At 37.1% G+C, this 144,179-nt stretch overlaps 3 protein-coding genes and 1 long non-coding RNA gene across 11 annotated transcripts in view; 3 read left to right on the forward strand and 1 right to left on the reverse strand.

The window, feature by feature from the left end:
• The window catches only part of LOC106058151 (uncharacterized), a 23,902-nt gene extending 13,812 nt beyond the window's left edge, over positions 1-10,090 (forward strand). For all 4 annotated transcript variants that reach the window (XM_056040738.1, XM_056040737.1, XM_056040736.1 and 1 more), the window contains 2 exons: positions 1-4,274; positions 9,600-10,090. The exon at positions 1-4,274 is cut by the window's left edge. Coding sequence is in view for 1 of the 4 variants with exons in the window: in XM_056040735.1 (XP_055896710.1) it covers positions 1-675 (675 nt within the window). In the remaining 3 variants the exon portion in view is untranslated. The remainder of the gene's footprint in view (positions 4,275-9,599) is intronic.
• Positions 10,091-14,312: 4,222 nt separating this feature from the next.
• On the forward strand, positions 14,313-24,470 carry LOC106078341 (uncharacterized). Of its 2 annotated transcripts, none has more exons than XR_008779757.1 (6): positions 14,313-14,420; positions 16,174-16,310; positions 18,889-19,012; positions 22,536-22,851; positions 22,946-23,073; positions 23,992-24,470. XR_008779757.1 is itself a non-coding variant. In XM_056040978.1 (6 exons), the coding sequence occupies exons 2-6, from the start codon at positions 16,183-16,185 to the stop codon at positions 24,331-24,333; spliced, it is 597 nt and encodes a 198-aa protein (XP_055896953.1). In that variant the 5' UTR covers positions 14,313-14,420; positions 16,174-16,182; the 3' UTR covers positions 24,334-24,470. The 2 variants fall into 2 exon arrangements, 1 of the variants encoding a protein (XP_055896953.1); XM_056040978.1 differs by lacking the exon at positions 22,536-22,851 and having other exon boundaries at positions 23,992-24,165; positions 24,291-24,470.
• Positions 23,292-82,233, reverse strand: LOC106078340 (uncharacterized). 4 transcript variants are annotated; one of them, XM_056040977.1, is made up of 5 exons: positions 82,064-82,233; positions 60,218-60,368; positions 55,583-55,729; positions 53,060-53,157; positions 23,292-23,880 (listed from the first exon to the last, which is right to left on the reverse strand). In XM_056040977.1, exons 1-5 carry the CDS (start codon positions 82,080-82,082, stop codon positions 23,783-23,785), a joined length of 513 nt encoding a protein of 170 aa, XP_055896952.1. In that variant the 5' UTR covers positions 82,083-82,233; the 3' UTR covers positions 23,292-23,782. The 4 variants fall into 4 exon arrangements, with proteins under 4 accessions (XP_055896952.1, XP_055896949.1, XP_055896951.1 ...); XM_056040974.1 differs by lacking the exon at positions 23,292-23,880 and having other exon boundaries at positions 50,388-53,157; XM_056040976.1 differs by lacking the exons at positions 23,292-23,880; positions 82,064-82,233 and adding an exon at positions 60,739-60,865 and having other exon boundaries at positions 50,388-53,157.
• LOC129928142 (uncharacterized) lies at positions 30,219-38,254 on the forward strand. Its single transcript, XR_008779758.1, has 2 exons — positions 30,219-32,483; positions 37,764-38,254. It is a non-coding gene; the product is annotated as an uncharacterized LOC129928142 (long non-coding RNA).
• Positions 82,234-144,179: the final 61,946 nt, after the last annotated feature.

A 144,179-nucleotide genomic window follows, 5' to 3' on the forward strand; every position in this document is an offset into this window, starting at 1 on the left:
GTTATTTCTCAGTGGATGTTATATCTCAATGGATGTTATGTCTCAGTGGATGTTATTTCTCAGTGGATGTTATATCTCAATGGATGTTATGTCTCAGTGGATGTTATTTCTCAGTGGATGTTATATCTCAATGGATGTTATGTCTCAGTGGATGTTATGTCTCAGTGGATGTTATGTCTCAGTGGATGTTATATCTCAATGGATGTTATGTCTCAGTGGATGTTATGTCTCAGTGGATGTTATGTCTCAGTGGATGTTATGTCTCAGTGGATGTTATGTCTCAGTGGATGTTATGTCTCAGTGGATGTTATGCCTAAGTGGATGTTATGTCTCAGTGGATGTTATTTCTCAGTGGATGTTATGTCTCAGTGGATGTTATTTCTCAGTGGATGTTATATCTCAATGGATGTTATGTCTCAGTGGATGTTATGTCTCAGTGGATGTTATGTCTCAGTGGATGTTAAGTCTCAATGGAGGTTATGTCTCAGTGGATGTTATGTCTCAGTGGATGTTATATCTCAATGGATGTTATGTCTCAGTGGATGTTATGTCTCAGTGGATGTTATGTCTCAGTGGATGTTAAGTCTCAATGGAGGTTATGTCTCAGTGGATGTTATGTCTCAGTGGATGTTAAGTCTCAATGGAGGTTATGTCTCAGAGGATGTTATTTCTTAGTGGATGTTATGTCTCAGTGGATGTTATTTCTTAGTCGATGATATGTCTCAGTGGATGTTATGTCTCAATGGATGTTATGTCTCAGTGGATGTTATGTCTCAGTGGATGTTATGTAACAGTGAAACCATATTTTTAAATGTATTTATATTAACTTGAGCGCCGCACAAATCTTTTTTTTTATATTGTCCAGACTTTTGAAATCTATGCGACAAAATATTTTGTTTCTTCATGCTTGAATTCTTAACCACTGAACTGAAGAAGGAAGGATGTACCTCGTAATGTTTGAACTGAAGAAGGAAGGATGTACCTCGTAATGTTTGAACTGAAGAAGGAAGGATGTACCTTGAAATGTTTGAACTGAAGAAGGAAGGATGTACATCGTATTGTTTGAACTGAAGGAAGGATGTACCTTGTAATGTGTGATGCCATTGAGGACGCTTCAGTTGGTGTCCAGGAAATTCTTCTCAGTGGTCAAAGAGCTCATGAGGCGGTCTACATTAGTGGACTGTAGTCACAATAATCCAGGGTTCGAACCCTACCCTCCGCCTTTTATTTTTACATCCTAGATGCTCACTAACAGTTTTTGACAAAATCGCAACCTTGGGACAGTTATTCGCAAAAAAAACGAAAGCTATCAAACTGTTGTAGTTTATTTTCGGTATTTCCCCCCCAAAAAAAGGCGCATTCTACATATAAAGCATTTAAAAAATCACACACATTCCGAATTGTTTAAACAATCGTTTTCTTTGTCACTAAGTCTACTTCATAGACTTTATCTAGACTTCATAGACTTTATCTAGACTTCATAGACTTTATCTAGACTTCATAGACTTTATCTAGACTTCATAGACTTTATCTAGACTTCATAGACTTTATCTAGACTTCATAGACTTTATCTAGACTTCATAGACTTTATCTAGACTTCATAGACTTTATCTAGACTTCATAGACTTTATCTAGACTTCATAGACTTTATCTAGACTGGACATGGAGATTTTTGAACACTACAAAAAATGTCGTGAAAACTTTTTAGAAAGTTGGATCAAGGCGTTGTTTTGTAAAGTAGTTAAAAGAAGTAAAGTTGTTGTTTTTTCAACCCTAACCTATGTAACATTTCATTAAATTTTTAGATATAGATCAAGTAATTGAACATCAAAAATCAGAGTACTGTAGTCTTATAATTATTGTTTTGCAAATTTTAGATACATAATCTGAAAGATCTAGGTAATCAATCTATTTAAATGTACATTAGATGATTTTAATCAACATGAATTATTTCCATCTAGGATTTTTGTAACATTATCTCAATGGAAACAAACAGGAAATGGTTTTGTTTCATATTGTTAGACACCTTATTTATATAGGTTAGTTATTTTAGTTATTTAGCGACGCACCATAGTAGACGCATATTGAACGGGACTAGTGACGTTTGGGATATGTTGGGTTAGAGACCGGAAAATCAGTTAGCGATAGAACAATCCAGGGTAACGACGTGTTTAGTGACAGAGACTTATACTGTGGCCTTTTATCAGAATAAATCTATGTGAACTTGTCCATCATCGTTGACTACATCTCTTCACTAGTTATAATCGATGTGCCAGTTCTTGTTTGACTTGTTGGTCAACTGCACGTAATACACCCGAACAATTACACCCAAACGATTGCAGAGTAATTGGTTGACTTCAAGACAGCCTGAACTAGCAACATCACAGTGGCGACCCCGACGCCCGAAGCCCGAACATCGAACCGGACCTCGAAGCAGAACGTTTACTCAGGTGAGGGTCGTGCACTCGAAGATATAAGATTTCATCGGAGTACGGCTGAACACAGCATCATCGCAGAGTGACTTTGTTCTGGATCTACAAGCAGTCGTCGCCTGTTTGATCGCACGTTCAACGAGCCGTTAACTCAGGGTGACCTTCGTCAGGACCGTAATCATCGCAACGTCTGGTCTACTTAACCAGTATAGTATCAAAGCCTGATCTTCATATGCTGAATCGACCTACAACCAGAGAAACCGTTCGTTCATAACGGGTGAGAGATCGTTAGTGAACCTGTTGGACATATTTTTTCTTCGTCATAGGAGCCACATTGAGTATCAAGTTTTACCTCGTCAGTTTCGAGAAGGACAGTTTGCCCGCTGTCAGAAGTATTGTGAGTACTACAAGTTTGGTAGCTAACTAAATCGAAATCGCTCTGTCGTCTTACCCTTGGAGAGATTCTTGTGGAGCAGTTTGCTCATTGAACCGGTTGCTTGCCACGTTTATAACGGTCACTGTGTTTAACCTTTGGAAGGTTAGTAAAGTTGTATGTATCATTACTGAACATTGATATATTTAGTATTCGTCGGTCTAGACCATATCTAGACGTGCTGATATTGTTGTGGAAATAGCTACATCCACTTAATTTCGTTGAAAACCGTTAATCGTCTAACGGAACGTCGTCGGAGGTGACCTTGGTTTCACCTAGTCTACATTGGACAGTTTGGTCTAGTGAAGCAGAGTACAACAGCAAACTTCGTCGTACTACCAGAGTAGCAGCAGAAGCAGTGAACTATTTTAGAGAACCGTTATTCGTCAGCCCAGATCAAGTCATCGTCAAGAAAGTCGTTATTCGTCAGCCCAGATCAAGTCATCGTCAAGAAAGCCGTTATTCGTCAGCCCAGATCAAGTCATCGTCAAGAAATTCGTTATTCGTCAGTCGTCCAGATCAAGTTGCCGTCAAGAGACTGTTATTTGTCAGTAGTCGTCTACACAAGTCAAGTCATCGCCAGAAGAACCGTTAACCTATTCGTCAGTAACTGTGTACACAAAGTCGTCGGAACTACACATACGGTCATCAACAGTCGTCGAAGAAACTGGAACATTTTGCTGTGGCATATCAGGACATCTGTGGCATTACGTGGGATACTGGTAGCACCGGAGAACAGAGTCAGAACTGGAAGAGAGGCAGTGGAATTTGTTGTGATCTAGCATATTCGGGAGTCCGAACAAAGGGATCTTTCTTATCAAAAGCTAAGTGCCATTTTTCTTATTAGTATATGTTTAGATTGCCCTTAGAAATAGATTTTGTCTAAATTTGGTACGTTAGCCTGAGTAAAATCAGGTGGTGCGCCTTAAAACCCGTCGGGGTAGAAGACGTAATTTAGATGAAAAGCTATATTATACATTTAGGGTTGTAATTTGTTTTGTTTGTGTAAACGTCATATCCGTTGTTGCCTGGTTACTTCGTGACGTTATCATTGTGTGCCATATTGTCACATCCCAACCCATAGTGATAGTCTCATTTAATTATTTCATTTGTTTATATTATTTTAAATTATTTATTTTTATTAATTTAATTAGATCTGTATTTTTTTTCACTTAATGATAGAAAGTGCGGGTAGGATTCTTTCATTGTGAATCAGACTAAAATAATTTTTAGTTTGAGCGGTTAGAATCAAATATGATTTTGCCATGAGAATAATGCCGAAACTGGCTATGTAGTCAAACACTATCGTCTGGCTAAATTTAGATCTGCAAATTGTTGTACATCTCTTTGGTACAATTTGATTATCTAGACTCTAATTTGAAATATTATTAATTGGAAGATGAATGAAGGTAGTACATTCTAGATATATATATCTTGTTGAAGATATATTTGACATTGTATACACATATTTGTTTCGTATGGTTAAATAGAACCATAATCTACTCTAGATCTAGACAGTCTTTGAATTTACTCTGGACACTTCACTGTGACTTCAGTGCCAGTCATACCAGGTTTTAAAATTGATCATAGTTATTCATACTAGATCTAAAAGTCATAGTGCTCTTGATAACTATAGATCTAAATAGTATTATTATACATACTATAATATACTAGATTTAAATTTGTGTGTAATACTGGACCTAATATACAGATTTGAATATAACCATAATAACTCAGACTAGATTTACACATTTACTAAATCTATAGATAGAGACATAACACTTAAAACTGGTATAAAAGTGTGTAAAAACTTTTAAAGTATAGCCATAACCAATATAGTCTAAGTAAAAATATATATAAAATATAAAACACAATGGCTACATCATCATATGTGGACCTTAAGGAGGTTAAGGAAACAGCTATGCAGGATGGAAAGGCCATGGAGTTAAAAGGAAAGGACTTAGCAGCTTATGTACAGCAAGTTGTGAAGGAAGAAACGGAACGTCAAAGACAAGAGATAGAAAGACAAGAAGAACGTCAGAGACAAGAAAGGATCAGAAAGGAAGAATATGAGAAACAAAAAGAGGACCAAGATAGGCAAGACAAAGAGAGAGAAAAAATTAGAGAGCATGAAGCGAAAATGGAGAAAATGAGATTGGATGCAGCACAAGCCAGAGCTCAAACTGAACAAGGAAATAACACAAATAACTCAAATAATTCTACCACACAAAGAGACAACCATAATTCACAGACATGGCTAAAGAGAAAGATACAAAGTTTTGATGAACAGAAGGATGACATTGGTGATTTTTTGAAAAGATATGAGGCAAAAATGTCTACATTTAATATGCCTGAAGAAGAATGGTCTGAAATACTGATAGACTTTGTTCATGGTCAAGCTCTAACAATATGCCAAAATCATGACCATCATATTGATGATAGCTATCAGGTTTTAAAAAGAGAGTTGTTAAATGCCTATGGTCATAATGCTACAACTTTTAGAAAGAAATACTTTGACAATATACCATCATTAGGAATAGAACCCCAAACTACTATTAATATGGAAAAGGATTTTTTCAATAAGTGGGTAAAATTAGAAAAAGTGAATAACTCTTATGAGGGATTAAAAAATTTTATTCTAGTGGACAACTTTGTAAATAAATGTGATCCTCAGTTACAATCTTTTATTAGAGAAAGAAACCCAAAAACTATAGATGAAATAACAGAAATAATGAGAGTATACAAAAATGCCTATCCAAATAAACCATTTTCTGATAGGGATAAGAGCAAAGTAGATTTAATAGGATACACCAAAGAAAATGTTGATAGAAGTAGAAATAGAAACAGATCAAATAGTGGAAATAGAAAATATAGTGAAATAACCTGTTTTAAATGTCAAGGAAAAGGTCATATAGCAGCTAACTGTAGAAGAGGGAATAGTAGGTCTGGAAGTAGAAATAGATACAATGAACAAAATAACAGTAGATATAGGAGTAGAGATAGGAATGACAGGGGAAATTATAGAAATAGGAGTTACAGTAGGGAATACAAAAATAAAGGTACAGATAGGATATATTTCATGGAAGGAAATAGGAACAATTTTGCAGTGTACCCAGGGTTTGTAGATAGAATTCCAGTGGAATTAATCAGGGATTCAGGTTGTAACACTTTGGCAGTAAAAACTAAATTTGTCAAACCTCATTGGTATAAAGGGTTTACTAGGAAAGTAGAATTAGCAGATGGCACCGTAAGGGAATTTAAAGCTATAAGGGTATACATTGAAACTCCATTTTTCACTGGCTATTGTGATGGCATTGCAATACCAGAAATGAGATATGATATGTTAGTAGGAAACATAAAAGGAGTTAAAGAATGTTCAAGAAAAGAATTAGAAGACTGGCAAAACAAATACAAAAACATAAGACAAAATCATGAAAACATAGAAACACAAAATATAACAAGTATGGTAATAACAAGATCAATGGATAAACAAGATGAGAAACAGGAAAATACAATAAAACGTAATAAGTAATGATAAAGAAAAAGAAACCAATAATGTACTACAAATAGAAAATACAGATGTTAAGGAAAGAGAGATAGAAAATGAAACACAAAATAGTCTTGAAACACAAATATCTCAAAGTGAAAAAGAAACAACACCCACATTTGCATTAGAACAAATGAATGACAATATTATTGGGAAAATATATTCAAGAATACTAGATAAAAACAATAATAATCCAATGGAGAAATTTTGTATAGAGAATAAAATATTGTTTAGACAAACAAGTAATGATAACAAGAAAATAAAACAACTTGTCTTACCACAGAAATATTGGAAAGATGTTTTAATCATGACACATGATAATAATTTAGCAGCACATAGGGGAGTAAAGAAATGTTATAGGAATTTGTCAAAACAAGTATTTTGGCCCAAAATGAAAGCAACAATCAACAAATACATAAACTCATGTGACATATGTCAAAAGAGATCTAACAAAAGCCTAGTGAATAAAGCACCTATTCAAGAAATGGATGAACCTACAGCACCATTTCAGAAAGTATCTATTGATTTAATAGGTCCTTTAATTCAAACTGAAAATAATAACAAATACATTCTAACAGTAATAGACATGTTTAGTAGATACCCAGAGGCAATCCCATTATCAAATACAAGTGCAGAAAATATCATTAATGCCATAACTCAAAAAGTAATTACAAGACATGGTATACCTAAAATTATATTGAGTGATCAGGGATCTCAGTTTAAGTCAGAACAATTTAAGAAATGGACTAAACAATACAATATACAGCACATATACTCTTCGGTTTACCACCCGGAGAGTAACGGTTTATGTGAACGATATGGTGGATCATTAAAAAGATCACTAACAAAGATAATTCAGAATAATCAGAACAAGTGGGATCATTACATTAACTATGTACTATTTGCTCATAGAAACAACATCCATGAAGCAACACAATTCTCACCATATGAAATAATACATGGAAGAAAACCCAGAGATGAATTAGATGTTTTTAAAGAAAATCTAATAGATAATGAGAATAAATTAAATAATGACAGTGAAACAACAATCACAACAGAATTAAAAGAAATATGGACTCAAGCATATAACAACAATAAGAAGTATAAACAAAGTGCTCATGAGAATCTAAATAAGAAAAGACAATTGAAAACACTAGAAGTAGGAAACAATGTATTAATATTGATAAATGACCTGAAAAATAAAATTGGTAAACAATGGAAAGGTCCATTTAAAGTGATAAAACAAATTAGTGATGTGAATTATCAAATTGAAATAAATGGGAAAACTAAAACATATCACATAAATAATTTGAAACTGTATCATGATAGAGAAGATGAATTAATACAAAACATTCAGGAGGAAATAGAAAATACATTTTCAGAAAGAGAAGAATGCTTGATGATAATAACAAATGAAAATCATAATGAAAATGATATTAAGGAAATACCTGTAATAGAAACAAAAGAGAATCAAACTTGGCAAAAGATTAATCTTAATAATTTGACTAAGGAAAAGTCAAAAGATATAACTAAAATAATACAGGAATACAAAGAAATTTTTTCCAGCATACCAGGAAAAACTAATATTATTAAACATGACATTAAAGTAACAGACCCAAAACCTATCAAACTTAAGCCATATAGAATACCGATACATTTACAAGACAAAGTAAAGAAAGAAATAGACAATTTACTAGAATCAGGTATAATTGAGCCATCAACATCTCCTTATGCTTCACCAATTGTGATAGCCAAAAAGAAGAATGGAGATATAAGGTTATGTATTGATTATAGGAAACTTAACAACATCACAGAATTTGACCCATATCCAATGCCAAATATAGAGGATATTTTACATAAATTAAATGGAGCAAAATTTTTTACTAAATTGGATTTAACTAAAGGTTATTGGCAAATACCTTTAACAGAAAATGCAAAACCTTACACAGCATTTGTAACACCATATGGTATTTTTCAATGGAATTATATGAGTTTTGGATTAGTAAATGCACCTGCCACATTTAATAGAATGATGAACATGATAATTGGAAACAAAGAAAATGTTATTTGCTATTTGGATGACATATGTATTTTTAATAATAGTTGGGAGGAACATTTGGTAGATGTAAAAGAAGTATTCAAAATAATAAAAGAAAGTGGACTTACAATTCAAGCAGAAAAAGTAGAAATAGGATTGGAGGAAATAATTTTCTTAGGACATAAAGTAAATAACAACATGATTAGCCCTATTGAAGATAACATAAAGAAAGTACTTAATATTGAAATACCTACAACAAAAAGACAAATTAAAAGCATATTAGGAATAGTAAATTATTACAGAAAGTTTATAAAGAACTTAGCAGAAATAGTGAATCCATTAAATGACTTACTTAAAAAAGGAAAACCTCAAAAAGTAGTTTGTAATGAGGAATGTGTGAAAGCTATTGACAGAATTAAAGATGTTTTTAGTCATGAACTAATATTAAGACTACCTGATAAAGACAAAATATTTTATGTCACAACTGATGCATCTGGTAATGCTATTGGTGGTTGTCTAATGCAGAACTATGATAACTTACATCCTATATTATATGTAAGTAGAAAATTATCAGAGGCAGAGAAAAAATATAGTGTCATTGAAAGAGAAGCCTTAGCTGTAATATGGGTAATTACTAAGCTAGAGAGCTATTTAATAGGAAGGAAATTCATATTATTAACTGATCATAAACCTATTCAATATATACAGCAAAAGAGCATGAAAAACAGTCGTGTTTATAGATGGTTCTTAGCACTACAGGAATATAAATTTGAAGTGAAAGCTATTAGTGGATCTGTGAATATTGTAGCTGATCTATTGTCTAGAATGACATTGAAATGAAATACTTTTGTAAATAAACTATGATTATATTGAGTATGTAATATATATTAATATATTGACACCATTTATATGTTATGAAAAAGGGAGATAAGTAAATTTGATGTTAAGCATTTAAAAGTAAGTATGGATATTTTTTTTGTGTGAATCATTTCATATATCATTGACGAAAGTTAGTTCTATGGAAAAGGGTGAGTATAAAAGAAAAATGGACAAAAGCGTATAAAAGGGTGGTAAGAAAAAAAAAAAAAAAATTTATTGAATGTGTAAATAAAGTTTGTAATTGTTTTTTGAAATATTGTATTTTATCAGATTACTGTCAGTGAAGAACAATTGTGACTTGTGAGGTGCCCATAGGATGCCACATTTTCCTCTATGATGAACTGTGTACTAAGGAGGATGATTCTGGAATGTTATGAACTGTTATGAACATTGACATGAATATGAGGAACTGTCAAGATGAAGATGTCAAGATGAAAATGTCAAGATTTTATGTTTGTGGTCTTCCCCTTAAATTGAAAATGCCCTTGTAAGACTTGACAGTAGTGGAAAAATATTGACATATTTTTTTTTCAAGGGGGGGAGGAATCTGTTAGACACCTTATTTATATAGGTTAGTTATTTTAGTTATTTAGCGACGCACCATAGTAGACGCATATTGAACGGGACTAGTGACGTTTGGGATATGTTGGGTTAGAGACCGGAAAATCAGTTAGCGATAGAACAATCCAGGGTAACGACGTGTTTAGTGACAGAGACTTATACTGTGGCCTTTTATCAGAATAAATCTATGTGAACTTGTCCATCATCGTTGACTACATCTCTTCACTAGTTATAATCGATGTGCCAGTTCTTGTTTGACTTGTTGGTCAACTGCACGTAATACACCCGAACAATTACACCCAAACGATTGCAGAGTAATTGGTTGACTTCAAGACAGCCTGAACTAGCAACATCACAATATATTTGCGTGAATATCCGAGAAATGATTTTGCATTATTTATAAACTTCGAAAACTAAAGATCATTACTTTTCTAAGACAGAAAAGATTGATTGGGGCGACTCCCCTTAAAGCCTGAAAAAAGAGTTTACGTACATAAAATCTCTAAATAGATATGTCTGTGAATCGATCGATCAGAATGTATTTCCTGTGTCCAGTCTAGATCTACTATATCAGTCTAGGGTGCTCCTTATTTTTGATGCGCCTTACGTCATTTCCACTTCCTTCTAGACAAAACCAATGCTAACAGAATGACTAAGATAGGCCTAGAGTCTTTTTCTTTGTTTTTTCTCGAGATAGAGGGCGAGAAAGCAATAGTACTTTGTAACACTGTCAAAACAACTAAATCCTCATAGCATTGAAAAGATCAATCTAGATCTATGATCTTTTCGCTACATTCAAATGGGGTCATATAAACGTTAATAAAACTAAATTGATATTTCTTTTTATTTAGACAACAACATATCGAGATGTATGTAGAAAGGGGGGAACAGGGATGGGTGTGTACGAAGGACTAACTTTTCTTATCTTATCTTATATAATACAGACGTTACTTCAAAAAAGAAGATGATTACGTCCTACGCGTCATGCATTTAGTCATGCATATTAACCAATGACTTAAATTCAGCCAAGTCACTGGTTTTCCTGGCTAGCTCAGGCAACCCATTCCATGCTCTAATAGCAGTAGGGAAGAAGGAGTGTTTGTACAAATTTGTCCTAGCATATGGGACAAGGAATGTGCCTTTATCTTTGTGTCTTTCAGAGTATTTTATTAAATTGTGTTTTTGTATTTGAAGATTATGATTCAGTGTTTTATGTATGATTGCTACTCAGTTGATTTTGACGATAAAACTTCCCTTTTCAAAGTCTAATTCCAAGAGCGTATTCAAGAGAGGTTACAAATTTCTACCAGTGGTGGGGCTCCATTAATTAAGTGCAGTGAATAGTCATCTGCCAAAATTGAAAAAGACTAAAAGTGGCTCAACAAAGATGGCTAAGACGGATTTTAGGAGTCAGTTATAGAGATCGGGTCTAAATCAAGGAAATCCTATACCGAAATGGGAGTCGACCCCTTAGTAAGGTTGTGACAGAGCGTCGCGTGAGGTTTGCGGGACATGTTCTCCGACAAAATGAATTACGCATAATGAGAGTTGCGATGAATCCTAATACAACTTGGCGCCAACTTGGCTTTCAATATCAGAAATAGTGCTTGGCGGCGGGGATCCGCCTCGCGCTGGGGGAGCTCTAGCGCTCCCAAAGATCCCTTGCTGACAAGGGCGAGGAGTCTACAATTTTTTCACTAACTCCAGGAAGAACCTATTCTTGGGCACAATAAACGTCTTCCAAAAGAATGAAGGGTCAGAATGTAATAGAGATTAATTATGTACATACACACACACATCCATACAAACATATACATATATATATATATATACTTTTTTAGGGGGGGAGCCGGGGGGATCCCCCCCATCCCCCCACCAAAAAAAATCCATGATATATATATATATATATATTTTTTGGCGGGTGGGGGGACAAACCCCTCCCGAAAAAAATCCTGGCTACGCCCATGCAATATAACAATATAGATACATGTATTCTTTAGTAATAATGTTTTAAAATAATTGGTATTTGAGTAGAAACTTAGCTACAAACAGAGCTAAATGCATATTCTGCCATGTTGGTATGTAATCTGTATTTAAGTCATTGGTATAGTGAAGTAACCAGCTTAGACAGAAACAGTCCGCTGCATTCATGGAAAGTATGATTACTGGAAGTATTATAGCATAGCAAATAGATTAGAAGCTTAAGAAAGGTATGCAATAGCATGCATAATACGTATATTGACTCCAAATTCTGGAAATATAAAATATCAGGTTGTACATAGTTTCTATTGGCTTATAAAATAAACTTTATTTACATTAAAAATGTAAGCGCTGTCTGCCTTTATGTATTGTAGGCTACAATCAACTCTTACTCTCCATTATTATTTAACACGTTCTGATGGAATCAACGTTGGTATCGTTAGTCAGGAGAGAAAGAGTTAATTCTATCCTTGAAGAAGTCGAAAAAAAAAGCAAAACAAAAACTTGAAAAAAAAAATCATTTTCTCCTTCAGCAGGACATTCAAGAAACTTGGCACTAACTGTACAGGTGCATACAAGGAAACAAGAGGAATGGAACTAACTGTACAGGTGCATACAAGGAAACAAGAGGAATGGAACTAACTGTACAGGTGCATACAAGGAAACAAGAGGAATGGAACTAACTGTACAGGTGCATACAAGGAAACAAGAGGAATGGAACTAACTGTACAGGTGCATACAAGGAAACAAGAGGAATGGAACTAACTGTACAGGTGCATACAAGGAAACAAGAGAAACTGAGTCCCTTACTTACCTTGAACTGTCTTACCTTGAACTGTCTTACCTTGAACTGTCTTACCTTGAACTGTCTTACCTTGAACTGTCTTACCTTGAACTGTCTTACCTTGAACTGTCTTACCTTGAACTGTCTCCACACCAATAGATGGAAGTTTCACTTTGACGTGGTTTTGGTGTCCAGATGGTCAATGTCATTACGTCATCGTGGTCCAAACTATCCTGCTCTTCAATTTAGAAATCCTGTTTGTTCAACTGATGAAAGTCTCAGCGCTAGTTGGTCATGATGAGCTCAAGACGTTTTAACTTAAGTCAAAAATAGAAAGGCACCTAAGTATAACATTGACTCCAGGAAGTAATTCTATCCAGGCTTGAAAGATGGTGGAACTGTCCATAAAGAATCTATAGGGAAAACAAAACAGGGCATACGTAGTGTATGATTTAGTGCCAAGACCACTTCTAGGGGGGAAGAGGAGAGACTAGTCAAACACTCTCACAGGAACCCGACGTTCCAATGCGGAGTAAAATGTCAACAAATTCCGTATCGACAGCAAGTCAATGAAATGAAGACGCTTACTCTCCCATACTGAAATTCAAGAGATGATTGCTACTGAGTTGCTTTATGTGGATGATTGCTACTGAGTTGCTTTATGTGGATGATTGCTACTGAGCTGCTTTATATGGGTGATTGCTACTGAGCTGCTTTATATGGGTGATTGCTACTGAGCTGCTTTATATGGGTGATTGCTACTGAGTTGCTTTATGTGGATGATTGCTACTGAGCTGCTTTATATGGGTGATTGCTACTGAGCTGCTTTGTGTGGATGATTGCTACTGAGTTGCTTTATGTGGATGATTGCTACTGAGTTGCTTTATGTGGATGATTGCTACTGAGCTGCTTTGTGTGGATGATTGCTACTGAGTTGCTTTATGTGGATGATTGCTACTGAGTTGCTTTATGTGGATGATTGCTACTGAGCTGCTTTGTGTGGATGATTGCTACTGAGTTGCTTTATGTGGATGATTGCTACTGAGCATCTACATGTCACTGACACTATCCTTTGTCTACATTGACGTGTCACGATAACTGATTGCAACATTATCATATTGATTTATATATATATATTAAGGAAAAAAACTAACAATCAATATTTACTAATTGTATTTACTAGTTTAAAAACGATTTGTTGAATTAAAGAATTATTTGATATCTTGTGTTCAATGCATGGATGTAAAATAGACCTATATCTTGTGGTCAATGCATCGATGATCAATGTAAAGTAGACCTATATCTTATTCAGTGAATGCTCAGTACTAGGCTATATAAAGATTAAGACACTGGCAGACGTTTTTTAGGTTGCCTTTTGAAGAAAATAGATTATATAACAAACAAAAATCTATACACATGTAACAAACACAACCTATGCCCTAAAATCAGATCAAAAGTTTCATGGGATTAAAATTTAAAACAACATTATTATCTAGGCCTGTAATTAAAAAATGAAAAATCCAAAACTTTTAGAATGCTGTGGATTCATCCTAGACTTATATATACTACTTGTATTACTCTATGGGATTCCTCCTATGTTTGGCTGTAGTATTGGTGCAACCCAAAACGGGAATTCCCCATTCTAATGTTTTAGTCTTCCCGTTTCTGTGGTTTTGAACCAATTGAAATGTCTCGATGTAGAAACTAGACTGGAGTCCATCGAGATTCTAGACACCACATTAAGTAGACTTCTTACCAGGCGAGACGTAAGTCCATCGTGAGCTCAACCCTCCGAGTAGATCTCGAGGACTTTATTTAAATAAAATTTAATCCATTTCAGACATTTATCCAACCTTATTTATCTATTTAAATAACTTTATTTATCTATTTAACTAACTTTATCTATTTAGATCTAACTAACTTTATCTATTTAACTAACTTTATTTATCTATTTAACTAACTTTAATTATCTATTTAGCAAACTTTATTTATCTATTTAACTAACTTTATTTATCTTTTTAACTAACTTTATTTAGATCTATCTAGTTATAAAATTAGCCAACCTTCAGTTAGGCCCTTCTATTGGCCGATTTTACTGATTGCTCCGAATTGGGCCCCGCGTCTGGCAGGGGCCCCGCGTCTGGCAGGGGCCCCGCCATTTACATTTTGCATATCGCTATCAGTCATGGCTCTTATCACAGGATTTTAAAGATGTAGGACTTGAACGGTTAAGATATTTAATGTTTCATGTGATTTCTCTAGATGTAACTTTAATGAATGTCATACATAATGTTTAGTACGTCTACGCTTTGAAAGACATTTGAAAGGCACCAAGTACGTTTCAACAGACTACCACAGTTATACGAGAGTGGGTACATGATAGATGGTTGAAATCCTGGGATGAATCCGAAACTGCATGGGAGTCTGGTAGCACATGCGCCACCCTAACCGAGAGGACCCGTGGCGGAGGCTAAAAAGGTCGGAACAGTCGATAATAGCGCAGTGGCGTACGGGACACTTCCCAATTTGTGCATACCTAGCCTGGTTTCGGCCCAATTATGATACCCGTTGCCGACACTGCGGGGAGACTATCCAATGGTCAACTAGTTTTGTGTGGAAGCTATGAGGCACTACGCCACACAGCAGAGTTCCTTACCAGAGACATAGGTCTCCTTGTCTTGTCACCAATTGGAGTTCATCTCAGGTCAAAGAAGCTTATCCGAACTCAAGTCAAATTGATCAAAACCTTCGGTCAGTCATTCTCCAAGAACAATGGAAACAATATCGCACTTATATATCTATTGAATCTCTTACAAGCAGAGACATCAATTTCCTAACAAACGTTGGTCAGAAGACAGGCCCAGTTAGTCTGTGTTATTGTATTAGTAATGGTAACGGTTTTTTTTTAGGAAAAATTCCAATTCATACTTTGTTATTCTACCTTAGACGTACACCAATTTGCTTGTGAAGTTCAGTTTTGAGTTGCTTCCTGTGCATAGTGTATAATAAATGTTGATATACTGATGTACTAATTAAAATTAGTTATTGTAAAAAAAAAATAGAAGAGGGGCCTCGCCAGCATCCATGAAATCGGGCCCTGCTTTGAGTCAGACTCCTCCTTCATGTTGCTATGTTGTCTTTAGACTGTCGCAATCAGATATTTTAAAGAAACAAGGGAATGTAGCTCTAAACCTGTACAGGCTTGAAATGTTTGACCGCACGACTCTTTACAAGAGCATAATGACGTAGTCTTTAACTTGTGGCACGTGAGAAGAAACAAATTCTCTGAATACTAAATGACAACCACGCTTACACTTTACCTGTTTACACACACACACACACTCGCGTTATTTTTAGATTATTTCATTCATTGGGACTTTCCCTTTAAAGATCCTGAAGCGCTCAATCCAATCATAGCTTACATGTATTGTTTCCCTTGAAATGAACATTCAATCATAGCTTACATGTATTGTTTCCCTTGAAATGAACATTCAATCAATGTCTTGCTATTGTTTGTAGTTGTAGAAAATGTCCACTAGAAGATCCTCTTCATCTTATGTGTCTAACGTCCATCAAGGCTACAAGAGACTGGCTCGTATGTCAGCAGAATCGGAAAAATTCTCGAGCAAATATTCCGACGCTGATAGTGAAGATCTGTGAGTAACCCACAGGACACTCGATAAGACAAAGAACAAGACTGACAGTCAGCAAAACTAACAAAGAACAAGACTGACAGTAAGCAAAACTAACAAAGAACAAGACTGACAGTAAGCAAAACTAACAAAGAACAAGACTGACAGTAAGCAAAACTAACAAAGAACAAGACTGACAGTAATCAAAACTAACAAAGAACAAAACTGACAGTAATCAAAACTAACAAAGAACAAAACTGACAAAAAAGAAAACTGACAAAGAACAATATTGACAATCAAGAATATTAACAATCAACAATATTGACAATCAACAATATTGACAATCAACAATATTGACAATCAACAATATTGACAATCAACAATATTGGCAATCAACAATATTAAGACATAAGAATGCTTTATTGATCCTTATGGAAATTTGTGATTACGAGGACTCTTTTCTCATTAAAATACAACACAACAGAAACATACACATAAATACAACAGACACAACATAAAATATTGCCAAAGAACAAGACTGACAAAGAACAAGACTGACAAAGAACAAGACTGACAAAAGAACAAGACTGACAAAAGAACAAGATTGACAAAGAACAAAGCTGACAAAGAACAAGATTGACAAAGAACAAGATTGACAAAGACTTTTGAAAAAGAACAAGATTGACAAAGAACAAGATTGACAAAGAACAAGATTGACAAAGAACAAGACTTTGAGAAAGAACAAGACTTTGACAAAGAACAAGATTGACTTTATTTTACTTCATTTCTCTTGCCCGTTTCACAGTGAACTGAAGAGGTCAGGTGAATGCGTGTGGGCAGCTACGAATGAAATAAAACGTTTGGTGAACGCCGCAGGGGGAAAAGCTTAGAGCGCTACCCCAGAACCCCCTCCCCTCAGTTGTCAAAGAGGAGAGGCACCAAAGTAGTTTTTTCCTTTCCACTGAAGGTTGAGAAGCACTTCTTTAAATTGATATATATATATAGGCGCCTTAGCTGACATAAATGAGAGCACTTGGTTGCATGCAGCTTCAGAACGAGACAGCTGGAGCTCACTCACAAAGGCCGCGGATACACAACTGAGACCAAAACAAAATTCACTGCCGAGGACAGACGCAGACGGCGAAAAGAAAATCTAAATCAACCACTGACGGACGATGGCTACGCTTGCTCTGGATGTGGCAAAATATGTATGTCGCAGCTGGGGCTGCGTAGCCACGGGAATACTGCATTCCTAATTAATCTTCGGACTCGAAGACAAGCCTAATTATCATTTTATATATATAATTTAGAGGTGCACCGGGTAGTACTTTTTGATATTCGGCCGGAGCCAGAGCCGGATACGAATACCTAAGTGTCTTGTAAATAGCTTGTGTTTCTGATAATTTTACGAAACTGTTAAATGATATACCTATATTGGTTGGTATTATTTTTTCGTTTTAAATATCTTATTGTTTTCAACTCTGTTACTGATTGATTTATTCAAGCTTAACAGTATTTATAAACAGATAGGCCTATCACAAATTCCTTTGTGTAGCATGAGCGTGTCTGTGTGTATGTACGAGACCACCAACTAATTAAGGCAGTGTGTGGGAGGGAGAATGTAAAATAAGTATATAGTATAGTGGTTGGATGTATGTGTTCAGTCATCAGACTTGTAATTTAAAGTCCTAAGACCGCTTCTGGCTCTGGCTTCAGGGGCTCAATACTAATAGTAGTTGTTAGTTAATAGTTAGAATCTGAAGCATAGAACAAGATACAGTTTGCGGAATCTTTTAAACGCGAGAATACAAATGTCTCTGGAAATACAGGTACAGAAAAATGGGAACACCTCAAGTCCACCATACAAAAGACTTTCCAGGACATCTTTGGAAGAAAAATTACAAAACAAAATGATTGGTTTGACTCTAAATCAGCTATTTTAGCGCCTGTCATCAACGTAACCTGTTAAACCTGAAAGTAGCTAGAGCCACTGTACAGAGGACAGCAAGGATCTGTGCCAATGAATATTGGGTAGAGCTCAGTGAGAATATTCAGCTCGCAGCCCAAGTGGGCAACATAAGAGGGATGTATGAAGGAATCAAAGAGGCTCTCGGACCCTCTCAAAACAAGTCAGCACCTCTTAAATCAACTACTGGGGAAATTATCACAGACAAGTGCCAACAAATGCACAGATGGGTTGAGCATTACTCTGAGCTCTACGCCACAACAAGCTCAGTCTCTGACTCAGTCCTTAAGGCTTAAGGAAATGAACGAGCTAGATGAAACACCCACCCTGTCAGAGCTCAACAAAGCCATAGACAACATGGCTGCCCGCAAAGCACCCGGATGCGATGGTATCCCCACAGATCTTCTAACACATTGCAAAACTACTCTAATCCAACCTCTACACGAACTGCTTTGCAAATGTTGTCAAGAAGGTCTACTAACAAACGTGGTAAATTCTTGTTTAGGTTTAAACCCAAGATACTAACAAACGTGGTAAATTCTTGTCTAGTTTAAACCCAAGATACTAACAAACGTGGTAAATTCTTGTTTAGGTTTAAACCCAAGATACTAACAAACGTGGTAAATTCTTGTCTAGGTTTAAACCCAAGATACTAACAAACGTGGTCAGAGAAGAGAAGATTCAAACCATTAACCAGCGAGTCACTCGACCAACAGCCAACTCACTTCGTCTGCCACCATTTCATTCCCAGGATCAGATGGTCAGTACATGCTTAGATTGACCTAGGTCTTCAGATGGTCAGTACATGCTTAGATTGACCTAGGACTTGACTATTTTATAATTCGAGCCACTAGTTAGTGTTAAGCTTAGACTTTTTTTTCTGAAGCTCAGAAGATATTTAAAACCTAGCTGGGTGGCTGCATTGTCACGTGGTATGCTCTTCGGAAAGTTGTCATGATGATCCGAGTTCGAACCCACCCCGCTGCTCTACCGACCTGCAGAAGGTTTCTTTCATTTCAGAAAGAATGTCCAAACCTTTAAAACAAATGGACGCGTTCGTTTGAAGACCTCCTTGATTAAGTTAGGATAAGCCAGGCGTGCCAGTCTTTCGATATCTGCCACCACTTCATGTAGTGTCTCGCCTGGTTTTTGTTGCCGAGTCTTCAATTGCACCCTATAAACCTCCTTCATGTGTTCGTCCCCAAATCGCAATTCCATTGTTCTAACAATGGCCTCATAATCTTGCTGGTCGTTAACTCTCTGTAGCACTGCAGAAACCTTTGCTCGTGACAAGAGCAGTAATCCAGTCGCTTTTTGATCGTTCGTACTCAAGTTGTTCACTTTTGTAGCGCCTTAAATGGACTTTTATTAGTCTGTTTACGAAACTATACCATCAAAAATAGAGGTGACTTGACTTTCCAAGTTGCTTCACTCTATTGCTTTAATGCCTTTAACTTTGCCCAGCTTGACTGCCTGGATCTCGTCACTAAGGACTTGAATTTTCTGCTTCACCTCCACTGTAAGCTGTGACTTCCCTGCGGCCATTTCCTCCCTTAACTTCTGAATGCCTCCAGATCTCTTTCAGACCAGTCGCCATTGTTTGCATTGACCCTAGAACTTTTTTTTTGCATTTCATTCAATATTTCGCCGAGTTCAGCCTTCATTTCAAACTCGTGAGTGCCCGGGTCGAACCCATCTTTTTTCAAGGCATCTCTCAGACAGCTAACGAAGACTTCTTTGTTTCCTGACGTTACGATCTCCCGTCTCTTAAAAACTCCTGACGTTACGATCTCCCGTCTCTTAAAAACTCCTGACGTTACGATCTCCCGTCTCTTTAAAACTCCTGACGTTACGATCTCCCGTCTCTTAAAAACTCCTGACGTTACGATCTCCCGACTCTTTAAAACTCCTGACGTTACGATCTCCCGTCTCTTTAAAACTCCTGAAGTTACGATCTCCCGTCTCTTTAAAACTCCTGACGTTACGATCTCCCGTCTCTTTAAAACTCCTGACGTTACGATCTCCCGTCTCTTTAAAACTCCTGACGTTACGATCTCCCGTCTCTTTAAAACTCCTGACGTTACGATCTCCCGTCTCTTTAAAACTCCTGACGTTACGATCTCCCGTCTCTTAAAAACTCCTGACGGATTTCGGGAGCTCATGTAGGCGTTTAGAAGTAGACATTGTTGGTAAGTAGAGTACACGATAGCCCGCTGCTGATACCAGAACGTGGGTTGTAAGAGTAAACAAAAAGAACTGACCGATTCCCCGACCCCGCTATCACTTAGATAGCAGACTTCTGACCGAAACCCAATCTAGTCGTAATGAGTCATTGATCCCGGGAAAAGAAATATTGTACAAAACTCCAAATTGAATTCACAAACAAACAAACAAAACACACACACACATACACAAAACAACTGTCCTCAATCTATCAATGGACAAAAACAAAAACTAACGTCTCTTGCACGACATGACCTAAATTGTGAGGATGTGCTATAAAAACTAAACTCCTCAATCCTAATGTGACGTAACACTAATACACTTCCGCTTTCCAGTCTTAAAAACAAAAACATCACACTAGTTCGCACGTGGTAGAACACAATAGTTAGTTAGGGGGAAGAAAGTTAACAATATTTTAGTTCCAGAACAAGGCGAAACTCTTTCTAGGAGTTTAGTGTTAGTGCAAACAAACGCGTGAAATGACATTTTCTTTGAACGTTTTAGCTTTAAATCAATAAATTCATGGTCTATTAGCTTTGTTTATGCATATCAATAAATTCATTGTCTATTAGCTTTGTTTTTTTGCATATCAATAAATTCATGGTCTATTAGCTTTGTTTATGCATATCAATAAATTCATGGTCTATTAGCTTTGTGTATGCATATCAATAAATTTATTGTCTATTAGCTTTGTTTATGCATATCAATAAATTTATGGTCTATTAGCTTTGTTTATGCATATCAATAAATTCATTGTCTATTAGCTTTGTTTATGCATATCAATAAATTCATGGTCTATTAGCTTTGTTTATGCATATCAATAAATTCATTGTCTATTAGCTTTGTTTATGCATATCAATAAATTCATTGTCTATTAGCTTTGTTTATGCATATCAATAAATTCATTGTCTATTAGCTTTGTTTATGCATATCAATAAATTCATTGTCTATTAGCTTTGTTTATGCATATCAATAAATTCATTGTCTATTAGCTTTGTTTTTTTGCATATCAATAAATTCATGGTCTATTAGCTTTGTTTATGCATATCAATAAATTCATTGTTTATTAGCTTTGTTTATGCATATCAATAAATTCATGGTCTATTAGCTTTGTTTATGCATATCAATAAATTCATTGTCTATTAGCTTTGTTTATGCATATCAATAAATTCATGGTCTATTAGCTTTGTTTATGCATATCAATAAATTCATTGTCTATTAGCTTTGTTTATGCATATCAATAAATTCATTGTCTATTAGCTTTGTTTATACATATCAATAAATTCATTGTCTATTAGCTTTGTTTATGCATATCAATAAATCCATTGTCTATTAGCTTTGTTTATGCATATCAATAAATTCATTGTCTATTAGCTTTGTTTATGCATATCAATAAATTCATTGTCTATTAGCTTTGTTTTTTTGCATATCAATAAATTCATGGTCTATTAGCTTTGTTTATGCATATCAATAAATTCATTGTTTATTAGCTTTGTTTATGCATATCAATAAATTCATTGTCTATTAGCTTTGTTTATGCATATCAATAAATTCATTGTCTATTAGCTTTGTTTATGCATATCAATAAATTCATTGTCTATTAGCTTTGTTTATGCATATCAATAAATTCATTGTCTATTAGCTTTGTTTATGCATATCAATAAATTCATTGTCTATTAGCTTTGTTTTTTTGCATATCAATAAATTCATGGTCTATTAGCTTTGTTTATGCATATCAATAAATTCATGGTTTATTAGCTTTGTTTATGCATATCAATAAATTCATTGTCTATTAGCTTTGTTTTTTTGCATATCAATAAATTCATGGTCTATTAGCTTTGTTTATGCATATCAATAAATTCATTGTCTATTAGCTTTGTTTATGCATATCAAAGTCTTATATAACAATTAATATAACTATTGTGTATTTTGCTTATAATCATTCTTATAGGGCTCTTATTATGAAAGTTTTGTCAACAACTCAAAAGTATGTGTTTAACAAATGGTCATCTGGGAAATTTCTTTTCTCGACCAGTCAACTTTGGACTTATATGTTTCAGAAACCTTTTCTTGATTGTTGCTTTCTAACGGAAGCTGACTGGACACTCGAAGAAAACCTGTAGTAGTTGCAGTCCTCTGCTTGATACCAGTGCAGCACTGACGTACATCATTTCACAGCACGCTATTACGGGAAACCTGTTCATAAGATGTTCAGAGACTCTAATATTAGACAAATGTTCAACAGGGAAAGAATGTCAATGTCTACGTCTTTTGACTTGTTCAAGACTTTCACAAGTTATCTTTATCAGTTTTTGTGTAGACTACTTATTGACCTCATTTCACAACTTATATCTACTTTGATCAACAGAATGCCAGGTGCTCAACTTCAAATTGATTTTTTTCCCTACAGTTTTAATAAGCTAAAGATTTACATTTTTTTTATATTTTTTCTACTTCACGTTCTGCCCAGATCTCTGTCTTGCATCGTGGCATTAGGATAGTGCTGCTCAATAAAGATGGCGGTTTAAGGGAAGAAAATAGACAGAAGACGGCAAGATGTCCCAATAACATCGGCTCTAGACCAACAGCCCATGGATGGTAAGAATACTCATTTCATTCACGCGCTCTATCGACATCACTTTTACTGACATTACTGCTAACTTCAGGCCAGGATGTCAACTTTGCAAGAAAAAGCTATGCTAATTAAAACACGATTGATTTCCAATGTATAAGAGTTAAATTGTTATTATTCAAATGAGGTAAACTATCCAAAACATTTTCACGTTATTATCTATGCTCATATGTTTTCTGTTCTCAATCCTTTACTATAGTATAATTTTTTTATTTTTTTTTAGCATTATTCAATCAAGAGCTTCTAGTCTGATCCGTGTTTTTGTTCTAGTCTCTAAGTTTATGTAAACAATTTTTATTGCTATTACATTTAAGAATTTGTTTAAACTGTAAGGGGAAGGATAATTGTCATTTAGATAGTTGACTCTGATGAAACAAATCCAGCATTGTCATTTAGATAGTTGACTCTGATGAAACAAATCCAGCATTGTCATTTAGATAGTTGACTCTGATGAAACAAATCCAGCATTGTCATTTAGATAGTTGACTCTGATGAAACAAATCCAGCATTGTCATTTAGATAGTTGACTCTGATGAAACAAATCCAGCATTGTCATTTAGATAGTTGACTCTGATGAAACAAATCCAGCATTGTTATTTAGATAGTTGACTCTGATGAAACAAATCCAGCATTGTTATTTAGATAGTTGACTCTGATGAAACAAATCCAGCATTGTCATTTAGATAGTTGACTCTGATGAAACAAATCCAGCATTGTTATATAGATAGTTGACTCTGATGAAACAAATCCAGCATTGTCATTTAAATAGTTGACTGTAAAAAAAAAGAGTTACAATAATTTTTCTTATTTACTATGAACATATTCAGACAAAACAAAAACTGTTTTCTATTGAATTTTTACATACACTTTCTGTTTCTGATTAGTTCGCGTCCAGTCTATAACAAGTTATGGACTCATCCCAGTAAGGACAGCTATGAACGGAAGTGGCGATCACATGCCCGAACTCTGACAAGTGACTTTTTGCCTGCTGGCCATCTGGGTAAATCTTACTCTCTCTACAAGTTGTCAACTCAAGAGAAGTCCAGACTTGGTCAACGGCGAGCATTTTAAGGAAGAAATATTCACATGTAAAAGATGGGTCATGTTTCTGAATCATCATTTAGTTGCATCATTTTATATCAGAATCAATATTCTAACTTAAAACTGAATATCAACATTTTAGATTCAACAGAGTCAACGTCTGTGAACATCATTCCTCAAAATAACAATTTTGAATCAAATCAATTCCAATCAAATTCGAACTCAACATGAACCATCAAGAAAACCAAAATGTCCGCTGTGATGTACTCAAACATATTGCTCTGTACTGCTATGTGTCTACATTAAAGTGTCAGCGGGTCTATGGGTTCGTCTCTTGAACATTTCTGAGAATGTCTCTTTATCTACAAATATCAGGTGACCGAGCCTCGCTCGGATGAATAATTTGTGAAGGAAGGATATATACCCGAAGTAATTTTGGGAATATTGTTGTAATTACGAAAATGAACGATCGGGTAAAGACTCAATCCAAAGAGTTGCTTTTTCGTTCTGTCAGTTCTCAATGTAATTGTACATGGCGATTAGAATAGAAAGTCCCCCCAACAGTAGGCCTATAGAAAACCACAGCTCACGTCTTAACGTTTTACATTGCTTCTTTCGCGTAAAACTATTGGGCTATTTTTGTAATTACGAAAATGAACGATCAGATAAAAACTACTAATCTGAAGAGTTGCTTTAGTGTTCTGTTAGTTCCAAATGTAATTGCACATGGCGATTAAATATAAAGTCTCTTAAGTCCTCCTATAGTCTAGACCAACCACATCTCACATCCGTCTTATAGTTTTACAATCCATCTTTTGCGTAAAACTATTGTAGGCCTACTATTATTGGCTTGGAAGAAAGTCTTTGCAGTGTTACTTCTCAGATGGTAACGTTCAGACATTTAATTATGGAATTAGTATATATTCATTATGGCTTTAGTACGAAACATCAAGTGACGCAAATCTCTACGTTATAGGGTAAAACAGGCACTTTGTGACAAAGTAAAATGGCAAATTTTTTCTTAATAGACTTAAATCATTGCATTAGTTTTCTAAAGAAACGTTTCCGTGGGGCACCTCTGTTACGCCGAAAAATATGTTCGTCCCCCATACGGGATACGTGCCCTGCCCAGCCTGACTGTCGGACTATAAGAAGTTCATACCGGCTTTTGTCATCCATCCATCCCAGTGGTGCTACAGCCCGTGGAGAGATATGGCCTGCTTTTACAGATCTCTCCATTCAGATCTCTCCTGGGCCTTCCGTCAACACGCCCTAACTCCAAGCTTTTTACCGAGATTTATAATTAAATCAAAAGAGGCTGCAGCGTACGCAAACTCGTTGACCGCTAGATGGATATCATGTTTAGTGTGAGCAAGTAAGGCGCAGAGAAGCTGTGTTATGACCATTTCCTTTGTTTTGGTACAGGACAGTAGGTACAGGACAGTAGACACCGAAGCATGAACACATGGTAATAACTCACCAGCAAAATAATAATAAGGCTAGTCTTCGAGTCCGAAAATCAATGAGGATTGCAGCTGTGACCTACATATTTTGCCACATACAGGGCAAGCATAACCATTGTCCGCGGTGATCGATTAAGATTTTCTTTTAGCGTCTGCGTCTGTCATCGGCAGCAGATTTTAGTTTGGTCTCAAATGTGTATCCGCGTCCTTTGTATAGATGGAATTCTTTAAGTCCGACAGTTACGCAGGACAGAGCAGTATCCTGTATGGGAGACGAATCTCAGACGAACGTATGCCAAAGGCAGTCTTTTTTTGGTTAGCTAAAAAGTGGTCGACGTAACACCGAAACCCTTAAAAGACCAGTTTAGGCGCCAACTTGCCTTAGCTGACCTAGAAGATAGCACAGAACGAGACAGCTGGAGGTCACCAGCAAAATAAACAACAATGTAAAAGGTATCTACACCACTCTACGCAATTAAAGAGTAAACAATTTATTAAGCACTTAAAACACAATAACTAATCATATATCGGCACATTTAATTTCATTACTTTTCTTTCATAGTTCTATGATAAATCAATCTACAGTAAGATGGTGCGCAAATGTTTAATTAGGTCTAATGGTTCTTTAAAACTTGTTCTTGTTTGCAAAGAAATATTTTAGTGTACTGCGATAAGCCTAGTGACGTAAGCAGCGTTTTTCCCGTTTACGTCATGGAAAATTTTCATTCATAAAACATTCTAGCCAAAATTAATTTTTCGATAATGAGGCATTTTCAAACCGATATAACGGTCGACCTCGAGTTTTCCCGATGTGGCCAATGAGTTGTGAAAATTTTTTTCTCACTAATATGCACATACCTTGAAATTTTAAAGAAAATCGTTAGAGCCGTTTTTGAAATACAATTTATATATATATAAATATATATACATACATACATACATACATACATACAAGAATTGCTCGCTTAAGAGTATAGGATATCAGGTGACCGAGCCTCGCTCGGATGAATAATTTGTTAAGGAAGGATATATACCCGAAGTCATTTTGAGAATATTTTTGTACCAGGTGGCCGAACCTCGCTCTGTTAAATAATTTCGGAAGGTTATATACCCGAAGTCATTTTGGGAATATTCTTGTAATTACGAAAATGAACGATCGGATAAAGACTACTAATCTGAAGAGTTGTTTTAGTGTTCTGTTAGTTCTAATTGTAGGCCTAATTGTACATGTCGATTAAATTTAAAGTCTTAAGTCCTCCTACAGTCTAGACAAACTACAGCTCACGTCCGTCTTATAGTTTTACAATCCATCTTTTGCGTTTAACTATTGTAGGCCTAGTATTATTGGCTTGGAAGAAAGTCTTTGCAATGTAACTTCTCTACGTTATAGGGTAAAACATGCACTTAGTGTAAGTAAAATGGCGCATTTTTTCTTATTAGACATAAATCATGGCATTAGTTTTCTAAAGAAACGTTTCCGTGGGGCACCTCTGTTACGCCAAACAATATGCTCGTTACCCATACGGGATACGTGCCCTGCCCAGCCTGACTGTCGGACTATAGGAAGTTCATACCGGCTTTTGCCATCCATCCATCCTAGTGGTGCTATGGCCTGCTTTTACACATCCATCCATTCAGATCTCTCCTGGCCCTAACTCCAAGCTTTTTACCGAGGTTTATAGTTAAATCAAAAGAGGCTGCAGTGTACGCAAACTCGTTGACCGCTAGATGGATATCATGTTTAGTGTGAGCAAGTAAGGCGTAGAGAAGCTGTGTTATGACCATTTCCTTTGTTTTGGTACAGGAGAGGTAGACACTGAAGCATGAACACATGGTAATAATTCACCAGCAAAATAATAATAAGGCTTGTCTTAGAGTCCGAAAATTAATGAGGATTGCAGCTGTGACCTACATATCTTGCCACATCCAGGGCAAGCATAACCATTGTCCGCGATGCTCGATTAAGATTTTCTTTTAGCGTCTGCGTCTGTCCTCGGCAGCAAATTTTCTTTTGGTCTCAAATGTGTATCCGCGGCCTTTGTATAGAGGGAATTCTTTAAGTCCGACAGTTACGCTGGACAGAGCAGTATCCTGTATGGGAGACGAATCTCAGACGAACGCATGCCAAAGGCAGTCTTTTTTGGTGAGCTAAAAGGTGGTCGACGTAACACCGAAACCCTTAAAAGACCAGCTTATGGCGCAAACTTGACTTAGCTGACATAGAAGAGAGCACATGGTTGCATGCAACCTCAGAACGAGACAGATGGAGGTCACCAGCAAAATAAACAACAAAGTAAAAGGTATCTACACCGCTCTACACAATTAAAGTGTAAACAATTTATTAAGCACTTTAAACACAATAACTAATCATATATCGGCACATTTAATTTCATTACTTTTCTTTCATAGTTCTATAATAAATCAATCTACAGTAAGATGGTGCGCAAATGTTTAATTAGGTCTATTGATCCTTTAAAACTCGTTATTGTTTGCAAAGAAATATTTTAGTGTACTGCGGTAAGCCTTGTGACGTAAGCAGCGTTTTTCCCGTTTACGTCATGGAAAATTTTCATGCATAAAACATTCTAGCCAAAATTAATTTTTCGATAATGAGGCATTTTCAAACCGATATAACGGTCGACCTCGAGTTTTCCCGGTGTGGCCAATGAGTTGAGAATTTTTTTCTCACTAATATGCACATACCTTGAAATTTTAAAGAAAATCGTTAGAGCCGTTTTTGAAATAAAATTTATATATATATATATATATATATATATCCTATACTCTTAAGCGAGCAATTCTTGTATGTATGTATGTATATATATTTATATTTATATATATATATAAATTTTATTTCGAAAACGGCTCTAACGATTTTCTTTAAAAGTTCACGGTATGTGCATAATAGTGAGAAAAAAATTCTCAACTCATTGGCCACATCGGGAAAACTCGAGGTCGACCGTTATATCGGTTTGAAAATGCCTCATTATCGAAAAATTAGTTTTGGCTAGAATGTTTTATGAATGAAAATTTTCCATGACGTAAACGGGAAAAACGCTGCTTACGTCACTAGGCTTACCGCAGTACACTAAAATATTTCTTTGCAAACAATAACGAGTTCTAAAGAATCAATAGACCTAATGAAACATTTGCGCACCATCTTACTGTAGATTAATTTATTATAGAACTATGAAAGAAAAGTAATGAAATAAAATGTGCCGATTTATGATTAGTTATTGTGTTTTAAGTGCTTAATAAATTGTTTACTCTTTAATTGCGTAGAGTGGTGTAAATACCTTTGACATTGTTGTTTATTTTGCTGGTGACCTCCAGCTGTCTCGTTCTGTGCTATCTTCTATGTCAGCTAAGGCAAGTTGGCGCCTAAACTGGTCTTTTAAGCGTTACGGTGTTACGTCGACCACTTTTTAGCTCACCAAAAAAGACTGCCTTTGGCATACGTTCGTCTGAGATTCGTCTCCCATACAGGATACTGCTCTGTCCAGCGTAACTGTCGGACTTAAAGAATTCCCTCTATACAAAGGCCGCGGATACACATTTGAGACCAAAATAAAATCTGCTGCCGAGGACAGACGCAGACGCTAAAAGAAAATCTTAATCGATCACCGCGAACAATGGTTTTGCTTGCCCTGTATGTGGCAAAATATGTAGGTCACAGCTGCAATCCTTATTAATTTTCGGACTCGAAGACAAGCCTTATTATTATTATTATTTTGCTGGTGAATTATTACCATGTGTTCATGCTTCGGTGTCTACTGTCCTGTACCAAAACAAAGGAAATGGTCATAACACAGCTTCTCTGCGCCTTACTTGCGAACTTCTTATAGTCCCACAGTCAGGCTGGGCAGGGCACGTATCCCGTATGGGGGACGAACATATTTTTCGGCGTAACAGAGGTGCCCCACGGAAACGTTTCTTTAGAAAACTAATGCAATGATTTAAGTCTATTAAGAAAAAATTTGCCATTTTACTTTGTCACAAAGTGCCTGTTTTACCCTATAACGTAGAGATTTGCGTCACTTGATGTTTCGTACTAAAGCCATAATGAATGTATACTAATTCCATAATTAAATGTCTGAACGTAACAATCTGAGAAGTAACACTGCAAAGACTTTCTTTCAAGCCAATAATAGTAGGCCTACAATAGTTTTACGTAAAAGATGCATTGTAAAACTATAAGACGGACGTGAGCTGTGGTTTTTCTAGACTATAGAAGGACTTAAGAGACTTTATATTTAATCGCCATGTGCAATTACATTTAGAACTAACAGAACACTAAAGCAACTCTTCAGATCAGTAGTCTTTATCTGATCGTTCATTTTCGTAATTACAACAATAGCCCAATAGTTTTACGCGAAAGAAGCAATGTAAAACGTTAAGACGTGAGCTGTGGTTTACTATAGGCCTACTGTTGGGGGGACTTTCTATTCTAATCGCCATGTACAATTACATTGAGAACTGACAGAACGAAAAAGCAACTCTTCGGATTGAGTCTTTACCCCATCGTTCATTTTCGTAATTACAACAACATTCCCAAAATGACTTCGGGTATATATCCTTCCTTCACAAATTATTCATCCGAGCGAGGCTCGGTCACCTGATATTATATATATATATATATATATATATATATATATATATATATATATATATATTGTTAGACACCTTATTTATATAGGTTAGTTATTTTAGTTATTTAGCGACGCACCATAGTAGACGCATATTGAACGGGACTAGTGACGTTTGGGATATGTTGGGTTAGAGACCGGAAAATCAGTTAGCGATAGAACAATCCAGGGTAACGACGTGTTTAGTGACAGAGACTTCTACTGTGGCCCTTTATCATAATAAATACATGTTGAATAGTTCATCATCGTTCGACTACATCTCTACACTTGTTAAAACAGGTGTTGTATGGTTCTTGTTTGTGTTGTTGGTCAACTACACGTAATACACCCGGACAATTACACCCAAACGATTGCAGAGTAATTGGTTGACTTCAAGACAGCCTGAACTAGCAACATCACAGTGGCGACCCCGACGCCCGGATTAACCGAACCTCGAAGCCCGAACCTCGAAGCCGGACCCCTGTTGAAGCCGAACATCGAACCGGACCTCGAAGCAGAACGTTTACTCAGGTGAGGGTCGTGCACTCGAAGATATAAGATTTCATCGGAGTACGGCTGAACACAGCATTATCGCAGAGTGACTTTGTTCTGGATCTACAAGCAGTCGTCGCCTGTTTGATCGCACGTTCAACGAGCCGTTAACTCAGGGTGACCTTCGTCAGGACCGTAATCATCGCAACGCCTGATCTTCATATGCTGAATCGACCTACAACCAGAGAAACCGTTCGTTCATAACGGGTGAGAGATCGTTAGTGAACCTGTTGGACATATTTTTTCTTCGTCATAGGAGCCACATCGAGTATCAAGTTTTACCTCGTCAGTTTCGAGAAGGACAGTTTGCCCGCTGTCAGAAGTATTGTGAGTACTACAAGTTTGGTAGCTAACTAAATCGAAATCGCTCTGTCGTCTTACCCTTGGAGAGATTCTTGTGGAGCAGTTTGCTCATTGAACCGGTTGCTTGCCACGTTTATAACGGTCACTGTGTTTAACCTTTGGAAGGTTAGTAAAGTTGTATGTATCATTACTGAACATTGATATATCTAGTATTCGTCGGTCTAGACGATATCTAGACGTGCTGATAGTGAAGTTGTGGAAATAGCTACATCCACTTAATTTCGTTGAAAACCGTTAATCGTCTAACGGAACGTCGTCGGAGGTGACCTTGGTCTCACCTAGTCTACATTGGACAGTTTGGTCTAGTGAAGCAGAGTACAACAGCAAACTTCGTCGTACTACCAGAGTAGCAGCAGAAGCAGTGAACTATTTTGGAGAACCGTTATTCGTCAGCCCAGATCAAGTCATCGTCAAGAAATTCGTTATTCGTCAGTCGTCCAGATCAAGTTGCCGTCAAGAGACTGTTATTTGTCAGTAGTCGTCTACACAAGTCAAGTCATCGCCAGGAGAACCGTTAACCTATTCGTCAGTAACTGTGTACACAAAGTCGTCGGAACTACACATACGGTCATCAACAGTCGTCGAAGAAACTGGAACATTTTGCTGTGGCATATCAGGACATCTGTGGCATTACGTGGGATACTGGTAGCACCGGAGAACAGAGTCAGAACTGGAAGAGAGGCAGTGGAATTTGTTGTGATCTAGCATATTCGGGAGTCCGAACAAAGGGATCTTTCTTATCAAAAGCTAAGTGCCATTTTTCTTATTAGTATATGTTTAGATTGCCCTTAGAAATAGATTTTGTCTAAATTTGGTACGTTAGCCTGAGTAAAATCAGGTGGTGCGCCTTAAAACCCGTCGGGGTAGAAGACGTAATTTAGATGAAAAGCTATATTATACATTTAGGGTTGTAATTTGTTTTGTTTGTGTAAACGTCATATCCGTTGTTGCCTAGTTACTTCGTGACGTTATCATTGTGTGCCATATTGTCATATCCCAACCCATAGTGATAGTCTCATTTAATTATTTCATTTGTTTATATTATTTTAAATTATTTATTTTTATTAATTTAATTAGATCTGTATTTTTTTTTCACTTAATGATAGAAAGTGCGGGTAGGATTCTTTTACTGTGAATCAGACTAAAATAATTTTAGTTTGAGCGGTTAAAATCAAATATGATTTTGCCATGAGAATAATGCCGAAACTGGCTATATAGTCAAACACTATCGTCTGGCTAAATTTAGATCTGCAAATTGTTGTACATCTCTTTGGTACAATTTAATTATCTAGACTCTACTTTGAAATATTATTAAGTTGAAGATGAATGAAGGTAGTACATTCTAGATAGATATATCTTGTTGAAGATATATTTGACATTGTATAAACATATTTGTTTTATACGGTTAAATAGAACCATAATCTACTCTAGATCTAGACTCTAGACAGTCTTTGAATTTACTCTGGACACTTCACTGTGACTTCAGTGCCAGTCATACCAGGTTTTAAAATTGATCATAGTTATTCATACTAGATCTAAAAGTCATAGTGCTCTTGATAACTATAGATCTAAATAGTATTATTATACATACTATAATATACTAGATTTAAATTTGTGTGTAATACTGGACCTAATATACAGATTTGAATATAACCATAATAACTCAGACTAGATTTACACATTTACTAAATCTATAGATAGAGACATAACACTTAAAACTTGTATAAAAGTGTGTAAAAATATAAAATAAGTTTAAAGTATAGCCATAACCAATATAGGCTAAGTAAAAATATATATATATATAAAATATAAAACACAATGGCTACATCATCATATGTGGACCTTAAGGAGGTTAAGGAAACAGCTATGCAGGATGGAAAGGCCATGGAATTAAAAGGAAAGGATTTAGCAGCTTATGTACAGCAAGTTGTGAGGGAAGAAACGGAACGTCAAAGACAGAAAGAAGAGATAGAAAGGCAAGACAAAGAAAGAGAAAAAATTAGAGAACATGAAGCTAAAATGGAGAAGATGAGATTGGATGCAGCACAAGCCAGAGCTCAAACTGAACAAGGAAATAACACAAATAATTCAAATAATTATACCACTCAAAGAGACAACCCCAATTCACAAACATGGCTAAAGAGAAAGATACAAAGTTTTGATGAACAGAAGGATGACATTGGTGATTTTTTGAAAAGATATGAGGCAAAAATGTCTACATTTAATATGCCTGAAGAAGAATGGTCTGAAATACTGATAGACTTTGTTCATAGTCAAGCTCTAACAATATGCCAAAATCATGACCATCATATTGATGATAGCTATCAGGTTTTAAAAAGAGAGTTATTGAATGCCTATGGTCATAATGCTACAACTTTTAGAAAGAAATACTTTGACAATATACCATCATTAGAAATAGAACCCCAAACTACCATTAATATGGAAAAGGATTTCTTCAATAAGTGGGTAAAATTAGAAAAAGTGACAAACTCTTATGAGGGATTAAAAAATTTTATTCTAGTGGACAACTTTGTAAATAAATGTGATCCGCAATTACAATCTTTTATTAGAGAAAGAAACCCCAAAACTATAGATGAAATAACAGAAATAATGAGAGTATACAAAAATGCCTATCCAAATAAACCATTTTCTGATAGAGATAAGAGCAAAGTAGATTTAATAGGATACACCAAAGAAAATGTTGATAGAAGTAGAAATAGAAACAGATCAAATAGTGGAAATAGAAAATATAGTGAAATAACCTGTTTTAAATGTCAAGGAAAAGGTCATATAGCAGCTAACTGTAGAAGAGGGAATAGTAGGTCTGGAAGTAGAAATAGATACAATGAACAAAATAACAATAGATATAGGAGTAGAGATAGGAATGACAGGGGAAATTATAGAAATAGGAGTTACAGTAGGGAATACAAAAATAAAGGTACAGATAGGATATATTTCATGGAAGGAAATAGGAACAATTTTGCAGTGTACCCAGGGTTTGTAGATAGAATTCCAGTGGAATTAATCAGGGATTCAGGTTGTAACACTTTGGCAGTAAAAACTAAATTTGTCAAACCTCATTGGTATAAAGGGTTTACTAAGAAAGTAGAATTAGCAGATGGCACCGTAAGGGAATTTAAAGCTATAAGGGTGTACATTGAAACTCCATTTTTCACTGGCTATTGTGATGGCATTGCAATACCAGAAATGAGATATGATATGTTAGTAGGAAACATAAAAGGAGTTAAAGAATGTTCAAGAAAAGAATTAGAAGACTGGCAAAACAAATACAAAAACATAAGACAAAATCATGAAAACATAGAAACACAAAATATAACAAGTATGGTAATAACAAGATCAATGAATAAACAAGATGAGAAACAGGAAAATACAATAAATGTAATAAGTAATGATAAAGAAGAAGAAACCAGTAATGTAATACAAATAGAAAATACAGATGTTAAGGAAAGAGAGATAGAAAATGAAACACAAAATAGTCTTGAAACACAAATATCTCAAAGTGAAAAAGAAACAACACCCACATTTGCATTAGAACAAATGAATGACAATATTATTGGGAAAATATATTCAAGAATACTAGATAAAAACAATAATAATCCAATGGAGAAATTTTGTATAGAGAATAAAATATTGTTTAGACAAACAAGTAATGATAACAAGAAAATAAAACAACTTGTCTTACCACAGAAATATTGGAAAGATGTTTTAATCATGACACATGACAATAATTTAGCAGCACATAGGGGAGTAAAGAAATGTTATAGGAATTTGTCAAAACAAGTATTTTGGCCCAAAATGAAAGCAACAATCAACAAATACATAAACTCATGTGACATATGTCAAAAGAGATCTAACAAAAGCCTAGTGAATAAAGCACCTATTCAAGAAATGGATGAACCTACAGCACCATTTCAGAAAGTATCTATTGATTTAATAGGTCCTTTAATTCAAACTGAAAATAATAACAAATACATTCTAACAGTAATAGACATGTTTAGTAGATACCCAGAGGCAATCCCATTATCAAATACAAGTGCAGAAAATATCATTAATGCCATAACTCAAAAAGTAATTACAAGACATGGTATACCTAAAATTATATTGAGTGATCAGGGATCTCAGTTTAAGTCAGAACAATTTAAGAAATGGACTAAACAATACAATATACAACACATATACTCTTCGGTTTACCACCCGGAGAGTAACGGTTTATGTGAACGATATGGTGGATCATTAAAAAGATCACTAACAAAGATAATTCAGAATAATCAGAACAAGTGGGATCATTACATTAACTATGTACTATTTGCTCATAGAAACAACATCCATGAAGCAACACAATTTTCACCATATGAAATAATACATGGAAGAAAACCCAGAGATGAATTAGATGTTTTTAAAGAAAATCTAATAGATAATGAGAATAAATTAAATAATGACAGTGAAACAACAATCACAACAGAATTAAAAGAAATATGGACTCAAGCATATAACAACAATAAGAAGTATAAACAAAGTGCTCATGAGAATCTAAATAAGAAAAGACAATTGAAAACACTAGAAGTAGGAAACAATGTATTAATATTGATAAATGACCTGAAAAATAAAATTGGTAAACAATGGAAAGGTCCATTTAAGGTGATAAAACAAATTAGTGATGTGAATTATCAAATTGAAATAAATGGGAAAATTAAAACATATCACATAAATAATTTGAAACTGTATCATGATAGAGAAGATGAGGTAATACAAAACATTCAGGAGGAAATAGAAAATAAATTTTCAGAAAGAGAAGAATGCTTGATGATAATAACAAATGAAAATCACAATGAAAATGATATTAAGGAAATACCTGTAATAGAAACAAAAGAGAATCAAACTTGGCAAAAGATTAATCTTAATAATTTAACTAAGGAAAAGTCAAAAGATATAACTAAAATAATACAGGAATACAAAGAAATTTTTTCCAGTATACCAGGAAAAACTAATATTATTAAACATGACATTAAAGTAACAGACCCAAAACCTATCAAACTTAAGCCATATAGAATACCGATACATTTACAAGACAAAGTAAAGAAAGAAATAGACAATTTACTAGAATCAGGTATAATTGAGCCATCAACATCTCCTTATGCTTCACCAATTGTGATAGCCAAAAAAGAAGAATGGAGATATAAGGTTATGTATTGATTATAGGAAACTTAACAACATCACAGAATTTGACCCATATCCAATGCCAAATATAGAGGATATTTTACATAAATTAAATGGAGCAAAATTTTTTACTAAATTGGATTTAACTAAAGGTTATTGGCAAATACCTTTAACAGAAAATGCAAAACCTTACACAGCATTTGTAACACCATATGGTATTTTTCAATGGAATTATATGAGTTTTGGATTAGTAAATGCACCTGCCACATTTAATAGAATGATGAACATGATAATTGGAAACAAAGAAAATGTTATTTGCTATTTAGATGACATATGTATTTTTAATAATAGTTGGGAGGAACATTTGGTAGATGTAAAAGAAGTATTCAAAATAATAAAAGAAAGTGGACTTACAATTCAAGCAGAAAAAGTAGAAATAGGATTGGAGGAAATAATTTTCTTAGGACATAAAGTAAATAACAACATGATTAGCCCTATTGAAGATAACATAAAGAAAGTACTTAATATTGAAATACCTACAACAAAAAGACAAATTAAAAGCATATTGGGAATAGTAAATTATTACAGAAAGTTTATAAAGAACTTAGCAGAAATAGTGAATTCACTAAATGACTTACTTAAAAAAGGAAAACCTCAAAAAGTAGTTTGTAATGAGGAATGTGTGAAAGCTATTGACAGAATTAAAGATGTTTTTAGTCATGAACTAATATTAAGACTACCTGATAAAGACAAAATATTTTATGTCACAACTGATGCATCTGGTAATGCTATTGGTGGTTGTTTAATGCAGAACTATGATAACTTACATCCTATATTATATGTAAGCAGAAAATTGTCAGAGGCAGAAAAAAAAATATAGTGTCATTGAAAGAGAAGCCTTAGCTGTAATATGGGTAATTACTAAGCTAGAGAGTTATTTAATAGGAAGGAAATTCATATTATTAACTGATCATAAACCTATTCAGTATATACAGCAAAAGAGCATGAAAAACAGTCGTGTTTATAGATGGTTCTTAGCACTACAGGAGTATAAATTTGAAGTGAAAGCTATTAGTGGATCTGTGAATATTGTAGCTGATCTATTGTCTAGAATGACATTGAAATGAAATACTTTTGTAAATAAACTATGATTATATTGAGTATGTAATATATATTAATATATTGACACCATTTATATGTTATGAAAAAGGGAGATAAGTAAATTTGATGTTAAGCATTTAAAAGTAAGTATGGATATTTTTTTTGTGTGAATCATTTCATATATCATTGACGAAAGTTAGTTCTATGGAAAAGGGTGAGTATAAAAGAAAAATGGACAAAAGCGTATAAAAGGGTGGTAAGAAAAAAAAAAAAAATTTATTGAATGTGTAAATAAAGTTTGTAATTGTTTTTTGAAATATTGTATTTTATCAGATTACTGTCAGTGAAGAACAATTGTGACTTGTGAGGTGCCCATAGGATGCCACATTTTCCTCTATGATGAACTGTGTACTAAGGAGGATGATTCTGGAATGTTATGAACTGTTATGAACATTGACATGAATATGAGGAACTGTCAAGATGAAGATGTCAAGATGAAAATGTCAAGATTTTATGTTTGTGGTCTTCCCCTTAAATTGAAAATGCCCTTGTAAGACTTGACAGTAGTGGAAAAATATTGACATATTTTTTTTTCAAGGGGGGGAGGAATCTGTTAGACACCTTATTTATATAGGTTAGTTATTTTAGTTATTTAGCGACGCACCATAGTAGACGCATATTGAACGGGACTAGTGACGTTTGGGATATGTTGGGTTAGAGACCGGAAAATCAGTTAGCGATAGAACAATCCAGGGTAACGACGTGTTTAGTGACAGAGACTTCTACTGTGGCCCTTTATCATAATAAATACATGTTGAATAGTTCATCATCGTTCGACTACATCTCTACACTTGTTAAAACAGGTGTTGTATGGTTCTTGTTTGTGTTGTTGGTCAACTGCACGTAATACACCCGGACAATTACACCCAAACGATTGCAGAGTAATTGGTTGACTTCAAGACAGCCTGAACTAGCAACATCACAATATATAAATATATATACATGCATACAAGAATTGCTCGCTTAAGAGTATAGGATTATTTATGTCTGTCCGTGAAGGGGGGGCGTTATTTCCTCTTTTCGATAACATGTTCAAAGTGTGTACCAGACAGACTGAGTTGAGAAAAGCTTGATAAAAATGTTGACAATATTCAGCATTTCAAAACTTTTTTTTCAAACTAATAAAATGCTTCAATAAACTTGAGAGACTGTTACCATTGTAGTGTACATTTCTCATTGGTCACATTCGGTATCAAGAAACATTTCCAAGTAGGGTTTGAGCCTTTGGCGAAACATTTCTCTCATGAACAAACAAAACAATTGGGTGTGTCCAATTATGTTGAGGAGACTCTAACGAGCTTATCCAATGGCGTCACTACTGTGGGTGTGTCCAATTATGTTGAGGGGACTCTAACGAGCTTATCCAATGGCGTCACTACTGTGGGTGTGTCCAATTATGTTGAGGAGACTCTAACGAGCTTATCCAATGGCGTCACTACTGTGGGTGTGTCCAATTATGTTGAGGGGACTCTAACGAGCTTATCCAGTGGCGTCACTACTGTGGGTGTGTCCAATTATGTTGAGGAGACTCTAACGAGCTTATCCAATGGCGTCACTACTGTGGGTGTGTCCAATTATGTTTAGGAGACTCTAACGAGCTTATCCAATGGCGTCACTACTGTGGGTGTGTCCAATTATGTTGAGGGGACTCTAACGAGCTTATCCAATGGCGTCACTACTGTGGGTGTGTCCAATTATGTTGAGGAGACTCTAACGAGCTTATCCAATGGCGTCACTACTGTGGGTGTGTCCAATAATGTTTAGGAGACTCTAACGAGCTTATCCAATGGCGTCACTACTGTGGGTGTGTCCAATTATGTTGAGGAGACTCTAACGAGCTTATCCAATGGCGCCACTACTGTGGGTGTGTCCAATTATGTTGAGGGGACTCTAACGAGCTTATCCAATGGCGTCACTACTGTGGGTGTGTCCAATTATGTTGAGGAGACTCTAACGAGCTTATCCAATGGCGTCACTACTGTGGGTGTGTCCAATTATGTTGAGGGGACTCTAACGAGCTTATCCAGTGGCGTCACTACTGTGGGTGTGTCCAATTATGTTGAGGGGACTCTAACAAGCTTATACAATGGCGTCACTACTGTTGGTGTGTCCAATTATGTTTAGGACACTCTAACGAGCTTATCCAATGGCGTCACTACTGTGGGTGTGTCCAATTATGTTTAGGAGACTCTAACGAGCTTATCCAATGGCGCCACTACTGTGGGTGTGTCCAATTATGTTGAGGGGACTCTAACGAGCTTATCCAATGGCGTCACTACTGTGGGTGTGTCCAATTATGTTGAGGAGACTCTAACGAGCTTATCCAATGGCGCCACTACTGTGGGTGTGTCCAATTATGTTGAGGGGACTCTAACGAGCTTATCCAATGGCGTCACTACTGTGGGTGTGTCCAATTATGTTGAGGAGACTCTAACGAGCTTATCCAATGGCGTCACTACTGTGGGTGTGTCCAATTATGTTTAGGAGACTCTAACGAGCTTATCCAATGGCGTCACTACTGTGGGTTGTTCAATTATGTTGAGGGGACTCTAACGAGCTTATCCAATGGCGTCACTACTGTGGGTGTGTCCAATTATGTTGAGGAGACTCTAAGGAGCTTATCCAATGGCGTCACTACTGTGGGTGTGTCCAATTATATTTAGGAGACTCTAACGAGCTTATCCAATGGCGCCACTACTGTGGGTGTGTCCAATTATGTTGAGGGGACTTTAACGAGCTTATCCAATGGCGTCACTACTGTGGGTGTGTCCAATTATGTTTAGGAGACTCTAACGAGCTTATCCAATGGCGTCACTACTGTGGGTGTGTCCAATTATGTTGAGGGGACTCTAACGAGCTTATCCAATGGCGTCACTACTGTGGGTGTGTCCAATTATGTTGAGGAGATTCTAACGAGCTTATCCAATGGCGTCACTACTGTGGGTGTGTCCAATTATGTTGAGGGGACTCTAACGAGCTTATCCAATGGCGTCACTACTGTGGGTGTGTCCAATTATGTTGAGGAGACTCTAACGAGCTTATCCAATGGCGTCACTACTGTGGGTGTGTCCATTTATGTTGAGGGGACTCTAACGAGCTTATCCAATGGCGTCACTACTGTGGGTGTGTCCAATTATGTTTAGGAGACTCTAACGAGCTTATCCAATGGCGTCACTACTGTGGGTGTGTCCAATTATGTTGAGGGGACTCTAACGAGCTTATCCAATGGCGTCACTACTGTGGGTGTGTCCAATTATGTTGAGGAGACTCTAACGAGCTTATCCAATGGCGTCACTACTGTGGGTGTGTCCAATTATGTTTAGGAGACTCTAACGAGCTTATCCAATGGCGTCACTACTGTGGGTGTGTCCAATTATGTTGAGGGGACTCTAACGAGCTTATCCAATGGCGCCACTACTGTGGGTGTGTCCAATTATGTTGAGGGGACTCTAACGAGCTTATCCAATGGCGTCACTACTGTGGGTGTGTCCAATTATGTTTAGGAGACTCTAACGAGCTTATCCAATAGCGTCACTACTGTGGGTGTGTCCAATTATGTTGAGGGGACTCTAACGAGCTTATCCAATGGCGTCACTACTGTGGGTGTGTCCAATTATGTTGAGGAGACTCTAACGAGCTTATCCAATGGCGTCACTACTGTGGGTGTGTCCAATTATGTTGAGGGGACTCTAACGAGCTTATCCAATGGCGTCACTACTGTGGGTGTGTCCAATTATGTTGAGGAGACTCTAACGAGCTTATCCAATGGCGACACTACTGTGGGTGTGTCCAATTATGTTGAGGAGACTCTAACGAGCTTATCCAATGGCGTCACTACTGTGGGTGTGTCCAATTATGTTGAGGGGACTCTAACGAGCTTATCCAATGGCGTCACTACTGTGGGTGTGTCCAATTATGTTGAGGAGACTCTAACGAGCTTATCCAATGGCGTCACTACTGTGGGTGTGTCCAATTATGTTGAGGAGACTCTAACGAGCTTATCCAATGGCGCCACTACTGTGGGTGTGTCCAATTATGTTGAGGAGACTCTAACGAGCTTATCCAATGGCGTCACTACTGTGGGTGTGTCCAATTATGTTGAGGAGACTCTAACGAGCTTATCCAATGGCGCCACTACTGTGGGTGTGTCCAATTATGTTGAGGAGACTCTAACGAGCTTATACAATGGCGTCACTACTGTGGGTGTTTCCTCTCCAATGTTTCCTACTTCAATGAATGTTACACTTTGAATTCTATTGAAACATTTGGCTCTGATATTTGATCGTTAGTTATTACAATGTCAGATAGGGATTGGACAAACTAGACATGAGGCTCACGGATGTAGTGTTTCTTAAAATGAGTAAAAAAAAAAAAAAAAAAAAAGGTCCCTTTCCGACCTTGTGGTCAATAGGGCAGATGATGTCAACATCACCTGTTTCTGTGGCCTAAGGTTAACAAGGGTGTCATGGAGACAACACAACAACCTTCTTAAAATTAGGCACCCGTAAATTAGGCACTTTTTGACAAGTGGGAAAACTAGTCACTCTTCAATTACGAGGATAATTTTTTTTCAAAATTTGAAGTATACTTGAGCCTTAGGCTATGGGCTAGTGGTGACGTTATCAAAAAGCCTAAGCCTAACTCTAACGATTTCTAAGTGCATTTGCATGATACACAAGAAAAAGGTGACAAAATGAAAAAAAGACAATCATGAGAATGAGGGTAACAAATGAAGGGTCTTTATATAGAAAGACATCACTGGATTCAGGGGAGGGGAGGCAGAGCTGCTCATCTCTTTACCTCCACCCCCCACCCAGGTTGAATTTTGGTATTGATCATGACGCGATTTGTGTCAATATTTAGTGACTGTTTGAAATACTTTAGATTCATTGTTAATATTATATATTTAGAATCATTACGTCATTTTTATGATCAAGTTCAACATCTACCTGTGAGAAAATCCTCTCATTTCCGGTGGAGTGTGCGGGGTGAGGGAGGTGGGCGGGTTACTGAGGGACCAGACCAACTGTTACAAGGATAAGGCTCGGTTGAAATATGTTAATAAAGAATTCATATTTATTGATACAAGAGTAGTTTTATCTGAATTATTTGAATATCCATCAATCTAACAAGATAATAGAGCAGCTGTTTCAATAGTGCTAATGGTTCGCTACCACAGTTGTTCTATAAACACTTTATGGTGGTATTAAGGAACCTATTGTAATGTTGTTGTTTTCTATCTTTGTAAAAAGACCTTAAGACATAGACAAATACATTAGTATAATTATTTTTTTTACAAATTTATTGACAAAACTTTTAAGAAACAAAAATAACACCAAAGAACAATGTTTTCGTTAAGTTGAAATTGTGTAGATCTAAAAGTTGATGAAAGTCTCAGTTGAAAGGAATCTTAAGTTGTTGCCTCCCTTTATATATTGCCGAAATGTGTTGTTGTTTTGTTTCATATTTTAAATACATACATTTTGTAGTTTTGTTTTTGGTAAGTCAAAAAAACTTTGTTCTTTTTCTTGACAGATTGCTAATAGCGTTCTTCGCAATTAATGCACTCACTGTTGCCTCTTCTTGTTCCAGAGTTTTACTCAGTTTCCCAATTGAAGGCTGTTGAGAGCCCAGTGGGAACGTTTGTTGTTCCATCCTTCACAAATGTTTGTTCAGGGTGAACTGTTTCATGTGGCCAAATGTTTGTTTTGGGTGAACTGTTTCATGTGGCCAAATGTTTGTTTTGGGTGAACTGTTTCATGTGGCCAAATGTTTGTTTTGGGTGAACTGTTTCATGTGGCCAAATGTTTGTTTTGGGTGAACTGTTTCATGTGGCCAAATGTTTGTTTTGGGTGAACTGTTTCATGTGGCCAAATGTTTGTTTTGGGTGAACTAATTCATGTGGCCAAATGTTTGTTTTGGGTGAACTGTTTCATGTGGCCAAATGTTTGTTTTGGGTGAACTGTTTCATGTGGCCAAATGTTTGTTCTGGGTGAACTGTTTCATGTGGCCAAATGTTTGTTTTGGGTGAACTGTTTCATGTGGCCAAATGTTTGTTTTTGGTGAACTGTTTCATGTGGCCAAATGTTTGTGTTGGGTGAACTGTTCCAAACTTGTGAAGGGAAGATAGCAGGCATGCGTGGAAAACGAAGAGACAGAATATTTGTTTGTGTGCGCGGGTTTCACTATTGAACCAGAAATATATGTCTCATCAAAATAATCCAAAAGGGGAACTGCTTCTTCGGGACAAAGGCTTTGAAGCAAAGCCATTCCTGTTTGTACATCATTCATTGGAAGAAAAGTTAAGGTATCAATATGGCCATAAAATTGTCTGAAATCTTCACTCTTATTACACATGGTAACAAGACCCAAGTTCTGGAAATTTCCGCAACGTATTTTGGGCAAGGTAATAGAAACAGCCCTGTATCTGATGTCCTAATACACTTTGGTGAGAATTAATAGCAGCCTTTTCAAAATCTATGACAACTGTCACTGGGTCTGGTCATGACAACTGTCACTGGGTCTGGTCATGACAACTGTCACTGGATCTGGTCATGACAACTGTCACTGGGTCTGGTCATGACAACTGTCACTGGATCTAGTTCGTGACAACGATGAACAATTGCTTGGAACATAGTTTCCTACGTTTCTTCTGTTTCGGATTGCAAACCAGACAAAGACAGTCAAGACCCGCGTTGTATTTCCAAGAGGTACACATAGGACATCCATTGGCCTCCTTCAGGCGTAGAACGACTCTGGTTTATCTCGCACACTTCCTCATGTGGCTGTGGAGCCCTATTTTGGAGAGACTCCCGCCCACAAATATCGCAGGTTAGGGTGGCTTTTGCTAGAAAGCTATGGATAGCGAAAGAGCATGGGCCTCAGCCCTGGAAGAAAAACGGACAATGCGAAAAATGGCCAGCTCTTCTACCACTAAAACATATGACATAAAGCTGTAGAAAGCCATTTGGAGTAATTTTATAGTTGGCTTCCATCAGCCAAGTATCACGTGATACAAGTCATCTGAGTGACTCGTCAGAACCAAAAACATTAATCCGATTCTCTGTATCTGGCCCATTATCAAAAACTGTTTTGGCTCAGGCCCCAAAATCATAGCACATAGGCCATCTATAATTAGATCAGTAAGATACTCCGAGACCCGTCCTAAGGCCCCAAAGTCATAGTCCATAGGCCATCTATAATTAGTTCAGTAAAATACTCCGAGACCCGTCCTAAGGCCCCAAAGTCATAGCCCATAGGCCATCTATAATTAGTTCAGTAAGATACTCCGAGACCCGTCCTAAGGCCCCAAAGTCATAGCCCATAGGCCATCTATAATTAGATCAGTAAGATACTCCGAGACCCGTCCTAAGGCCCCAAAGTCATAGTCCATAGGCCATCTATAATTAGTTCAGTAAGATACTCCGAGACCCGTCCTAAGGCCCCAAAGTCCTAGCCCATGGGTCATCTATAATTAGTTCAGTAAGATACTCCGAGACCCGTCCTAAGGCCCCAAAGTCCTAGCCCATGGGCCATCTATAATTAGTTCAGTAAGATACTCCGAGACCCGTCCTAAGGCCCCAAAGTCCTAGCCCATGGGCCATCTATAATTAGTTCAGTAAGATACTCCGAGACCCGTCCTAAGGCCCCAAAGTCCTAGCCCATGGGCCATCTATAATTAGTTCAGTAAGATACTCCGAGACCCGTCCTAAGGCCCCAAAGTCCTAGCCCATGGGCCATCTATAATTAGTTCAGTAAGATACTCCGAGACCCGTCCTAAGGCCCCAAAGTCCTAGCCCATGGGCCATCTATAATTAGTTCAGTAAGATACTCCGAGACCCGTCCTAAGGCCCCAAAGTCCTAGCCCATGGGCCATCTATAATTAGTTCAGTAAGATACTCCGAGACCCGTCCTAAGGCCCCAAAGTCCTAGCCCATGGGCCATCTATAATTAGTTCAGTAAGATACTCCGAGACCCGTCCTAAGGCCCCAAAGTCCTAGCCCATGGGTCATCTATAATTAGTTCAGTAAGATACTCCGAGACCCGTGGACGTTTCGCTGAATGGAATGTTCACAAGCTAGAGTAGACCTTTCTTTGGGTGTCAGATGTTCCAAACAATTTTGATATATCTGGCCAAGTTTTTCCTCTGTTGTAGTCGCTTTCTTTCATGGTGTCGAGGCATTTTGTTATAGAAATAGAGGCAGATCAGGAGCATGGATGTGGCTATTTCCAAGTTCAGGCTGAGTCGGATATAGATAGTTCAGGGTTGTTCCTTTACAACTATGACGTCGCAATGATTCATAAGTTCAATCAAAGATAAAGGGACGCTCTCTCTTTCATTTCTGCTAAGAATGATGAAATAGTTTCATTAAGAGGTAAGATGCCCCCCTCCCCTTTCCTATTTGTGTAAGTAAGTTAGGACATATCTCTCATACTTCTTATCGATGCCCTAAACCAGCGGTTCTCAACCTTTTAAGCTTGGCGACCCTCTTTTACAATTCCCCACACAGCCGCGACCCCCCCCCCCCACACACACACACAGCAATAGAAGAATAGACAAATCCATATTTTCGATGGTCTTAGGCGACCCCTGGCAAATCGTCAATCGACCCCCCCCCAAGGGGTCGCGATCCACAGGTTGAGAACCCCTGCCCTAAACTGAGGTGCATTCGTCAGATTGATAAAATTGATTTGGCGTACAAATAGGGGAGATAAAGACACAAAAATAGAATTGCTCAAAGAGACTGTTAATAACAAAGTAAGGGAGATAACAATCCGAATTAAACGAAACCAATGGAGAGCAAAAACAATTATTGCTCGAGATACAATGTAGATGAGGACAAGAGAGGTCATCAAATTAATTAGGGTGTCAGATGCTACAGTTGAAAAAAATACTGTACAATTGGCAACACGTACACTGTACAAATATCTCTCCGATAACACCGTACCGCCGTATCAACTCTTGCACTGGCCTCTCCGTCTTGTTCCGGGCTTGCACTGGGTTCAACAGTTCAGGACTGACTTCACACACTAGGCTCGTTGTGTCGGACTCGATCGCAGACCAAGATCAAGACGCCAGTCGTCTCAATTGTACTTGACAGTACTCCGCACTGAACCGTCGTAATGCTCCGTACAGAACCACACCGTTGAACTGTGCTGTAGTCGACCGTGTTCTGAACCCCTACCGTGAACCTTCTGTCGTGAACCGTTTTGACTGTGTCACCTCCACTCTTTATATATGGTCCCTGCTGGCCTTTTAGAACCGGGCAGAACGTCGCTGGACCATTCTGGGTAGTCAGATGACTACAACCCTCGTGACGCTCCTGAGCTCTGTTCACGACGTCGATCCTTCCCGAACCATCATGTTGACACTCGTCTCGGCCGACCGTCGTAACTCGTCACGGTTGACCGCTCGTCTAGCGCTGGCCTGGGACGATTTGCGTCGGCTGACTACACTCACACCACTACCCCCATCTGTGCCACCACCAGGTTTATAACAATATGATAAACATAATACAATGCTTGGGTACAGTGGCGAAGTATTGACATGTCATTGTTTACCCGCCAATAAGCAGTAGTAAACATGTCAAGAAGATATTGGACAATTAAGTCCAGGCTAGTAGTGAACTATTTAAATACAAGCTGGTGAGTTTTCAATTACAACTATAGGTACGTAAGAAGGTAGTCTAGATTGGAGGACATGAGTTATTGGCTTTGAAGCGCGTGTCAGACAACTTAGGCCCAGATCTAGATTGGAGGACATGAGTTATTGGCTCTGAAGCGCGTGTCAGACAACTTAGGCCCAGATCTAGATTGGAGGACATGAGTTATTGGCTCTGAAGCGCGTGTCAGACAACTTAGGCCCAGATCTAGATTGGAGGACATGAGTTATTGGCTCTGGAGCATGTGTCAGGCAGCCGAGGCCCAGATCTAGATTGGAGGACAAGTTATTGGCTCTGGAGCGCGTGTCAGACAACTTAGGCCCAGATCTAGATTGGAGGGCATGAGTTATTGGCTCTGAAGCGCGTGTCAGACAACTTAGGCCCAGATCTAGATTGGAGGACATGAGTTATTGGCTCTGAAGCATGTGTCAGGCAGCCGAGGCCCAGATCTAGATTGGAGGACATGAGTTATTGGCTCTGAAGCATGTGTCAGGCAGCCGAGGCCCAGATCTAGATTGGAGGACATGAGTTATTGGCTCTGAAGCATGTGTCAGGCAGCCGAGGCCCAGATCTAGATTGGAGGACATGAGTTATTGGCTCTGAAGCATGTGTCAGGCAGCCGAGGCCCAGATCTAGATTGGAGGACATGAGTTATTGGCTCTGAAGCGCGTGTCAGACAACTTAGGCCCAGATCTAGATTGGAGGACATGAGTTATTGGCTCTGAAGCGCGTGTCAGACAGCTTAGGCCCAGATCTAGATTGTGTTTGGTAGACGAACTAGGTTATTTGTCACATGACACTGTCATCAATAAATACAAGGTGCATTATGCCAACATGTGATTTGAACATAATGGTTTAACCAATAATGTAAAGTATACAAGCCTGATTACATTGGTCCATTATGAAATAAACATTCGCATATTTATAACACAAAACTAAATAATAAGGAACCGTGGTTAAGTTCAGGTTACCGCCAAATATTCCGCTAGAATTAAGGAGAATGAATTCAAGAATCTTGAGTCAGCGAGCTAGAGAACTGACGAAGTGTGGAGATTTCCAAATGAGGATACAGGAGGAGATAGACGAGGGGGTGGGGACGAGTGATTCAAGACCAGGTTGACAAGAGGATTGTAAGTCGTTTCTAGACATGTCAAGAGAAGTGTTGAAACAGATTCTCCACCACGGGAAAAAGTTTAACAAGAAGATTGTAAGTCGCGTCTAGACATGTCAAGAGAAGTGTTGAAACAAATTCTCCACCAAAGTAGGGACGTGGGTAGGGGTGGAGAAAAGAAGGAAGCATGGCTGGAAGTGCGGGGTGGGGTAGCTGATGTCAACAATGGCTGCCAGACACATGGCGTCAACGTCCAGCGCGTTATAGAACTGTGTTAGTCTTGACCTGTGTCAAGGCAGATAAGAAGCGCGATAACGTGGTCGCCAATGGGATGGATTCAGTCCAGCGAGAAGAGGACAAAGGTGGGGGGTTTGGCGGTAAAACTGGGGGTGAATTATCTAAGCGGAATTAATAAATAATAATTAATGATGTGATGTCACAGGTATCTGCCCCAAGTTGTTAAATGATGGCATTATGCTCCGAATTTATTAGTTGACATGTATGCTTAAACCGAAAACATGAAGCCGTGTTCTAAATGTATACTAAACTATAAAGTAGACCTAGGCCATTATGAGTGTTCAAGGTTTATTTAGTTTCTGATCTATAACCTACATAAAGTCAAGAGCAGCCTACCACAATGTTTACTAAACTTAGGCTGCGTAAGTTAAGTTCAAAGCAATCTATGTTTACAAATGAATTAAATATAGATTTAGTTACATTCAACTTTTCGGCAAAGTATTTCGAGCGCCATTTGGTTGAAGAAAGAAACTCGTACACAAAATGAATAGGAAACAAGGTTACAAAAGACAGTTTGTGTGGAAACACAAACTCAAAATCGGCCCCCGAAAAGGTCCATCCAGGCAGGCTTCAATATTTTCAGAAAGAACATGCAAATGAAATTATATCAAAGACAAATGAGAGATAAGAATGGAGAAAGAAGGTTAACAGATCTTGTGTAGTGCCCCAACGGTCCCGCAGATCAAAGGATAGGTGAAAGTGAATGTAAAGTTAGATGTGAACCTGGCCTAACTTGTTCCCCTTTTAGACCTTGTGGTCTATAGGGCAGGTGATGTAAAGTTCATCTGTTTTTGTGGCCTACGATTAGCGAGGGTGTCATGTAGCCAGCACAACGACCAACCGCCTATACTTTTCCCCAACTAATGTCACGTACCCATTAGAGCTGAGTGGACTCCGAGGCGCCCAAAGATTCCAAAGTTGAAAATCCCAGTCTTCACCAGGATTTGAACCCGGACCCCCAGTTCGGAAGCCAAGCGCTTTACCGCTCAACCACCGCGCTTCCCTTGGCCTAACTGATGTCTTATAATTGATCCAATTGTTTTGAAATTGCTCAATCTCTTATTCGAATCCTCAAAAAAAAAAAAAAAAATTCCGCAATAAAAATAAATGTTCACAAAAATGAAGTTTATAAGATTACTATTCATTTTAAATTAGGTCTAACTTATAATGCATACTAATTAGCTTTTTCTCTTTAAAAAAACTGCTTGCATAACTGATTTTAAAAATTAGATTTTTCGCTTTCAGAAAAAAAAAAGTAGCCGTTGCATCAGAACTTTGAATGGTCTAAAATATTGTGATGTCGGATTTTCAATATCTTTTCTAGTTTACGATATCTAAACGGGACGGACGGACAGACGGACAGACATTTCGCACAAAACTAATAGCGTCTTTTCCCCTTTCGGGGGGTAAAAAACACTGTAGAGTAGTCTATATCAGCTATAAAAGCTTCAAAACATTGAGATTTAGTTGTCACAAAATCTAGTTTTATAAAGTCTCCTGCTTAACACTGGACAACAAATGGACTTGGATGTAGCTGGATAGAGAAGTTTATTGTGTCGGCCATGTTATTTCGCATGTTGCGATATGGGGAAAAGTTAATTACCACAATAAAACAAAACTGAGCACTAATACTAACAACTTTTGACCCTCTAAACAATAAATCTTCCATAAAGTATTACTATAAAGAGAGAGGATTAATATTTGGATAAAATTACTTTCATATAAATAATAAATGAATTCTTTTGTTAGTTTATTAACATATTTAAACCGAAACTTATCCTTATAACAGTTGGTCTGGTTCAGTTCCCTCAGTAACCCGCGCACAGCCCACCTCCCTCACCCCGCGCACTCCCACTGACATGAGAGGATTTTCTCACGGGTAGATGTTGAACTTGGTCGTAACTATGACGTAATGAGTAGAAAGAATACACACTGAGTAAAGGATATGGACATTTGACTTGACTTAACATTTACTTAGGATTTGTAAGTTGCTGAATTTTAGATTAGAGATGTGTAGCGACATAATATATAATAAATATTTTTATAACAAAGAATCTAAAGTATTTCAAAGAATAACAAATTATTTAGACAAAATGCGTAATTATCAATACGAAAAATCAGCCGTTAACTTTGGGGGTGGAGGTGAAGAAATGAGCAGGGAATCATCTTTACCTCCCCTCCTGAGAATTCAGTGATGTTTATATTATATAAAGACTCTTCATTTTTTCCCCGCGTTTTCATGATTGTCCTTTTTTTTATTTTGTCAACTTTTTTTTTTTGTATCATGAAAATGCAATTAGAAATCGTTATAGTTTTGTATTAAAAAGTGCCCAATTTACCGGTGCCTAAATTTCGGTGCCTAAACTACTGATGCCTAAAATTCCAGTGCCTATATTTCAAGACACCAATCTTCCTAAACCTTACCATACACTCCTAACTAGCTATTGTAGCATTGGCGTATCCTTATCATTCAGTCTTAGCTTATCATCGAGACAAGATAGCTTTCATTGATCTTATACCAGTCCAAGCCAATGATTGTATGATTGTATATTGTAGTGTAAGCCTAATAGTAATCTATCAGATCGTATCAAGAGAACTACTATAAGTTTCTACTTGACCGTTGGAGATCATTTCAGATTTATAGTTCTTAGTTCTATCAAAAAAGTTGTTAAACACAGATCTAAGTTTTATATTAAGACACTAGTACCTGAGGACCTCAACAATTTTAATCCTCAAAAAATACATTCCATCCTATGCGACTTCCTCCCTCACTCGCCTACCCTCGAAACTTGGCTCATTGTATGTACACATTTCTAGACAGAACCTCTTCAGACAATACAAGAAAGAAGAAAACAAAAACTCCAACACTCGCACAATGCATAGCTGTGTATTTCTGAAGTAAATACTTGATTGTTTTGTAAACCAGAGAGACCCAGACTAGGAAAGTCCTTTATTACTAGAACTGTAAAGTTGTGTATTGGATACTACTAGAGCTGTAAAGTTGTGTATTTGATATTACTAGAACTGAAAAGTTGTGTATTTGATATTACTAGAACTGTAAAGTTGTGTATTTGATATTACTAGAACTGTAAAGTTGTGTATTTGATATTACTAGAACTGAAAAGTTGTGTATTGGATACTACTAGAGCTGTAAAGTTGTGTATTTGATATTACTAGAACTGAAAAGTTGTGTATTTGATATTACTAGAACTGTAAAGTTGTGTATTTGATATTACTACAACTGAAAAGTTGTGTATTGGATACTACTAGAGCTGTAAAGTTGTGTATTTGATATTACTAGAACTGAAAAGTTGTGTATTTGATATTACTAGAACTGTAAAGTTGTGTATTTGATATTACTAGAACTGAAAAGTTGTGTATTGGATACTACTAGAGCTGTAAAGTTGTGTATTGGAATGTAGTTGACAAGAAAGAAGCTACAGAGAAGCGAATCTGTTTGACTTGTATTTCTGTTTGACTTGTATTTCTGTTTGACTTGTATTTCTGTTTGATTTGTATTTCTGTTTGACTTGTATTTCTGTTTGACTTGTATTTCTGTTTGACTTGTATTTCTGTTTGACTTGTATTTCTGTTTGACTTGTATTTCTGTTTGACTTGTATTTCTGTTTGACTTGTATTTCTGTTTGACTTGTATTTCTGTTTGACTTGTATTTCTGTTTGACTTGTATTCTAAGAGATATCTCATTGTCTTGTTGGTAATGTGGAAAACTGTAACGTATAATTTTAAGGACTAATGCACTTAATTTTTAGGAATAATCAAAACCTTTTATGAAAAGAAATTGCCAAAAAAACGTTGGGCATCAGCTTTGAAGAAACTTTTTGAGTTGTGAAATCTAAATGTAACAGTTGGAAGAACTACATAAAGCCAGTCTTCAGCTTTTCTCTACAGGGACATCTAAAAAACAAAAACATGACAATGCACATAACACAGTAGCAGTGGTGTCACTAGGGGAGTACGGGTGGTTCGGTCCGCACCGGGTGACACCCATTAGGGGGGTGACACCCGAATGGAAAAAAAAGAATATTGTAAAAAATCTAGCGGATTAAAAAATAAAATAAAACTCTAGATATATACCCAAAAAATGTCTAGGCATAGGATAGTGGACAAGATTAAGAAGATAAAAACTTTGTCTAGTGTTTTCTTCCCAAGTCTGACTAAATTAAACTCAGGTCTACTTCACAAACGTAAGAGAATGTCAAGCTACAGTTAGCATCATTGAAAGTCAGGGCTTTCACTGTGTCGTGGATGGATGTCTTATAGACACAGTTTTCATTTCTCTGGCCGTCAGGTTGTGGAGATACAAACAAATAGGACTTCATGTATACATCAATTTCTTGACCATCGTCTGCCCAGACAAAGCGACCTTCATTGGCTAGATCATCCAATCCTATCCAGTCGCTGTATTCTTTAGTAGTAATGTTTAAAAATAAGAAATATTTGATGACAGACTTAGCTACAAACAAATGGGAATGCATACTCTGACATGTTGCTTGAGCCTCTGTATAGGTCAGTGGTTTAGTGAAGTAGCCAGCATAGGCGGACACTGACTGTGTTTCATTCAATAAGGTGTGATGTCTGGAAACAAAATTGCAGGTGACAATATTTAATCTTTGCGAGTTGTAGTGCAATTTAGGAAACATGATGATACTATTAATAATACAATTACTTATCCTGTTTAAATTATGAATAATTGCATTGGATATCATCATTCAATAAGAAATGAATAATTTAGGTCAATGGTTAAATTCTGAAAGATTTGACTACGCCATGTAGTATAAGAGCTACAAGTCTAGACATCATTGGCTACACCATCTGTCAGTGCTACAATTTTAGACATCATTGACTACGCCTTGTGTCAGTGCTACAAGTCTGGACATCATTGACTACGCCATCTGTCAGTGCTACAAGTCTAGACATTATTAACTACGCCATGTATCAGTGCTACAAGTCTAGACATCATTGGCTACAACATCTGTCAGTGCTACAGGTCTAGACATCAATGACTACACTATCTGTCAGTGCTACAGGTCTAGACATCATTGGCTACACCATCTGTCAGTGTTATACATCTAGACATCATTGGCTAGGCCAGGGCCGCCTTAGGTATAGGCAAACTAGTTATTCACGACTATTTAGATCTACTTTTGAGACTACATATGTTAAAAGACCATTGTTTCTTCTTTTTTGGTATAATGTCGACACGTGATTTCCAGTCAGTGTCAATCCTGATCAAGAATTGTCCTTGTGCTATCTTGTGCTATAGGAGTTCTATGAATTTAACTTATTTGTTGATTTAGATACACATATAGGAGGCTTTAAAATTGTGTGCATTTTTTTCAGTCTTCATTTTTGTTTTTCTATTTCATTTGGGGCACCCTATTCACATTGCCCATGGCCTCCAATCCCATTACCTGAGGCTCTTTTCTAACCCCATTTGGGGACATCCTATTCACATTGCATATGGCCTCCCTCAAATTACCTGAAGCCCTTTTCTATTTCATTTAGGGCCACCCTATTCACATTGCCTATGGCCTCCCTCCAATGACCTAAGGCCCGTCCTGGTTAGACCCTGTATGATGGCTAGACATCATTGGCTTCACCACGTGTCAGTGCTACGCGTTTATATTCAATCCTATGTCGATCTCGATGTCCTGACAACTTATCTCTCACTAGTGGAAAGTTGCTGACATTCTGGATGGTGTTTATTTACTTCTTTGTTTTTGTTGGACTATTTAGAAACAAGATTTTTTTTTAGAAAACATGCACTAAATGTGACAGTTGTACATTCTGCCTTGTGTTGCCCTACATTAACTTACCTTACATTCTGCCTCATGTTGCCCTACATTAACTTACCTTACATTCTGTCTTATGTTGCCCTACATTAACTTACCTTACATTCTGCCTCATGTTGCCCTACATTAACTTACCTTACATTCTGTCTTATGTTGCCCTACATTAACTTACCTTACATTCTGCCTCATGTTGCCCTACATTAACTTACCTTACATTCTGCCTCATGTTGCCCTACATTAACTTACCTTACATTCTGCCTCATGTTGCCCTACATTAACTTACCTTACATTCTGTCTTATGTTGCCCTACATTAACTTACCTTACATTCTGCCTCATGTTGCCCTACATTAACTTACCTTACATTCTGTCTTATGTTGCCCTACATTAACTTACCTTACATTCTGCCTCATGTTGCCCTACATTAACTTACCTTACATTCTGTCTTATGTTGCCCTACATTAACTTACCTTACATTCTTCCTCATGTTGCCCTACATTGACCTACCTTACATTCTGCCTTATGTTGCCCTACATTAACTTACCTTACATTCTGCCTCATGTTGCCCTACATTAACTTACCTTACATTCTTCCTCATGTTGCCCTACATTAACTTACCTTACATTCTTCCTCATGTTGGCCTACATTAACTTACCTTACATTCTTCCTCATGTTGCCCTACATTGACCTACCTTACATTCTGCCTCATGTTGCCCTACATTAACTTACCTTACATTCTTCCTCATGTTGCCCTGCATTGACCTACCTTACATTCTGCCTTATGTTGCCCTACATTAACTTACCTTACATTCTTCCTCATGTTGCCCTACATTGACCTACCTTACATTCTTCCTCATGTTGCCCTACATTAACTTACCTTACATTCTTCCTCATGTTGCCCTACATTAACTTACTTTACATTCTTTCTCATGTTGCCCTACATTAACTTACTTTACATTCTTCCTCATGTTGCCCTACATTAACTTACTTTACATTCTTCCTCATGTTGCCCTACATTAACTTACTTTACATTCTTCCTCATGTTGCCCTACATTAACTTACCTTACATTCTTCCTCATGTTGCCCTACATTAACTTACTTTACATTCTTCGTCATGTTGCCCTACATTGACCTACCTTACATTCTGCCTCATGTTGCCCTACATTAACCTAACTTACATTCTGCCTCGTTTTGCCCTACATTGACCTACCTAAAATCTGGATATGAACTCTGGGAATCATTGAAATAAAAATCTCCATCAGAGGGCTCTGGCGAAGAATAAGGAGATAGTCCAGAACTTGGTTTACAAATCTTGGTGGATTCGTTATATAGGTAACCATGACAACTGCTGGGAAAGCTAATAAAAATAATATAACAATATTAACTTGTTAAATTAATGATTATTATTTAAAACAACAACAACAACAACAAAATCAAGCACAAAACAAGTTAGTTTTTTTTTTTTTTTGAAATTTTCTTTGATGAATCGAAGCTAGGTGGCGCCGCATGTGGGCATTGATGCTGCCCTGTATCAATGTGGCGCCGCATGTGGACATTGATGCTGCCCTGCCTCAACCTGGCGCCCGGTTGGAAATGGGCGTTAGATGGCACGACTAGGCCAAAGAGTAACACAACAAGGCTTCCGTGGGAGTGCCTAAGAGGGTGTGAGAGTATCCTCATTGCACTGTGCTGGGATGTAAAAGAGCTCCCACAGCGATCTGTCAACGTCCAGGCGCCGTCCCTCAAGGGGCTGTTACACAAATGGCGTAAAACTAAACTTTGAGTTTAACCCCGAGTCTCACCCCCCCCCTCCGTCAGACAGAACGGTGTATGCGAGGTGTGTACCGTTCATTCAGGACGGTGGAAGGGAGTTCTTCTTCGCTTTTGCTGGGTCCAAGTGCTTTTACACAACTTCTGATGTGGACACAGAACAGACACCAGATGTTAGTTAGCGAGGCTGTTCAACCAATACTGCAGTACAGACACCAGATGTTAGTTAGCGAGGCTGTTCAACCAATACTGCAGTACAGACACCAGATGTTAGTTAGCGAGGCTGTTCAACCAATACTGCAGTACAGACACCAGATGTTAGTTAGCGAGGCTGTTCAACCAATACTGCAGTACAGACACCAGATGTTAGTTAGCGAGGCTGTTCAACCAATACTGCAGTACAGATACCAGATGTTAGTTAGCGAGGCTGTTCAACCAATACTGCAGTACAGATACCAGCTGTTAGTTAGCGAGGCTGTTCAACCAATACAGCAGAACAGACACCAGATGTTAGTTAGCGAGGCTGTTCAACCAATACTGCAGTACAGACACCAGATGTTAGTTAGCGAGGCTGTTCAACCAATACTGCAGTACAGATACTAGATGTTAGTTAGCGAGGCTGTTCAACCAATACTGCAGCTTGAAATGATTTTCAGGATATAATTTTTGTTTGTTACACCGTCGTTCCATGAAGAGTGATGTTCATATATTGCAGTCTATTCACATGAAACCTGCTAGTCTTAGCTCTTTTAATGTTCATATATTGCACTCTATTCCCATGAAACCTGCTAGTCTTAGCTCTTTTAATGTTCATATATTGCACTCTATCCCCATGAAACCTGCTAGTCTTAGCTCTTTTAATATTCATATATTGCACTCTATTTCCATGAAACCTGCTAGTCTTAGCTCTTTTAATGTTCATATATTGCAGTCTATTCCCATGAAACCTGCTAGTCTTAGCTCTTTTAATGTTCATATATTGCAGTCTATTCCCATGAAACCTGCTAGTCTTAGCTCTTTTAATGTTCATATATTGCAGTCTATTCCCATGAAACCTGCTAGTCTTAGCTCTTTTAATGTTCATATATTGCAGTCTATTCCCATGAAACCTGCTAGTCTTAGCTCTTTTAATGTTCATATATTGCACTCTATTCCCATGAAACCTGCTAGTCTTAGCTCTTTTAATGTTCATATATTGCACTCTATTCCCATGAAACCTGCTAGTCTTAGCTCTTTTAATGTTCATATATTGCAGTCTATTCCCATGAAACCTGCTAGTCTTAGCTCTTTTAATGTTCATATATTGCACTCTATTCCCATGAAACCTGCTAGTCTTAGCTCTTTTAATGTTCATATATTGCACTCTATTCCCATGAAACCTGCTAGTCTTAGCTCTTTTAATGTTCATATATTGCAGTCTATTCCCATGAAACCTGCTAGTCTTAGCTCTTTTAATGTTCATATATTGCAGTCTATTCCTCTTGAGAGTGCAGGGAAAGATTGGCGTTGGTTCTTATAGGTTCCTCTTGGACTCAGGGTCTACGCCCAGTCTGATTGGCGATCAGGAAATAATACGAGTGAATGGCTACACTCTTAAAACGGCAGGTGGCGAACTGTTACATATATTAGGACAGATAAGGCTTGACTTTGAAATAGGAAGTCAACTATTTAGTCATGATTTTCTGATCGCCAATGTTGTCGACGACTGCATCCTTGGTCTGGATTTTATGCAGGAATTCGGTTTATCTCTAAACATTGGAACTGGAACTGTACAATATGGACACATAGTGTTTCCATTGCTTGATGATGGTGTGGAAGGCATTCAGGTGAAACGAATCGAACATACGACCATACCAAAGTGGTCTAATCTGTCAGTAAACAGGTATCATAAAAGGGACAAACTGAAGTGGAACAAACTGGAAGGCCAGCTACATCCTAGAAGTGAGGAGATTGAAACATCAACCAATCATTGTTGTGGCTATACGGGTAGTTACAAGGAAAGTGTTGGTGGTGGCAGCGCCGTCGATGACCATAATGACAAGTCATATGAGTCTAGCTTTCAAGATAAAGAAAGTGGCAATCTTTTCAACGATAAGCGCAGACCTGAAAAGAAAACGCTAGATGAAGAAACTAGAGGAGCGACCTATAATCAGAGGGAAACTATTGCTTTCGATGTCCTTGATATGAGTACTTAATGGGCATGACCGACGTTGGGTCTGTATCCAATACTTCTGTTTATCTTCCAGTACTAACAGCAGACAGAAGATAAATAAGTGTACGTGCGGCACCTCGAATGAACAATACATATGCCAGAAAAACCATCAACAGGTCTAGACTTGACAAACGTTTGTACGTCTGCCTTCACAAAGCAGAGAAAAAGATGAATCCATTTCATCGGAACCTGGACACTGATAATGTGGGTAATGGATGTGTGTAGAAAGGCATACTTTCTGGAGATGGCTGAAAATTACAGTGTGTTTATGACCTGGCCTCCAGTGGGACTATAACTTTCTTGCCAGAACTTCATCTGCACTGACAATTCTTCAGCCCTTTCGAAAATCTGGTCATGTTCGGGACGAACATAACTAAGGAGGGGGCAGTGTTATGACTCTACATTACGCACTGTCATTTGGCGCGACATTGTGTACCAGGGGACATGATAGAGAACAGAGGAAGGAAGATGGCCGATGATTAGAAATGTAAACAAGAAGGCCTGAGATGTGACTCTGGGTTTGGCTCTAGATCCAGTTTATAATTGATTATTAAACGTTCTGTTTTATATCACTTTCGTTGTAGCAATATGTAGCTTTGCAGCCGTTAATTTTAATCAAACTAGTGAAGAGAGCTGATGGTGACCTGATGAATGTGTATTCTTGTAGTCTCTCCATGAACTAGCCACACGTTTACACATTCGAGTACTTACAGTGAAAACTTGTCATTAAATGTTGAATGTTGAATGTGGACCTTTTGTACACAATGAACTAGTTACTAACCCCTGTAGAAAATAACCTAATTACTAACCTCTGTAGGCAATTATCTAATTACTGACCTCTGTAGGCGATAATCTAATTATTGACCTCTGTAGGCAATAATCCAGTTACTGACCCCTGTAGTAATAATTTAGTTACTGACATTTGTAGACAATTATCTAATTACTGACTTATGTAGACAATGATCTAGTTACAGGGGTGAACAGACAAAATAGCGCGGACAAAATAGCTTTGATATGTGTAAGAGTACGGATCATTAGTAATGTAATGTCCTGGGCAGCATTTGTTTTTTATGTCTCTTATCTTTTTCAATGTGAATAGATCTGAAAGTACGAGAGTAGAGAACGAGAGTAATTTAAATTTAAATCATTCCCCTTTTTCACCAATGTTTAAATGCTAAAAATAGAATTTGGAAACGTGGTGACCCCGTTCAAGCAGTGATGGAATTTCTACGTGACATTTCCTACAATTTAACTTTGTGAAAGTTTGTGTGTGTGTGTGTGTGTGTGTATAAATCTGACAAGTATCTTGCCTGTTTTCAAAGAACACGTTTGAAATGTAAATAAATGATACATTTTGAAATTATTCATTTCTTCTTAATATATTTTTTTTGCTTACTGTTTGCTTATTTATGTTTTAAGATCTCTAAAGTGTTTCTAAAGTGTTTCCTGCAAAATGACTGTAAAATAACGATAGCATTAAAACAAACAAAAAAATATTGGCTCTATTCATTGTTTACGCTATAAGGGTATTTGTTTCAAAATGACTGAAATATATTTGTTCTGCACTATTTTGTCGTGGTACCAGTTACAGGCCTAATTAGTCAATGATCTAATTACAGACCTCTGTAGAGAATGATCTAGTTCTAACCTATTTAGAGAATGATCTAGTTACTGACCACTGTAGACAATGATGTAGTTACTGACCTCTAAAGACAATTATCTAATTACTGACCTCTGTAGACAATGATCTATTTACTGATCTTTGTGGACAAATGATCCACTTACTAATATTTGTAGACAATGATATAGTTACTGACCTATTTAAACAATGATCTATTTGTAGACTATGATCTAGTTACTGACCTCTGTAGACAATGTATAGCACAGTCTAGTCTTGACCTCACTGACCGCGCAGGTCCGAGTAGTGTTGGCCAAGCCCATCTCAATGTATGTTTAACAAAGGTCATGTAAGTTTCTTGTGATAACGTTGCACAGACAAATACAAACAGGTATACTGGAGATAAATTAATTTTGAGTATGTTAATTTTGGTTTATTTATTTGTTTTACACAGTTTTTCATTAATAACTTATAATAATAAATCATCTATATTTATTCTATAGTATAAGCGTAATACACCACTGTCTGGCTAATTGATTGACTGATTCATTCATCAAGAAATCTCAGCCAATGGAAATTACGTACAGTTTCCTTTTAGTATTGACCTCTAAGGTGCTTGCTAAGAAATAGATTGGATAGATTCACAGTCTAAGCTCTGCAATTAAGTGAACAACCGCAAAGTTTTTATTAAACCTTTGTATATTAATTTTAGATGTTATCTTATCTTATATAATACAGACGTTACTTCAAAAAAGAAGATGATTACGTTATGTTTCCCCAAAAGACATTCTATATATAAAGCTGACTACAAATACTACACAAATAAACCTTCCGTATTTTTAAAGAATGTTTTGTTGACTAATTGAACCATGGAACTATAATGTTATTCTGCCTTACGTCAAACTGGATTTTCATTTCCGCTTCCGTTTAGACAAGGTGAAAAGAAATAACGAAACTACTAGCATCCAAAAGATGAAATCTAGAGTCTAGTTCTTGGTTGTTGTTTTTTTCGAAGGAGCAAAGTATGATAATGATTTCGTGCGTGTGTAGATACGACTCCTATACTCTATATCACTGTATATAAGACTACTATACTCTATATCACTGTATATAAGACTACTATACTCTATATCACTGTATATAAGACTCCTATACTCTATATCACTGTATATAAGACTACTATACTCTATATCACTGTATATAAGACTCCTATACTCTATATCACTGTATATAAGACTACTATACTCTATATCACTGTATATAAGACTCCTATACTCTATATCACTGTATATAAGACTCCTATACTCTATATCACTGTATATAAGACTCCTATACTCTATATCACTGTATATAAGACTACTATACTCTATATCACTGTATATAAGACTCCTATACTCTATATCACTGTATATAAGACTCCTATACTCTATATCACTGTATATAAGACTACTATACTCTATATCACTGTATATAAGACTCCTATACTCTATATCACTGTATATAAGACTCCTATACTCTATATCACTGTATATAAGACTACTATACTCTATATCACTGTATATAAGACTACTATACTCTATATCACTGTATATAAGACTACTATACTCTATATCACTGTATATAAGACTACTATACTCTATATCACTGTATATAAGACTACTATACTCTATATCACTGTATATAAGACTACTATACTCTATATCACTGTATATAAGACTACTATACTCTATATCACTGTATATAAGACTACTATACTCTATATCACTGTATATAAGACTACTATACTCTATATCACTGTATATAAGACTACTATACTCTATATCACTGTATATAAGACTCCTATACTCTATATCACTGTATATAAGACTCCTATACTCTATGTCACTGTATATAAGACTACTATACTCTATATCACTGTATATAAGACTCCTATACTCTATATCACTGTATATAAGACTCCTATACTCTATATCACTGTATATAAGACTCCTATACTCTATATCACTGTATATAAGACTACTATACTCTATATCACTGTATATAAGACTCCTATACTCTATATCACTGTATATAAGACTACTATACTCTATATCACTGTATATAAGACTCCTATACTCTATATCACTGTATATAAGACTCCTATACTCTATATCACTGTATATAAGACTCCTATACTCTATATCACTGTATATAAGACTCCTATACTCTATATCACTGTATATAAGACTCATATACTCTATATCACTGTATATAAGACTACTATACTCTATATCACTGTATATAAGACTCCTATACTCTATATCACTGTATATAAGACTCCTATACTCTATATCACTGTATATAAGACTCCTATACTCTATATCACTGTATATAAGACTACTATACTCTATATCACTGTATATAAGACTACTATACTCTATATCACTGTATATAAGACTACTATACTCTATATCACTGTATATAAGACTACTATACTCTATATCACTGTATATAAGACTACTATACTCTATATCACTGTATATAAGACTACTATACTCTATATCACTGTATATAAGACTACTATACTCTATATCACTGTATATAAGACTACTATACTCTATATCACTGTATATAAGACTACTATACTCTATATCACTGTATATAAGACTACTATACTCTATATCACTGTATATAAGACTACTATACTCTATATCACTGTATATAAGACTACTATACTCTATATCACTGTATATAAGACTACTATACTCTATATCACTGTATATAAGACTACTATACTCTATATCATTGTATATAAGACTCCTATACTCTATATCACTGTATATAAGACTCCTATACTCTATATCACTGTATATAAGACTCCTATACTCTATATCACTGTATATAAGAATACTATACTCTATATCACTGTATATAAGACTCCTATACTCTATATCACTGTATATAAGACTCCTATAATCTATATCACTGTATATAAGACTACTATACTCTATATCACTGTATATAAGACTACTATACTCTATATCACTGTATATAAGACTCCTATACTCTATATCACTGTATATAAGACTACTATACTCTATATCACTGTATATAAGACTACTATACTCTATATCACTGTATATAAGACTCCTATACTCTATATCACTGTATATAAGACTCCTATACTCTATATCACTGTATATAAGACTACTATACTCTATATCACTGTATATAAGAATCCTATACTCTATATCACTGTATATAAGACTACTATACTCTATATCACTGTATATAAGACTACTATACTCTATATCACTGTATATAAGACTCCTATACTCTATATCACTGTATATAAGACTCCTATACTCTATATCACTGTATATAAGACTCCTATACTCTATATCACTGTATATAAGACTACTATACTCTATATCACTGTATATAAGACTACTATACTCTATATCACTGTCTTTTCTCCAGAACTACAGCCCATTGTTTCTCTTAGATCTAGAAACTAGAAACCAAAGAATTCTAAGAGTAAATGCGATTGTTACCCGTTGAATCATCAAATGCGTTTTCGGGGATGGGAGTTTGATGCTATTTTATAGTCAAGTGTTCTATTATTAAACAAAAATGTAGGATGTTCCTGCGAAAAGCAACATAGAGTATATTCAATATTTCGATATTAAATTGAGAAACCAAAGTTAGAGATCGTACCAGTCCTGAAAAAAAGAATGCTGCTGAAGCCTTGAGACTTCCTCGTGACAATTAAACGGCGAGAGAAAGAAATGGGTAAAAATCTCCCTTCAAAACTAACAGACAAACAAGATTTCGAAATGTTTTCTATTGCCGCTGACGAATCTACCGACATATCTGATGCCGCTCAAAATCTTGGTAATTGTTCTCGGTACAAACAGCAGTTTTGAAATCAGAGAAGTTAGTAGCTATGAGGATCATGCATGGGACCTCCACTGGCGAAGTCCTAACAAATGTCAACCATCACAGAGGATTTTTCTCTTGCTTGGGAGAAATTAGTGGGAGTGACTCCTGATGGTACCACAAGTATAGTTGACAGCAAGTTGTTGAGTCAAATGGAACCAAGCCTCTCGGACTTCATTGAATAATTCACCAACAAAATCTATGTTCCAATGACTTCAGTCTGGACCATGTGATGATGATCTTGTTCAGATTGAACAATGTTCGTGGTTTCGAAAATCCATCTGCGTCTAATATGTCCAGTGCCCAGACAGAGCTGCAACTGGAACTGATTGACTTACAAAGTCAGACATTCCTGCTTAACAAATTTAAGTGATGATTTGTAATCTGTGTTCCTTCAAGGAACTTTTCAAAATCAAAAGCGTTAACGATGATCACACTAGTTAACAGCACCTATTTGTGAGGACAAACCTTTTCAGTGATGAATCTTTTGACACCTATGCTATGTAATTCGTCTCAAGGATGTGTGACAGGTAAGGGAGAGTGACGTGTGTTTGGCTGGTTTAATGTCTAGGGGATGATTATTTTTGAAGCTATCACACACCAACCAGTCAGCATATAAATCAATGAAAGAAAGATACAAAGTTAAAAATGAAGAATATTTATTTGCATAAATATTTACATAGAAGAATAAAAAGGGGGAGGGTTTGCATCTATCTATAATCAATGATATATCTAATCATCACTCTTGCACTTAATAAGAAAGTATGTCACTTTGTCTTCTGAACTTAGCTGGTTGTCCTGTTGAGGTCGCAGCTGGCTGTGATCCTGGCTTGAGGTTCTGCAGCTGGAGGTGGCGCTCTAGCGGATAGAGGGACGCCGGTGATACAGTTCTTGTGGAGTCTCAATCCAAAGTTCTGATATCTATAGTGGGCACAGTAGGGCGGATGGCCGGCTACCGTGGGCACAAGTGTACTGCGGGCAGAACGGATCTGCCGTGGGCAGCGTAGTTAACAGGATAAGTCCAGTGAGTTGCAGAGGGTTTGGCGTAGCTATGACGTCTCGCACAGACTCTGGGTCTATAGGGACGTCGTACCTAATAAGTTGACAGGTGGGCTGTCGAATGAGGTAGTTTCGTATTCCCCCCGAGTCACGTGGTTGTGTGTATACAACGCGCACCGTGCTTAGTTTTAGTTAGTTTGTAGTGGGAATCTGAAGCGTTTTAAGTCAATATTTAGTGGTTTCAATTTAGTCATTAGCGCTAAACTATAATTTATTAATAACAGGAGAATCTAGAGATACATATTTTTAATAGTTTCAACTAAAACAAATAGTTATACCTTTGATAGAAGGTACCGAAGCGTTGGCCTATAATCTGCCATACTGAGATCAAGATTTCTTGATCTACAATGAATGACTACACTTACAGTTCTTAGCATTCGGGTAACCAGTCCTAGAAAAAAAAGTAACACTTTCACCCCCCCCCCCTCCTCTCTGCCCAAAAGTAAACAAGCTTGAACTTGAGTAGAACACTAAAAGTTGGACAGCAGACCAGTGTGTATTGGTCAGATAGCTCTAGGGCTAGTGTGTAGTCGATATGTCGACTAGTTGTTATAAAAGATAAAAAGACTGCCATGTGTTTTCCTTGTGCGTAATAGGCTTGAGTTGTTTAGCGAACAAATAACACATCTGATAGTCAAGGATAAATCGAGATCTACTCTTACAGTTACACAGGCCAAATGTGTCTTACCCCGCCCTTTCATTGTTAAATTTGGTTTCTAAGTAATAAAATGGATCTAGATCTATTTCGTCGACGCATTTTTGAAACTTTAATGTAACATTTTGTGAATTTCTTAAAAATGATAGAACTTTTAACAACATAATAATACATCATGTATCCAACACAAAAAATAATTCTTAATGATATCGATGTGCATAACGTATTGACAATTAGCGGAATATGAAATACATAACGTTAAAAATAGCTGAAGTTTATGAAAATAACAATGTTTCAACTAATATGCATATTATCCCATATATAGGCCTATAAATAAATAAATATGTGTGTGTGTGTGTGGGGGGGGGGGTTATACCAAGCTTTTTTTTAATCTTACAAGAACGTTTGTAAAAACATCTTTTTCTGTATGTGAATGTAGATCTATCATCGGCAAAGTGTTGACGCTTGTCATGACTATAAAGGAAATATCATTGATAATTTAAACCTATCATTAAACAGTTCTTGGCCCTTTATGAAAACATTCGTATAATTATTTGAACATTTAGGGAGTTCGTTGATGTACTCTGTATATTTTAAAATGTTTGTAAATGTAAAATTTCGTAAAAATAGAGGAGCAACAGCAATGGAAATATAGGAAGACAAGGCCATTCTTCTCTTTGTTGTCCAACAATCACGTGACTTTGGTTAAAGTAGGTCAGAAATAAGGAACTACCTCATAGGCAGGCAAGTAGAGCCGATAGCGCCAAGTAGTAGAGTTGAGTAGATCCACGTAGGCAGTAGATGATACTCAATAGCAAGTAGGCAATTGACTAGGCAGACGATGCCAAATAAATAGGCTGGTGATCCAAACAAATAGGCAGACACCTAAGGGAGGCTGCGGATAAATAAGGACAAGTTAGGACATGTCTCTCATGCATCTTATCGATACCCTCGACTGAGGTGCATTCTTCAGATTGGTAAAATTGCTTTTGAGCACAATTGGGAGATGATGACAAATAGCATTTGGAAAATAGACAACTGATAGTAGCAATATAAAAATGTACATAAAAGTGGAAATATTACTCTCAAACAAACAGCTCAAGTTGGAAGAGAAAAAGGGGGGGGGGGAAGAATGAGCGATGGTCAGCGACCATGACGGTTTGTTTACATACGACCGTCGGCCGAGAACAATGGAGCGCGCTTGAATGGAGAAGGTGTCCGTTCAAGGGCGCAACTCTCGTTAGAGTAAAATGAGTAAAGGGGAGATAATTCATATATCTTCTCTAAACGCAGTATTAGTGCGCTAGTAAAATTATCAAGGCGGTCAGCCGAGATAAAGGAAATAAAATAAGATGTACAAATATATACATGGTTGCATCAACGATCAATTGAGCAACGTAGCATTAATAGATTAATGCAATACATAATTATATACATATGCCATGTTTATGTTTTCTACTTACGTCAGTGAGAAATACACAATGCACTAATTAAATATAAATGAAATAATAAAATACACATGTGAGAAATATACACAAAGTAATCAAGTGGAACTGTGATTAAGTTCGGCTTACCACCAGGTATTTCTTCTAAGAGTTAAAGTGAATGAAATAGTCCCGACTCGACTGTTGAACGAGAATGAGAAATAAGAGGGTCTGGTATGATTCGGAATAATTTATGCTGTGATAAATTTGAGTGACTCCGACAGCAAGCTTTTGACTTGTCACAGGATGAACATCTAGAGTTTTAGATTCAGTGCACATCTCATGCAACCGGATATTTAAAAATGGTTTAAGATAAACTTCTCATGAACTAATGTACGTAATAGGTTCACGGGTTTCCAATAAAAATGATTCATTGTCTATTTCCTTTTTTTATAACCTTTTTGTTGACTTGGCCCGCGACACGAGTGTCGGTATTAAAATGACCCGCCGGCCTAATAAGGTTGAGCATCACTGAGTCTAGACTGTTCATTTCTTGTGTCTAACAGCCCGCTGGTGCACACCATATTAATCCGTTTAGGGGCGGAGTTATAACAGTATGTTGGGGGGGGGGGATCGTTTAAATGCCTCCCGTTAGAAGTTTAAAAAAGGAGGGGATGTCACGTCTCAAAAGACAATATAATAATAATAATAATAATAATAATAATAATCTTTATTATCCATCAGGAAATTTGTCTTACAATTTGTGCATTACACCAAACAAAAAACATTATAACTATAAGAAACCAAAGTGTACATTCACACCAGACTCACTCATAATTTACATGTGACAAAGTTTATACCAGATTGTTCTTATTTAATGATTTGATTGCCAGGGGATTAAAAGAGTGTTTTTGTCTGTTTGTCTTTGCTATCGGTGTCTTGTACCTCTTTTGTGATGGTAAAATCACAAAATCCTGACACAAAGGGTGATTCTTTATTTAGAGGATCTTGTTAGCTTTTTTAGAGATGTTTGTCTCAAACAACTGCCCAAATGGGGTTTATTTTTTTGCCAATGATTTTACCAGCAGCATTTAGGATTCTATAAAGTTTATTTTTAATACTCAGATTGCCATACCAGGCAGTGATATTGAAACTTAAAATATTGCAGATGTGAGCGTGATAAAACATAGCCAAGGCCTTTTCGCTAACATTAAACGAGGACAGTTTTCTTAGTAATCGTAATCTTTGCTGCCCTTTTTTTGCTGATATAATCAGTATTTGCAGTAAAATTTAGTTTATTGTCTAGGGATAAAAAAAATGGGCGTAACCGGTGGGTAAGGTGAGCTACCATGTTGTTCAATGGTTAATAATGATTTAAGAGCTTGTGTGTGTGTATGTATATAATAAGATTTGTAGAAAGTTTGCATGAAACAAGTGCTTTTAATATTTTCACTGGTTTCAATGAGAACTTGATGTTTTGGAATCTGGGAAATCAAAGCAAAAGAACAAGTTTCGATTGTTTCAACATGATACAAGGTCATTCAACATGATACAAGGTCATTCAACATGATACAAGGTCATTCAACATGATACAAGGTCATTCAACATGATACAAAGTCATTCAATCAGCTTGAACCAATTCAGAAGAAGGCAAGAACTCGTTTAGTCTCTTGTGACGTCAGTAGAGTACAACAGAGAAGAAGGCAAAAAATGTAACTCCAACGTGGACTCGAACCACGGACCACCAACTAGCAGCTACAACGTTAACAAGCTAACATTTGATATGACATCTAGCCCTTGTGCACTTGTCAAGTCAATAAAGTTAACTGTATCAGTAGCCATCATACACACATCCCAAAAAAAAGTATATAAAACACATGTCTAGAAGGTCATGTCAGATGTTAACTTGGTACTGTATCAGTAGCCATCATACCCACATCCCAAACAAAAGTATATAACACACATGTCTAGAAGGTCATGTCAGATGTTAACTTGGTACTGTATCAGTAGCCATCATACCCACATCCCAAACAAAAGTATATAACACACATGTCTAGAAGGTCATGTCAGATGTTAACTTGGTACTGTATCAGTAGCCATCATACCCACATCCCAAACAAAAGTATATAACACACATGTCTAGAAGGTCATGTCAGATGTTAACTTGGTACTGTATCAGTAGCCATCATACCCACATCCCAAACAAAAGTATATAACACACATGTCTAGAAGGTCATGTCAGATGTTAACTTGGTACTGTATCAGTAGCCATCATACCCACATCCCAAACAAAAGTATATAACACACATGTCTAGAAGGTCATGTCAGATGTTAACTTGGTACTGTATCAGTAGCCATCATACCCACATCCCAAACAAAAGTATATAACACACATGTCTAGAAGGTCATGTCAGATGTTAACTTGGTACTGTATCAGTAGCCATCATACCCACATCCCAAACAAAAGTATATAACACACATGTCTAGAAGGTCATGTCAGATGTTAACTTGGTACTGTATCAGTAGCCATCATACCCACATCCCAAACAAAAGTATATAACACACATGTCTAGAAGGTCATGTCAGATGTTAACTTGGTACTGTATCAGTAGCCATCATACCCACATCCCAAACAAAAGTATATAACACACATGTCTAGAAGGTCATGTCAGATGTTAACTTGGTACTGTATCAGTAGCCATCATACCCACATCCCAAACAAAAGTATATAACACACATGTCTAGAAGGTCATGTCAGATGTTAACTTGGTACTGTATCAGTAGCCATCATACCCACATCCCAAACAAAAGTATATAACACACATGTCTAGAAGGTCATGTCAGATGTTAACTTGGTACTGTATCAGTAGCCATCATACCCACATCCCAAACAAAAGTATATAACACACATGTCTAGAAGGTCATGTCAGATGTTAACTTGGTACTGTATCAGTAGCCATCATACCCACATCCCAAACAAAAGTATATAACACACATGTCTAGAAGGTCATGTCAGATGTTAACTTGGTACTGTATCAGTAGCCATCATACCCACATCCCAAACAAAAGTATATAACACACATGTCTAGAAGGTCATGTCAGATGTTAACTTGGTACTGTATCAGTAGCCATCATACCCACATCCCAAACAAAAGTATATAACACACATGTCTAGAAGGTCATGTCAGATGTTAACTTGGTACTGTATCAGTAGCCATCATACCCACATCCCAAACAAAAGTATATAACACACATGTCTAGAAGGTCATGTCAGATGTTAACTTGGTACTGTATCAGTAGCCATCATACCCACATCCCAAACAAAAGTATATAACACACATGTCTAGAAGGTCATGTCAGATGTTAACTTGGTACTGTATCAGTAGCCATCATACCCACATCCCAAACAAAAGTATATAACACACATGTCTAGAAGGTCATGTCAGATGTTAACTTGGTACTGTATCAGTAGCCATCATACCCACATCCCAAACAAAAGTATATAACACACATGTCTAGAAGGTCATGTCAGATGTTAACTTGGTACTGTATCAGTAGCCATCATACCCACATCCCAAACAAAAGTATATAACACACATGTCTAGAAGGTCATGTCAGATGTTAACTTGGTACTGTATCAGTAGCCATCATACCCACATCCCAAACAAAAGTATATAACACACATGTCTAGAAGGTCATGTCAGATGTTAACTTGGTACTGTATCAGTAGCCATCATACCCACATCCCAAACAAAAGTATATAACACACATGTCTAGAAGGTCATGTCAGATGTTAACTTGGTACTGTATCAGTAGCCATCATACCCACATCCCAAACAAAAGTATATAACACACATGTCTAGAAGGTCATGTCAGATGTTAACTTGGTACTGTATCAGTAGCCATCATACCCACATCCCAAACAAAAGTATATAACACACATGTCTAGAAGGTCATGTCAGATGTTAACTTGGTACTAGTGAACTACTTAGACTACATAAAAAAAAACAATAAAATGTTGAAATACTTAGACCAAATTAAAGAAATATCAAATGTTGAAATACTTAGACCAAATTAAAGAAATATCAAATGTTGAAATACTTAGACCAAATTAAAGAAATATCAAATGTTGAAATACTTAGACCAAATTAAAGAAATATCAAATGTTGAAATACTTAGACCAAATTAAAGAAATATCAAATGTTGAAATACTTAGACCAAATTAAAGAAATATCAAATGTTGAAATACTTAGACCAAATTAAAGAAATATCAAATGTTGAAATACTTAGACCAAGTTAAAGAAATATCAAATGTTGAAATACTTAGAGCAAATTAAAGAAATATCAAATGTTGAAATACTTAGATCAAATTAAAGAAATATCAAATGTTGAAATACTTAGACCAAGTTAAAGAAATATCAAATGTTGAAATACTTAGACCAAATTAAAGAAATATCAAATGTTGAAATACTTAGACCAAGTTAAAGAAATATCAAATGTTGAAATACTTAGACCAAATTAAAGAAATATCAAATGTTGAAATACTTAGACCAAATAAAAGATCCGTCCCGAGACATGACGTTAAACTGCGCTCCTCTTTCCTTAGCACTTTTGGAGCTCAAAAGTGCCCTACTTCTTTTCTATCATTGTGTCTGCCTCCTCTTTTCCTAAGTCTGCCTTCATTGATCATCACACTGTCTCCTTAACTTTAAATTCTCACTACGTCCTAGACCAGTCCGTTTGCCGTGGACTGCGACGGGTAAGGGGGGATAAAGAGATCCTGGTGTTTGAGTGGTGGCTATCTGAGGATAAACCACAACAACACAATACTTTGGCTCCAAGTTCCCCTAGACCTGAGACCCAGATGGCCCGCTCTGGGTCAACCGGCTGGTCATGCCGAGCTACCAGCATAGGTCGTCGACCTATGCTGGAGGGCGGTGGCTGGAGGGTCAATCAGGGAGCTGCTGTATCGGACACATGTCCGATGTAGCAGCTGACTGAGTATAGCACCTGTGTAGCCCTGGCGGGCTCATTCTGAACATCCGAATGGCCCGTCCCCTTGTTGGACTCGATGGCGGGTGGGGAGCACAGGTGCCGAATTAACCAAAATATATATGGACAAAAAAACACACACAAAACTACTTGCCCCAGACCTATGTCTGGGCAAGAAACGACGAATTGACGATAAAAAAGAGGAGGTCCCAAAAAGCTGTGCCACCTGGCCATCATTTCTGGTGGTTAGATGCATAGAGGAGGGAAAAAGCCTGACCAAGTTGAGCCCTTTTATTATCTATAAGGGACTCAAGTCAGTAGTGGGAGAGCCCAAGAGTGTGTCTAAGCTACACAAAACAATGGAACTCCTTGTAGAAGTAGACAGCAAGACACACTCTGATGGGCTTTTAAGATGCAGAAGACTCTGTGATCTCCAAGTGGAAGTCATGCCACACAAGAGTCTGAACACCAGCAGAGGTGTAATCAGCTCTAGGGACCTACTAGAATGTTCCGAGAAGGAAATAGTGGAGGGCATTGAAGGAGTCACCCATGCCCGGCGCATTACCAGGCGCAGGGAGGGTGAGGAGGTCAAAACCGCCACTATTATCCTCACATTCGGAACTAGGACACCGCCAGAGTATGTGAAGGCAGGATACCTACGAGTTCCAGTGAGGCCCTACATACCTAACCCCATGAGGTGCTTCAAGTGCCAGGGTTATGGACACGGCGCGGCAGTCTGTAAGAGGAACACTGTGTGTGCCAGATGTGCTGGAGAGGGTCATGAGGACAAGGGCTGCACAGCCCAGTTCAAATGCCCAAACTGTCAAGCTGGCCACTCAGCCTACTCCAAGGACTGCCCTGTGTGGAAACAGGAGGTTGCCGTGCAGGAGTACAAGGCAAGAAACGGATGTACCTTTAGCCAGGCGAAATCGGCTGTACTGGCCCTACCCAAGGGCCAATTCGGCTTGACAAAGACCTACGCCCAGGCTGTTGCTAAGAAAGGAAGATCCATAGCCACACAGACGGACACATTGACCCCACCACCCCCTCCTCCTCCCCCAACTCAGAAGAAAACACCGCCAAAGAACACACCTCTGAAGAAACAAGAAAGCCCTGTTGTCATGCTAAAGAACAGGTTCTCTGTGCTCGCTGATGAGAGCATGGAGACTGAGCAGCATGTCAAAACCAATACTCCGGGAGAACCCGGAGACATCATGTCTGACACAGGTTCTCCTCAGAGAACCCAGCCAGACACCCCAACCTCTACTGAGTTAGAGGTTGACCAACTCCCTAAGGGGAGAAATCAAAGCGGAGAGGATGCCCGAGGTGAGAGAGGAGGAAATAACCTCCGCTCTAACCAGAGAGATCTCCCCTCTCCAGAGAGAAAGACTTCCCCCAAAAGGGGGTTGTCCTCCTCTCCATCCAAACCCAAGAATAAAAATACCAAGGTCACTGGAATAAAGGGAAACCCCTCTGGGGGCCTCCCAAGGCCAAATAGCTCCAAGTAGGTCATCTAGAATAAGCCATGGATTCCAGAATTGTACAGTGGAATCGTAGAGGCCTCAAGGCCAATTACGAGGAAATGCAGCTACTGATGGACTCTGAGACTCCTGTAGCTGTCTGCTTACAGGAAACATTTCTAAAAGATTGCATCAGCTTCCGAAGCTACCGTGCTTACACCAAGAATGTTGAGGATGCAGAGAGAGCATCAGGTGGAGTCTGTATCCTTGTGAAGGATAGCATCCCCCATGAGAGGGTAGAACTACAGACCACACTACAGGCCGTAGCAGCTAGGATAACCCTTCACAAGGTTATCACTTGCTGCAGCCTGTATCTACCACCAGGCGCTCCATTAAACCGAACAGACATGGAGGACCTATTGAAACAACTCCCCCGGCCTTATTTAATCCTTGGGGATTTCAATGCCCATAACACCATGTGGGGATCCAACAATACCGACACAAGAGGTCGTATGCTGGAGGATATCTTCCTCCAACATGATTTATGCATACTTAATGATGCATCACCGACCTACTTGCACCCAGGAACTGGATCATTCACATGCATTGACCTCACCGTATGCGTCCCCGGACTTCTGGACGATTTTAAATGGTCAGTTAGCAATGATCTACGGGGAAGTGATCACTTCCCAATCATCATTACTAACAATCTCCCTTCATTGGGACGACCTCAGCGGTGGAAACTGAATAAGGCCGATTGGGAACAATTCCAAAAAAGATGCTCTGAGGATATCACAGAAAATATCCTCCATGAACAGAACCCAGCTGATACCTTTGCTAGCAAGCTACTAAGTATAGCCAGGAAAGTTGTACCCCTAACTTCTGCAAATCCAAAACGGCCTAGCAAACCATGGTTTGATACAGCTTGCAAAAGTGCTATTGGTGATAGGAAAAAACGACTGGCTGCATTTATAAAGAATCCTTCCCAGGAAAACCTAAAGCTATTCAGGATAGCTAGAGCAAAGGCTAGACAAACCATACGGTCAGCCAAAAGGAATTCCTGGAGAAGTTTTGTCGGCAGTCTGGATGCCAAAACTTCTGCTAGAGCTGTTTGGAAGGCAGTAAGGCGAATCAAAGGGAAAGAATCAAATGCAATAGGGCATTTGAAAAACCAAGGACGAACTGTCACGTCCCCCAGAGAAATAGCTGACTGCCTTGCATCCTCAATAGCAGAAAAATCATCCACTGCACACTACACGCCAGAGTTCCAAAAAGTCAAAACCAGGGAGGAAAGACACCCCATTGATTTCAGGTCAGAGAACAATGAAGACTACAACAAACCGTTCTCGCTTGAGGAACTGAGGGAATCGCTGGACAAGTCACATGACACAGCGCCTGGAGAAGACGAAATCCATTACCAGTTCCTCAAGCACCTTCCCGAACCCTCATTGGCAGTCCTGCTAGGGGTCTATAACTGTGTGTGGCAAACAGGCGCTTTCCCAAACAGCTGGAGGAAAGCCACAGTTATACCGATACCTAAACCGGGAAGAGACGGCTCTGACCCAGCTAACTATCGACCAATAGCACTAACAAGCTGCATCTGCAAAACCATGGAAAGAATGATTAACAGTAGGCTGGTCTGGTACCTGGAAAGGAATAAAGTGATCTCAAACTACCAGTGCGGATTCCGGCAGGGGCGGACAACAACTGACCACCTGGTAAGGCTGGAAGCTTATATTAGAAATGCATTACTCAGAAGAGAACATCTAGTAGCTGTATTCTTCGATATAGAAAAGGCCTATGACACAACCTGGAAACATGGCATTCTACGTGACCTGGCGCTTATGGGGCTTAAGGGACGCCTCCCCCGTTTTGTGGAGGAATTCCTGAAAGATCGAAAATTTCAGGTTCGAGTGGGCAACTCCGCTTCTGACACTCATGACCAGGAAATGGGTGTACCCCAGGGCAGCATTCTGTCAGTCACCCTGTTCAACATTAAAATAAATAGCATCATAAATGCGCTGTCCCCTGGCATAGAGTGCTCTTTGTATGTTGATGACTTTGTCATTCTTACTTATGGGAAAAACATGAACACCTTAGAAAGGAAATTAAAGTTATGTTTAAACAAAATTCAGGGTTGGGCAAACTATAATGGTTTCAAATTCTCAGACTCCAAAACAGTTAGTATGCATTTTTGTAATCTAAGGGGACTCCACCCAGACCCTGAACTATTTATACACAAAAAGAAGATCCCTGTCGTGAAAACTACAAAATTTTTAGGCCTCACCTTAGATTCCAAATTTAATTTTCTCCCCCACATTAAGGAACTTAAGAAGAAATGCCAAAAGTCATTAAACATACTAAGAGTACTCAGCCATACGGACTGGGGAGCTGACAGAGATACCTTGCTGCTGCTCTATCGGAGTCTAATTCGATCCAAGCTAGACTACGGATCCATAATATATGGAGCAGCAAGGAAGTCGTACCTAAAAATACTGGAACCAATACAAAATGCTGCCCTGCGTCTCTGTCTCGGCGCGTTTCGTACATCACCTATCCCAAGTCTCCATGTGGAGGCTGGAGAACTCCCCATGGATATAAGAATGAAAAAGCTTGCAATGCAGTATATAGTCAAGCTAAAATCCAACCCCACGAACCCTGCTTTTGACTCCATATTTAACCCCACAGAGGTAGAATTATACAATCGAAGGCCTAACGTCATACAGCCGTTGGGCCTTCGAATGAGAGAACCCATCCAAAATTTAACCCCACCCATTGACCAAATCTCTAAAATAGAAACCCCTCAGAATCCTCCTTGGCTAATGAATAAACCCAAATTAAATTTATCCCTCCTTAATTTCAAAAAAGAAAATACAGACCCAAGCATACTACAAGTCCACTTTAGGGAACTGCAGGAGAGCTACGGAGATTGTGGCACCATCTACACAGACGGATCCAAAATGGAGGGAAAGGTCGCGTGTGCCTGCTCCTTTCGGAACAAAACAATCTCCCGTAGACTCCCCGATGGCTGCTCCATCTTTACGGCCGAATTGCACGCAATATTGCTTGCACTTATGGCCGTAAAAGCATCAGAAAGGAGTAAATTTATAATCTGCTCCGACTCCAAATCTGCATTGCAAGCTTTGGGGCGGATGAAGACTGACATCCCATTGGTACATAAGAGCCTGAAGCTGTTGGACCAAATAACAGCCGACCGTAGGGATGTCACCTTCATCTGGGTCCCCTCCCATGTTGGCATTGAGGGAAACGAAGCCGCAGACAGAGAAGCAAAGAGAGCCCTAAATCATGCGGTGTCAGGAACCCAAATTCCCTACTCGGACCTGAGACAAAGTATTGCCTCTGCCACCTATCGAGAGTGGCAGAACCGATGGGAGGCTGAGACTCACAGTAAACTCAGGCAGATTGTGGCGGATGTCAGGTGGCGGCCCACATCTAAGGGTCTGACAAGGCGTGGTAGCACAACCATGTCCAGACTTAGGATTGGCCACACCTACATCACGCACTCTTTTGTACTGAAGAGAGAGGAGCCCCCACTTTGCGAGTACTGTGACTCTCGCCTCACCGTGGAACATATCCTCGTTGATTGCCCCAGATACCAGGATGTCAGGGCGAAATATTTTAGAGCCACTAATCTAAAAACACTATTTAATAATGTCGACCCTGGGAAGGTACTGGGCTTTATTCGGGAAGTGGGGCTATCTACGAAGATGTGATTTCTGAATTTGTGAACATGCACTATTTACATTAGATTTCTACCAAATATTTAAATTTTTACTACCTTTACTATTTTAACTGTGAATAGACCTTGATTTTAATTATATGACTGTATAGAATCTGGCCCTTGTTGTTTAGAGAGAGAGTAGTCCTTAAGGGACTGCAGGCACGACATGGCCTAAATTGTGCCGATGTGCCTCAAATCAAAAAATCAAAAAAATCGAACCAAATAAAAGAAATATCAAATGTTGAAATACTTAGACTAAATTAAAGAAATATCAAATGTTGAAATACTTAGACCAAATTAAAGAAATATCAAATGTTGAAATACTTAGACCAAATTAAAGAAATATCAAATGTTGAAATACTTAGAGCAAATTAAAGAAATATCCAATGTTGAAATACTTAGACCAAATTAAAAAAATAAATGTTGAAATACTTAGACCACATTAAAGAAATACCAAATGCTAAAATACTTAGACCACATTAAAGAAAAAATACTTAGACCAAATTAAAGAAATACCAAATGCTGAAATACTTAGACCATATTAAAGAAAAAATACTTAGACCAAATTAAAGAAATACCAAATGCTGAAATACTTAGACCATATTAAAAAAAAAATACTTAGACCAAATTAAAGAAATACCAAATGTTGAAATATCTAGACCACATTAAAGAAAAAATACTTAGACCACATTAAAGAAATACCAAATGCTGAAATACTTAGACCAAGTTAAAGAAATATCAAATGTTGAAATACTTCTTATCTTCTTATATAATACAGACGTTACTTCAAAAAAGAAGATGATTACATCCTACGCGTCATGCATTTTGTCATGCATATTAACCAATGACTTAAATTCTGCCAAGTCACTGGTTTTCCTGGCTAGCTCAGGCAACCCATTCCATGCTCTAATAGCACTAGGAAAAATACTTAGACCACATTAAAGAAATATCAAATGTTGAAATACTTAGAGCAAATTAAAGAAATATCAAATGTTGAAATACTTAGAGCAAATTAAAGAAATATCAAATGTTGAAATACTTAGACCAAATTAAAGAAATATCAAATGTTGAAATACTTAGACTAAATTAAAGAAATATCAAATGTTGAAATACTTAGACCAAATTAAAGAAATATCAAATGTTGAAATACTTAGACCAAATTAAAGAAATATCAAATGTTGAAATACTTAGACCAAGTTAAAGAAATATCAAATGTTGAAATACTTAGACCAAATTAAAGAAATATCAAATGTTGAAATACTTAGACCAAGTTAAAGAAATATCAAATGTTGAAATACTTAGACCAAATTAAAGAAATATCAAATGTTGAAATACTTAGACCAAATAAAAGAAATATCAAATGTTGAAATACTTAGACTAAATTAAAGAAATATCAAATGTTGAAATACTTAGACCAAATTAAAGAAATATCAAATGTTGAAATACTTAGACCAAATTAAAGAAATATCAAATGTTGAAATACTTATAGCAAATTAAAGAAATATCAGATGTTGAAATACTTAGACCAAATTAAAGAAATATCAAATGTTGAAATACTTAGACTAAATTAAAGAAATATCAAATGTTGAAATACTTAGACCAAATTAAAGAAATATCAAATGTTGAAATACTTAGACCAAATTAAAGAAATATCAAATGTTGAAATACTTAGACCAAGTTAAAGAAATATCAAATGTTGAAATACTTAGACCAAATTAAAGAAATATCAAATGTTGAAATACTTAGACCAAGTTAAAGAAATATCAAATGTTGAAATACTTAGACCAAATTAAAGAAATATCAAATGTTGAAATACTTAGACCAAATAAAAGAAATATCAAATGTTGAAATACTTAGACTAAATTAAAGAAATATCAGATGTTGAAATACTTAGACCAAATTAAAGAAATATCAAATGTTGAAATACTTAGAGCAAATTAAAGAAATATCCAATGTTGAAATACTTAGACCAAATTAAAGAAATACCAAATGCTAAAATACTTAGACCACATTAAAGAAAAAATACTTAGACCAAATTAAAGAAATACCAAATGCTGAAATACTTAGACCATATTAAAGAAAAAATACTTAGACCAAATTAAAGAAATACCAAATGCTGAAATACTTAGACCATATTAAAGAAAAAATACTTAGACCAAATTAAAGAAATACCAAATGCTGAAATACTTAGACCATATTAAAGAAAAAATACTTAGACCAAATTAAAGAAATACCAAATGTTGAAATATCTAGACCACATTAAAGAAAAAATACTTAGACCACATTAAAGAAATACCAAATGCTGAAATACTTAGACCAAGTTAAAGAAATATCAAATGTTGAAATACTTCTTATCTTCTTATATAATACAGACGTTACTTCAAAAAAGAATATGATTACTTCCTACGCGTCATGCATTTTGTCATGCATATTAACCAATGACTTAAATTCTGCCAAGTCACTGGTTTTCCTGGCTAGCTCAGGCAACCCATTCCATGCTCTAATAGCACTAGGAAAAATACTTAGACCACATTAAAGAAATATCAAATGTTGAAATACTTAGAGCAAATTAAAGAAATATCAAATGTTGAAATACTTAGAGCAAATTAAAGAAATATCAAATGTTGAAATACTTAGACCAAATTAAAGAAATATCAAATGTTGAAATACTTAGACTAAATTAAAGAAATATCAAATGTTGAAATACTTAGACCAAATTAAAGAAATATCAAATGTTGAAATACTTAGACCAAATTAAAGAAATATCAAATGTTGAAATACTTAGAGCAAATTAAAGAAATATCAAATGTTGAAATACTTAGATCAAATTAAAGAAATATCAAATGTTGAAATACTTAGACCAAGTTAAAGAAATATCAAATGTTGAAATACTTAGACCAAATTAAAGAAATATCAAATGTTGAAATACTTAGACCAAGTTAAAGAAATATCAAATGTTGAAATACTTAGACCAAATTAAAGAAATATCAAATGTTGAAATACTTAGACCAAATTAAAGAAATATCAAATGTTGAAATACTTAGACCAAATAAAAGAAATATCAAATGTTGAAATACTTAGACTAAATTAAAGAAATATCAAATGTTGAAATACTTAGACCAAATTAAAGAAATATCAAATGTTGAAATACTTAGACCAAATTAAAGAAATATCAAATGTTGAAATACTTAAAGCAAATTAAAGAAATATCAAATGTTGAAATACTTAGACCAAATTAAAGAAATATCAAATGTTGAAATACTTAGACCAAATTAAAGAAATATCCAATGTTGAAATACTTAGACCAAATTAAAAAAATAAATGTTGAAATACTTAGACCACATTAAAGAAATACCAAATGCTAAAATACTTAAACCACATTAAAGAAAAAATACTTAGACCAAATTAAAGAAATACCAAATGCTGAAATACTTAGACCATATTAAAGAAAAAATACTAAGACCAAATTAAAGAAATACCAAATGCTGAAATACTTAGACCATATTAAAGAAAAAATACTTAGACCAAATTAAAGAAATACCAAATGCTGAAATACTTAGACCATATTAAAGAAAAAATACTTAGACCAAATTAAAGAAATACCAAATGTTGAAATATCTAGACCACATTAAAGAAAAAATACTTAGACCACATTAAAGAAATACCAAATGCTGAAATACTTAGACCAAGTTAAAGAAATATCAAATGTTGAAATACTTCTTATCTTCTTATATAATACAGACGTTACTTCAAAAAAGAAGATGATTACGTCCTACGCGTCATGCATTTTGTCATGCATATTAACCAATGACTTAAATTCTGCCAAGTCACTGGTTTTCCTGGCTAGCTCAGGCAACCCATTCCATGCTCTAATAGCACTAGGAAAAATACTTAGACCACATTAAAGAAATATCAAATGTTGAAATACTTAGAGCAAATTAAAGAAATATCAAATGTTGAAATACTTAGAGCAAATTAAAGAAATATCAAATGTTGAAATACTTAGACAAAGTTAAAGAAATATCAAATGTTGAAATACTTAGACCAAGTTCAAGAAATATCAAATGTTGAAATACTTAGACCAAGTTAAAGAAATATCAAATGCTGAAATACTTAGACCAAGTTAAAGAAATATCAAATGTTGAAATACTTAGAGCAAATTAAAGAAATATCAAATGTTGAAATACTTAGAGCAAATTAAAGAAATATCAAATGTTGAAATACTTAGAGCAAATTAAAGAAATATCAAATGTTGAAATACTTAGACCAAATTAAAGAAATATCAAATGTTGAAATACTTAGACCAAATTAAAAAAATAAATGTTGAAATACTTAGACCACATTAAAGAACTACCAAATGCTAAAATACTTAGACCACATTAATGAAAAAATACTTAGACCAAATTAAAGAAATACCAAATGCTGAAATACTTAGACCAAATTAAAAAAATAAATGTTGAAATACTTAGACCAAATTAAAGAAATACCAAATGCTGAAATACTTAGACCATATTAAAGAAAAAATACTTAGACCAAATTAAAGAAATACCAAATGTTGAAATATCTAGACCACATTAAAGAAAAAATACTTAGACCACATTAAAGAAATACCAAATGCTGAAATACTTAGACCAAGTTAAAGAAATATCAAATGTTGAAATACTTAGACCAAGTTAAAGAAATATCAAATGTTGAAATACTTAGACCAAGTTAAAGAAATATCAAATGTTGAAATACTTAGACCAAGTTAAAGAAATATCAAATGTTGAAATACTTAGACCAAGTTAAAGAAATATCAAATGTTGAAATACTTAGACCAAGTTAAAGAAATATCAAAGTACTTAAAACCAACAGAGCCATTATGAAGTGGATACATGTCACCAATGTAGTTCCTAACTTATACTGCTGTTAGAAATCGAGACGACATTTGTTTAAAGCTAATGCCATTCAAAGTGTGGCTATCAATACACCAACTCTTTCTGCCACCATTCAATATGATATGGGCGTTCCTAATGGTCAACACATATTGACAAAGACAAGACTGTCAATGACAAGTCCATAGTTTGACATCAGTCAATATTATCTGTCCCTCCGTGTGGCCCAATAAGTCTACATACTTAATTCTGCTTCCTCTTGAGTCATCAGATACTTTTAGACCTACATTGTTAAATGTGTTCCATATTTAATCTAATTCAATACACACAAGACACTGCAGTGTGAAGTAATCAACTGGTTATATTTAGCTGTTCAATACTTGTTAGTATTATTAAAACTGTTATACAATCTTATCTTATATAATAAAGACGTTACTTCAAAAAAGAAGATGATTACATCCTACAATCTCTCTATATCTCTAGCATTGAGTTTTATTGATATTTAGTTGCGAACATTACACAATATAGATCTAACAATGGACCTCATTCACCAACCGTAAACAAACAACATTTAGCCACGTGGTGCTCTATCTCTTCTATATAATTTACGATCTCATGTTTAATTCATGATGGTTGTCACGTGACAGTTTTTTCCGTTGTTTTATCAATAAGATCACGTGACTAAATGTTGTTTGTTAACGATTGGTGAATGAGGTCCATTACTCTCCCCCACCCCTTGATTCTGGGCAGCCAAAGTTTAGCCAATTTTCGCACCATAAGATGAATCAAAATCTAATTCAGAACTGAACACGTAGTGCTTCCCCTGGTGCTTCCCCTGGTGCTTCCCCTGGTGACTGAAGTACAGTTGTAGTAGACGAGCCTTGGCTTATCAGGACTTGCTGGCTGACTATGTACGTGCACCCCTCTGAATTATGAGTAGCCAAATTTCAGCCAGTTTTTTGCATCTTCAAATCAATTAACGTCTGCTAGGAAACAACTTGACATGCAGTGCTTCCACTGAAATAAAGTTAATAAGGATAAGTTATTATTGTAATCAACCAGAATCTGTAGTTCATATCCGACCATGAACGCTTTATTATAGGCTTGCAATTCAATATTCTATAGCATGTTAGTCGTGACGATTTGTTTTCACTTGCACACTATTATTGTTATCATTAAATTTAGTAAAGGCCTTGAATATGATAAGTTGTTTTTTTTTTGTCTTGGTGGACATATCCTTGCCAGCTATCTTTCGATTTGATATGTGGGAAAGTTTCTTTAAACAAGATTGATTGCTGTCAGTGTTAGCGCTTAATAAAACAGCAGGTTAAACACGTCCACCAGTTTACGATAGAAGAGATAAAAGAAAGTTCTTTCCGTACCATCTGAGTCAAAACGTTGATTTGTATCGAAGGAGCACTGGCAACAGCATGAATTAATTGCGTTTTCTTGGTATTTCGGTAATGAGAAAGCAGATATCTCAGGCACTTAGTAGATGTGTTTGAGCGTTGGATTCGTTGATGGCGATTGTATTCGAGAAGAATTCATTGGTTTTGGTCCCTGGTGTTGAGAGAGACGCTCTCTCTCTGTGTCTAACGTCATACATGTTTGCATTTTGGGATTATTACAGAACACGGCTTTACATTCCGCATCTTGATTCGTTAGTTTCTTCATTAACGTCTCGCTTTTCAAACAATACTAATGCTCAGTTCAACCAGTTTTGTCTACTTCCTACAAGGATGCAAGTGCTGCAATGTAAAGAAGAGTATCAGAACTGCCAGAAAAGCGTTCATCGCCGGATAGAAACAACTCAGTAGGAAATCTAATGACAGTTTTGGCTTTTGGCATCGTTTGCATTTTTTGTTTGATCGACCACACGGGCCGCACGAATAAACAGTAAATAGTTGGTTTTTTTTATTTCATGAAACAAGTATTTACAGCGGGGAGGGGCGAGGGGGCACCAATTCTTTTCTTTAAAATTCTCTGTAATAAAAAACAAATGTGGTGGTATAAGTTGAATTAGTTCCCTTGAGAAATCTTGAGCCCTGAGTGAACAGTTTTTGTATGCATTTATAAAACGATCATGAAAACATTCACAAGATACCCTTTTTCCCTCTCCCTTTCACAACTGATAGATTCATACATAGCGCATTGAGACAGCTAAAAGCTAAACAAAAACGATTGGTAAAAAATATTTCTTTCGCACAGATTTTTATGTTGAGACAGAGACGTGATGAGAGGGGAGGGGGGTAAGGAGGGCAAAATGCCCCATCGACACCCTCAGGGAGGTGCCCATTAATATTGTAGATATTTTAGTTAGGTAATACACACTCATAATGCTTAAATGTGTTAAAGATATGGTACATAGTCATCGATTCCCGTGCTTGTTAAAATTAATAGTGAATAGCTGTAAAAGTGGTGTATTTTACGAAAAAACTGCTTGCATAAGTGGTTTTAAAAATTAGATTTTTCTTTTCCGAAAAGAAAAAAGTAGCCGTTACATCAGAACTTTGAATGGTCTAAAAATACTGATGTCGGATTTTCACTATCTTTTCTAGTTTACGAGATCTAAACGGGACGGACGGACAGACGGACGGACGGAGGGACGGACAGACATTCCACACAGAATTAATAGCGTCTTTTCCCCTTTCGGGGAATCATAGCTTATATTAGTGTGTGTATAAAGGCCTATATATATATATATTAAAGCCTCGATCTGATCCATCAGGCAACTAGAGGAACCTATCTGAAACGTTAGCCTCGATCTCGATGTGATCAAATAGGCAACTAGAGGAGCCTATCTGAAACGTTAGCCTCGATCTCGATCTGATCCAACAGGCAACTACAGGAGCCTATCTGAAACGTTAGCCTCGATCTGATCCAACTAGCTACTACAGGAACCTATCTGAAACGTTCGCCTCGATCTGATTCAACTAGCTACTACAGGAACCTATCTGAAACGTTCGCCTCGATCTGATCCAACTAGCTACTACAGGAACCTATCTGAAACGTTAGCCTCGATCTGATTCAACTAGCTACTACAGGAACCTATCTGAAACGTTCGCCTCGATCTGATTCAACTGGCAAATAGAAGAAATCCTATTGGAGCAAAAGCTTCGATCTATGTAGTCAAAGTCAATGAGCTATTCTCTTTGTCTTGTTATGTTTTTAATAGTTTGTGTATAAATTACGATTTATTTACTAGCAAATACACACTGCTAACACTAAAAATAGTTATAAGTTATTGAATTTGAAAAGAACAGATTTTGACATGTTTCATTTCTAATCTTCTAGTCTTTGGCTTTATGGCAACATTTCCATCGTTGTTTAATTTGTGTGAAATAGTGAGTAGTAATCAGACTTTGAACACAGTGACACAAATAGTGAGTAGAGGTCAGACTTTGAACACAGTGACACAAATAGTGAGTAGAGGTCAGACTTTGAACACAGTGACACAAATAGTGAGTAGAAGTCAGACTTTGAACACAGTGACACAAATAGTGAGTAGAAGTCAGACTTTGAACACAGTGACACAAATAGTGAGTAGAGGTCAGACTTTGAACACAGTGACACAAATAGTGAGTAGAAGTCAGACTTTGAACACAGTGACACAAATAGTGAGTAGAAGTCAGACTTTGAACACAGTGACACAAATAGTGAGTAGAGGTCAGACTTTGAACACAGTGACACAAATAGTGAGTAGAAGTCAGACTTTGAACACAGTAATATTATTAGCATAAAACACTTCCAACTCAACTTAAAGAACTTGACAACTCAGGGCTCCAAAATAAATAAACACTTGAATGTCAAATAAATCACAGCCAATACTGTAGAGGTGGCAACACATAACATAGACTGTACAAATGTCGTATCGCCGTATCATCTCTTGTATCGCCGTATCATCTCTTGTATCGCTGTAATAAATTCTACTGGCTTCTCCGCCGAGTCCCGGATTTGCTTCATACAGGACTCACTGTGCCGGATATGATCTTGAATTGTGACTTCGTGAATTGTCTTGACTTTAACTCGAACCGTCTTGACTGTGAAACCTTCAGAAGGCCTTTTTATTTCCGACGGAACATCGGTCGACCCTTCTGAATGTTCACATGACTGTATCCGACGTGACTGACCTGAGTAGTGTTCACATGACTGTATCCGACGTGACTGACCTGAGTAGTGTTCACATGACTGTATCCGACGTGACTGACCTGAGTAGTGTTCACAATAGATCTTTCTCGAAGAGTGGCCGCAACTCGTCACGGTTGACCGCTCGTCTAGCGCTGTCCTGGCAATTCAGTCCCTCCATAGGCCACGCTCATGGAATTTGGTGACCTAGTTCGCTTTAGCTTTGTATTAAAGAGATGGGTTTTAACCGTAAAACTCTATGGAGGGGGTGTATCTCAAAATTCCCCTTTGCTACGCTCATGAAATTGAGACTGTAGTTTGCTTTAATTTCTTTTTAACTGAGGAAAAAATAAGGGGGGGGGGTAACCTCAAACCCCCCCCCTTCTATGGGATTTTAAACTCAAAACCCTTTTGGCTACTATCATGGAATTTGCTGACAATATTTTTTGTCTAGCTTTTCTGGCGCCGTGACAACGTTGGGGGAAGTGATACTGTTACCTTCCAATCTCTCATCTAATTGGAAACGAAATGAAAGCAACAATTGAAATATTCCAAAACCCACTTCAGGGAAATTTCATTTAGGGGTAGGGGTTAAACCAAGACCATCCCGGTTACTGTAATGCCATATGTCTAGATTCAGTAGTCTAGTCTAGATTACTGTCTTTTGACATTGTCATGTCTGAATCTATATCACCAAACTAGAATTGAAAGATTGTACTATAATTTGATTAAACGTGATTTTTTTTCTAGTATTCATTAGTTATTATTGAAAAGGAAGAATCTTTTTAAAAGCCTTCTTCTAAAATTTTACTTGTTAAAAGTGTTTTCTTAAGTATACTCTGAAAAACAAAAAGTATCGATCTCAATGAGAAAAAAGTATCGATCTCAAAGATAAAAAAGTATCGATCTCTTAATGAGAAACCAAAAAGCTGCCTTTTTCACAAGATCTGAGGCATTAATGTATTGACTCTGCAGTGTTAGGAAAGAAAGGAATGTTTTACAAAGCAATGTACACAATGTACACAATCTGTATGACAACAAGTGAGGACAAATCTCAGCTCTAGCTTGACCTCTATGATCTCAGCTTGGGCATTTTGATCTCTTTATGTCTACAAGGTTACGGTCTGTTGACTCACTAAGAGTACTGTAATGTAGAAGCTGTTATTCTTGGGGTTAAAATCTGCTGTCAAACACATTAGTTGTAAAGTGTGGTTACTTTAAGAGCAAAACCAAAAAGTTCACTATTTATTAAAAGTAAAAGCTTTTTTGAAAATGAACAAAAGAATAAAACAAAGGACATAAGCGCCTTGTGTTGTATTTGGTTTATGCTATGTTATATCAGAGCTTTTTCATTTTTGTGTTTTTCAAAATTCACATGTAGTGTATTTTAACATACACACACACACACACAATCATGTATATATATATATCTAAACTGTCATGTTGTTTTTCAATGTATCTGTCAGTGTGCACAAATAGTAACTGAAGAAATAACTAACAATAGTCTCGTGACGGTCTGATGAATAGAATGAACTGTTCCAAGGGACTAGGAGAAGTACACACACACACACACAGACACACACACACACACACACACAGACACACACACACACACACACACACACAGAGACACACACAGACACACACACACACACACACACACACACAGAGGCATGCACAGACTTTTTTTTAAAAAAAAAGCTAAAAAAATATTTCTCAAGTCATAATAATTAAATGACACTAATTACTGACATTAATTGTTCAAGTGTTGCGAGAATTCGATGCAAGAAGTTGTTGAATTTTACCAATCTCTTCATTGGCATTACTTAGTCACGTGACATTAACATAGGGGCATGGCCCCCCCCTGCCCCACCTTCGCAGTTTCTAATGTCGTAATTAAGTCTAAGAGAAATTAATACATACCCAGTACTGCCTACATAGATGACTACATCCCCAGTACTGCCTACCTAGATGACTACATCCCCAGTGCTGCCTACATAGATGACTACATCCCCAGTACTGCCTACATAGATAAATACATCCGCAATACTGCCTACATAGATAAATACATCCGCAGTACTGCCTACATAGATAAATACATCCGCAGTACTGCCTACATAGATGAATACATCTCTAGTACTGCCTACATAGATGAAAACATCTCTAGTACTGCCTACATAGATGAATACATCTCTAGTACTGCCTACATAGATGAATACATCTCTAGTACTGCCTACATAGATGAAAACATCTCACAAACATAACAAGCCCGGCCTGTACATTGTGCATCATTGAGTGTAAGAGGATCTATGGTGTCAAACTTGGGTCTTTTATAAGCACAATCTTCATTCGTTCCCTCGCCATTATCTGGCTGTGGAAGAATGAAAAGAAATGATTTTTGAGCCGATGTGATCTCTTGACCATCGTCTGCCCAGAGAAATTGACCTTCGTAAGCCATATCGTCCAAGCCCATCCAGTCATAGTTGCTTTCATTAGTAATGCTCAAATACAGCTGATATTTGATGACAGACTTGGCGACATACAGATGTGAATGCAAACTCTGACATGTTGCTTTAGCGTCTATATAGGTCAGTGGTATAGTGAAGTAACCAGCATACGAGGAAACCGATGAAGACCCATTGACATACGTGTAGTTTCTGGGGAAAAAAATAGAACGGAGAATATCTTCTAGTGAAACATTCAAATAAATTGACATGAAAAACCTTGACCCAATACCTTTACCTATGTCATTCAAAGGACAATAATCCAGCATTTTGATTACACCAAAAAGAGTGACTGCTTGAAATTAAAGATTTAGGTGACTGTTTGAAACTTAAGATTTAGGTGACTGTTTGAAACTTAAGATTTAGGTGACTGTTTGAAACTTAAAATTTAGGTGACTGCTTGAAACTTAAGATTTAGGTGACTGTTTGAAACTTAAGATTTAGGTGACTGCTTGAAACTAAAGATTTAGGTGACTGTTTGAAACTAAAGATTTAGGTGACAGCTTGAAACTTAATATTTAGGTGACAGCTTGAAACTAAAGATTTAGGTGACAGCTTGAAACTAAAGATTTAGGTGACTGTTTGAAACTTAAGATTTAGGTGACTGTTTGAAACTTAAGATTTAGGTGACTGTTTGAAACTTAGGATTTAGGTGACTGCTTGAAACTAAAGATTTAGGTGACTGTTTGAAACTTAAGATTTAGGTGACTGCTTGAAACTAAAGATTTAGGTGACTGTTTGAAACTAAAGATTTAGGTGACTGTTTGAAACTAAAGATTTAGGTGACAGTTTGAAACTAAAGGTTTAGGTGACTGTTTGAAACTTAAGATTTAGGTGACAGTTTGAAACTTAAGATTTAGGTGACAGCTTGAAACTTAATATTTAGGTGACAGCTTGAAACTAAAGATTTAGGTGACAGCTTGAAACTAAAGATTTAGGTGACAGCTTGAAACTTAAGATTTAGGTGACAGCTTGAAACTAAAGATTTAGGTGACAGCTTGAAACTAAAGATTTAGGTGACAGTTTGAAACTAAAGATTTAGGTGACAGCTTGAAACTAAAGATTTAGGTGACAGCTTGAAACTAAAGATTTAGGTGACTGTTTGAAACTAACGATTTAGGTGACAGCTTGAAACAAAAGATTTAGGTGACAGCTTGAAACTAAAGATTTAGGTGACTGTTTGAAACTTAAGATTTAGGTGACTGTTTGAAACTAAAGATTTTGGTGACTGTTTGAAACTTGAAATTTAGGGGACTGCTTGAAACTAAAGATTTAGGTGACTGTTTGAAACTTAAGATTTAGGTGACTGCTTGAAACTAAAGATTTAGGTGACTGTTTGAAACTTAATATTTAGGTGGCAGCTTGAAACTAAAGATTTAGGTGACTGTTTGAAACTTAAGATTTAGGTGACTGTTTGAAACTTAAGATTTAGGTGACTGTTTGAAACTTAAGATTTAGGTGACTGTTTGAAACTAAAGATTTAGGTGACAGTTTGAAACTAAAGATTTAGGTGACTGTTTGAAACTAAAGTTTTAGGTGACTGATTGAAACTTAAGATTTAGGTGACTGTTTGAAACTTAAGATTTAGGTGACTGCTTGAAACTAAAGATTTAGGTGACTGTTTGAAACTTAAGATTTAGGTGACTGTTTGAAACTTAAGATTTAAGTGACTGCTTGAAACTAAAGATTTAGGTGACTGTTTGAAACTAAAGATTTAGGTGACTGTTTGAAACTAAAGATTTAGATGACTGCTTGAAACTAAAGATTTAGGTGACTGTTTGAAACTTAGGATTTAGGTGACTGCTTGAAACTTAAGATTTAGGTGACTGTTTGAAACTAAAGATTTAGGTGACAGCTTGAAACTAAAGATTTAGGTGACAGTTTGAAACTAAAGATTTAGGTGACTGTTTGAAACTAAAGATTTAGGTGACTGTTTGAAACTAAAGATATAGGTGACAGCTTGAAACTAAAGATTTAGGTGACAGTTTGAAACTAAAGATTTAGGTGACAGCTTGAAACTAAAGATTTAGGTGACAGCTTGAAACTAAAGATTTAGGTGACAGCTTGAAACTAAAGATTTAGGTGACAGTTTGAAACTAAAGATTTAGGTGACAGTTTGAAACTAAAGATTTAGGTGACAGCTTGAAACTAAAGATTTAGGTGACAGTTTGAAACTAAAGATTTAGGTGACAGCTTGAAACTAAAGATTTAGGTGACAGTTTGAAACTAAAGATTTAGGTGACAGCTTGAAACTAAAGATTTAGGTGACAGCTTGAAACTAAAGATTTAGGTGACAGCTTGAAACTAAAGATTTAGGTGACAGTTTGAAACTAAAGATTTAGGTGACAGTTTGAAACTAAAGATTTAGGTGACTGTTTGAAACTAAAGATTTAGGTGACTGTTTGAAACTAAAGATTTAGGTGACAGCTTGAAACTAAAGATTTAGGTGACTGTTTGAAACTAAAGATTTAGGTGACTGTTTGAAACTAAAGATTTAGGTGACAGCTTGAAACTAAAGATTTAGGTGACAGTTTGAAACTAAAGATTTAGGTGACTGTTTGAAACTAAAGATTTAGGTGACAGTTTGAAACTAAAGATTTAGGTGACTGTTTGAAACTAAAGATTTAGGTGACTGTTTGAAACTAAAGATTTAGGTGACAGTTTGAAACTAAAGATTTAGGTGACTGTTTGAAACTAAAGATTTAGGTGACAGCTTGAAACTAAAGATTTAGGTGACAGTTTGAAACTAAAGATTTAGGTGACAGCTTAAAACTAAAGATTTAGGTGACAGCTTGAAACTAAAGATTTAGGTGACAGCTTGAAACTAAAGATTTAGGTGACAGTTTGAAACTAAAGATTTAGGTGACAGCTTGAAACTAAAGATTTAGGTGACTGTTTGAAACTAAAGATTTAGGTGACTGTTTGAAACTAAAGATTTAGGTGACTGTTTGAAACTAAAGATTTAGGTGACTGTTTGAAACTAAAGATTTAAGTGACAGCTTGAAACTAAAGATTTAGGTGACAGCTTGAAACTAAAGATTTATGTGACAGTTTGAAACTAAAGATTTAGGTGACTGTTTGAAACTAAAGATTTAGGTGACTGTTTGAAACTAAAGATTTAGGTGACTGTTTGAAACTAAAGATTTAAGTGACAGCTTGAAACTAAAGATTTAGGTGACAGCTTGAAACTAAAGATTTAGGTGACAGCTTGAAACTAAAGATTTATGTGACAGCTTGAAACTAAAGATTTAGGTGACTGTTTGAAACTAAAGATTTAGGTGACAGCTTGAAACTTAAGATTTAGGTGACAGCTTGAAACTAAAGATTTAGGTGACTGTTTGAAATTTAACATTTAGGTGACTGTTTGAAACTTAAGATTTAGGTGACTGTTTGAAACTTAAGATTTAGGTGACTGTTTGAAACTTAAGATTTAGGTGACTGTTTGAAATTTAAGATTTAGGTGACAGCTTGAAACTAAAGATTTAGGTGACAGTTTGAAATTTAAGATTTAGGTGACTGTTTGAAACTTAAGATTTAGGTGACTGTTTGAAACTTAAGATTTAGGTGACTGTTTGAAACTTAAGATTTAGGTGACTGTTTGTATTTGCAACTATCAACAGAATTCAAAGGAAAGAGGCCAAACAAGAAATGTGTTGTTGTCATGTGATCATTACTTTGTTTAAATTCTATGCACAACTTTAAGACACGGAGGTCTAAGAACTAGTTTTTAGCGGCTCACGTAAGGGGAAAAGCCGCTATTGGGTTTGTGCAAAATGTCCGTCTGTCATACTCAGATCTCGAAAACTAGAAGAGATATGAAAAATATTATTTCATCATTAGATGCGGCTTGAAAAGTTAAGGTGCAACGGCTACTTTTGGTTTTCTAAAAGCAAACTATTTAGTTTATAAAACTAATTATGCAAGTGATTTTTTCATAAAAATACACAAATTCTAAAATAATTACGTAAATGTAAGGGAGGCAATGTTCTAGTATTTTAACAAAGAACGACGAAAACTAAAAGCAATTGAAAATCTAATTTAACCTTTAATGTTCCTTCCGAAACATCTCTATAGTTGTAAGTATCTATAATAGATTGTTCCGGATGGTTTTGTGAAAACAAATCAATGTCAACGAGTGTCTGTTTGCTCTTCTAATTTATATTATATTTAATTTCATTGCTTAAACCAGTGGTTCCCAAACTTTTTGGTCTCGTAGACCCCCTGCTTAACTTGCACAAATTTTTGCAAATTCATCAACACATCTTTTGAAAACAAATTTGTAACTGTAGTGAGTTTAAGAGTGAAAAAGTAATTAAAACTACACATTACGTTATAGAGATCTATCTTTTTTATTGATAGCATTTAAATTTAAACCAATAAAAGGTTTATCATCCGTTGCTACGGATACTATAATTCATATAGATTTAGAAATTTGTTGTTCTATGAAGTAGTCTTTCAAACAGTAAATACTAATTAATTAATTTGCCTTAAGTTGGGTTTTGCAAAGAGCAGTTTCTCGTGTATTTCTTGATCTTTCACGTGTGGCTCAAATATTGAGTCTGCAGAAAGTTTTTCATTAACAGGAGAAGGGGCAAAGGCCGAGTAACTGGCACCTAAACCAGTAAGCTTTGAGAAGGACGGGCCTTGGTTTGCTACCCACCTAGCAGAAGAAAAACTGAATTTAAAAAACTGAATTCAAAACTCTGCTGCCAAAATGGGAAAGGTTTCGTGGGTCAACCCTGAGGAAAAATAAGGAGACGCGACCATTAGGCCGTTTGTAGCACACACCGCTACACCTTGTCACACCTGTGATGCCATTGATCCCAAACTGTATATATGTCATTTGCAAAGAATTATATAAGAAGCGTTTACTTTATAACTCATGCCACCGATATGCCCTTGAACTGTATTAAAGAAATTCTTTTAATAATAACAGATGTAGGTTTGTGTAAAACGGCTGGTAAAATCATTGTTTGGCCTTTGCTATTTAACGTATTTTGTTATAAGTAAAGAGATATTGTAAGACTCTCAGAAAACATCATCTTTGTGGAAGAGAGATTTTTTTGGTTCTATTCTGAACTTTATCTTTGAGTGTTCGACTGTTTTTGAAATCTTTATCTATTTTGTCACAGCTCAGCAGCAATAAAGCTGGCTAGAAGAAGAAGAATCTATTTTGTCATGGTGGCATTGTCTCAAATAATCCTCCAGCGTAATTGGTTTCATATCGTCTTAAATAGGTATTTAGGCAACCGCTTGTTTGACAAGGAAGGAAGGAATCCAAATTTTAAATGATCAACGCTGCACAGTCAACATTGCTTTTTTAAAAACATTAATTACATGTAGACAAGATTAAGCTATTTAAATAAGTATTGAAATTGAAAGGACAATTTTTCGTTTGAATATCAGGATAAATATTTATAGGATTGACTAAGATACAAATCATATATTAGTGTATGAAATAATTACATGAATAAAATGTGAAAATAAAGTGACGACTTCCTTAAATGAAATCTATTATCGTAGACCCCCTTGGACATCTCAAAGACCCCCAATTTATTTTTTCACGTTCGTAGACCCCTTGGAAGTCTTCGTAGACCCCTAGGGGTCTATATAGACCACTTTGGGAATCACTGGCTTAAACGTTGAAAACACTTGATCAATCATATTGTTACGATCTTCTCAATCAGGCCTTCTGCAAACACTACTTAACAACACAACAGCACATCTAACTCAAGAACTTGACAATAATAGCTTCAAGTAACAAAGTGGCGTTCAAATGCTTTCTTGAACTTAACAGAACTGCCTAACTAAACGTTACTAGTCTCTCTAGCTCGTACAGCTACATTTTCGAGGACTCAAAGGTACCACAAGTCCTTACTGCTTTGCTGTCCTGGACTCAACTGTCCTTTTAAACACACTGTCGCTGGTCCGTGAAGGCTCTCGATCACATGACCACAACATGGGTCATATTTGCGTGAACTAGCAGTACTGTTTCTTGTCTATCGACAGACGTTGACCCGTTGAAAGGTGTGATTGGCCTGCGTCGTGTGTATCAGTAGGCCGCACACACATTAACCCTTTCAGTCCGCCACTAGAGTTACAACAATATGTTGTTCCGTTTTTTTTAATGTAAATATCATAAAAATGCTAAATGAAAATCTCTATACTAACTTATATTTTATTAACTATAAAGTTGTTCCTGAAATTGTTAAATAAAAAATTATGTGAAATGATTGTTTGAAACCACATCATTGACTTACATTACACTTATATTCTTTGACAATACGTTACTATAGTTTAATTATCGATATCAAATCGTTCCTTATTTTCAACTTAAAACAAATGTATGCCAAATGAATTTTTTTTTTAATATCGACAATAGGTTGTTCAGGATTTTAAAATAAGAAAGTCAGTTACTAGAAACGAATATTGAAAAACACTTTTTAGTGGCCCCCGTAAGGGGAAAAGCCGTTATTAGGTTTGTTAGACTTAGTTTACATTTAGTTTTTCTTGCTGAAACATAGAAAAAGTTTTTTTAATCGGTAAAGAATGTTTCGGATTTTGTTTTGAAAAAGATATTGACCTACATAACATTAATAATCTTACAAATCGTTGCCAAAATTGTTCCGAATTTTATTAGAAAAATATACAAATGCCAAATAACTGTTTGAAATCCCTCTTCTAATAAATAAAACAAATAATCTTCTTCTCATTTACAAAATTGGCTGTTTCGGATTTTTTGTGAAAATCATTTTAACTCTATTTATTTAAAATTACACTTCTATCTTTCTAACTTAAACGTTACAAAATCTAATTTTATCTTAATATTATGTTCCGGATTTTTAAAGAAAACAACTTCCTAACACCAAAGTATGGTATGAAACTCTCTCCACAAGGTAATGGTAGATATAATTTTTATACTAGATCATCCCAAAAATGTAATTACCGGTATTTGATTTATCTGAGATTCTCTCTCTCTCTCTCTCTCTCTTTATATATATATGTGGGAAGCGTGGTCGAGAGGCTAAGTGCGCTTGAACTTGGCTTGTCTTGGCTACCTAGAAGGGGGCTCGAGGTTCGACACCCGACTCGGGCAGAGTTGTGTTTACTGAGCGCCTAAAGGCAGCACGGAAAACCAACTCCTAAATACCCCCTCCCCCCCACTGGTCCACAAATGAGATTGGACCAAAGCGCTCTGAGCATGCTATAAGCATGAAAGTAGCGCTATATAAAAGCTATAATAATAATATATATATATATATATAAACATCCGGAACAATCTATAATAGATACTTAAAACTATTTCTATGTTTTGGAAGATTTCAGTAGCTTTTAGTCTTCTTTTGTTCGATATAAAAATGACGGACAGACGAACTGTTAAACAAAACGCACAAAAAATGCCGATTTTATCTTGATATATATATATATGTCATACTCACACATCTTGAAATGAAATACTATAAGAACTCAGTTTCCCCCAAATCCACGTACCATCGTTAGCTCTCTCTCTCTCTCTCTCTCTCTCTCGTGTTAAATAAAGACATGTTTAGTCTAACTAACTAACGTGTGACGTCTTGTATTTGTTTTTTCCTTTAACGTCATATGGAATGAATTCTTTCAATGAAATGTTCATAAGAACTCGGTGCACTAATGTTTTTTAAACCTTGCCAACGTTCTCGTATAGATAAATACATTTTTAGTCTAACTAGGCCGTGTGGCGCAGGCTAAAGGTTTTATTCTAATCTAGATTTTTTCACTAGATCTAGATATTTTTTTTACACTAAATCTAGATTTTTAACACTAGATCTATATCTAGATTTATATTCTAATTAAAATCATTCTAGATTCTAGATCTAGAATTTCTAGGTCTAATTAAGAATTTTATAAACTAGATCAAGATCAAAAATTTCAATTTCTATATCTAATTCTAGACTTTAAGTGTAGATTTTGATTTCCAAATGTCTAGATCTATATTGCAATGTTATAAAATATTAAAACTAATTTTTAAAGTTAATGTTGCATTCAGTCTATTGATAGATTATCTAGGCTTTTTTATTTTCGTAAATCTTTATCTAAATTACATCCAAATTATTCCAAATTTAGATCTTAGATCTAGGAGATATATGTATTTATATCTTAAGAGTGCTAAATCAGAAGTTTAGGTAGATCTACATCCTTATCCTAGTTCCATTTAAATGAAAATGCCTATAGCTTTTTTGGTAACTGCGCTGGTAAATCGAGCAGACGTTGTCGAAGTACAAGCTCGAAACCTGTTCTTTTATATTTTTTTTTTAATTACAAAACAATGCCAAAAGATTATCTAAAGTCACTCGTCTGACATATAGTACATATTCGGTTGTTGTCATGCCAAAATGTGTAATATATCTTTTTATCAATAATTGGCTATTAGTTTTTTTATTAAGTTAACAGCAATGGCTGGTCGTGCGCTTAGAGGACTGGCTTGATTATTTCAACGGCCCAGGTTCATAGCTGCTCGCTGCCATCCCGTCGTTCAGCGGGAGGTTTGATTTATATTTATGATTTAGGCCTATATTATCTTTAACTTAGAAGGACAATCCGAAACGTGTAAAATATTTTACAGAAAATATTTTTCCAACGCCAAATGAGTCTGTAAAGCATAATAACTTTGACAATCAAAGCAAAATCACGTCTTGAATATTCCTTGCAAATAGGTGGATCCTATAGGGATCCGACGGGGCCGCCTCTGAGTTTGTGTGATAACACAAACTCTCTTTGTAATCTTGTGTTTTTTTTTAGGATTTATGTTGACATAATTTTCAACCACCTACGTCACCTAAACAATCTGTATATATACATTGCCCAACCATGCGGGACAAGACGCTTGCACGCCGAATCTCTAACCCTCGATAAATAAGTCATGGAAAGACTTCTGCAAGTCGGACTAGAGTCCCCCACGTAACTTTCGGAGCGACAAAGAGCCCGGCTCAGAAAAAAAGAGAGGGGAGGAGGAGAACAAGTAATCTTCTGTCAATATATAATTCTCTACGTCACCCAACCAGCCACCCCATTTGGACAACTGTGTCTTTCAGGAAGTGTTCACCCATTCGGCTCGTCTACATACCAAGTGATATAACATATCTACATCAACCTATATAGGTCATCTAACATCTCTACATTTACTAGGTCACCTAACAAATGTACATTAACAGACCAAGTGACATAACATATCTACATCAACCTATATAGGTCATCTAACATCTCTACATTTACTAAGTCACCTAACAAATGTACATTAACAGACCAAGTGACATAACATATCTACATCAACCTATATAGGTCATCTAACATCTCTACATTTACTAGGTCACCTAACAAATGTACATTAACAGACCAAGTGACATAACATATCTACATCAACCTATATAGGTCATCTAACATCTCTACATTAACTAGGTCACCTAACAAATGTACATTAACATACCAAGTGACATAACATATCTACTTCAACCTATATAGGTCATCTAACATCTCTACATTAACTAGGTCACATAACAAATGTACATTAACAGACCAAGTGACATAACATATCTACATCAACCTATATAAGTCATCTAACATCACTACATTAACTACGTCACCTAACAAATGTTCATTAACATACCAAGTGACATAACATATCTACATCAGCCTATATAGGTCATCTAACATCTCTACATTAACTAGGTCACCTAAAAAATGTACATTAACATACCAAGTGACATAACATATCTACTTCAACCTATATAGGTCATCTAACATCTCTACATTAACTAGGTCACATAACAAATGTACATTAACAGACCAAGTGACATAACATATCTACATCAACCTATATAGGTCATTTAACATCTCTACATTAACTAGGTCACCTAACAAATGCACATTAACATAAGCATGTCATCAAACATATCTACATTAATCTACCTATATCATGTAGCATTAACCTAAATATGTCATTTAAAAAATCTACATACCTAAAATCTGGATATGAACTCTGTGAATCACTGAAATAAAAATCTCCATCAGAGAGCTCTGGCGAAGAATAAGGAGATAGTCCAGAACTTGGTTTACAAATCTTGCTGGATTTGTTGAATAGGTAACCATGACAACTACTTGGATAGCTGAAATGCACAATTTATTGGCATTAAGATTTCAAACTTAAAAAAAAATATCTGTAAATACGTCTAAAAATAAGTCAGAATGGAGTCTTGTTGCTCTAAAGGTATGATCTTTACGCTTCATTCTAGTGTAGTTGATCGTTGAAACAGGGACGTCCTCTTATGACTTGGCGCCACACTTTTATGGAGGGCCTCAGAACAGTGGACAGCAGGAGGAAAGAGGCTCGAGACATAACCAGTGACAGATCTGTGGAGACAGCATGCTACCCAATGAGCCAAAGAACGCCCTAGGATCTAAGTCTAAGTTAGTAACCTGACTTCTCTTCCACTTTACAATTACATTTTTTTTTCTTATTTAAGTTTCTACTCATACAAAAAAAAATTTCTAAACTTTGCCAAGAAACTCAAAAATTAAATCACCCTTTCCTTGTAATCATCATTTTTAGTAGTCCTTTAGATTTGTGCGTTTGAAATGTATTTCACTCATTGAAGTTGAGCAGATGTGACTTCCAAAAAGCGCATGGCAAATGACGAGATGCGGAACAGAATTACAGGGGCAATATGGGCTCACGATGATCTGCTGACCACTGTAAAAAGTCGCAAACTAAAACTTTATTGACAAAATCACACGGTCCGCAGGGCTTGCAAAAACCTTTCTTCAGATAACAGAACCAGGACAAAAAAATAGGCAGACAAAGGGATGGGATCAAAGAGTCAACAGGCTTGTCACTGGACGAGATTTTATTTAAGGAAAAAGACAAAAAGAATCGTGAGAGCTGGTCGTGTTGTGCCTCAACGGTTCAACACACTAAGGAAAAGATAAAGTAAAAGGAGAAGATTTATCCAATGGTCTTCCAGTCTCGAACTGACTGCAGAGTTGGTGCTTTGTTTCCTTGTCTAGGTCAACACCCACAGAATTCGTTGCGTCTAGTTCTGTGTAGGCCTGAGGAAGACCCTGACTTGCCTAGAAGTCCTCTATTAATAAACAGACACTTAACATTGGACTCTATTGCTGTTGACGCCTCTATTAATTAACAGGCACATGACATTGGACTCTATTGCTGTTGACGCCTGACTCTACTATTACGTCTGCTCTACTCATCCAAATGAAAGCGACTACGGAAATCTGGTAATGTGTAGACTACGGAAATCTGGTAATGTGTAGACTACGGAAATCTGGTAATATGTAGACTACGGAAATCTGGTAATGTGTAGACTACGGAAATCTGGTAATGTGTAGACTACGAAAATCTGGTAATACGTAGACTACGGAAATCTGGTAATATATAGACTACGGAAATCTGGTAATATGTAGACTACGGAAATCTGGTAATATGTAGACTACGGAAATCTGGTAATGTGTAGAATACGGAAATCTGGTAATATGTAGACTACGGAAATCTGGTAATATGTAGACTACGGAAATCTGGTAATGTGTAGACTACGTAAATCTGGTAATGTGTAGACTACGGAAATCTGGTAATGTGTAGACTACGGAAATCTGGTAATGTGTAGACTACGGAAATCTGGTAATGTGTAGACTACGGAAATCTGGTAATATGTAGACTACTATTTGTAACCATACTAAGATATAATTCCTTCCCTTACTGTTTCATCTGGACGAGGTGGTCACTTACAAAACTAGAAACTAACGTTGGGAAAAAACTCTTTTGCACATGTCTAGTCTTTTAGACCAAAGCCCAGATCCACATCAGATCATACATAGTCATTTTGTTCTCATTTTCATTTGTGCCAGCTTTCGAAAGGGGAGATCATGAACAGATCAGTTAGCGACACTACGCATAATTTTGGAGCAGTCCATAGTATGGGACTTCCCTCTCTAAGACTAAGACTAAGACTGCTTTATTGATCCTTACGGAAATTTGTTGTGATTACAAGGACTCTTTTCTCATATAAAGACAACACAACAGAAAAATACACATAAATACAACAGACAACATAAAGAGTTCATTCAGCGACTACACACAGGTATCTTGGTGCATTTCATGTTCCCTGATCAATGAGTGGCGGTGATAGAGTCTGACCGAGTGAGGTACGAACGAGTTTTTGTACCGCTCCGTTCTTGTTTTGATTGACAGCAGTTGCCCACTTCGCGACGACCTGACGTAGTTCTGATGGAGCGGGCGGCCGTTGTCTTCCAAGATTTTTTTCGATTTCTCTTAGGCACTTTTGTTCAAAAAGTTCCTTTAAATGTGGTAATGTTGTGAGTGTAATTTTTGATGCTTTTTTAATGATGTTTTCTAGACGTCGCAACAGTTTAGATGAGGCGTTGCCTTGCCAACAACTTATTCCGTATGTTAGCAGATTTTGTACAGTCGCGCCGTAAAATGTCTCAAGCATCTTCTTGTTTAATTTAAAACTGTTGAGTTTGTATAGAAAAAAGAGTCGCTGGGCTGTTTTCTTTGTCAGAGTTCCAAGGTGGTCTTCCCATGAAAGCTTGTTGTTGATGATAACGCCTAGATATTTATATGCCTTTACTTGTTCTATAGATGTAGTGTTTATTTGCAGTTCACGTATAGTTTGTTTTTTCTTTCTAAAATCTATTATAAGTTCTTTAGTTTTTGTGACATTCAGTTCTAGAAAGTTGTCGGTGCACCAGTTTGTAAACTCTTCTTTCGAGCTTCGATACTGAGTTTCGTCTCCTGAAATAAGACAGACTATGGCAGTATCATCAGCGAATTAAATGAGTTTAACTGAGTCATAGATGATTCTTATGTTATTAGTGTAAAGAGTGTATAGCACAGGAGAAAGTACACAACCTTGTGGAGCACCCGTACATAGTACTCGAATTGACGATTTGGTGTTGTTGACTTTAACATACTGGGGCCGTTGGGTTAAAGAGTTTAGAACCCATGCTTGTAAGTAAGGGCTTACATTTAAGTTACTCAGTTTGTTTATCATTAGATGTGGCTGTATGGTATTGAAAGCCGAGGAAAAATCTACGAAGAGGACTCGTGCATATGTTTTGGGTATATCGAGATGTTTATAAAGCTGGTCCAAAAGCAATAGAATGGCATCCTCAGTTCCTCTAGCTGCTTGTATGCAAATTGGTTAGGGTCTAGGCTGTTATTGACTTTTGCTACAAGTTGTTTAAGCATATATTTTTCAAAACATTTCATAACAATAGGTGTTAGTACTACTGGGCGGAAATCATTTAAGCAATCTATTTTTGGTTTCTTAGGCACTGGTATGATTTCTGAAGTTTTCCAGATGTGTGGAATTACGCACGTTTGCAATGACTGGTTAAAGATATGACAGAAGATAGAAGAAATTTGCTCCGCACATAGCTTGATCAGCTTGCCACTAATTTTGTCTGGTCCAGAAGCTTTTGTTACGTCTACTCTTTTAAAAAACAAGGTCACTTCATCCTCAGATACAAAATTGACGTAGGGCTCTTGTTTTCCTTTGGACGGAGTGTTGAAAAGTTCTTTGTGTAGATCAACAAAATCTTCTTTGTCAAAACGAGCATAAAAATAATTTAGTTCGTTGGCGAATTTCTCATCATCAGCCACTAAAATTTGTTCTCGTTTTGAGGCGCAGCCTGTTATTTTCTTTAATCCCTCCCAGCATTGTTTTGAGTTGTTCTTGGCAAAGAAATTCTCAATTTTTTCTTTGTATGTTTTTTTTCCCTTCAATTATTGCTTTCTCAGTTTATTTTTAGCATTTATAAACTCTTCGTTGCTAGCCTTATACTTTGTTTTCTTTTCAGTAATAAGGTGTTTGATTTTTTTGGTCATCCAGGGCTAAGTCAGACTATGAGAAAGCGTTTGACAGCGTGAACAGACAGACCCTCTGGAGACTTATGAGACATTACAAATATCATCAGGAAGTCATACGAGGGGATGACTTGCAGAATAGTGCAGGGTAGACAACTAACAGACATATTTGAAGTCCGAACAGGAGTGAGGCAAGGCTGTTTACTCTCTCCCTTCTTGTTTCTACTAGCTATAGATTGGGTCTTGAAGACAGCAACAGACCAGAAGCGGAATGGTATACAGTGGACACTGTGTAAACAGCTAGATGACCTTGACTTTGTAGATGACTTGGCTCTTCTTCCTCACACACAACAGCAGATGCAGGAAAAGATAAGCGTCATTGTGGACAATTTAGCTAGAATGGGTCTTACCATAAATAGAGGGAAGAGTAAGGTGTTCAAGATAAGGCATCCAATATTACACCCATTACAGTCCAAGGTGAGACGCTAGGAGAGGTGGAAAGCTCAACCTATACCACCATGGAGGAACAGATGCAAATGTCAGAACCTGCATTGGTAAAGCTCGAGCAGCCTTCCATCACCTGGGGATCTAGGGAAATAACCACCACCAAGACCAGGCTTTTTAATACCATTGTTAAGTCAATACTACTTTGTGGAGCAGAGACCCGGAGAACCACTATCACCACAATGAAAAAAAAAACAGGTATTCATCAATACCTGCCTGAGGAAGATTCTTATGATCCGTTGGTCAGACAAGATCTGGAATGAGGAACTGTGTCAAAGAACAAAGCAGCAGCCCATTGAAGTAGATATTCTTCAGAGACGCTGGAGATGGATAGGTCACACCCTTCGCCAGCCTGCATCCAGCATAACAAGGCAAGCCCTAACCTGGAACCCCCAAGGAAAGAGGAAGAGATGAGATGATTTACCAGAACTTGTGCCTTGCGTTTTGTTTTTCGAGTAAACATGGTTAGTATTATAATATTTGCTGACACATTCGAATCATTTCATTGAATATACAAAATAATCTTCTGAGCTTGTAGTTTAGATCAAAAAAGTATTGATTGCTGAAAGCATATTAACATTGTGGGGTTCTGTAGGAGGAACTATATTAACGTTGTGGGGTTCTGTAGGAGGAGCTATATTAACGTTGTGGGGTTCTGTAGGAGGAGCTATATTAACGTTGTGGGGTTCTGTAGGAGGAACTATATTAACGTTGTGGGGTTCTGTAGGAGTTATATTAACGTTGTGGGGTTCTGTAGGAGGAACTATATTAACGTTGTGGGGTTCTGTAGGAGGAGCTATATTAACGTTGTGGGGTTCTGTAGGAGAAGCTATATTAACGTTGTGGGGTTCTGTAGGAGAAGCTATATTAACGTTGTGGGGTTCTGTAGGAGAAGCTATATTAACGTTGTGGGGTTCTGTAGGAGTTATATTAACGTTGTGGGGTTCTGTAGGAGGAACTATATTAACGTTGTGGGGTTCTGTAGGAGGAGCTATATTAACGTTGTAGGGTTCTGTAGGAGGAACTATATTAACGTTGTGGGGTTCTGTAGGAGGAGCTATATTAACGTTGTGGGGTTCTGTAGGAGTTATATTAACGTTGTGGGGTTCTGTAGGAGGAACTATATTAACGTTGTGGGGTTCTGTAGGAGAAGCTATATTAACGTTGTGGGGTTCTGTAGGAGGAGCTATATTAACGTTGTGGGGTTCTGTAGGAGAAGCTATATTAACGTTGTGGGGTTCTGTAGGAGGAGCTATATTAACGTTGTAGGGTTCTGTAGGAGAAGCTATATTAACGTTGTAGGGTTCTGTAGGAGAAGCTATATTAACGTTGTGGGGTTCTGTAGGAGGAGCTATATTAACGTTGTGGGGTTCTGTAGGAGTTATATTAACGTTGTGGGGTTCTGTAGGTGGAGCTATATTAACGTTTTGGGGTTCTGTAGGAGAAGCTATATTAACGTTGTTGGGTTCTGTAAGAGAAGCTATATTAACGTTGTGGGGTTCTGTAGGAGGAGCTATATTAACGTTGTGGGGTTCTGTAGGAGGAGCTATATTAACGTTGTGGGGTTCTGTAGGTGGAGCTATATTAACGTTGTGGGGTTCTGTAGGAGAAGCTATATTAACGTTGTGGGGTTCTGTAGGAGAAGCTATATTAACGTTGTGGGGTTCTGTAGGAGGAGCTATATTAACGTTGTGGGGTTCTGTAGGAGTTATATTAACGTTGTGGGGTTCTGTAGGTGGAGCTATATTAACGTTGTGGGGTTCTGTAGGAGAAGCTATATTAACGTTGTGGGGTTCTGTAGGAGAAGCTATATTAACGTTGTGGGGTTCTGTAGGAGGACCTATATTAACGTTGTGGGGTTCTGTAGGAGTTATATTAACGTTGTGGGGTTCTGTAGGTGGAGCTATATTAACGTTGTGGGGTTCTGTAGGATTAGCTATATTAACGTTGTGGGGTTCTGTAGGAGAAGCTATATTAACGTTGTGGGGTTCTGTAGGAGGAGCTATATTAACATTGTGGGGTTCTGTAGGAGAAGCTATATTAACGTTGTGGGCTTCTGTAGGAGGAGCTATATTAACGTTGTGGGGTTCTGTAGGAGGAGCTATATTAACGTTGTGGGGTTCTGTAGGAGGAGCTATATTAACGTTGTTGGGTTCTGTAGGAGTTATATTAACGTTGTGGGGTTCTGTAGGTGGAGCTATATTAACGTTTTGAGGTTCTGTAGGAGAAGCTATATTAACGTTGTGGGGTTCTGTAGGAGAAGCTATATTAACGTTGTGGGGTTCTGTAGGAGGAGCTATATTAACGTTGTGGGGTTCTGTAGGAGAAGCTATATTAACGTTGTGGGGTTCTGTAGGTGAAGCTATATTAACGTTGTGGGGTTCTGTAGGAGGAGCTATATTAACGTTGTGGGGTTCTGTAGGAGAAGCTATATTAACGTTGTGGGGTTCTGTAGGAGGAGCTATATTAACGTTGTGGGTTCTGTAGGAGTTATATTAACGTTGTGGGGTTCTGTAGGTGGAGCTATATTAACAATGTGTGGTTCTGTAGGAGAAGCTATATTAACATTGTGGGGTTCTGTAGGAGGAGCTATATTAACGTTGTGGGGTTCTGTAGGATAAGCTATATTAACGTTGTGGGGTTCTGTAGGAGGAGCTATGTTAACGTTGTGGGGTTCTGTAGGAGAAGCTATATTAACGTTGTGGGCTTCTGTAGGAGGAGCTATATTAACGTTAAGGGGTTCTGTAGGAGGAGCTATATTAACGTTGTGGGGTTCTGTAGGAGGAGCTATATTAACGTTGTGGGGTTCTGTAGGAGGAACTATATTAACGTTGTGGGGTTCTGTAGGAGTTATATTAACGTTGTGGGGTTCTGTAGGAGGAACTATATTAACGTTGTGGGGTTCTGTAGGAGGAGCTATATTAACGTTGTGGGGTTCTGTAGGAGAAGCTATATTAACGTTGTGGGGTTCTGTAGGAGAAGCTATATTAACGTTGTGGGGTTCTGTAGGAGAAGCTATATTAACGTTGTGGGGTTCTGTAGGAGTTATATTAACGTTGTGGGGTTCTGTAGGAGGAACTATATTAACGTTGTGGGGTTCTGTAGGAGGAGCTATATTAACGTTGTAGGGTTCTGTAGGAGGAACTATATTAACGTTGTGGGGTTCTGTAGGAGGAGCTATATTAACGTTGTGGGGTTCTGTAGGAGTTATATTAACGTTGTGGGGTTCTGTAGGAGGAACTATATTAACGTTGTGGGGTTCTGTAGGAGAAGCTATATTAACGTTGTGGGGTTCTGTAGGAGGAGCTATATTAACGTTGTAGGGTTCTGTAGGAGAAGCTATATTAACAATGTAGGGTTCTGTAGGAGAAGCTATATTAACGTTGTGGGGTTCTGTAGGAGAAGCTATATTAACGTTGTGGGGTTCTGTAGGAGGAGCTATATTAACGTTGTGGGGTTCTGTAGGAGGAGCTATATTAACGTTGTGGGGTTCTGTAGGAGGAGCTATGTTAACGTTGTGGGGTTCTGTAGGAGTTATAATAACGTTGTGGGGTTCTGTAGGTGAAGCTATATTAACGTTGTGGGGTTCTGTAGGAGAAGCTATATTAACGTTGTAGGGTTCTGTAGGAGGAGCTATATAAACGTTGTGGGGTTCTGTAGGAGAAACTATATTAACGTTTTGGGGTTCTGTAGGAGGAGCTATATTAACATTGTGGGGTTCTGTAGGAGAAGCTATATTAACGTTGTGGGCTTCTGTAGGAGGAGCTATATTAACGTTAAGGGGTTCTGTAGGAGGAGCTATATTAACGTTGTGGGGTTCTGTAGGAGGAGCTATATTAACGTTGTGGGGTTCTGTAGGAGTTATATTAACGTTGTGGGGTTCTGTAGGTGGAGCTATATTAACGTTTTGGGGTTCTGTAGGAGAAGCTATATTAACGTTGTTGGGTTCTGTAAGAGAAGCTATATTAACGTTGTGGGGTTCTGTAGGAGGAGCTATATTAACGTTGTGGGGTTCTGTAGGAGGAGCTATATTAACGTTGTGGGGTTCTGTAGGAGGAGCTATATTAACGTTGTGGGGTTCTGTAGGTGGAGCTATATTAACGTTGTGGGGTTCTGTAGGAGAAGCTATATTAACGTTGTGGGGTTCTGTAGGAGGAGCTATATTAACGTTGTGGGGTTCTGTAGGAGTTATATTAACGTTGTGGGGTTCTGTAGGTGGAGCTATATTAACGTTGTGGGGTTCTGTAGGAGAAGCTATATTAACGTTGTGGGGTTCTGTAGGAGAAGCTATATTAACGTTTTGGGGTTCTGTAGGAGGACCTATATTAACGTTGTGGGGTTCTGTAGGAGTTATATTAACGTTGTGGGGTTCTGTAGGTGGAGCTATATTAACGTTGTGGGGTTCTATAGGAGAAGCTATATTAACATTGTGGGGTTCTGTAGGAGGAGCTATATTAACGTTGTGGGGTTCTGTAGGAGGAGCTATATTAACGTTGTGGGGTTCTGTAGGAGGAGCTATGTTAATGTTGTGGGGTTCTGTAGGAGTTATAATAACGTTGTGGGGTTCTGTAGGTGAAGCTATATTAACGTTGTGGGGTTCTGTAGGAGAAGCTATATTAACGTTGTGGGGTTCTGTAGGATGAGCTATATTAACGTTGTGGGGTTCTGTAGGAGAAGCTATATTAACGTTGTGGGGTTCTGTAGGAGAAGCTATATTAACATTGTGGGGTTCTGTAGGAGAAGCTATATTAACGTTGTGGGCTTCTGTAGGAGGAGCTATATTAACGTTGTGGGGTTCTGTAGGAGGAGCTATATTAACGTTGTGGGGTTCTGTAGGAGGAGCTATATTAACGTTGTTGGGTTCTGTAGGAGGAGCTATATTAACGTTTTGGGGTTCTGTAGGAGTTATATTAACGTTGTGGGGTTCTGTAGGTGGAGCTATATTAACGTTTTGGGGTTCTGTAGGAGAAGCTTTATTAACGTTGTTGGGTTCTGTAAGAGAAGCTATATTAACGTTGTGGGGTTCTGTAGGAGGAGCTATATTAACGTTGTGGGGTTCTGTAGGAGGAACTATATTAACGTTGTGGGGTTCTGTAGGAGGAGCTATATTAACGTTGTAGGGTTCTGTAGGAGGAACTATATTAACGTTGTGGGGTTCTGTAGGAGTTATATTAACGTTGTGGGGTTCTGTAGGAGGAACTATATTAACGTTGTGGGGTTCTGTAGGAGAAGCTATATTAACGTTGTGGGGTTCTGTAGGAGGAGCTATATTAACGTTGTAGGGTTCTGTAGGAGAAGCTATATTAACGTTGTAGGGTTCTGTAGGAGAAGCTATATTAACGTTGTGGGGTTCTGTAGGAGAAGCTATATTAACGTTGTGGGGTTCTGTAGGAGGAGCTATATTAACGTTGTGGGGTTCTGTAGGAGGAGCTATATTAACGTTGTGGGGTTCTGTAGGAGGAGCTATGTTAACGTTGTGGGGTTCTGTAGGAGTTATAATAACGTTGTGGGGTTCTGTAGGTGAAGCTATATTAACGTTGTGGGGTTCTGTAGGAGAAGCTATATTAACGTTGTGGGGTTCTGTAGGAGGAGCTATATAAACGTTGTGGGGTTCTGTAGGAGAAACTATATTAACGTTTTGGGGTTCTGTAGGAGGAGCTATATTAACATTGTGGGGTTCTGTAGGAGAAGCTATATTAACGTTGTGGGCTTCTGTAGGAGGAGCTATATTAACGTTAAGGGGTTCTGTAGGAGGAGCTATATTAACGTTGTGGGGTTCTGTAGGAGGAGCTATATTAACGTTGTGGGGTTCTGTAGGAGTTATATTAACGTTGTGGGGTTCTGTAGGTGGAGCTATATTAACGTTTTGGGGTTCTGTAGGAGAAGCTATATTAACGTTGTTGGGTTCTGTAAGAGAAGCTATATTAACGTTGTGGGGTTCTGTAGGAGGAGCTATATTAACGTTGTGGGGTTCTGTAGGAGGAGCTATATTAACGTTGTGGGGTTCTGTAGGAGGAGCTATATTAACGTTGTGGGGTTCTGTAGGTGGAGCTATATTAACGTTGTGGGGTTCTGTAAAAGAAGCTATATTAACGTTGTGGGGTTCTGTAGGAGGAGCTATATTAACGTTGTGGGGTTCTGTAGGAGTTATATTAACGTTGTGGGGTTCTGTAGGTGGAGCTATATTAACGTTGTGGGGTTCTGTAGGAGAAGCTATATTAACGTTGTGGGGTTCTGTAGGAGAAGCTATATTAACGTTTTGGGGTTCTGTAGGAGGACCTATATTAACGTTGTGGGGTTCTGTAGGAGTTATATTAACGTTGTGGGGTTCTGTAGGTGGAGCTATATTAACGTTGTGGGGTTCTATAGGAGAAGCTATATTAACATTGTGGGGTTCTGTAGGAGGAGCTATATTAACGTTGTGGGGTTCTGTAGGAGGAGCTATATTAACGTTGTGGGGTTCTGTAGGAGGAGCTATGTTAATGTTGTGGGGTTCTGTAGGAGTTATAATAACGTTGTGGGGTTCTGTAGGTGAAGCTATATTAACGTTGTGGGGTTCTGTAGGAGAAGCTATATTAACGTTGTGGGGTTCTGTAGGAGGAGCTATATTAACGTTGTGGGGTTCTGTAGGAGAAGCTATATTAACGTTGTGGGGTTCTGTTGGAGGAGCTATATTAACATTGTGGGGTTCTGTAGGAGAAGCTATATTAACGTTGTGGGCTTCTGTAGGAGGAGCTATATTAACGTTGTGGGGTTCTGTAGGAGGAGCTATATTAACGTTGTGGGGTTCTGTAGGAGGAGCTATATTAACGTTGTTGGGTTCTGTAGGAGGAGCTATATTAACGTTGTGGGGTTCTGTAGGAGTTATATTAACGTTGTGGGGTTCTGTAGGTGGAGCTATATTAACGTTTTGGGGTTCTGTAGGAGAAGCTATATTAACGTTGTTGGGTTCTGTAAGAGAAGCTATATTAACGTTGTGGGGTTCTGTAGGAGGAGCTATATTAACGTTGTGGGGTTCTGTAGGAGGAGCTATATTAACGTTGTGGGGTTCTGTAGGTGGAGCTATATTAACGTTGTGGGGTTCTGTAGGAGAAGCTATATTAACGTTGTGGGGTTCTGTAGGAGAAGCTATATTAACGTTGTGGGGTTCTGTAGGAGGAGCTATATTAACGTTGTGGGGTTCTGTAGGAGTTATATTAACGTTGTGGGGTTCTGTAGGTGGAGCTATATTAACGTTGTGGGGTTCTGTAGGAGAAGCTATATTAACGTTGTGGGGTTCTGTAGGAGAAGCTATATTAACGTTGTGGGGTTCTGTAGGAGGACCTATATTAACGTTGTGGGGTTCTGTAGGAGTTATATTAACGTTGTGGGGTTCTGTAGGTGGAGCTATATTAACGTTGTGGGGTTCTGTAGGATTAGCTATATTAACGTTGTAGGGTTCTGTAGGAGAAGCTATATTAACGTTGTGGGGTTCTGTAGGAGGAGCTATATTAACATTGTGGGGTTCTGTAGGAGGAGCTATGTTAACGTTGTGGGGTTCTGTAGGAGTTATATATAATAACTTTGTGGGGTTCTGTAGGTGGAGCTATATTAAAGTTGTGTGTTTCTGTTGGAGAAGCTATATTAACGTTGTGGGGTTCTTAAGGAGAAGCTATATTAACGTTGTGGGGTTCTGTAGGAGGAGCTATATTAACGTTGTGGGGGTTCTGTAGGAGAAGCTATATTAACGTTGTGGGGTTCTGTAGGAGGAGCTATATTAACGTTGTGGGGTTCTGTAGGAGGAGCTATATTAACGTTGTGGGGTTCTGTAGGAGCTATATTAACGTTGTGGGGTTCTGTAGGAGAAGCTATATTAACGTTGTGGGGTTCTGTAGGAGGAGCTATATTAACATTGTGGGGTTCTGTAGGAGAAGCTATATTAACGTTGTGGGCTTCTGTAGGAGGAGCTATATTAACGTTGTGGGGTTCTGTAGGAGGAGCTATATTAACGTTGTGGGGTTCTGTAGGAGGAGCTATGTTAACGTTGTGGGGTTCTGTAGGAGTTATAATAACGTTGTGGGGTTCTGTAGGTGGAGCTATATTAACGTTGTGGGGTTCTGTAGGAGAAGCTATATTAACGTTGTGGGGTTCTGTAGGAGGAGCTATATTAACGTTGTGGGGTTCTGTAGGAGAAGCTATATTAACGTTGTGGGGTTCTGTAGGAGGAGCTATATTAACATTGTGGGGTTCTGTAGGAGGAGCTATATTAACGTTGTGGGGTTCTGTAGGAGGAGCTATATTAACGTTGTGGGGTTCTGTAGGAGGAGCTATATTAACGTTGTGGGGTTCTGTAGGAGAAGCTATATTAACGTTGTGGGGTTCTGTAGGAGGAGCTATATTAACGTTGTGGGGTTCTGTAGGAGGAGCTATATTAACGTTGTGGGGTTCTGTAGGAGTAGCTATATTAACGTTGTGGGGTTCTGTAGGAGTTATATTAACGTTGTGGGGTTCTGTATGTGGAGCTATATTAATGTTGTGGGTTTCTGTAGGAGAAGCTATATTAACGTTGTGGGGTTCTGTAGGAGGAGCTATATTAACGTTGTGGGGTTCTGTAGGAGGAGCTATATTAACGTTGTGGGGTTCTGTAGGTGGAGTTATATTAACGTTGTGGGGTTCTGTAGGAGGAGCTATATTAACGTTGTGGGGTTCTGTAGGAAGAGCTATAATAACGTTGTGAGGTTCTGTAGGAGGAACTATATTAACGTTGTGGGGTTCTGTAGGAGGAGCTATATTAACGTTGTGGGGTTCTGTAGGAGGAGCTATATTAACGTTGTGGGGTTCTGTAGGAGGAGCTATATGAACGTTGTGGGGTTCTGTAGGAGGAGCATTATTAACGTTGTGGGGTTCTGTAGAAGAAGCTATATTAACGTTGTGGGGTTCTGTAGGAGGAGCTATATTAACGTTGTGGGGTTCTGTAGGAGGAGCTATATGAACGTTGTGGGGTTCTGTAGGAGGAGCATTATTAACGTTGTGGGGTTCTGTAGGTGGAGCTATATTAACGTTGTGGGGTTCTGTAGGAAGAGCTATAATAACGTTGTGAGGTTCTGTAGGAGGAACTATATTAACGTTGTGGGGTTCTGTAGAAGAAGCTATATTAACGTTGTGGGGTTCTGTAGGAGGAGCTATATTAACGTTGTGGGGTTCTGTAGGAGGAGCTATATTAACGTTGTGGGGTTCTGTAGGAGGAGCATTATTAACGTTGTGGGGTTCTGTAGGAGGAGCTATATTAACGTTGTGGGGTTCTGTAGGAGGAGCTATATTAACGTTGTGGGGTTCTGTAGGAGGAGCTATATTAACGTTTTGGGGTTCTGTAGGAGGAGCTATATTAACGTTGTTGGGTTCTGTCAGTGGCGTAGCTACCAATTTTCGGGTGGTGCGGGCCGCACAGGGCACCAAGTGGAGAGGGGCACCAAAATTCCCCCAGTGTGTATTAATTTCCTATTTCCCTGATCGTTTCAGTAAAAACGACTAATTGTATGCACACGAACAAACATAAACTACTGTATTTTAAATATAACGATTTATAAACTAGTCATGTCGCTATTTTGTTTCATCTCCTTGACTATTTCTTCAATACAATGTAAGCTATAGAACAGTTTAAATCTAATTTACTAGATTTATTTCGGACACACGGTACATGTTGTTACTACACTGATCAATGCTCTTTATTACAAAATACTTTATTGTTTAGTCCATTAGTTTAATCTAGATATAGAGTCTAGAGGGTGAAAATCTGTTACATATTGCGCATGCTGTTATTGTGTATGAAATAACTGAACAATTAAAATCAACAAAGAAAGATGAGACGATTATCATTGAATCGAGAAAAAAATGATGAAACCGACATCCTGAATGATGAAAAAGAATACCGCAGGTTCTAGAGACTAAAGGACAGCACACAAGCATGTCTTTAGTAAACTCCTCAAAAATTCATACTGAAGAAGCTGAACCATCAGACAGTGTAAACAATACAGAAAGCAGGATAATAAACTCTAGACTGAACGACATTGGAGATTGGCCTGATGCCATCAAAGATAATATTCGCATACACCTTGCCACTCAAGGATCTGAAACAGTTCAGCGTATGGACAATCAATTCAGAGAGGTGTATAGACATCAAGAATCAGCAAAACAAAAGGAAAGGCTAGAAAGCTTCCAAAGGCTTGGTTTTTCCGCAAATGTCAAACGGCGAGAAAGTTCTTAGAAAGTGGATGTGTTATTCGCCAAAAAAAGAATCCTTATTTTGCTTCCCCTGCATACTCTTCTCAACAAGATCAAGTACCAAATCTTCATTTAAATCCAAAGATGGATTCAATGATTGGTGGAGGTTATCCCCGAAAATAGAAAAACATGAGACCAGCAGAGCTCACATTCAGTCATCGCTTGCATGGGGGGAGCTTGAAGTTCACCTGAGAGTAGGGAACAGTATTGACAACAAGGCCCAAGATTTGATTATACAAGAGACGAAAACCTGGAGAGACTACCTGAAGAGAATCTTGGACATCATTCGTTTTCTCTCAAAGCAAAATCTGGAACTTCGTGGGCATGGCGAGCGAGCAGAAGAAGTGTTGGAAGGGCAAAATCAAGGCAATTTCTTGGAGTTAGTAAAATTACTATCAAAGTACGATCCACTCTTGAGGGAGCATGTGCTTCGAACTAAGCTTTGTTCCAGACCGAATACATACATGTCTCCACAAATACAAAATGAATGTATTACAATATTGGGGGATCACGTTAAAAAACAAATCATACAGCAAGTAAAACAAGCCAAATATTTCTCTATTATTTTTGACAGTACACCTGACATCTCAAAGCTGGATTAAACTTCCCAAATTTTACGGTACGTTGTCATGGATAATGACGGGGTGCAGGTTCGTGAGTCTTTTATTGACTTCATCGACACAAAGGACAAGCATGCTGCTGAAATCGCTGAGATGATTCTAGAGAAACTGCGTTCGGATGGCTTAGACATAATGGACTGCAGGGGTCAAGGCTATGATAATGCTGCGGTCATGAAAGGTCAAAACTACGGTGTCCAAAAACGTATTCTAGAAGTCAATCCCAAAGCACTATTCATTGCCTGCTCAAACCATTCTCTTAATTTAGCAAGAATTCGAGCTGCTGAAGCTGAAGTCGATTCGGTAACATTTTTTGGTACACTGGACCGTTTACACGCCTTTTTCTCAACTTCAACACACCGCTGGGATATCCTCATCAAAATAACCGGAACTAGCCTTAAACGTTTAGTTGGAGCGCCAGAGGAGAAGCCGTCAAGATGGTTAGGGATAATTTTCTAAAATTATAGAAACTCTGGAGACATTAACTAGCAGAGATGAAAATTCATCGGCTAGATCTGAAGCAGGTAGATTATTGGTTGCTATTCAGTCTTTTAATTTTTTCACCTATCTTGAATTTTGGGCTCTTGTATTAACTGAAATTAATGATACGCAAGTCTACCTTCAAAAACAAGGATTGTCTATTCGAGACTGCTCACTCAAACTAAAAAAAATTAGAGACATTTTTAAGTAGTAATCGAGTGTCCATCGCTGAAGCCAGCATTACCTTTGCCGAAAGCGTGTGCTCAGAACTGAGAATCAGTACAGAACCTCAAAAACGTATGGGCCATAAGGAAAAGATGCCTGGTGAGAAAAGTGACTACTCTGTACTTACACACAAAGAAGAGCTACGAAGGGAAATTTATTCTACCTTGGACAGGATTGTTCAAGAAATAATCACCCGATTCGAGCAACTTCATAATGAAGCAGATAGATATGAATTTTTGTCGCCTTCCCAGCAATTAAATCCTCAGGTCGAAATCAATCTCGATAGTACTCCTAGCGACATTGATAAAAACGAATTTCTGCTGGAGCGAAAGAGGCTTCAACGGTTTGTCAGAGTTTCATCAGAAGCCTCCGCACTTCCAAAACAAGGACCTGTTGAGCTTTTGAATTAAAAAAAAAAATCAGTTAGATGATTCAGTCCCGAATATCGTCATCATGATTCGCATATTTTTTACTATTGCGGTAAGCGTCGCTACATGCGAGAGAAGTTTTTCCAAACTTAAACTGATCAAGAATTACTTGCGATCAACAATGACAAATTTACGACTCACTAATTTGGCCATTTTGTCCATTGAACAAGAGCTGGTGGAAAAAATTGATTTCGATAAAATTATTGATACTTTTGCCAGCAAGAAAGCGCGTAAAACTCACTTGTAGTATATTTAAGTAAAAAGTGATGTTTTGAATTAACAATATTTGATTAATGAATACATATTATTTTGAACAAAAAAGTAAGGTTTTGCAATGTTATTATTTAGTTATCTTTTTTTTTTTGGGGGGGGGGGCATCAAGATGAGGTACCGCACCAGGCATCATATACTCTGTAGAAGGAGCTATATTAACGTTGTGGGGTTCTGTAGGAGGAGCTATATTAACGTTGAATTGATATTTGCACAAGTTACAAGACTCAGAGAAATATTGGGTTCTTATTTCAAAGATTGTAATATAGATACCAAATGGAGTACAATCGCATCCCAGAAGTCATTCTTTACGAGCTATTCGCGTCTGGCACAAGGAAAACTGGTCGCCCCCACCTCCGGTAAGTGAATGTAATCAAACGGGACCTCAAAACAGTAAACATTGATACTGACCATTGGGAAGACATAACCCTAGACCGCACTAAATAGAGAGAGACAGTGACTAAGAAAGCTATTGTTGTGGGCTAATCTAATCTGACTTCGACTATGTATCAATTATTACTTAACATTAGCCACAGAACATTACTAGTTGAATATAGTTGATAATAACATTCAGTTCTATAAAATGATACTTTATTAACCACTGGGAAATCCGTCCAGTCTTCCTAAAACGTCGCTATATCTAACTACTATTCAACTGCTATTCAAAACACAACCTACTTCTAACATAACGTCATGTTGGTCTCTTGTTCGCCCAAGTCTACTACGTCATTAGTCTGTCTTACTACGTCATTACTTTTACCGTCGCTAAAACTATACACAATATATTTAACTAACAAAACTAACCTACTCTCTAAACTAGTACATTACACTAAGGATAGCGAGAAAACATGGGCCTCAGCTCTGAAAGAAAAGCGCGTTATACGAAAAATGGCCAGCTCCTTTACCCCCAAAGCAAAAGCCACCTTGACCTGCAATATATGTGGTAGGGAGTGTCTCTCAAAATAGTGCTCCACAGTCACATGACAAAGTGTTGGAGGTAAACCAGAGTCGTTCTACGACTGAAGGCGGCCAACAGAAATATAGACACCACATAGACAAAGACAGCATTCCATGTTTCAAAAGTACGTTTTGGTATTCTACTGACCTCTGAAGACATCTCCTAGCACAATCTAGTCTTGACCTTACTGATAATACTGGACCAATAAGCTTCGGCCATGCTCGTGCAGGTGTGTGTTTGACAAAACTGACATAATTGTCCAGTGATGATGTCAGAAACACAAACAGATGGACTGGGAAGGAAATCGATTTAATCAATAAATTAAAATACTTGATTGTAACCAAAGATGAAAACATTCACTCAAAATACTTCACATGGTATTGAAACATTCACTCAAAGTACTACCAATGACATTGAAACATTCACTCAAAGTACTTCAAATAGTATTCTAAAATTCACTCAAAGTACTACACAAGGCTTTGAAAAACGATTTGAAACATTCACTCAAAGTACTCCAAATGACATTCAAACATTCACTCAAAGTACTTCCAAGGACATTGAAACATTCACTCAAAGTACTCCCAATGACATTCAAACATTCACTCAAAGTACTTCCAAGGACATTCAAACATTCACTCAAAGTACTCCCAATGACATTCAAACATTCACTCAAAGTACTTCCAAGGACATTGAAACATTCACTCAAAGTACTCCCAATGACATTCAAACATTCACTCAAAGTACTTCCAAGGACATTGAAACATTCACTCAAAGTACTTCCAAGGGCATTCAAACATTCACTCAAAGTACTTCCAAGGGTACAAACTATCAACGACCATAACCCTATCTTTATCAGAAACTATGAACTACAAACTATCAACGACCATAACCCTATCTTTATCAGAAACTATGAACTACAAACTATCAACGACCATAACCCTATCTTTATCAGAAACTATGAACTACAAACTATCAACGACCATATCCTCCATCAGAAACTATGAACTACAAACTATCAACGACCATAACCCTATCTTTATCAGAAACTATGAACTACAAACTATCAACGACCATATCCTCCATCAGAAACTATGAACTACAAACTATCAACGACCATAACCCTATCTTTATCAGAAACTATGAACTACAAACTATCAACGACCATAACCCTATCTTTATCAGAAACTATGAACTACAAACTATCAACGACCACATCCTCCAGCAGAAACTATGAAATACAAACTATCAACGACCACATCCTCCATCAGAAACTATGAACTACAAACTATCAACGACCACATCCTCCATCAGAAACTATGAACTACAAACTATCAACGACCTCAATCTCCATCAGAAACTATGAACTACAAACTATCAACGACCACAATCTCTATCAGAAACTATGAACTACAAACTATCAACGACCTCATCCTCCATCAGAAACTATGAACTACAAACTATAAACGACCTCATTCTCCATTAGAAACTATGAACTACAAACTATCAACGACCACATTCTCCATCAGAAACTATGAACTACAAACTATCAACGACCACATCCTCCATCACAAACTATGAACTACAAACTATCAACGACCTTATTCTCCATCAGAAACTATGAACTACAAACTATCAACGACCTCAATCTCCATCAGAAACTATGAACTACAAACTATCAACGAAATCATCCTCCATCAGAAACTATGAACTACAAACTATCAACGACCACAATCTCTATCAGAAACTATGAACTACAAACTATCAACGACCACATCCTCCATCACAAACTATGAACTACAAACTATCAACGACCACAATCTCCATCAGAAACTATGAACTACAAACTATAAACGACCACAATCTCCATCAGAAACTATGAACTACAAACTATCAACGACCTCATTCTCCATCAGAAACTATGAACTACAAACTATCAACGACCACATCCTCCATCAGAAACTATGAACTACAAACTATCAACGGCCTCATCCTCCATCAGAAACTATGAACTACAAACTATCAACGACCTCATCCTCCATCAGAAACTATGAACTACAAACTATCAACGACCACATCCTCCATCAGAAACTATGAACTAGAAACTATTAACGACCTCATCCTCCATCAGAAACTATGAACTACAAACTATCAACGACCTCATGCTCCATCAGAAACTATGAACTACAAACTATCAACGGCCTCATTCTCCATCAGAAACTATGAACTACAAACTATCAACGACCACATTCTCCATCAGAAACTATGAACTACAAACTATCAACGACCACATCCTCCATTACAAACTATGAACTACAAACTATCAACGACCACAATCTCTATCAGAAACTATGAACTACAAACTATCAACGACCACATCCTCCATCACAAACTATGAACTACAAACTATCAACGACCTCAATCTCCATCAGAAACTATGAACTACAAACTATCAACGACCTTAATCTCCATCAGAAACTATGAACTACAAACTATCAACGACCTTAATCTCCATCAGAAACTATGAACTACAAACTATCAACGACCTTAATCTCCATCAGAAACTATGAACTACAAACTATCAACGACTGCATCCTCCATCAGAAACTATGAACTACAAACTATCAACGACCACATCCTCCATCACAAACAATGAACTACAAACTATCAACGACCACAATCTCTATCACAAACTATGAACTACAAACTATCAACGACCACAATCTCTATCAGAAACTATGAACTACAAACTATCAACGACCACATCCTCCATCACAAACTATGAACTACAAACTATCAACGACCTCAATCTCCATCAGAAACTATGAACTACAAACTATCAACGACCACATCCTCCATCACAAACTATGAACTACAAACTATCAACGACCTCATTCTCCATCAGAAACTATGAACTACAAACTATCAACGACCTCAATCTCCATCAGAAACTATGAACTACAAACTATCAACGACCACATCCTCCATCACAAACTATGAACTACAAACTATCAACGACCTCATTCTCCATCAGAAACTATGAACTACAAACTATCAACGAACTCAATCTCCATCACAAACTATGAACTACAAACTATCAACGACCTCAATCTCTATCAGAAACTATGAACTACAAACTATCAACGACCACAATCTCTATCAGAAACTATGAACTACAAACAATCAACGACCACAATCTCTATCAGAAACTATGAACTACAAACTATCAACGACCACATCCTCCATCACAAACTATGAACTACAAACTATCAACGACCACAATCTCCATCAGAAACTATGAACTACAAACTATCAACGACCTCATCCTCCATCAGAAACTATGAACTACAAACTATAAAACGACCACAATCTCTATCAGAAACTATAAACTACAAACTATCAACGACCTTAATCTCCATCAGAAACTATGAACTACAAACTATCAACGACCACATCCTCCATCAGAAACTATGAACTACAAACTATCAACGACCTCATTCTCCATCAGAAACTATGAACTACAAACTATCAACGACCTCAATCTCCATCAGAAACTATGAACTACAAACTATCAACGACCTCAATCTCCATCAGAAACTATGAACTACAAACTATCAACGACCTCATTCTCCATCAGAAACTATGAACTACAAACTATCAACGACCACAATCTCTATCAGAAACTATGAACTACAAACTATCAACGACCACATCCTCAAGCAGAAACTATGAACTACAAACTATCAACGGCCACATCCTCCATCAGAAACTATGAACTACAAACTATCAACGACCTCATTCTCCATCAGAAACTATGAACTACAAACTATCAACGACCTCAATCTCCATCAGAAACTATGAACTACAAACTATCAACGACCTCAATCTCCATCAGAAACTATGAACTACAAACTATCAACGACCTTAATCTCCATCAGAAACTATGAACTACAAACTATCAACGACCTTAATCTCCATCAGAAACTATGAACTACAAACTATCAACGACCTCATTCTCCATCAGAAACTATGAACTACAAACTATCAACGACCTCAATCTCCATCAGAAACTATGAACTACAAACTATCAACGACCTCATTCTCCATCAGAAACTATGAACTACAAACTATCAACGACCTCAATCTCCATCAGAAACTATGAACTACAAACTATCAACGACCTCAATCTCCATCAGAAACTATGAACTACAAACTATCAACGACCTCAATCTCCATCAGAAACTATGAACTACAAACTATCAACGACCTTAATCTCCATCAGAAACTATGAACTACAAACTATCAACGACCACATCCTCCATCAGAAACTATGAACTACAAACTATCAACGACCTCAATCTCCATCAGAAACTATGAACTACAAACTATCAACGACCTCATTCTCCATCAGAAACTATGAACTACAAACTATCAACGACCTCAATCTCCATCAGAAACTATGAACTACAAACTATCAACGACCTCAATCTCCATCAGAAACTATGAACTACAAACTATCAACGACCTCATTCTCCATCAGAAACTATGAACTACAAACTATCAACGACCACATCCTCCATCAGAAATTATGAACTACAAACTATCAAAGACCTCATTCTCCATCAGAAACTATGAACTACAAACTATCAACGACCTCAATCTCCATCAGAAACTATGAACTACAAACTATCAACGACCACATCCTCCATCAGAAACTATGAACTACAAACTATCAACGACCTCATTCTCCATCAGAAACTATGAACTACAAACTATCAACGACCTCAATCTCCATCAGAAACTATGAACTACAAACTATCAACGACCACATCGTCCATCACAAACTATGAACTACAAACTATCAACGACCACATCGTCCATCACAAACTATGAACTACAAACTATCAACGACCTCAATCTCCATCAGAAACTATGAACTACAAACTATCAACGACTACATCCTCCATCAGAAACTATGAACTACAAACTATCAACGACCTCATTCTCCATCAGAAACTATGAACTACAAACTATCAACGACCTCATTCTCCATCAGAAACTATGAACTAGAAACTATCAACGACCTCAATCTCCATCAGAAACTATGAACTACAAACTATCAACGACCACAATCTCTATCAGAAACTATGAACTACAAACTATCAACGACCACATCCTCCATCAGAAACTATGAACTACAAACTATCAACGACCTCATTCTCCATCAGAAACTATGAACTACAAACTATCAACGACCTCAATCTCCATCAGAAACTATGAACTACAAACTATCAACGACCACATCGTCCATCACAAACTATGAACTATAAACTATAAACGACCTCAATCTCCATCAGAAACTATGAACTACAAACTATCAACGACCACAATCTCCATCAGAAACTATGAACTACAAACTATCAACGACCACATCCTCCATCAGAAACTATGAACTACAAACTATCAACGACCACATTCTCCATCAGAAACTATGAACTACAAACTATCAACGACCTCAATCTCCATCAGAAACTATGAACTACAAACTATCAAAGACCACAATCTCCATCAGAAACTATGAACTACAAACTATCAACGACCACATCCTCCATCAGAAACTATGAACTACAAACTATCAACGACCTCATTCTCCATCACAAACTATGAACTACAAACTATCAACGACCTCATTCTCCATCAGAAACTATGAACTACAAACTATCAACGACCACATCCTCCATCACAAACTATGAACTACAAACTATCAACGACCACATCCTCTATCAGAAACTATGAACTACAAACTATCAACGACCACAACCTCCATCAGAAACTATGAACTACAAACTATCAACGACCTCAATCTCTATCAGAAACTATGAACTACAAACTATCAACCACCTCAATCTCCATCAGAAACTATGAATTAATAACTATCAACGACCACAATCTCTATCAGAAACTATGAACTACAAACTATCAACGATCACATCCTCCATCAGAAACTATGAACTACAAACTATCAACGATCTTAATCTCCATCAGAAACTATGAACTACAAACTATCAACGACCTCATTCGCCATCAGAAACTATGAACTACAAACTATAAACGACCTCAATCTCCATCAGAATCTATGAACTACAAACTATCAACGACCACATCCTCCATCAGAAACTATGAACTACAAACTATCAACGACCTCATTCTCCATCAGAAACTATGAACTACAAACTATCAACGACCTCAATCTCCATCAGAAACTATGAACTACAAACTATCAACGACCTTAATCTCCATCAGAAACTATGAACTACAAACTATCAACGACCTCAATCTCCATCAGAAACTATGAACTACAAACTATCAACGACCTTAATCTCCATCAGAAACTATGAACTACAAACTATCAACGACTACATCCTCCATCAGAAACTATGAACTACAAACTATCAACGACCTCATTCTCCATCAGAAACTATGAACTACAAACTATCAACGACCTCAATCTCCATCAGAAACTATGAACTACAAACTATCAACGACCTCATTCTCCATCAGAAACTATGAACTACAAACTATCAACGACCACAATCTCTATCAGAAACTATAAACTACAAACTATCAACGACCACATCCTCCATCACAAACTATGAACTACAAACTATCAACGACCTCAATCTCCATCAGAAACTATGAACTACAAACTATCAACGACCACATCCTCCATCACAAACTATGAACTACAAACTATCAACGACCTCATTCTCCATCAGAAACTATGAACTACAAACTATCAACGACCTCAATCTCCATCAGAAACTATGAACTACAAACTATCAACGACCACATCCTCCATCACAAACTATGAACTACAAACTATCAACGACCTCATTCTCCATCAGAAACTATGAACTACAAACTATCAACGACCTCAATCTCCATCACAAACTATGAACTACAAACTATCAACGACCTCAATCTCTATCAGAAACTATGAACTACAAACTATCAACGACCACAATCTCTATCAGAAACTATGAACTACAAACTATCAACGACCACAATCTCTATCAGAAACTATGAACTACAAACTATCAACGACCACATCCTAAATCACAAACTATGAACTACAAACTATCAACGACCACAATCTCCATCAGAAACTATAAACTACAAACTATCAACGACCTCATCCTCCATCAGAAACTATGAACTACAAACTATCAACGACCACAATCTCTATCAGAAACTATAAACTACAAACTATCAACGACCTTAATCTCCATCAGAAACTATGAACTACAAACTATCAACGACCACATCCTCCATCAGAAACTATGAACTACAAACCATCAACGACCACATCCTCCATCAGAAACTATGAACTACAAACTATCAACGACCTCATTCTCCATCAGAAACTATGAACTACAAACTATCAACGACCTCAATCTCCATCAGAAACTATGAACTACAAACTATCAACGACCACATCGTCCATCACAAACTATGAACTACAAACTATCAACGACCTCAATCTCCATCAGAAACTATAAACTACAAACTATCAACGACCACAATCTCCATCAGAAACTATAAACTACAAACTATCAACGACCACATCCTCCATCAGAAACTATGAACTACAAACTATCAACGACCTCAATCTCCATCAGAAACTATGAACTACAAACTATCAACGACCTAATTCTCCATCAGAAACTATGAACTACAAACTATCATCGACCACATCCTCCATCAGAAACTATGAACTACAAACTATCAACGACCACATTCTCCATCAGAAACTATGAACTACAAACTATCAACGACCTCATTCTCCATCAGAAACTATGAACTACAAACTATCAACGACCACAATCTCCATCAGAAACTATGAACTACAAACTATCAACGACCTCATTCTCCATCACAAACTATGAACTACAAACTATCAACGTCCTCATTCTCCATCAGAAACTATGAACTACAAACTATCAACGACCACATTCTCCATCAGAAACTATAAACTACAAACTATCAACGACCACAATCTCCATCAGAAACTATGAACTACAAACTATCAACGAACTCATTCTCCATCAAAAACTATGAACTACAAACTATCAACGACCTCATTCTCCATCAGAAACTATGAACTACAAACTATCAACGACCACATCCTCCATCACAAACTATGAACTACAAACTATCAACGACCACATCCTCTATCAGAAACTATGAACTACAAACTATCAACGACCACAACCTCCATCAGAAACTATGAACTACAAACTATCAACGACCTCAATCTCTATCAGAAACTATGAACTACAAACTATCAACCACCTCAATCTCCATCAGAAACTATGAATTAATAACTATCAACGACCACAATCTCTATCAGAAAATATGAACTACAAACTATCAACGATCACATCCTCCATCAGAAACTATGAACTACAAACTATCAACGACCTTAATCTCCATCAGAAACTATGAACTACAAACTATCAACGACCTCATTCGCCATCAGAAACTATGAACTACAAACTATCAACGACCTCAATCTCCATCAGAAACTATGAACTACAAACTATCAACGACCACATCGTCCATCACAAACTATGAACTACAAACTATCAACGACCTCAATCTCCATCAGAAACTATAAACTACAAACTATCAACGACCACAATCTCCATCAGAAACTATGAACTACAAACTATCAACGACCACATCCTCCATCAGAAACTATGAACTACAAACTATCAACGACCTCATTCTCCATCAGAAACTATGAACTACAAACTATCAACGACCTCAATCTCCATCAGAAACTATGAACTACAAACTATCAACGACCTCAATCTCCATCAGAAACTATGAACTACAAACTATCAACGACCTTAATCTCCATCAGAAACTATGAACTACAAACTATCAACGACCTTAATCTCCATCAGAAACTATGAACTACAAACTATCAACGACCTTAATCTCCATCAGAAACTATGAACTACAAACTATCAACGACTGCATCCTCCATCAGAAACTATGAACTACAAACTATCAACGACCTCATTCTCCATCAGAAACTATGAACTACAAACTATCAACGACCTCAATCTCCATCAGAAACTATGAACTACAAACTATCAACGACCTCATTCTCCATCAGAAACTATGAACTACAAACTATCAACGACCTCAATCTCCATCAGAAACTATGAACTACAAAGTATCAACGACCACATCCTCCATCAGAAACTATGAACTACAAACTATCAACGACCTTAATCTCCATCAGAAACAATGAACTACAAACTATCAACGACCTCATTCTCCATCAGAAACTATGAGCTACAAACTATCAACGACCTCAATCTCCATCAGAAACTATGAACTACAAACTATCAACGACCTCAATCTCCATCAGAAACTATGAACTACAAACTATCAACGACCTTAATCTCCATCGGAAACTATGAACTACAAACTATCAACGACCACATCCTCCATCAGAAACTATGAACTACAAACTATCAACGACCTCATTCTCCATCAGAAACTATGAACTACAAACTATCAACGACCTCAATCTCCATCAGAAACTATGAACTACAAACTATCAACGACCTCAATCTCCATCAGAAACTATGAACTACAAACTATCAACGACCTCATTCTCCATCAGAAACTATGAACTACAAACTATCAACGACCACATCCTCCATCAGAAATTATGAACTACAAACTATCAACGACCATATCCTCTATCAGAAACTATGAACTACAAACTATCAACGACCACATCCTCTATCAGAAACTATGAACTACAAACTATCAACGACCACATCCTCTATCAGAAACTATGAACTACAAACTATCAACGACCACATCCTCCATCAGAAATTATGAACTACAAACTATCAACGACCACAACCTCCATCAGAAACTATGAACTACAAACTAACAACGACCACATCCTCCATCAGAAATTATGAACTACAAACTATCAACGACCACATCCTCTATCAGAAACTATGAACTACAAACTATCAACGAACACATCCTCCATCAGAAATTATGAACTACAAACTATCAACGAACACAACCTCCATCAGAAACTATGAACTACAAACTATAAACGACCTCATTCTCCATCAGAAACTATGAACTACAAACTATCAACGACCTCAATCTCCATCAGAAACTATGAACTACAAACTATCAACGACCACAATCTCTATCAGAAACTATGAACTACAAACTATCAACGACCACATCCTCCATCAGAAACTATGAACTACAAACTATCAACGACCTCATTCTCCATCACAAACTATAAACTACAAACTATCAACGACCTCAATCTCCATCAGAAACTATGAACTACAAACTATCAACGACCACATCGTCAATCACAAACTATGAACTACAAACTATCAAAGACCACATCGTCCATCACAAACTATGAACTACAAACTATCAACGACCTCAATCTCCATCAGAAACTATGAACTACAAACTATCAACGACCTCAATCTCCATCAGAAACTATGAACTACAAACTATCAACGACCTCATTCTCCATCAGAAACTATGAACTACAAACTATCAACGACCTCATTCTCCATCAGAAACTATGAACTACAAACTATCAACGACCTCAATCTCCATCAGAAACTATGAACTACAAACTATCAACGACCACAATCTCCATCAGAAACTATGAACTACAAACTATCAACGACCTCATTCTCCTTTAGAAACTATGAACTACAAAGTATCAACGACCACATCCTCCATCACAAACTATGAACTACAAACTATCAACGACCACATCCTCCATCAGGAACTATGAACTACAAACTATCAACGACCTCAATCTCCATCAGAAACTATGAACTACAAACTATCAACGACCACATCGTCCATCACAAACTATGAACTACAAACTATCAACGACCTCATTCTCCATTACAAACTATAAACTACAAACTATCAACGACCTCAATCTCCATCAGAAACTATGAACTACAAACTATCAACGACCTCAATCTCCATCAGAAACTATGAACTACAAACTATCAACGACCTCATTCTCCATCAGAAACTATGAACTACAAACTATCAACGACCTCATTCTCCATCAGAAACTATGAACTACAAACTATCAACGACCACATCCTCCATCACAAACTATGAACTACAAACTATCAACGACCACATTCTCCATCACAAACTATGAACTACAAACTATCAACGACCTCATTCTCCATCAGAAACTATGAACTACAAAGTATCAACGACCACATCCTCCATCACAAACTATGAACTACAAACTATCAACGACCTCAATCTCCATCAGAAACTATGAACTACAAACTATCAACGACCACAATCTCCATCAGAAACTATGAACTACAAACTTTCAACGACCACATCCTCCATCAGAATTTATGAACTACAAACTATCAACGACCTCAATCTCCATCAGAAACTATGAAATACAAACTATCAACGACCTAATTCTCCATCAGAAACTATGAACTACAAACTATCATCGACCACTTCCTCCATCAGAAACTATGAACTACAAACTATCAACGACCTCATTCTCCATTACAAACTATGAACTACAAACTATCAACGACCACATTCTCCATCACAAACTATGAACTACAAACTATCAACGACCACATCCTCCATCAGAAACTATGAACTACAAACTATCAACGACCTCAATCTCCATCACAAACTATGAACTACAAACTATCAACGACCTCATTCTCCATCACAAACTATGAACTACAAACTATCAACGACCACATCCTCCATCACAAACTATGAACTACAAACTATCAACGACCACATTCTCCATCAGAAACTATGAACTACAAACTATCAACGACCACATTCTCCATCACAAACTATGAACTACAAACTATCAACGACCACATCCTCCATCAGAAACTATGAACTACAAACTATCAACGACCTCAATCTCCATCACAAACTATGAACTACAAACTATCAACGACCTCATTCTCCATCACAAACTATGAACTACAAACTATCAACGACCACATCCTCCATCAAAAACTATGAACTACAAACTATCAACGACCACATTCTCCATCACAAACTATGAACTACAAACTATCAACGACCTCATTCTCCATCACAAACTATGAACTACAAACTATCAACGACCTCATTCTCCATCACAAACTATGAACTACAAACTATCAACGACCACATTCTCCATCACAAACTATAAACTACAAACTATCAACGACCACATCCTCCATCACAAACTATGAACTACAAACTATCAACGACCACAATCTCCATCAGAAACTATGAACTACAAACTATCAATGACCTTAATCTCTATCAGAAACTATGAACTACAAACTATCAACCACCTCAATCTCCATCAGAAACTATGAATTACAAACTATCAACGACCACAATCTCTATCAGAAACTATGAACTACAAACTATCAACTACCTCATTCTCCATCAGAAACTATGAACTACAAACTATCAACGACCTCAATCTCCATCAGAAACTATGAACTACAAACTATCAACGACCTTAATCTCCATCAGAAACTATGAACTACAAACTATCAACGACCACATCCTCCATCAGAAACTATGAACTACAAACTATCAACGACCACATCCTCCATCACAAACTATGAACTACAAACTATCAACGACCTCATTCTCCATCAGAAATTATGAACTACAAACTATCAACGACCTCAATCTCCATCAGAAACTATAAACTACAAACTATCAACGACCACATCCTCCATCAGAAACTATGAACTACAAACTATCAACGACCACATCCTCCATCACAAACTATGAACTACAAACTATCAACGACCACATCCTCCATCACAAACTATGAACTACAATCTATCAACGACCTCAATCTCCATCAGAAACTATGAACTACAAACTATCAACGACCACATCCTCCATCAGAAACTATGAACTACAAACTATCAACGACCTTAATCTCCATCAGAAACTATGAACTACAAACTATAAACGACCACATCCTCCATCAGAAACTATGAACTACAAACTATCAACGACCTCAATCTCCATCAGAAACTATGAACTACAAACTATCAACGACCACATTCTCCATCACAAACTATGAACTACAAACTATCAACGACCACATCCTCCATCAGAAACTATGAACTACAAACTATCAACGACCACATGCTCCATCACAAACTATGAACTACAAACTATCAACGACCTCAATCTCCATCAGAAACTATGAACTACAAACTATCAACGACCTTAATCTCCATCAGAAACTATGAAATACAAACTATCAACGACCTCAATCTCCATCAGAAACTATGAACTACAAACTATCAACGACCTTAATCTCCATCAGAAACTATGAACTACAAACTATTAACGACCTCATTCTCCATCAGAAACTATGAACTACAAACTATCAACGACCACATCCTCCATCAGAAACTATGAACTACAAACTATCAACGACCTCAATCTCCATCAAAAACTATGAACTACAAACTATCAACGACCTTAATCTCCATCAGAAACTATGAACTACAAACTATCAACGACCACATCCTCCATCAGAAAATATGAACTACAAACTATCAACGACCTCATTCTCCATCAGAAACTATGAACTACAAACTATCAACGACCTCAATCTCCATCAGAAACTATGAACTACAAACTATCAACGACCTCAATCTCCATCAGAAACTATGAACTACAAACTATCAACGACCACATCCTCCATCAGAAACTATGAACTACAAACTATCAACGACCTTATTCTCCATCAGAAACTATGAACTACAAACTATCAACGACCTTAATCTCCATCAGAAACTATGAACTACAAACTATCAACGACCTCATTCTCCATCAGAAACTATGAACTACAAACTATCAACGACCTTATTCTCCATCAGAAACTATAAACTACAAACTATCAACGACCTCATTCTCCATCAGAAACTATGAACTACAAACTATCAACGACCTCATTCTCCATCAGAAACTATGAACTACAAACTATCAACGACCTCATTCTCCATCAGAAACTATGAACTACAAACTATCAACGACCACAATCTCTATCAGAAACTATGAACTACAAACTATCAACGACCTCATTCTCCATCAGAAACTATGAACTACAAACTATCAACGACCTCATTCTCCATCAGAAACTATGAACTACAAACTATCAACGACCTCAATCTCCATCAGAAACTATAAACTACAAACTATCAACGACCTCAATCTCCATCAGAAACTATGAACTACAAACTATCAACGACCTCATTCTCCATCAGAAACTATGAACTACAAACTATCAACGACCACATCCTCCATCAGAAACTATGAACTACAAACTATCAACGACCACATCCTCCATCAGAAACTATGAACTACAAACTATCAACGACCTCAATTTCCATCAGAAACTATGAACTACAAACTATCAACGACCTCAATCTCCATCAGAAACTATGAACTACAAACTATCAACGACCTCATTCTCCATCAGAAACTATGAACTACAAACTATCAACGACCTCAATCTCCATCAGAAACTATGAACTACAAACTATCAACGACCTCAATCTCCATCAGAAACTATGAACTACAAACTATCAACGACCACATCCTCCATCAGAAACTATGAACTACAAACTATCAACGACCTTATTCTCCATCAGAAACTATGAACTACAAACTATCAACGACCTTAATCTCCATCAGAAACTATGAACTACAAACTATCAACGACCTCATTCTCCATCAGAAACTATGAACTACAAACTATCAACGACCTTATTCTCCATCAGAAACTATAAACTACAAACTATCAACGACCTCATTGTCCATCAGAAACTATGAACTACAAACTATCAACGACCTCATTCTCCATCAGAAACTATGAACTACAAACTATCAACGACCTCATTCTCCATCAGAAACTATGAACTACAAACTATCAACGACCACAATCTCTATCAGAAACTATGAACTACAAACTATCAACGACCACATCCTCCATCAGAAACTATGAACTACAAACTATTAACGACCTCATTCTCCATCAGAAACTATGAACTACAAACTATCAACGACCTCAATCTCCATCAGAAACTATGAACTACAAACTATCAACGACCTCAATCTCCATCAGAAACTATGAACTACAAACTATCAACGACCTCATTCTCCATCAGAAACTATGAACTACAAACTATCAACGACCACATCCTCCATCAGAAACTATGAACTACAAACTATCAACGACCACATCCTCCATCAGAAACTATGAACTACAAACTATCAACGACCTCAATTTCCATCAGAAACTATGAACTACAAACTATCAACGACCTCAATCTCCATCAGAAACTATGAACTACAAACTATCAACGACCTCATTCTCCATCAGAAACTATGAACTACAAACTATCAACGACCACATCCTCCATCAGAAATTATGAACTACAAACTATCAACGACCACATCCTACATCAGAAACTATGAACTACAAACTATCAACGACCACATCCTCTATCAGAAACTATGAACTACAAACTATCAACGACCACATCCTCTATCAGAAACTATGAACTACAAACTATAAACGACCACAATCTCCATCAGAAACTATGAACTACAAACTATCAACGACCACAATCTCTATCAGAAACTATGAACTACAAACTATCAACGACCTCAATCTCCATCAGAAACTATGAACTACAAACTATCAACGACCACAATCTCTATCAGAAACTATGAATTACAAACTATCAACGACCACATCCTCCATCAGAAACTATGAACTACAAACTATCAACGACCTCATTCTCCATCAGAAACTATAAACTACAAACTATCAACGACCTCAATCTCCATCAGAAACTATGAACTACAAACTATCAACGACCACATCGTCCATAAAAAACTATGAACTACAAACTATCAACGACCACATCGTCCATCACAAACTATGAACTACAAACTATCAACGACCTCAATCTCCATCAGAAACTATGAACTACAAACTATCAACGACCTCAATCTTCATCAGAAACTATGAACTACAAACTATCAACGACCTCAATCTCCATCAGAAACTATGAACTACAAACTATCAACGACCTCAATCTCCATCAGAAACTATGAACTACAAACTATCAACGACCACATTCTCCATCACAAACTATGAACTACAAACTATCAACGACCACATCCTCCATCAGAAACTATGAACTACAAACTATCAACGACCACATGCTCCATCACAAACTATGAACTACAAACTATCAACGACCTCAATCTCCATCAGAAACTATGAACTACAAACTATCAACGACCTCAATCTCCATCAGAAACTATGAAATACAAACTATCAACGACCTCAATCTCCATCAGAAACTATGAACTACAAACTATCAACGACCTTAATCTCCATCAGAAACTATGAACTACAAACTATTAACGACCTCATTCTCCATCAGAAACTATGAACTACAAACTATCAACGACCACATCCTCCATCAGAAACTATGAACTACAAACTATCAACGACCTCAATCTCCATCAAAAACTATTAACTACAAACTATCAACGACCTTAATCTCCATCAGAAACTATGAACTACAAACTATCAACGACCACATCCTCCATCAGAAAATATGAACTACAAACTATCAACGACCTCATTCTCCATCAGAAACTATGAACTACAAACTATCAACGACCTCAATCTCCATCAGAAACTATGAACTACAAACTATCAACGACCTCAATCTCCATCAGAAACTATGAACTACAAACTATCAACGACCACATCCTCCATCAGAAACTATGAACTACAAACTATCAACGACCTTATTCTCCATCAGAAACTATGAACTACAAACTATCAACGACCTTAATCTCCATCAGAAACTATGAACTACAAACTATCAACGACCTCATTCTCCATCAGAAACTATGAACTACAAACTATCAACGACCTTATTCTCCATCAGAAACTATAAACTACAAACTATCAACGACCTCATTCTCCATCAGAAACTATGAACTACAAACTATCAACGACCTCATTCTCCATCAGAAACTATGAACTACAAACTATCAACGACCTCATTCTCCATCAGAAACTATGAACTACAAACTATCAACGACCACAATCTCTATCAGAAACTATGAACTACAAACTATCAACGACCACATCCTCCATCAGAAACTATGAACTACAAACTATCAACGACCTCATTCTCCATCAGAAACTATGAACTACAAACTATCAACGACCTCAATCTCCATCAGAAACTATGAACTACAAACTATCAACGACCTCAATCTCCATCAGAAACTATGAACTACAAACTATCAACGACCTCATTCTCCATCAGAAACTATGAACTACAAACTATCAACGACCACATCCTCCATCAGAAACTATGAACTACAAACTATCAACGACCACATGCTCCATCACAAACTATGAACTACAAACTATCAACGACCTCAATCTCCATCAGAAACTATGAACTACAAACTATCAACGACCTCAATCTCCATCAGAAACTATGAAATACAAACTATCAACGACCTCAATCTCCATCAGAAACTATGAACTACAAACTATCAACGACCTTAATCTCCATCAGAAACTATGAACTACAAACTATTAACGACCTCATTCTCCATCAGAAACTATGAACTACAAACTATCAACGACCACATCCTCCATCAGAAACTATGAACTACAAACTATCAACGACCTCAATCTCCATCAAAAACTATGAACTACAAACTATCAACGACCTTAATCTCCATCAGAAACTATGAACTACAAACTATCAACGACCACATCCTCCATCAGAAAATATGAACTACAAACTATCAACGACCTCATTCTCCATCAGAAACTATGAACTACAAACTATCAACGACCTCAATCTCCATCAGAAACTATGAACTACAAACTATCAACGACCTCAATCTCCATCAGAAACTATGAACTACAAACTATCAACGACCACATCCTCCATCAGAAACTATGAACTACAAACTATCAACGACCTTATTCTCCATCAGAAACTATGAACTACAAACTATCAACGACCTTAATCTCCATCAGAAACTATGAACTACAATCTATCAACGACCTCATTCTCCATCAGAAACTATTAACTTCAAACTATCAACGACCTTATTCTCCATCAGAAACTATAAACTACAAACTATCAACGACCTCATTCTCCATCAGAAACTATGAACTACAAACTATCAACGACCTCATTCTCCATCAGAAACTATGAACTACAAACTATCAACGACCTCATTCTCCATCAGAAACTATGAACTACAAACTATCAACGACCACAATCTCTATCAGAAACTATGAACTACAAACTATCAACGACCACATCCTCCATCAGAAACTATGAACTACAAACTATCAACGACCTCATTCTCCATCAGAAACTATGAACTACAAACTATCAACGACCTCAATCTCCATCAGAAACTATGAACTACAAACTATCAACGACCTCAATCTCCATCAGAAACTATGAACTACAAACTATCAACGACCTCATTCTCCATCAGAAACTATGAACTACAAACTATCAACGACCACATTCTCCATCAGAAACTATGAACTACAAACTATCAACGACCACATCCTCCATCAGAAACTATGAACTACAAACTATCAACGACCTCAATTTCCATCAGAAACTATGAACTACAAACTATCAACGACCTCAATCTCCATCAGAAACTATGAACTACAAACTATCAACGACCTCATTCTCCATCAGAAACTATGAACTACAAACTATCAACGACCACATCCTCCATCAGAAATTATGAACTACAAACTATCAACGACCACATCCTACATCAGAAACTATGAACTACAAACTATCAACGACCACATCCTCTATCAGAAACTATGAACTACAAACTATCAACGACCACATCCTCTATCAGAAACTATGAACTACAAACTATAAACGACCACAATCTCCATCAGAAACTATGAACTACAAACTATCAACGACCACAATCTCTATCAGAAACTATGAACTACAAACTATCAACGACCTCAATCTCCATCAGAAACTATGAACTACAAACTATCAACGACCACAATCTCTATCAGAAACTATGAACTACAAACTATCAACGACCACATCCTCCATCAGAAACTATGAACTACAAACTATCAACGACCTCATTCTCCATCAGAAACTATAAACTACAAACTATCAACGACCTCAATCTCCATCAGAAACTATGAACTACAAACTATCAACGACCACATCGTCCATAAAAAACTATGAACTACAAACTATCAACGACCACATCGTCCATCAGAAACTATGAACTACAAACTATCAACGACCTCAATCTCCATTAGAAACTATGAACTACAAAGTATCAACGACCACATCCTCCATCACAAACTATGAACTACAAACTATCAACGACCACATCCTCCATCAGAAACTATGAACTACAAACTATCAACGACCTCATTCTCCATCAGAAACTATGAACTACAAACTATCAACGACCACAATCTCCATCAGAAACTATGAACTACAAACTATCAACGACCACATCCTCCATCAGAAACTATGAACTACAAACTATCAACGACCTCAATCTCCATCAGAAACTATGAAATACAAACTATCAACGACCTAATTCTCCATCAGAAACTATGAACTACAAACTATCATCGACCACATCCTCCATCAGAAACTATGAACTACAAACTATCAACGTCCTCATTCTCCATCAGAAACTATGAACTACAAACTATCAACGACCACATCCTCCATCAGAAACTATGAACTACAAACTATCAACGACCTCATTCTCCATCAGAAACTATGAACTACAAACTATCAACGACCACATTCTCCATCACAAACTATGAACTACAAACTATCAACGACCACATCCTCCATCACAAACTATGAACTACAAACTATCAACGACCACATCCTCCATCAGAAACTATGAACTACAAACTATCAACGACCTCATTCTCCATCAGAAACTATGAACTACAAACTATCAACGACCACATTCTCCATCAGAAACTATGAACTACAAACTATCAACGACCTCATTCTCCATCACAAACTATGAACTACAAACTATCAACGACCACATCCTCCATCACAAACTATGAACTACAAACTATCAACGACCACATTTTCCATCACAAACTATGAACTACAAACTATCAACGACCTCATTCTCCATCACAAACTATGAACTACAAACTATCAACGACCTCATTCTCCATCACAAACTATGAACTACAAACTATCAACGACCACATTCTCCATCACAAACTATGAACTACAAACTATCAACGACCACATCCTCCATCACAAACTATGAACTACAAACTATCAACGACCTCAATCTCCATCAGAAACTATGAACTACAAACTATCAATGACCTCAATCTCTATCAGAAACTATGAACTACAAACTATCAACCACCTCAATCTCCATCAGAAACTATGAATTACAAACTATCAACGACCACAATCTCTATCAGAAACTATGAACTACAAACTATCAAAGATCACATCCTCCATCAGAAACTATGAACTACAAACTATCAACGACCTTAATCTCCATCAGAAACTATGAACTACAAACTATCAACGACCTCATTCTCCATCAGAAACTATGAACTACAAACTATCAACGACCTCAATCTCCATCAGAAACTATGAACTACAAACTATCAACGACCACATCCTCCATCACAAACTATGAACTACAAACTATCAACGACCTCAATCTCCATCAGAAACTATGAACTACAAACTATCAGCGACCACATCCTCCATCACAAACTATGAACTACAAACTATCAACGACCTCATTCTCCATTAGAAACTATGAACTACAAACTATCAACGACAACATCCTCCATCACAAACTATGAACTACAAACTATCAACGACCTCATTCTCCATCAGAAATTATGAACTACAAACTATCAACGACCTCAATCTCCATCAGAAACTATGAACTACAAACTATCAACGACCACATCCTCCATCAGAAACTATGAACTACAAACTATCAACGACCTTAATCTCCATCAGAAACTATGAACTACAAACTATAAACGACCACATCCTCCATCAGAAACTATGAACTACAAAATATCAACGACCTTAATCTCCATCAGAAACTATGAACTACAAACTATCAACGGCCACATTCTCCATCACAAACTATGAACTACAAACTATCAACGACCACATCCTCCATCAGAAACTATGAACTACAAACTATCAACGACCACATGCTCCATCACAAACTATGAACTACAAACTATCAACGACCTCAATCTCCATCAGAATCTATGAACTACAAACTATTAACGACCACATCCTCCATCACAAACTATGAACTACAAACTATCAACGACCACAATCTCTATCACAAACTATGAACTACAAACTATCAACGACCACATCCTCCATCAGAAACTATGAACTACAAACTATCAACGACCACATCCTCCATCACAAACTATGAACTACAAACTATCAACGACCTCATTCTCCATTAGAAACTATGAACTACAAACTATCAACGACCTCATTCTCCATCAGAAACTATGAACTACAAACTATCAACGACCTCAATCTCCATCAGAAACTATGAACTACAAACTATCAACGACCTCAATCTCCATCAGAAACTATGAACTACAAACTATCAACGACCACATCCTCCATCAGAAACTATGAACTACAAACTATCAACGACCTCATCCTCCATCAGAAACTATGAACTACAAACTATCAACGACCTCAATCTCCATCAGAAACTATGAACTACAAACTATCAACGACCTCAATCTCCATCAGAAACTATGAAATACAAACTATCAACGACCTAATTCTCCATCAGAAACTATGAACTACAAACTATCATCGACCACATCCTCCATCAGAAACTATGAACTACAAACTATCAACGACCTCATTCTCCATCACAAACTATGAACTACAAACTATCAACGACCACATTCTCCATCACAAACTATGAACTACAAACTATCAACGACCACATTCTCCATTACAAACTATGAACTACAAACTATCAACGACCACATCCTCCATCACAAACTATGAACTACAAACTATCAACGACCTCATTCTCCATCACAAACTATGAACTACAAACTATCAACGACCACATCCTCCATCACAAACTATGAACTACAAACTATCAACGACCACATTCTCCATCACAAACTATGAACTACAAACTATCAACGACCTCATTCTCCATTACAAACTATGAACTACAAACTATCAACGACCTCATTCTCCATCACAAACTATGAACTACAAACTATCAACTACCACATTCTCCATCACAAACTATGAACTACAAACTATCAACGACCACATCCTCCATCACAAACTATGAACTACAAACTATCAACGACCACAATCTCCATCAGAAACTATGAACTACAAACTATCAATGACCTCAATCTCTATCAGAAACTATGAACTACAAACTATCAACCACCTCAATCTCCATCAGAAACTATGAATTACAAACTATCAACGACCACAATCTCTATCAGAAACTATGAACTACAAACTATCAACGATCACATCCTCCATTAGAAACTATGAACTACAAACTATCAAGGACCTTAATCTCCATCAGAAACTATGAACTACAAACTATCAACGACCTCATTCTCCATCAGAAACTATGAACTACAAACTATCAACGACCTCATTCTCCATCAGAAACTATGAACTACAAACTATCAACGACCACATCCTCCATCAGAAACTATGAACTACAAACTATCAACGACCTCATTCTCCATCAGAAACTATGAACTACAAACTATCAACGACCACATCCTCCATCAGAAACTATGAACTACAAACTATCAACGACCTCATTCTCCATCAGAAACTATGAACTACAAACTATCAACGACCACATCCTCCATCACAAACTATGAACTACAAACTATCAACGACCTCAATCTCCATCAGAAACTATTAAATACAAACTATCAACGACCTAATTCTCCATCACAAACTATGAACTACAAACTATCAACGACCTCAATCTCCATCAGAAACTATGAACTACAAACTATCAACGACCACATCCTCCATCACAAACTATGAACTACAAACTATCAACGACCACAATCTCTATCAGAAACTATGAACTACAAACTATCAACGACCACATCCTCCATCACAAACAATGAACTACAAACTATCAACGACCACAATCTCTATCACAAACTATGAACTACAAACTATCAACGACCACAATCTCTATCAGAAACTATGAACTACAAACTATCAACGACCACATCCTCCATCACAAACTATGAACTACAAACTATCAACGACCTCAATCTCCATCAGAAACTATGAACTACAAACTATCAACGACCACATCCTCCATCACAAACTATGAACTACAAACTATCAACGACCTCATTCTCCATCAGAAACTATGAACTACAAACTATCAACGACCTCAATCTCCATCAGAAACTATGAACTACAAACTATCAACGACCACATCCTCCATCACAAACTATGAACTACAAACTATCAACGACCTCATTCTCCATCAGAAACTATGAACTACAAACTATCAACGAACTCAATCTCCATCACAAACTATGAACTACAAACTATCAACGACCTCAATCTCTATCAGAAACTATGAACTACAAACTATCAACGACCACAATCTCTATCAGAAACTATGAACTACAAACTATCAACGACCACAATCTCTATCAGAAACTATGAACTACAAACTATCCACGACCACATCCTCCATCACAAACTATGAACTACAAACTATCAACGACCACAATCTCCATCAGAAACTATGAACTACAAACTATCAACGACCTCATCCTCCATCAGAAACTATGAACTACAAACTATCAACGACCACAATCTCTATCAGAAACTATAAACTACAAACTATCAACGACCTTAATCTCCATCAGAAACTATGAACTACAAACTATCAACGACCACATCCTCCATCAGAAACTATGAACTACAAACTATCAACGACCTCATTCTCCATCAGAAACTATGAACTACAAACTATCAACGACCTCAATCTCCATCAGAAACTATGAACTACAAACTATCAACGACCTCAATCTCCATCAGAAACTATGAACTACAAACTATCAACGACCTCATTCTCCATCAGAAACTATGAACTACAAACTATCAACGACCACAATCTCTATCAGAAACTATGAACTACAAACTATCAACGACCACATCCTCAAGCAGAAACTATGAACTACAAACTATCAACGGCCACATCCTCCATCAGAAACTATGAACTACAAACTATCAACGACCTCATTCTCCATCAGAAACTATGAACTACAAACTATCAACGACCTCAATCTCCATCAGAAACTATGAACTACAAACTATCAACGACCTCAATCTCCATCAGAAACTATGAACTACAAACTATCAACGACCTTAATCTCCATCAGAAACTATGAACTACAAACTATCAACGACCTTAATCTCCATCAGAAACTATGAACTACAAACTATCAACGACCTCATTCTCCATCAGAAACTATGAACTACAAACTATCAACGACCTCAATCTCCATCAGAAACTATGAACTACAAACTATCAACGACCTCATTCTCCATCAGAAACTATGAACTACAAACTATCAACGACCTTAATCTCCATCAGAAACTATGAACTACAAACTATCAACGACCTCAATCTCCATCAGAAACTATGAACTACAAACTATCAACGACCTCAATCTCCATCAGAAACTATGAACTACAAACTATCAACGACCTTAATCTCCATCAGAAACTATGAACTACAAACTATCAACGACCACATCCTCCATCAGAAACTATGAACTACAAACTATCAACGACCTCAATCTCCATCAGAAACTATGAACTACAAACTATCAACGACCTCATTCTCCATCAGAAACTATGAACTACAAACTATCAACGACCTCAATCTCCATCAGAAACTATGAACTACAAACTATCAACGACCTCAATCTCCATCAGAAACTATGAACTACAAACTATCAACGAACTCATTCTCCATCAGAAACTATGAACTACAAACTATCAACGACCACATCCTCCATCAGAAATTATGAACTACAAACTATTAAAGACCTCATTCTCCATCAGAAACTATGAACTACAAACTATCAACGACCTCAATCTCCATCAGAAACTATGAACTACAAACTATCAACGACCACATCCTCCATCAGAAACTATGAACTACAAACTATCAACGACCTCATTCTCCATCAGAAACTATGAACTACAAACTATCAACGACCTCAATCTCCATCAGAAACTATGAACTACAAACTATCAACGACCACATCGTCCATCACAAACTATGAACTACAAACTATCAACGACCACATCGTCCATCACAAACTATGAACTACAAACTATCAACGACCTCAATCTCCATCAGAAACTATGAACTACAAACTATCAACGACCTCAATCTCCATCAGAAACTATGAACTACAAACTATCAACGACCTCATTCTCCATCAGAAACTATGAACTACAAACTATCAACGACCTCATTCTCCATCAGAAACTATGAACTAGAAACTATCAACGACCTCAATCTCCATCAGAAACTATGAACTACAAACTATCAACGACCACAATCTCTATCAGAAACTATGAACTACAAACTATCAACGACCACATCCTCCATCAGAAACTATGAACTACAAACTATCAACGACCTCATTCTCCATCAGAAACTATGAACTACAAACTATCAACGACCTCAATCTCCATCAGAAACTATGAACTACAAACTATCAACGACCACATCGTCCATCACAAACTATGAACTATAAACTATAAACGACCTCAATCTCCATCAGAAACTATGAACTACAAACTATCAACGACCACAATCTCCATCAGAAACTATGAACTACAAACTATCAACGACCACATCCTCCATCAGAAACTATGAACTACAAACTATCAACGACCACATTCTCCATCAGAAACTATGAACTACAAACTATCAACGACCTCAATCTCCATCAGAAACTATGAACTACAAACTATCAAAGACCACAATCTCCATCAGAAACTATGAACTACAAACTATCAACGACCACATCCTCCATCAGAAACTATGAACTACAAACTATCAACGACCTCATTCTCCATCACAAACTATGAACTACAAACTATCAACGACCTCATTCTCCATCAGAAACTATGAACTACAAACTATCAACGACCACATCCTCCATCACAAACTATGAACTACAAACTATCAACGACCACATCCTCTATCAGAAACTATGAACTACAAACTATCAACGACCACAACCTCCATCAGAAACTATGAACTACAAACTATCAACGACCTCAATCTCTATCAGAAACTATGAACTACAAACTATCAACCACCTCAATCTCCATCAGAAACTATGAATTAATAACTATCAACGACCACAATCTCTATCAGAAACTATGAACTACAAACTATCAACGATCACATCCTCCATCAGAAACTATGAACTACAAACTATCAACGACCTTAATCTCCATCAGAAACTATGAACTACAAACTATCAACGACCTCATTCGCCATCAGAAACTATGAACTACAAACTATAAACGACCTCAATCTCCATCAGAATCTATGAACTACAAACTATCAACGACCACATCCTCCATCAGAAACTATGAACTACAAACTATCAACGACCTCATTCTCCATGAGAAACTATGAACTACAAACTATCAACGACCTCAATCTCCATCAGAAACTATGAACTACAAACTATCAACGACCTTAATCTCCATCAGAAACTATGAACTACAAACTATCAACGACCTCAATCTCCATCAGAAACTATGAACTACAAACTATCAACGACCTTAATCTCCATCAGAAACTATGAACTACAAACTATCAACGACTACATCCTCCATCAGAAACTATGAACTACAAACTATCAACGACCTCATTCTCCATCAGAAACTATGAACTACAAACTATCAACGACCTCAATCTCCATCAGAAACTATGAACTACAAACTATCAACGACCTCATTCTCCATCAGAAACTATGAACTACAAACTATCAACGACCACAATCTCTATCAGAAACTATAAACTACAAACTATCAACGACCACATCCTCCATCACAAACTATGAACTACAAACTATCAACGACCTCAATCTCCATCAGAAACTATGAACTACAAACTATCAACGACCACATCCTCCATCACAAACTATGAACTACAAACTATCAACGACCTCATTCTCCATCAGAAACTATGAACTACAAACTATCAACGACCTCAATCTCCATCAGAAACTATGAACTACAAACTATCAACGACCACATCCTCCATCACAAACTATGAACTACAAACTATCAACGACCTCATTCTCCATCAGAAACTATGAACTACAAACTATCAACGACCTCAATCTCCATCACAAACTATGAACTACAAACTATCAACGACCTCAATCTCTATCAGAAACTATGAACTACAAACTATCAACGACCACAATCTCTATCAGAAACTATGAACTACAAACTATCAAGGACCACAATCTCTATCAGAAACTATGAACTACAAACTATCAACGACCACATCCT

The sequence above is a fragment of the Biomphalaria glabrata genome, chromosome 9 (genome assembly GCF_947242115.1).
Source record: "Biomphalaria glabrata chromosome 9, xgBioGlab47.1, whole genome shotgun sequence".
In the NCBI taxonomy this organism is placed as follows: domain Eukaryota; kingdom Metazoa; phylum Mollusca; class Gastropoda; family Planorbidae; genus Biomphalaria; species Biomphalaria glabrata.

Bases quoted from the DNA above. Each gene is read 5' to 3' on its own strand.
- LOC106078341 (XM_056040978.1), top strand. From the start codon at position 16,183: ATGTCCACTAGAAGATCCTCTTCATCTTATGTGTCTAACGTCCATCAA. The intron at 16,311-18,888 runs GTGAGTAACCCA...ATTCTTGTCTAG, and splicing joins GACGCTGATAGTGAAGATCT to GTTTAAACCCAAGATACTAA. The intron at 19,013-22,945 runs GTCAGTACATGC...CGTTCTGCCCAG, and splicing joins TTCATTCCCAGGATCAGATG to ATCTCTGTCTTGCATCGTGG.
- LOC106078340 (XM_056040974.1), bottom strand. The intron at 55,730-60,217 runs GTCAGTAACTAG...TATTTTTATTAG, and splicing joins GCTATACATTGTCTACAGAG to CTTTCCCAGCAGTTGTCATG. The intron at 53,158-55,582 runs GTAGGTCAATGT...TTTTGTTTCCAG, and splicing joins AGTTCATATCCAGATTTTAG to ACATCACACCTTATTGAATG.